Source organism: Alosa pseudoharengus, unplaced genomic scaffold (genome assembly GCF_046254945.1).
Source record: "Alosa pseudoharengus isolate Yale_2024_CS ecotype anadromous, Long Island Sound unplaced genomic scaffold, YU_APseudo_1.1 YU_APseudo_1.1_scf_9, whole genome shotgun sequence".
Taxonomy (NCBI): Eukaryota; Metazoa; Chordata; class Actinopteri; order Clupeiformes; family Clupeidae; genus Alosa; species Alosa pseudoharengus.
In genome coordinates, this window is record NW_027468881.1 from 28,483,526 (window position 1) to 28,627,704 (window position 144,179).

A 144,179-nucleotide genomic window follows, 5' to 3' on the forward strand; every position below is an offset into this window, starting at 1 on the left:
CCACGTTTACACTGTCGGATTTTGGGGGTCCTCGGTGGTTAGGAGTGGGACAATGGAGCTACAGTTCTCGCCGTGAGGTTCAAGGCCTGGTCCCCACCCGGGCTGGACAATGCACAGACACGGCCCAGGAAAGGACAAACGAAAAGCAGGCCCACGCCACCCACACCCCACACACCCACAGCCTCCCACAGGCCCTTAGCCAGGCCCACTTCTACCTTTCCTCCACTTCTGTCTGACCGCACAGCTCCGTCAGGCAACATCAACAGGCTTCAACCGAAGTCGACGAGGCAGAGTAAATTAGCACGATGCCGAGGAAATGAATTTTTACAAGGCACCATAAATACCCGACCCCCATCTGACTTGCAGACATCATTAGCCAGAACAATAGGCTGATTATACTAATAGTGCAGCTCCAAACCCAAGGGGTGCTCCGGCCGAGACAACATCAGCGCCGTCGCTTTTTTTTTTTCAGTATCTGCGGCTACTTGTCTTGTCCCTGGGAAACATAAGACGGCCACTGGCGTCTAAGCAGCACCAGGGAGAGGAAGGGCAGTGAAGGAGTATGTCGTGACCTTGTGTTCCTGAGGATAAACCATCGGAGGGGCCACACCTTGACCCTTCACTCTGGGCAGTTCTCCTCTCTCTCTGTCACACTTTGAAGGAGAGGGTGGTGGGGGTGAGGAGTGGGAGTCTGTGTGTGTGTGTGTGTGTGTGTGTGTGGGGGGGGGGGGTGCTCAGCAACATGAGGATGTGCATTCAAATCTCACACCCCTTCACCTACACAAATAGACCAAACAGTTGCATAATGGAGAAGACAGCACAGGAACCCCATGTGAAGAGAGGTTGATTCAAGCTGCAAATTTTTCTTTTTCGACGGCACCATTTTTCCTTTTTTGGCACCAGCGAGTCTGTTTGATGTGCACTGCCGATGGTGGCAGTGAATCGAGCATATTTGGCACCTACAAGCACACATCCCAAGTAGCATTCAGCATACCCGCATACTTTCCGGTGGTTGGCCGCCTGATAAAAATCTGCAGCATTGTCTTGAAGTGCGGCGTGCCGCACGCATCTCATTGTTTGAGAAAGCCGAATAAGCAGAGGGCTCCCGGTCCAGGGAACTGTCCTGCCCTTACTGTACCCGTCTGGGGGAGGGGCAAGGGTGACCCCCCCATTGGACCACAGCCAGGTAGGGAGAGTGCAGGGCTGATGCCTCTGACACTCCGCTGAAGGATTAGTGCAGATACAATTGGTCAGGAAGGGCATGCATGTAGGAAGGAGACTATGGCGAACTATACATTGTATATACACCGCAGAGTCAGTCACATGATTGGTACGGTGTCTAGATTACTTCATCAGATGCTGGTCACTTTGGACCGATTCAACACCAAGCAGTGTTTTACAGTAAACCATATAAATGATTACAGTAAAGAACCGCGCCTCTCCTAGAAGAGAAGCCATTAGGAAACATTAATGGCTCTGGAAACACAAAGAGGTTTGTGATGACAGGCCAAAATAAGGATGAAGAGAACACCCACCCCCCCACCCCCCCGCTCCACCTCCAACAGAAAGGACAGGAAGGGAGAGGTGAGGAGACAGAGACACTGGCGAGGAGGCTGAGCGCTCGCCTCACAGACAGGGTCAAATCCAAGGGACATGCCATGGGGGGGTCAGCACAAGCATCCCATAAAGAAGATAAGGAACAATGAGAGGAACTATAGTATAAAAAACCACCGCCACCCCTCCCAAGTGGAGAAGAATAGAATGATCCTGCAAATAATAGTCACTCTTAACCCTGGGGACTGAGATGCTCGCCTGACATGAAGCAAGAAGTGAGGGAGTGGATGAGAGTATTTTAATGATGAAATTAATGTTTATGCAACCATGATAAGGCATGGAGACACTCCGCCAAACACAACGATCATAACATTTCCCAGCTTTTTTAATCTCTTTACTCCCCCACCGATATCACCACCTACATAGTCTGACAAACATGCAGTATGGTTAAACTCTCGGTAAGTCAAAGCATTTAGGTATCTTAGAAGATGGCCACCTTAAGCATTAAACAGATATGTTCAGTGTTCTCTTATTCCTAATTCCTAGATGGATTGATTATTTTAAGCATGGCAGACCATACCAGTGTATGAAAGAATCTGCATCAAATACAAGGCCATGCTGCAAGACAAACTTGATCAGACTGCACACACAAACAGGTTGGTGTGGATCAGTGTCATTTGTCTGTTTACATGGTCTTTGTTTTGAGTTGACTTTGACCTGTCCACTTCTTGGAGCGAGCTGGGCTTCGTCTTTGCCTGGAGGGTGGTTAACGCTCCATATCCTCTTCCATTCAACGCATTGTTCCTTCTTGCTGCTGATTAATATCTTGTTTAAACAGTCACCAGACACACCACGCCGTCAACGTGTCCATAAATTCTCTGGAGTTGATCAACACAATGGCTACATTCCTTCTGGCAGACCCCCGCGTACCACAGCATCTTGGTGCCACCAGAGACCCAAGAACTCTCCGAATGCAGCTATCAAAACATACACATGGACACGTTTGAAGGAAAACATGTTATTAACTATAACTGTGCTTATTTTAAAATGAGATGAAGGCGAGGGAGATAGCTGGCGGTTTGGGAGCCTTCCAGACGCATAGGCACCGTGTCTCGCTCCTCTACTTGGCTCTCGATCTGCTCTTGTGCAATGTTGCACTCGGTGAGAAATAGGAGTAGGAATAATGAGAGCTATTTTCTGTACTTATAACATTCAATGTTTACATGGATGATGCAACTGCACTAAAGAGGGGGAAAGAGCCAGGGGGTCCCAAATTTGAGTTTCTTCACGATTAGTCACCAGTATTGTGGAAATGAGTGCAAACATTGATAAACATGCCCTCAACATATCAACTTAAAAAAATCAACTCTGGGGGGTAGGGTTGAACGTTTGTGTTGTTGTCACTGTCGTTCTTTTTCTGTCATTGACCATAACAATAATACAATGTTATAATCTTTTTAAAATCCTAATAGAAACTAGATGTACCGCATAGCGGTACAAAATATGACTGCCGCTCAGTCCTGTACATCCATTCCGCGAAAATAAATCATATTAATGAATTTGTCTCCATCTTCTACTCCATCCCCCACTCTTGAAACTTTTGTGTATGCTTGTTTGGAATGTGTGTTTGCGGGCCGCACACAAAGTAGCCTACTGGTGCTGCAAAGGTGAATAGATTTGTAGCACTTGCCAAAAAATTTGTAGCATTGTTATAAAACCTTTAAAATCTCTAAACAATCACAAGTAGGGCAGTTCATCACAGTCCATCTATTGCAACTGGACTGATTAAAGGTACACCTGTAGGCTACATTGTATTTGGGAAAAGCAGAAGGTAGCAGCATAATGTATTTATTTATTTATTATTAAACAAAACAATCCCTATCAGTTCCATGCAGTTTTCAACAGCTATCAAGAAGCTTCGCTGGCAGCGGTCATAATAATCAGAACGTATCAATTAAAGCATGTGCTTAAATACAAATGAACTGCTTTTGTTGTTATGCACCTGTAAACAGCAATGTGGAGAGCTAGTGAGAAAGCAGAGTAAAACACAGTGAAATATTTACAAATGTTTTGTTCAAGATTGTGTTGATATCATGTAGTTCTAGAATGTGAGATGCAATAGAGGCCTACCACAAGACAAATAGAAACTTTAAAAAAGAGTTATTATGTGTTGTGTGTATTCATGTATATGTACATGTAAAAAATGTTAGTGAAATGAAATACTATGAAAACAGTGTACATTTTCACTTCTGCTTACCATCTCATCAGGTACAGATGGCATACAGTATGTGTCGCATATGGCATATCACCAGATAATTTTTTCATCCAGTATAAGAGAACAGTCACTCTGATTTCCTCATGTAACTGCTGCTTCTGGGACTATATTTATTTGTTTGTACAGGGACACAAAGTACCTCAGCTCGTCTCTGTGAGGGGGGTTTTCTAATTTTGGCCAATTTGTCCTCTCACTTTATAGACATAACTTGTCCTCCTTTTCAGACTCTAGTTGGTGGTCACCCTATTTCTGCTATGTTATAGCAAACATGTAGCCTCTACTTCCCTTTTTAAATACAAATTATGATTATCAACTGGTCAACTGGATATTTGGCATCAGGCACCATTGCTGGATTGATCAACAGGCTTCATCGATGATCGATGAAGACTTTTCAAAAAGTTTGTTGGCAAGTACCCTTTAAATTATGACTTAAGTTTTGTGCAAAGAAATGATACAGATTGAGAATTACAAATATAACCATCAACACATTTGAGGAATCTTGCTGTGAAAAAAGGTGGCAATTACAAAGCATGATTATCATACATAGCATAACCTGTGTTATTTGACTGAAGGCCCCCATTTAGATATCAGGGTGAATAATATAACCCATGATATGGGATTGAGGGGCCCTATTAGGACAGATCACATAACATAATTTATGTTATTTGACTGATATGGGGCTATGCAGATATCAGGGGTGGAGAACATAGTAGCGACTTTACGCAAAAAGGCTTGGGCCCGTGGGCCTGGGCCCGTTAGGCCTGTTCAGTAATCCACCCCTGCTCATAAATTTGCCTGTGTAGAACTTTCTAGGAATTTCTGTCTAGAAATTTCTGGTGTGTGATATTCCATATTTAGCCTTATTAGAGTTTGAATAGGCTAAATGTTTGGGATGTAAAAGCTGATTTACAAAGTGATTCCATGATCCCTTGAACAAAGTATTTTGAAAAAAAAAAACAATCCTCAGTTTCAAAAAGTATTTTATTTTGATACAAATTTTTAAAATACATTCTGGTTCCCATCCCATCCCTGGTTACAACACACATCCTAGGCTCCCATAGAAGAAACAGACAGACATAAGTATAAGTATATAAGTATACTTTTTTGATCCTGTGAGGGAAATTTTGTCTCTGCATTTATCCCAATCCGTGAATTAGTGAAAGACACTCAGCACACAGTGAACACACTGTGAGGTGAAGCACACACTAATCCCCGACGCAGTGAGCTGCTTGCTACAACAGCGGCGCTCAGGGAGCAGCGAGGGGTTAGGTGCCTTGCTCAAGGGCACTTCAGCCGCTTCCTACTGGTCGGGGTTTAAACCGGCAACCCTCCGGTTACAAGTCCAAAGCGCCCCAATTGTATGAAATTGTATGAAATGTGTGAATATGACCATAACTGCTCTTTATTGACTGTTTTGACTGTGGTGGTGGGTATTGTGTACTGTGTGGCTGGACACGTCTGTGGTGAGGCTTGGCTGAGAGAATATAGCTGGACAGTGTATGACGCTGTGACTGGGAGATGTCCAGCATGCATTTCTGCACGGAGGCACTCATTCACCGGTCCCAGTTCTGGGCTGCGACCAAAACAAATCCACCTATTTATGCCATTGTGTCATTCTTTGTTTTTTTTACAGCACTGGACTATTTATTAGATTGCGATCTCCGCCATACTCACTGACATTGTTTTGAAAGCATGGAGATTATACAGACAAACAGTTGCTAACACAGGAGCTGGCCGCAGGGAGCTCAGACACGTCCGACATGGCTGCCTTTCTTCCTTGAAGTCTGAAACGGAGGGAAATTAGCTCCTATTTTAATGACTGATTCGACTTTACTAAATCAGTAACAATGGTGTGGTATCACAATAATCTGACCTCTGGATGTGTCACTAACAACAATGTCTGCAGTGCAAATGGGTCACTGAGGGTAAAGTCTACAGGCTTTATCCTTTTCCCCAATAAGGTGACAATTAATTATAAGGTCACTGGGTAGATTAGAGATAATAGTTCATGCTTTATCCAGGTGTGCTTTTTGCCTACTGCCATATTACAGGGCAGCCAGAAGAAAAATGCTGTGGATATTATTGTGCATAATGTAGGTTTTTCCATAAAATAAAATTGTGTCAACGTTTGGCTACACCTGTTTCCAGAAAAGAAATCTGAGGCTATTCTGCTTCCGGAGACTTCCATAGCTTCTATGCAGTGCCTCTAAGTGTGCCAGTTGGGAACAGAGCCCTGGACACGCTTATCTGAATCAGCCTTCAGTGTGATCAGTGGGCCACGGACAGCGTACAGGCCCATGATCAAATTTCACAGGGCTGCCCTCGTCCCACGCTTTACACAGACAAACACCAAAGGCCACCAGGGAAATCCATCCGACTCAGAAATGACCACCTTTAATAATTGCTGGTAGATGTGGTTTGAGGTTACACCTTCACTCAAGATACAATGGCACTTTGATCTGTGTGGGGTTTTCATACAGAGCTGTACATTGTAAGTTTCCTCTCCTGTGAGATCTTCTGATATACACAATAAAGGAGTTAAGAGCTGAGCTGAGTTAAGAACGTGCGTGTGTGTGTGTGTGTGTGTGTGTGTGTGTCTGTTTGTGTGTGTGTGTGTGTGTGTTTCATGTATGAGTGGGAGATAGAGTGTAGGCTACAGATGTTCATTCAGCTGTTTACTGGTAAAATGCCTTCCGCAGTAGGACCCAGAGGGCTTGCTGTATCTGTCATCACTTAGGCTGGACAAGTACACCTTTATGGGGAAGCTGCCAAACAAGACGCAAAAATCCTGCCAAAGAAGTTCAACTCAAGCACAAAAAAGTTCAGCTTTGAGCCATGTAATTGGCTCATAGCACCTGACAGGAAAATACAATGGTTCCTGAAGTCAAATTTGTGACTGCTATATATTTGAGGCTGTAGAAATCATACTCTCTTCACTCACAACAGTCCTCAGATAACACTTGCCTAAGAAGTCAAGACGAAGAGGATTAACAGAATGAGCGCTTCAGTGGCCGTTTATAGGAATATTTACACCGAAGATCGCTTCAGACAAACGTATGGTACCGAGGACAAACACAGCGGGCGGGAGAAGTTCCATGAAAAACTCCTCAAGAGGTGCAGGTGTTCGCAGGTTTCGTGTCACAACCTGTTGAAGGAGAGAGTGCCGATTTTCAACTGGCTTCCAAAATACAGGCTAAAGAAATGGATATTAGGAGATGCTGTTGCGGGACTGACAGTTGGCATTCTTCATATACCTCAAGGTAATCCGAGTAAAAGGCATATGTGTTGTGATCTCTTAAGTTTTTAAGGTCATTTCGTACTTCCACAGTAGTTAGAGAATGGAATGAAAATATATATTACCAGGTAAAAAATGCGGTTTTAAAACTGCTGTTGATTAGCCTACCGGTCACTTTCGTATTAAAATTTGATTAAAAAACATCAGTGCATAGCCGACAAACTGCAGTAGTCTCAGCTTAATTACAGCCGCTTCTTCCATACCTTGTTAATGTCAATACGTCAGGTAACTTCAAGTCTGGAGATTGTATGAAGAAATCGCTTGGTTATAAAATACCAAAAAAGGTTTAACTTAATTCATTAATATGTTAACCATACCGAACATGGCTAAAACCCAATGTTCAGACCTGAAGTTATGTTAATTTATTTACAATAATTTGTGTATATTGACTCCAAGAATTAAATTAAACAAGATGAATAATGAGTAGCCTAATTGAAAAATCTCCCACTTACCCAACAAGACTTTGGCAGAAGAGGGACTCCTAAGGTTCTACACAAGCGTTCTCTTATTTGACATACACTCTATTTCCTCTAACATAAGCTCTATAACAATCCAATGGCTTTTTCCAAATTCAGTATAAAAGAGGCATCTTCATTTCAGGCTCTGAGTGACACATTTCATAGTATATGGTGACAACATCAAGAGCCTTTGAAAAGGTCATATCATCTTGTGAAGAAATGTGCACAACCTTACAAATCTTTCAAAAATCATATATATTTCAATAATGAATTTTGTTTTTAAAGAACAGAAAAAATGTATTGACACATAGATTATCCTTGATATGTTTCTGTATCACTAGGAATGGCTTTTGCACTGTTGACATCAGTAGCGCCTATATATGGGCTGTACACTTCATTCTTCCCTGTGGTTCTCTACATGCTCTTTGGGACAGGCCGCCACGTCTCCACCGGTAATCTCAAATGTATTTTCATTGCATGGATTATGGGCACATATTTTTCAGGTTATATTAGTGCATTGGAAATTTGTGCAAGTTTACTGTAAATTGTATTTAACTTTTAAATGTAAAGAGCTGTGTTAAAATAGTTGGCATCTGCAATTACTCAACTAATTGTTGCCGCTCTTAGTATAGCCTTTTGTCACTATTTAAAATGATATAGTCAACAATATTCCATGGATAATGGACAAAAATATAAAAGAATGACATACATTTTTTGAGGAATGTCTGGTTATTATGTATTTGAATATTTGTATATGAAAATGTGAAATGGATATTAGTAACCAAAATAAAAAACTTGAGGCTTGTATGGTTTTTGTCCCTGTCGTTTGAGAATGTGTATGGTGTTGTGATGTTGTGGCGTCTCGCTGGGACAGGTACCTTTGCTGTGGTGAGCCTGATGACTGGCTCTGTGGTGGAGCAGCTGGTGCCCACCCCTCTGGCTCTGAACACCAGCAGTGCCGAGGCCGCAGAGTTTGAGGCCCAGAGAATTGGAGTGGCATCCGCAGTAGCCTTCCTCTCAGGGATCTTGATGGTGAGGAGAGTGTGCGGTTAGACCTTCAGAAACAGTCAGCCACATCACAATAAGTGTAACGGAAGGAATTTCTGGCTAGATATTACATTTGGTGTTCTGTGTAGTTGTCAATAAACTCATCTCTAGTCTCTGTTGTTTTCAGTTAGGCATGTTCAGTCTCCAGTTAGGTTTCCTGTCCACATATCTGTCAGAACCCATCGTCAAAGCCTTCACAAGCGCCGCTGCCTTCCATGTGACTGTATCTCAGTTGCAAAGCATGCTGGGGCTACGACTACCCCGTTACACGGGACCCTTCTCCCTCTTCAAGGTGAGTGTGTACTGCAGTAGGCAGGCTGTGAATTAAGCACAGCTGTGAGGGCGAACGGTTGTGCTCAAGTTTGAATGCTAACACAGCGAGTCTTCTCTGCAGACCCTGGCATCGGTGATGGAGAATCTGCCCCACACAAACGTGGCGGAGCTTATCATCTCTCTGGTTTGCCTGGCTGTTCTGGTGCCGGTCAAAGAGGTGAATACGCGCTTCCGCCAGAGGCTGCGCACCCCCATACCAGTGGAAATCCTCACTGTAAGTCATCCACAAATCTGATAGGGTACGGCATGTCCTATGCATGAAAGGATGTGACTGTAGAAACGTATAGGCTTATAGACAACCTTAGATTATGTTAATGCTTTTGTCCACACATGTGTGCTGTGTGCATTGTTATATCTATGGATCCTTGTACACTATTAATAGGTCATAATTGCAACTGGGGTGGCATATGGCTCCTCCCTGGACTCCAAATATGGCATTCAGATCGTGGGCCATATACCTGCAGGGTAACTGAAATACTCTCTCTACTATACTTCCTGCTCAGAAATGAACTTGTACTAGTAGAAGCATAGATGCATATTGAAGCATGATTGTCCCTTTGTCACCCCCAGGTTTCCTCGTCCCCATATGCCTAAATTGGAAGTTCTGCCAGATATTGCTGGGGACACGATCGCCCTCACATTCGTAGGCTATGCTGTGTCTGTCTCTCTAGCAATGATTTATGCTGACAAGCATGGCTACTCCATACAGCCCAACCAGGTAGCCCATCTCTCGCTCTCTCTCTCTCTCTCTCTCTCTCTCTCTCTCTCTCTCTCTGTCTGCCTGTGTCATTAGGGGATCCTAATCAAGTGTGATCCAACTGAACATTAAGTTACAAAAGTAGCAGAATTTCTCTTAATGCTGGTGTCTATGTGATATTTGAATTGCAGTGTTGTTGATGTCCTCCCTCCAGGAACTGCTGGCTCTTGGCGTCTCCAACACAGTCTCCTCTCTCTTCACCTGCTTCCCCAGCTCTGCCACTCTGGCAACCACCAACATCCTGGAGAGCGCTGGAGGCCACACACAGGTGCACACTCAATCATTCATTCATTCATTATACATTCATTCAGTAATTCAGTCTGTACATAAATGTTCCATTAACAAACAACATGGAAAGACATATACTGTAGGTTTGTTTTAAGGATGAGTTGCGTATGTTTCCTACAGCTGTTTTTCCTTTAATATATATATATATTTAATATATATCCTGAAATGTTTCCTTTAATCTTCCTTTAATATGAATTTAGTTCATTTCCTTCTGGGGTAACCCGAAGTAATCACATGACTTTAGATGTTAAGAATGCCTTGTGGGGGGAGCATGCGTCTTTACCACATTCGGTTGGAATCCAAACCCGCTTTAATTTCCTGATCCCGCCCTATCTCTCTCTCCTACTCGCTTCCTGTCACTGTCCTTTCTGAATAAAGGCGAAAAGCCCCAAAATATCCTATAAAACAGTAATGTGCTGTGAATAGCAGTGTGTGAAGAGGCTGTTCTGGTCTGTTCCACAGCTCTCTGGCCTGTTCACCAGTCTGGTGGTGCTGATCGTGCTGCTGCTGATCGGACCGCTCTTCTACTTCCTGCCCAAGGTGAGAGAGAGCGCGGAGCTTGAGGAGCTGAGCTCCTGTTCTGTGTGCTGCCACTGGCGTCCAGACTCACATGTTCCCTGTGTCCCTGTCTCCTTCAGGCCCTGCTCGCGTGCATCAACGTGACCAGCCTGAGGCAAATGTTTGTCCAGTTTCAGGATTTACCAGAATTATGGAGAGTGAGCAAAATTGACTTTGTGAGTACTCATCACTACAAACTTTATGAAGATTTAACTTCAGATCATTTCATGGCTCATCTCATGAATTTCATGAATATATATATATATTGTTGTGCGTGTGAGTGTAGGTTGTGTGGCTAGTAACCTGGCTGTCAGTGGTGGTGCTGAATGTGGATTTGGGTCTGGCCATTGGAGTGGTCTTCTCCATGATGACCGTCATCTGTCGTACTCAGAGGTACGCATCCTGCAATGACATTTGTCAAACACAAGCAACCTGTGAAACCTACTTAAACAGCCAATTCATTAGTTTATTGGAACGCTTATTCACTCCATAGCATTGTGAACATATATGTATGGGATATACTGTTATTAATTTTGCAGTCTTAATAATTGCTAGTGTCAGAGGGGAATAACTGCGCCTCAACTGGAACAGTCCCATTAAAAGTATTGAGCTCATTATGTAACTCGCCGTGTAGAAAGCAATTGAAAAGTTTTAATTAGAATTTGTGCATTTATCAGCAACAATATGCGCTGTTGATTATTTATGCCCCCTAATTATGAATCTCAGCACCCTGGGGCAGGGTGGGTACTGGGCCGCTCTATCCCTCGTCGGCCCGCTATTCTAAAACAAACTCTCCAAACGCATTCCTCTCCTGGAGGACGTTAACTTTTCACACTCACCAGAGGAGAGAGCGGAGGCATTGGCACGAGGCTATGGACTTAATGAGTTGGGTTATTTTTGCTCAGGGCCGGGTGCTCAGTGCTGGGGAGAGCATCCAACACGGAGATCTACAGACCTGTAGACAACCACAATAAGGTGAGGCCCCAAGCCTTAACTACTAATCTTGTGACGTGTTAATCTGACGTTCTTTATACCTCAACAGAAGACATGGAGTTTTGATATAAGCTTTGATATTATGAAGTTCTCTCACTTGTTGTCTTCTAAATGTCCTTTTAAATATGAAGATCTCTCACTTGCTGTCCTCTGCGTTATCTTCACTACTGTTCTCTTTGCTCCTCTTCCTCAGTGCTATGAAATTCCAGGAGTGAAGATCCTGACCTATAATGGACCCATCTACTATGGCAACCGGAGCTTCTTCCGGGCCGACATGAGCCGACTGCTGGGCCTGAGCCCGGAGAGGATCCGGCGCAGGGAGAAGGCCAGGAAAGCCCTCGAGAAGAGGGAGCGAGAGTCCATCAGCACAGTGGTAAGAGAAAAAACATTCAAACACACAGAATGCTACGTGCCGAGCTTTGGCATGTCTTTCATTGGGTTATTTTCCCACTCATTTAATAATAACCTGTCTGTATTCTTCCTCAGGAAAGAGGTGTTGCAAATACGTCTTTCTCCTCTGAAAACGAGTTCTTTAAATCAGGTCAGTCGTGCTTTAGGTGTGTTCAGGGTTTATCTATAGATGAGCCCTTCCATGGTGGTCTCTTGTCCCAGGTGGACACACAATACTCACATTCTGCCCTTCCCCTTCAATGTGTGCCACTGCAGAGGCCCTGGAGAGTGAGGTCCAGGCCGTCCTCATCGACTGTGCCAGCGTCATTTTTGTGGATGTTGCAGGAGCCCGGCTGTTCATTCAGGTAGAGACTGGTGTGCATAACAACCATATTGATATTAATGAGGATGAATTCACTTTCCTCCTGTGCACTCATCATATGGGTAATTGCTTTTCAGATGTGTATTGAGTGTCAGAAGGTTGGGATGAGGATATACCTGGCAAACTGCAATGGTAAATGTGCTTGCACATACAGTTAACATTTTTTATGGTTGTGATATTTACAATCTGTTTTCTTCAGCAAACCCAATCTACTATAGTAGAATAATTTTCTCTCCCTGTTCAACACCTGTTGTCCTGTAGAGAGCGTGCTGAAGATCCTGACCTCCAGCGGCCTGATGGACTACATGAACCCACAGCACATCTTCGTCACTGTACATGATGCCATGGTCTACATTCAACAGCAGAAGGTAGGCAGGAGCCAGAGAGGGGAATGATCCACATACAGAAGTGATTCACCTTTATTATCCTTTGTGAAACTAGGCATTCTGTGACGAACTGAACTAAAGTATGTGGCCCTGTTTTGATCAGGAGAAACCATCAGAGAACAACACAACAATTTGGGTGTAAGATGGCATTTTTATTCAATGGGGATGTAGTACCTGGGATCCCCACCAAGTTGTGGAGGGAAGAGAGCTTCAACAGCCAGAAATGGACGTGCAGATGGGCTTCAGCAGGGTCCCCAGTGGTCTGCCTGTTCTTTTTTGTCAAAATGGCCGCTGATTCAAAAGGCATTTCCCACATGGCTTGCACAGAGACCATTCCATTTAGAATTTGGTTTGCTATGTTTGTGATGCATCAAAATAAGGGTTTAATCTATCATGTTATATACTCTTAAATTCTGTATTGTCTAAATTGAGGTTATTGACCATATATTATGAACGTGGAGACTGCACTGAATATTAGCTGTGATTTGGTAGAACAAAATAAATATACTCATACCAACATGTCATAGAGGAGCATGATCTTGTTTTCTGCTCACATCACTACTATCAAGGTATGGTATTCACATATCATGCTCTATAAACCTTTGTTTCTGCACAATAATATAATGAATAGATCCATCCAATACATAGCAAGTAAAAGCAATACAAGAATTATACAATACAGGCATTTACTGACTAGTAGGAACCTGAATGAAGTGAAGGGTCCTTATGCTGTATGTTCTGTTGTGCTGTATTCTCTACTTATCAGAACTGTAGGATATCTGCCCTCATGATCAGGAAGTGTGACTTGTTCAGATGGAAACCATGAGCACTTTACTGGAGAATAGTAGATATATGCCTAATTCCTACATGATATAACCTCTCTCTTATGCACACACAGACATAGACCTCCCACGTGTTGGCTTTCTCACCACATTTAGCCTACTCAAGACCTGCTCTATGAGCCATATGCTGGAATGGGTGCCTGCTCTTCAGCATGGGGGCCCGCACTATATACTTGTTATAGTTGTTATATTTGTATGTTGGCCTGGGATATAAAGATAAAGAAATAAATTATTTTGTCTGTACTTTGTACTCAATCCATTTACGATGTACTTCTTGATGCTGGAAAAAATGACATGTATTTATTTTTGTCATTGATATTTTAATAATGTATGAATAAACATGAATTATGTACACCAACCACAAATTTGGTTTCACATTATAATATAACCCTGGATACCTATTAATAAATAGTAATACACATTATAATATATAAATAAATATATTATAATTGAATATATTTATTTCTTTGCTACTATATCTTTTTTATGCTTTCATAGAAGCACACACACATACACACACGCTTGAAGACAGTTTAAGCTGTATGGAAACTTATCTATTTGACATAGAATCTTAATGAGATATCAATGTAATGCATCATACCAGTAGTAATGATAATACTGTAATAATGATGTAATATAATGTCGGTCAGTTCAAGGGCATCTGAACAGTTGAAGGACAATAGATGTTGCTTGACAGTAGATGTTGCTTGGCTGTCCACAATGATGTAATAGTTAAGACCTGTCCTGCTTCCCATGCTCTCCCCACCTGTCCACGTTCACAAAGCCCAGCCACCCTGGAGCATTGACAAGATATTGATTAGAAAAAGACAGCAATTAGAATTCTGATTATAATTATTTGAGTTATTTGTGAATTGTTTTTATATTTGTATTGCATTCTTGGTATGGTGCCAATTGAATGCCATGGTTGGTCACCTAACGATGATGACATTTGACAAAGATTATTTTAGGCTTACTATAATTTGAGGTGTTCCCATGGTCATTCGCTTAGTCAAGCAATCAGGTTGTCAAGGCCCCATTCAGCTAGGAAATGGTAAATGGAGCCAGGGTCAGCAGTGACAACACAACAACAACAACACTTGAGTCAAACATGCAGCAAACTTCAACAATTTTTTTTAATATCTGTTTACACAATGTAAGGACATTTAATAACAATTGCAGATGGCCAAAGTGCTGGTTTCTGGTACATGGGTAGAGCGTAGTTCTACACCACAAGATACAATTTGTAGGTACAACTACACTACAACTTTAATTAGGATCCATTATAATTGTACTTGGTATAACTAAAAACGTTTTACTTACAGTATATTACAGGACCATCTTCCTCAGTAAAAGGTAAACTGTGGGTATAAGTTATCAGTTTGAGGTCTATGCTATTTACTTGCTGGTTCACCAGGCTGTGCATCCTCTCCAGCCTCAGTCTCCTCTATGTTTCCCTTTCACTGACTGGTCCCTCCTTATTCGGTGATGACCTCTGCTCCTCCATCAGGTGGTCATGGGCCTATTCAACTGGGAAATGGTAGCTGGAGCCAGAACGGGCTGTGACAACAACATGAACATTTGTCAAACAGGCAGCGACATTCGTCATTGACTAATTTTCTCAATATCAATGTCAGTGTCCATTTTATGCTATTTAAGGACATTTAATGCTTGCTCCGTCATTTCCCGCCACAAGTTAAATCAAGTCACTTTTATTTATATAGCACATTTAAATACAACAGGAGTTGACCCAAAGTGCTTTTTTTTTTGCTTTGTCTGAACTTGTTTTACCATGGGATTCTGGCAAGTGTTCTTTTTTATGCTGTTGTATGTTGGGGTGGAAGCCTAACAGTTGAGGACAGGAGCAGATAAGGAAACCTGATAAGGAAAGCAGGTTCCATCATTGGTTCATGCCCAAGTTCTGTGGAGGAAATCCTACAACAACAATGGGAATGTAACACCTGGGATCCCAACCAAGTTGTGGACAAAAAAACAGAGGGTGATGAGGAAGATGAGGAGTGTGCTGTCAAGGAACGAACGTCCCTTGTACAGCATGTTCACCAAAAGTGGTAGGAGCCAAAGGCTCCTCCTAGATGCTCAACAGAGAGATTCAGGAGGTCATTTGTTCCTACAGCAATCAGACTTTTTAACAAGAGCTGTTGACTCATTGCTGTTGTGATTTATGTTGCTGAGATTGCTGTGATTGTTGTGTCCTTTCAGTGCCTGTGTCTGGTGCATACCTATTTATTTGTTGTGGTAGTGAATGTTGTACTGTGCCCTGTCTTAAGTAAAACTGTCCTATTGATGTATGTTGTTGTGTGTGGTTGCCAGGTAGCAAAATAATTTCCCCCTTGGGGATTAATAAAGTACTCTCCCTCAATGTTATCTCTGGTGCAGTCAGGTCAAACTGATACAGTGTTCTACCTCAGTGTTCTACTTTGCATTAATTAAATGTTCAGAAGATTCCAAATAGAATGGCCACTTTTGAAACCAGACTGCAGGTTGTTATGTCACAGACTTACCTGAAGACCACTTTGTCCAAAACCTTTGACAAGAAAGGAACAAGGGGGACAGGTCTGTAGTTTTTCACATCAGTTGGACTAAGTGTTTAAAAGAAAAAGGAACTATTCCAGAACTGAGTGAAGTATTAAACACATGCGTGACTGCTGGAAGAACAGCAGGTGTGATAGACTGCGAAAGAGTAGACGGGACAGGATCCAAAGGGCATGTTGTTGGATGACTTCACTGAAGCAGTAGAGAAACCTCTTCATCATAAGGAGAGAAAGAGCATCCAACGATGCCATTATGCCAACACAGGGCAAAGCCCTCCTTATAGGTGCATAAAACTGATGATGATTGACAGCAGGATTGACAGAAGGTCAACAGGGTTAAAGTGCTTTACAAATAAAAAAATAACAATAATAAAATAATAACATAATTAATATAATATAAAATGCCTACATATGAAGAGATAAAGCAATAATATTCATAATCATTTGTTTTTATTACTAATTTTCTTAATGCAGACGTAACTTTTAAAAAAACGTTACTGTAAATGTTAACTTTTGTAATGTGCATATTCTGTAAGTGTCTTTGGACAAAAGTGTCTGCTGAATTCCATAACATGACCATCTAATGGTGTAGTTTATTTTATATATTAATTATTTATATATTATATGATAAATAATTTAAAATCATCAAATCAAAAATTTTACAATACGTTTTCATGTAAGCAGAACTTGGAAAGACTCATAGACAAAGAACTGAATTTAACTTTTTTTTATTTTAATCAGACATAAATGGGTGCATGTGCATTGTTGTTTTTTTCTCTTGTTGCCGGCATCTGAAGCCTGCGAAACGAATGGAATGCACATCAGAAGGGTTCTAGGTCAAGGTTAAAGGATGCAACTCGCTTCACAGACTTCTGCAGCAGTTTCCAATAGCCACCAGCCACTCCTACTGGATTCAGGTCCATCAATCTTCACACACTTAAAGGTTTGCTTTTTCAGCAGGCTGAGACAGTGACTTGGGAAATAAAATTAAAAACACTTCCGTTACAATAGCCAAGGTCTATCGTTTTTTTTTTTTTTTTCGTTATCATGAAGACACAGACAATGCAGCATTTCTTAAAAAAAGATTTGGCATCACTAACTAAAAATAAGCTTCCAGAGCACAGTGCATATGGCTCAAGGTCATCCTAAAAATTCAGTGCAAGTAATACATGCGGCGGTTCCCTCATACCCCATTCCCCACCATAATACCCCAAATGCACCCCCACACACACAGTTTGAAAGAAAACACATTTTACATTGCTCTGGTCAGATGTAGAAAGACAGTAACTATACATACAAGTGAGTGACAATACAGTGTTATAATCCCTGCAAAAGACATCAACATCAGATTAATTTTAAAAATACACCTTGATGACAAGGAGGATGTTCTCATCCTTACTAATAATATCTCCATTTTGGCATTGTGGATACATGTCATAGATTACACTGCTTAAGTCTCTTCCCGGTTCTCAGCAGCACTTTGATTGGTGAACAGAAATAATTCAAGCCATGGAGAACAAGGTTAGGAGAAGAGTCTGTGTAAACACTGACGGGGAAGCACATGCTGAGAAAACCACGAGCATGTGTTCTGTTTGAGAGTGAAAGTGACAGCAATCAGTTGAAGGTGACCGGTGGAGTCGGTCCTGCGCTGCAGTGATGGAGACATGGCGTCACGCTGACACACACTGCCCTCTGCTGTTCCTCCTTCACATCCACCACCACCGTTACCTTGACCTGATAAAAATCAACGCCGAGTTCAAAAGCAGGCCATAAAACAAGCACCCAAATTAATTATTTTCCTGCTTGATGTTGGATACCCATATGTTCTCCTTATCATCCAGTGTGTATTTCAAAAGAAACCTCTAGACACTACCTCCTCAGGGCATTCGCTTTTAAAGCTCAAGGAGTGCTTTACTAATTGGCATGGTGGAAAGTAGCCCATACCAATTAGGGAGTGGTACACAAGACCGGCCAAACGCTTCAGTCTACAGCATCCTGCAGATATCCTTCCCCAAGTCAGTCTCTCGCCCTAGAACGCAAGCAGCCAACGCCTCCCTAATCCCTATTAGGACCATCTGAGTCAAGCCATGCCAACATTCGCCTCTTTTAAGCGAATATAAGGCAGGACCCTATTCATAAACAAAATCAAAAACACAAAGTTTGATGTGTGACAGAGCAGCCAAACGAGGGACTCAAAAGCAGCCGTTAAACAGTACAAAGCATGTGCAAGAGAAACACTTTCCATGAATAAAAGAGGTGAACCATGCAAAAAGCCTCCGAAGCACACACTGCCAAAATGATACAAGGGAGTGTTTGACACTGGGCATACGGGTACATATAGGTCTGATATGTACAACATCAACAACAACAATGAGAATTAACGCAATAAATCAAAATAGAAAATAGTCCACTATTGCAAAAAAGAGTTCTCTCTATGCAGACTATGAATTCCACACAAGCCAAAGTAACAGTTGTTGCACTTTCCTGCATAGGCACTTGGTAAATTCCAAATATAAATTCAGTTTACCAGTTTATATATATAGTTTAAAAAATCACCACGATTTCCCAATTGTGTTGATCCATAATGAAATATTAATGAAAACAGTTTGTTTCAACAGTATTGAAAACAACAATACTATTTGCAGTAAAGTCAAAGACCTTGTCTTTTATGTACAGTTCTGGAGTGCAGATTGCCGCAAAGACAAGGTACAAAGATTTACACATCTCTCTAGAAAGGTCTTTGTCAAAATGACTGACATTAAAAATCAAGAGTAAGACAAAAAAAACATTACAGGTCCCTTTTCATTAGGATGGATGCAGCCTTGCCGAAAAGCAATCAGTCTCTCGCCCGCTAAGCTCACATCTACCCCATCACTGGCACCTGGCCTGAGACCTCCACACCTGCATGTCAGTCAACATCTCGACATTTTTGAGTCTGTGTCGTTTATTCAACAACACCACCATGACCAACATTTGTTACCCCATCATCCCAATTCAGTCCCACTGATTCAGGAGAGATGTGGTGGGAAGCTGTGAAGTGGTATGTGGCCATTTAGTCCTGGTGTGTGACTGCCATCTTGTGGTATAGATGTTAACTGCAAGTGACGCATGTAAATACTAGTTTAGTCAGAGAGGGAGAGAAAGAGAGAGAGAGAGAGAGAAAGACGTACACTGGAGTAAATGTGAAAGTTAAGGCGAACATCAAGACATGGATATATGACAGAGCTCATCTTACTGCACAACCAAGAAAGAAATCCTGAACAAATTGAAAGCAGTTTCCACTTATGGAGAGTGGCTCATGACACAATACTGAAGTGCTAAAAACATGCCTCATGGTCCTCTGAAATGAGGAAATGAAACTGGAAGCACCTGCTCAGGGGTCATGGACAAAAATAAACTTTTCTCATGGCACTACAGTTAAACACTAAATTTGGAGGTGATTGTGACTACTTAAGAATTGAAGTCATGCCTGTATGCTTTCAATTTCTTGCAATTTGTCGCTAGTCAAATTACACAGATGTTTGCTATGAACTCAAAGTAAAATCAATTTCACACTACATACTCTGACATTTTGGTCACATTTTGAGCCAAGGCTATTCCGTCATGAGACAACTATTACCTCCATTTAAAATACGTTCATGGCGAATCAAAAATAAATAAATAACTACTCCATATTATATGCCCCAGTCAAGTTGACCCTAGAACGAAAAATAACCCATTATTTTTAAGACTAAAAAGTGCGTCGATGCTACTATCGTTCTCCTTCGGTTCTAATATGCGTGTACAAAGACACTTTGGTCACTGGAATCTTGGTTGGAGGCAGTGCAGTGGTATCACATGAACATACATGAGGGGTCAGGCTCTCCATCACATGAACATACATGAGGGGTCAGGCTCTCCATCACATGAACATACATGAGGGGTCAGGCTCTCCATCACATGAACAGACATGAGGGGTCAGGCTCTCCATCACATGAACAGACATGAGGGGTCAGGCTCTCCATCACATTCACAGGCAGGTCATGCAACATCAATCAGTCCTTCAATCTGTCATCCGATCAATGAGTCAATCAAACAGGAACGTTACAAGCAATAGAGGGGAGCTGGGGAAGGAACATGAGGGCAGGACGAGGGGGAGAGGACAGGGGTGGAGAGTGGTCAGCACGCCTCTTTTCTTAGCGTTAAGAGTTTCCCATCGTCAAAGGTTATGTGCATCGTCCAGTCATGGAGCAAATACAGTGACTAATAGCTTTGGTGACCAACCCTCCCAGGGGCGTTTGTCATGGCTGAAGGGGCGATATGGTCACTGGCGCAATGGGCGTGAGTTGAAGTGTGACGTGAGCAATTCTCTCCAGGTAACGGTTGTGGAGGGGTGGGCTTGCCGTCATGGCTGAGTTGCCCAGTGGGAATGGTGTCTCCCTGGACTGCACAGCTGTCCACGGACACACCACCACAAAACAAAAGCTGTAGGAGGGGGCATGGTATGCCCAGGCATAGAGGCACGTCACTCAAGCGTCTCTTCTCGTGCCACCACTGTCTCTCAAGTTAGTGAGACCTGCACTAAGGTCAAGATGTGGGCCTAATTCAACACGGCTGTAGATTGTCTGTAGGCTCCTAGCAACACTAGAATGGTCTTTTTTTCCCTTTTAAAAATCCCCAGGGCTCCCCACCCTCCCCAGGACATACTGTGATGGACGTCTTTGGCAACACAGGCACAGGGTGGGTGTGGGCCAGCTCACGGCAGAGAGGTGTGGGGGGGGAGGGGCAACAGAACGGGAGGGCACAGGAGGTCAGTTGTGGGTGAGACACTGGAAGCGGTTCTTGAAATAGAACAGCTCGCTCCTGGTCTGGACAGTGTCCGAGGAAGAGGACGGATAGCGGAACTTGTAGTAGGCCTTGTCGCTCTCGGACTGTCCCCACGGGAGTTTGATCTTGGAGGCGTGGTTCACGATGACGTCATCGCACGAGGCCACATGGAGAATCCCAAGGCCATCAATAAAGAATTCTGAAAGAGACAAGAGCCGGGAGGCTTATTGGAAATCTGACAGAAACACATTTAGCATCATTAACTAATTATCAGTCATTTATCTACCATTTAACACAACTTATATTTTGCATAGGCTGAACTACCCTGTAACATCATAACTCCATCCAAGCGAGCTAATGTCACGTAGCATTGACTACTCTGTCCACACTGAATCCGTTAAATATGCCCTTCTGTATGTCTCATTCAAAACAGCAGAGCAAGACAGGCAACAGAAAGAAAATAGAGATGGTCTGACAAAAAATCTGCTCAACACTGCTTCGTGTTGCATACTGCTAGGACATTCCAATTGAAAACAAATGTAATACAACTGATTTTGCTGCTAATGCTCCCTCGTATCACATGTAATTAGGATTTGGTGTAATATAAATAAATATAAACAGCTACAACCAAAGGCCGACTGGAGTCACAGGATAACATCCACTCACCCAGATGAGCCACCCGAGCCAGTCGAGGGTCGAAACCCACTTGCTGGACCTTGTCTGTACGTGCCAGGAAGAAGTTGACCACCCCCTCTGCCACCACACAGTTGGGGTAGCCCTTGATGGGGTGGTGGAAGCCCCTGCGTATGTGCAGGCAGTCCCCCTCCTCCCCACCCTGATCCAGAGAGAAGGTCTGTCGGTAAGAGGCCTTGTAGCCCGTCACTTCTCTCACTGCTCCCCCGACCTAAGGAAGGATGGGGAGAGAGAAACAGAGAGAGAGAGACAGAGAGAGATATAGGGAGAGAGACAGAGAGAGAGAAAGAGAGAGAGGTTGTGTGATGAGGAAGTAAAAGACTTGGGATATCAGTAGTGTGATGAAGGCCAGAAACATCTGTGCTCCAGCAGAGCTTGTGGGTTTATGGGGAACTCCCAACAGAGGCCAATGCTGCAGAGAAACGGTCACTGTAATTAAACACAATAAGACATTCATAAACATACGCCCACAGGCCAGCAGTGTGGAATGTGCTTTGGTCAGTCTGAAGCGAGCACTGGTTTCCTGTCAAATGAAGGACTGGAAACATGTCAGGAAGGAATTAAAAGGACATCACTGAGCCATTCAACACAAATACAATACACACGACTAGTTGACCTCAAGAAGTTTACTCCACAATTACAAAACTGGCTGAGAAAGCCTGTTAATTCACAGGCAATGCATTTGATCCCATTAAAAGTCATCTGTTATACATAATATTAACACTACAAAATTCAGATAAAAGCAACTGAGCATATATTTTTCATTGTCCATTATAAAATTCAACTGATGAGTGTCACCCACAATTATTTTTGACAGAATCCTTAGAAGGCGGATGGAATGCTATTGGTGCATTCTAAGGGCCCACGTGAGGCACACAGACAAGACAGTTGGGAGTAGTTGGGGCCAGTCAGGCAGAAAGCCTGGTGGCAGAACCTTCAGGCAGCTGTGTAGCAGCTGGGGATAGTCATCAAGAGGTCAGGCAGCCATGGCTTCAGCCAGCACAGACAGCCTTCAGACAGCCTTAGTGAGAGCAGGAGCTGCTAGGTCTGACGAGGAGAGAGCAGAGACTGCAGGGTTGGGACTGGGCACTAAAATGGACTCCGGATGTTGTGGGTTCATTTCTCAGTTTCCACCGATGTGCCCTTGAGCAAGGCACTTAACCCCAAGTTGCTCCGGGGACAATGTAATGCCTTGTAATATAGTTGATATATGTAAGTCACTTTAGACAACAGTATCTGCTAAATTAATAAATGTGAATATTGCTCAGCAGTGTCTTTTCCTGTCCTGGACATGAATAACTCATTTGCTATGATTTGTTTTTTCAGTTTTATATATGCTATTTTGCCATGTCCACAGCCAGCACTATGCATTAAAGTTCAAAATAAATAAAGCAAAGTAAAATCCGAAAAAGTTATATTTTTGCTTTTAAATATTTTTTTTAGCAAAACAAGATATTACTCCACTTGGGGGGCGCTGTGGAGCAACAGGCTACAGCACCCATACCATATACGGGGTCTAAGGGCTATATTTTGGGTCACCAGCGCATGGCGTAAAGTTCGTTATTCACCGGCGTGAAGTTCAATTCGTTATTTTGCACGTTTATTTTTTAAGCATTGCGCCCAGGGGTGTGGCAATTAACAACCTAGGGAGGGACCTGGCGCATTGTCTAAAAATCGCTATCATACACCACCTAAACCTGGTCAGAAGTCAATGGCGAGTTGTTCATATGCTATTTTAAGAGCGCATGTCAACAGTCATATTGGCAGGTGCACGCACCATCCTTCTATCATTCATGAACGCACACCAGCGCACGTCCATGCAAAGCATTACAAATTGCACGATTACAATGGGAAACATAATTAGAATAAAGATATTACGAAATACTGTACATCTCATGATGAGTAGTTATTCACCATCATTTGCCAATTGGTAATGACGGTTAAAAGTGATTAGGGGAGAGGCGAGAGACACGTATGGAGCACAGCTGAAGACGCACTGTCACGAGATATAAGCAACTCCTCTGCAGGATAAATGTTGTTTTATTCAGTCATTTGAGCAACATTAGGGTAAGTGTTGCTTTTTCCAGCCTATGTTTTCGATGGTAACCCATTGTCAGTCAATAGTGAAAGTAACTGCATATAACTGTCTTGTCGTTGACTGACTCCTTGGTGAAGTTAGTTTCACTTTGCCAATGAGTTCAAATAATAGACGAGTGCAAATGCGTGAAGGCTATGCTAGGTTTTAGTAAAGCATGGTTTAAGAATGACTATTCCATACGGTCTCGCAAGCAGCCTCCTTCAAATGCGCCGTTGAATGCCAAAATACCGATGCATTTATTTGACATTGCGCCGTTAAAGGGAATGACAGATGTCATTCTCATTGGTTTAAAATAATGTTACGCCCCAAACACACCCATATGACTGATTAAAAGACCTAGGAACACCTTGTTACGCCATGCGCTCCACTTTTGAGAACGAAACCCCTCCCAATGTGAACTGGACATCCTACTAAATTTGAATAGACTTTTGACGAGTGACGATGCACTTTAGAATGTCATGATAGGGCCCTAGGTGCCCTCGGGGACCCAGGTTCAAATCCAACCTCGAAGACCAGTGGCCGAGACCGAGACAAGACCAAGTCCAAATACTAGCGAGTCCGAGACAAGTCTGAGACCATAGAAAAACGGTCTCGAGTCCGGACTCGAGTCCAAGACCGGACTCGAGTACTACAGACCACATGGGGCTACATTCAATTCAAGTCAGAAGTTGGTCCGTCCAGTCAACAGTCCCGCATTCACGCCACTTCATTATTAGATTAACCTTATCAGACAGCGCTGTAAAATGTGTGCAGGAATTTCTCGCATTATGATGGCTAGAGTTGCGGGACTTGAATAAATCATGTGCTATACCCGCAATCCGGCGCTGAAATTTAGGCCCTGATATGCTCACTTGTTCGGCCCAAGCTTAACATGTCCACCCTGTCAGGACAAAATATGCCAGAATTGATTTGAATACAACATTTTCATAATATGCAGATATAACTATACCAAAGACACTTCTACTTCTTCTTCTACAACAAATGCAGATAGTGGCCCAGTTACAGTTTGTTGTGAGTAAAAACGTTAACTGAAGGTGAAATGTATTGAAAATCAGAAAGGGTGGACATTAACCTGATAGGCCTATGAAAATAGCTAATATATATTTCTACAACTTGAGTGTCTGGCATTTATGATAATACATAAAAAGTAGAAACTTAAGACCACAATTTATGGCAATTGTGAGGGCTGAATTGCTCTCTCTAGTGATATTCCCCCATATGCTTCAAAAAAGGAACAGAAATGTTCATTTTCAGCAACAGGAAGCTCTAAAATAGTAAGAATTCTGAACTTCTGTAACATAAACTATGTGAATCTTTGTTAAACAGATGTCCAACCCTTCCTGTGGTTCAGATATGATGCTTACATGCTGACATTAGGTGTGAACAACACCCATGCACATGAACAGACGATTGCCAAGTGTGCTCTGGAAATTCACAATTTCGTCGCCGTTTAAAAAAAAACAACAAAAAAACATAGTCCAGTATTTCTTTTGAAATTGAAATGAAGTTGTATGGACTGTGTTGTTTTTTTTTAAACGGCGACGAAATTGTGAATTTCCAGAGCACACTTGGCAATCGTCTATCTACAGATATGACGGTAGTGTAGTAGAGGCAGGTAGCACACAGCGCATCAGAGAGGCCATCATGACCATCGTTGTAAATAAAGTTTTTTTTCTATGTACACAGGCAGTTGTAAACTCATGTAATCTATTGCATTATATACGTAAACAAGCCTGAATGCACACATAGCGCACATTTAGCCTAAAGAAAGTCACATTGGCTATTGTGCATAATACTTGAAGTACATCAAATACATACATATTTGACTAGTTTGCAGGAGCACACAAAAGGCATCTGAATGTCTGATTATCATTTAGGCAGTCATTCAACAAAATGCAAATGGTCTATATGAACCTCTATACCAGGCACACAATTGATGGGCTGTAGTTAGCAGGTGCATAGCCACACGCATGGCAATGGCAGATGCCTTTTGTAGGATACGGACCTGCTAACTACAGCTCATCAAATGTGTGCCTGGCATTGAGGTTCATATAGGCTATTTGCATTTTGGCCTCCTGCAAACTAGTCAAATATGTAAGTGAATATTGCATTTCATTTCATTGCATTCACATTTTTTGTTTTAATTTTATTTGGTTAGGCCTTATTCATTCTCAACCCAACGTCCTGTGATAAACCTTATGACAACAATTATTGTCTTTGTTTTATTTGGCTAGGCCTTATTCATTCTCAACATATATTGTGCTCAGCAGTGAGCTCATGAAGAGTAGGCTACAGTACCAGAGCTAGTGAGCGGAGCTGAGCGGTGCGAATATCCCGCTCCTCGCTCAGGTGGCTGTTCTTCCAGTAGCAGCAACTGGAATCCATGCATTTCCACGGAATTATTTTTGGAATCTGATCCCTTATCATACCTGTTCATTCTTACTCGTCGCTCGACTTATCGTGACTAAATTCAAGATGGCTGCAAACGCTAAACTTCGTGAAGATACTGTCTGTATAAATCGTCTTGTAAGTAAACTACCAGTGCTTTTTCAAAGTTTTCAATGTCTGGTTTTAAATGTCAGGGCCTTCGGTAGTCTACCAATAAAGTGTGGAGATACATTGAGCCTCGTAAACGGTGTAAAACAGTGATTTATTTGCATGGCTAGCCCGATGCCGAAGCACCACCATTGAAAAAGCTGTTGGTAGCATCAGCTAACTAGCGCCAGATTTTGGAGTGTAGGGGACAAGCCGAGATGGGCTATGAGACATACGTTCACACTCGGTATCATGTTTCAACACACTTTAGGTCAGTATCACACCGGAATTCTCCTTTAAGCCAGGGCTCTGACTTGGTTACTCAAGGACACACCCCTTCCTATCCTTAAGCCACTGCTTTGTTCTTTTGGCAGTATGTTTAGGATCATTGTCATGCAGGGTTGGGTAGTAACGGATTATGTAATCAGATTACAGAAATTCCGTGTTCAAAATTATTCATACCCTTTTTAAACAATCACTGGAAACATCTTTATTTACCACCACAGCTCTCAAAATGGTTCATATAATACCCACCGAGCCTCTTCATGTCTCCACAATGATTGTAGACTGCACCTTTTTAGCAGCAATCTGGGGTTTGAGGCAGGAACGATTATTTGCCATCACTTTGGCCCTGAGATCACTTTTTTGACGGATTGAGGTCCGCTCTAAAATGTTGATATTGTTAACCATTTCTTGCCTTGTTTGGCTGTATGTTTTGGATCATTGTGTGGTTTAATGTTCAAATGCTGCCTTTTGGGGCAGCCATGGCCTACTGGTTAGGGCCTCGGCCTTTGGGCTTGCCGGTTCGACTTCATTAATTCACGGATTGGGATAAATGCAGAGACCAAATGTCCCTCATGGGATCAAAAGATCTACTTACTTAACTAACTTACATACTATTGGGACAGGTCTCTCAGCACACTGCCTGATCTTTTCCTCCTAATCTTAATGTAGCCTCTTGTTTTAGTGTTACCATTTACTTTGAGAAAGTCACCAGGTCCCCCTGGTTGAAAAACATCCCAAAATAATAATTTTCTCACCCCCACAATTGAAATGGACATGGTGTCATTTGGGTTTAATGCTTCCCTTTTTTATGCCAATCTCAGGCCATGTCCCTGGGTCACAAAAATCCAGCGCAAGCTAAATTTTTTGTCCAGGTGTGCCCTTATAAAGGTTAAGCTGAGTTATGCATGTTTGGAGAAGAGTGGAGAAAAATAGAATGAGAATTCTTTCATCAGTTCTGTGGTGGTGTCTTTTACTTGATGGGCATGTAACCCAGGCCTTATTGCCTGGGCACAACATGTAGTAAATAGCTTTACTTACTAAAAATAATAAATATATTAAAAGTAATTAATATATTATTGTATTTTGATATAGTATGGTTAATAATATTTATTGTTGCCAAAATAGGTTAAGAGGTCAAGTCTGTTCTTTGATTTGCTCCGTTTGGCCGTTTATGCATTTGTGTAGCTCCTGCCCCTTTAAAATGGAAATGAAGCAGTGATAACTGTGACCATTTTTTGGTTGCTTTTTCATTTTTGAAGATACATGGATTTTCATTAAACCCGAAATTCAAGTAGTTTCACTAGAAAATGACATGTCAATAACGACTTTCGCCACTAATGCAGGCGCTACGTCATCAGAATGGTTAGCGTTTGTTCGTGGATGTTTTATCCATTAGCGGACGTTCACTTTATTTCAATATGCCTACGCAAATTATGTTGATGTTTGTTTTTGTGTTTGAACAAGAACAAGGGCCGCTGTAATGTAGCCTGTAGGCCTATCAGAGACAGTACTTAATTAGATTTAACTTCAGTTGCAATAATGTGTTTGGATGTTCTCGCACAACTTGTGGATTACCGCGACCTGAAAATGTAGTTGCATCGTTGATGAATTGGTGAATAAACTCGGGGGAGCGAACTTCTCATGTGTGAGTAAAAGGTTTCTTTTTGTGATTGAGTAGTATCGATGATTGCATTTGTATCGCTCAAGTAGAAGTGGAAACTATTTGCAGAGACTTGCGAACCTGGTGAGAACCTGTTGTGGGCATAGACATAATTGTGGGTAGGCTACGCTAGCCTACGCCTGACTTGTGTAGGCTACTCTGTAGTAGCCTAGGTCTGTGATTGTGACAGGCATGGTTTTGTGGGTAGACGTTGTTTATGGACTGTAGGCTAGGCGTCTGGGTTTTTATTTGTTTATGTAAGCTGACATAAAATAACAAGCTGTTCACTTTAAGTAAATAAATGCATGGATGTGCCGCCTGTAGGGTTCATGCTATGCTAGTTACAGTATGTGCTTGTTATGTTATGCTATGCTAGTACTGTATCACAGCTTCTACCATGATAATACATTGCAGAACAACTGAGTATGGGTGTAAAAATTAGTGTAGTCTCAGGTGATCAGTGTAGTCCCCTAGCCTGCCCCCTCCGCACAACCTATCAAGAGTGTGTTAGCTGCTGTTAAGTGCTGTTTATTGGGCGTTCCAGTGTTTCGGCTTGGATGTCCCTCAGCGACTGCATTACGACCTCCAATGTCTCGCTTTAATGATGGCATTTGGCACGTAGGATTGGACGTGATATATCTGTTATTTTGGTTGAGATGTCCCAGGTTCATTTCCTGGCAGCAGACACTCTCCATGTGTGCCATTTCAGTGAACATAGGGACACAACCCCCACATAAGCATCACCGATTGTTTTCTGTGCGCTCAGATACACCTCTCTCGATCATCTATTTCTCCTCCATAGTCAGGCATTGTGGGGGGCACTAAAACTCCCACTGCTCTTACTGGCTCAAAAGCATAGGCAATTGGATGCCTGTCCTCATTGGTGGGTCTATCCCATTCGTCCATATCCATTTATTTGAGGCAGTAAGCTAACTGTGAGGCTATGACAGCCGCTGTGTAAACAGCATAGAATGTTGTACCAACCATTCTTGTGATGTCATCATTTTCTGAAAACAAAGATGGCGGCGCACAGCTGAAATTAATGCAACTTGTTTGTGCTTTATTCTGAATAACGGGTCATATTTCTGACTTTATTTGTATTTATGGTATATTTAAATATTTAACTAGTGCTATAGATACAGTCGGTTAAGACGTTCGGAAAGGTTACCGCCCCCCACGAGGGGGAAAGCATGCTAACCTCACACAATGGAAGTCAATGGGCGAACTAGCTAACAGTTAGACTTTATACATTCGTTTTACATTCAGGTAGAGTTCTGCTTGTTTCTGAACACAATAATTTGAAGGAATTGTGTTTACTTAACTGCCCAGTGTATGCTAACAACTTAATTCACCCTCGATTGCCCAATGTTGACGACACATTTCTCTGGAAGCTATATTCAATGGTAGCATCATTAGGTTGCTAACTGGCTAACTTTATATCGTCAGTGTAACATAACCAACTGGTATACATTACTTGTTAAAACTATTCCCACGGCCATTGTAGGGAATGTGCATTCATGTGAGAATAAATTCAGATGCAACTTACGAGTTTGTGATGTTAAGGCAAAAGGGTTAGCTTGCTAAACCGAGCTACACAGTCCGGCCATTGAAAGCAGTTCTACAATGAGTACACTCGAGACAGTTCTGGCCGTTTAACTGGAATTAGCAAAATGAGGGAACTTAATGTTACCCTTAACCTCCTTGACACACAGATAACTCTCAGTTGAAACGTGTTTGTGCCGTTTAGTGATGTTTGCTAAAAGATTTAATATTTTTATAGGTGCTTTCTGTACTCAAGCCGGTGCACCTCCATTAGATTACATGCAATCGAAAACAAATGTTTTCCCCCTCGGGGGCTTTTCAGCCACGGTAACCACGGCAACTGGGGGCGGTAACCACGATTATGACTAGTTGCCGACTATATGTATACACCAATCCGCCGCGAACTTTATGGGCGCTGCCATCTTGCCTGCCGCCATTACTGCGTGCCTGCGGAGTGTGAGGTGTGACACTTGCTGGTGCCTTCGGTTTTCAATGAAAGCATCCTGTCAGAGAATATCAAATAGGAGATCCTGCTCATGAAAAAATGTCAGGTGAAAGGGAACATTGGGTAGATGATGTCAGGCAGTGGCCAAAACTTACTGATTAAGGTAATTTATTGACAACATAATGTATTAAGATGTGTATTAATTAATGACAACAATAAACCGAATGCTATCATTAGTAGCTGTGTTGCTAATATGTTCACAAGCTTCAGAAGTTGCAAATAACTATTAGCCACGACCACTTGTAGCAGTAAAATACATGTTCTTACAGGTATTCAGGATTATTTTATTAATCGTATGTATTTCATCCACTTTTAACGCACATCTTGGTCCTCCACTCCACAAGGAACTCTGTGTAGCAGAATCCGTAAGCCTGTAAACATGGGCACTCAATGTGCAACAAAGGTTTGTGAATTTCACAAACGGTTTAATTCTAGGTCTGTATATTCCTACTGTTGTTAAAACAGCCGACCACACAACACGCTTTTCCCGGCATCACTGAACAGCATACGTAAAATAAAAATTAAGAAAAAGAAGATTTCGCATCTACAGCTAACGTCTGCTACAGCCGCCTAAGGGACCAACACATTACTTCGCTACTTCCTTAGCAGCAAGGCAACGCAGTAATGGCGGCGCTGCTTTACTTCCGTGTTTCGCCGGATTTGTGTATAGACATCTGTTTTATTTGACTGCTTCATTTCCACTTTAAGGTTTAAGGGCAGCAGAGGTTACCATGGTAATTAAAGTCAGTTTTGTTTTATTGCTGCCATAGACAGTAAAAGAAATGGACGAACAGACTCCGTCGTTTTCAATGGGAGGGCACTGAGTCAAATAGAACGATTTTTCAGTTGGTCCCCCCAGTACTGCGCAGACTCACACTTAACTTCGTGACGTTAGCCATCGAACTGAATCTTGTAACTCATATGATAGATACACAGAAATTCTTCTCACACTTCCTTCGCCTTCAAAGTCATCAAAGTTAAACATTTATTTATGTATTATCATCCTCACCAAGTCGAGTTAATGTTGAAGCTACCACACATGATCATCTTCAAAAACAGTCATGCTAAAACAAAACAAAGTTATAGCCTTGAAGCTAATCTTCATTTCCACTTTTCCGACCTACGGTCAATCCATCGAAAACCTCTGAAATGATTAGTGCCCTTTTTAAAAAAAAATTGTTTTTTTATTATTATTAGGTTCCCTCTGTGTAATGCTTTACCTTAACATACGGTCGTGTATGCTAGGTTTTGCTTATGAGTTACCTTCAGACAGTAAGGTGGACTGAGCTTCTTATCCAAACAATACGGTTATCTCCCTACGGCACGAAAGAGAGATTACGTCAAAGCTAGCTTCCCTCCAACCGAACAAGCTAACCGTTCTTCTTACGGGTAACCAACGTTACGGACGAGGTAGTGGAGTCTGTTTTGCCTTTATAGTGTTTATGTGGATTACACAGAAGCTACAATATCGGCACAGGATATATGTTATATGAAGTTATGGTATTTCAAAAAAATCCTACAATGAATGGACTTCTATGGGAGTTAGCACAGAGGTGGTCCCTCCAGCCTACGTCGATTCTTCTACTTCCGGAAATTCGCCTGCCCCCTTGATTGCTGCACGCACTGTGTGCTGTTTGGCGATTGGTCTTTTCATGTGACTGTTAATAGTGTTATGTTTTGATTGGCTCAGGGGCGGGTCTAAAGGAGAGAAAAAAAGTGTTCTGTCAAAAAAGTTTAGAAGAGAATTGTTTCAGAGTTGGTTACTGTTTGCAGAGATTGGGAGAGAGCCAACAACATTCAAATAACCTTAAGTACCTTTCTGACGGACTGGGAAAGAGAGTTTGTTTATTACAGTTGATTTATTGATATATTATAATTATTATTATTATTATAGTTAACGGTGGTTATTAGTGACAGTTTGGACGTTGGGACTCAACATAGCTCAGGTTCACAATTAGCCTGAAAGCTAGCCGCTGGTTTTCCATTGAAAAAAGAAGGACATTCACATTCGTAGCTGAACGGTTCAGTGGAGGAGAGTATTGCGACGTACACCACGCACCCCGGAGGATTTCACATCGACCCTGCTTAACGGACTGCGAGTGGACTGTCCATTAGCACTAGCTGGTGAGCTAACCTCTCTTTTGCTTCGCTACCTCATGACGTTGCCTATGAGGTGAAGGGGCTATCAGCCACAACGTTCACGAGCCTCGACCAGGCCTGCATCACTGTAACGTTATTGTCCGTGTGTGAGTGTGTGTGTGTGTGTATGTGGGCCCACTATTAAGATTTATGTTGCGAGTTATGTTTTGTTACTGTTGAACTGTTATCGATAGGCTATGATAGTGTAAACGGTCATTTCAAATAGTCAATATTCATTTTGTAAATACTGTGATTATCATCTGCATCTTCATCCACTTACATTTTTAAAAGTAAATTATCAACCTTTTTCTTATAGTGTTAAACCGTGGTCTGGTCTGTTTATTTAACTAGTAGGTAGTAGTAGTAGGATATCGAACCCTGTGACACCCCATTAGGCCGATCTCTGTCCCCCTCATTCCTTAAACCGGCGCCTGAGGGTTGAGGTGCTACAGGCATATTTATTGAAGTAATCCTAAAGTAATCAGATTACGTTACATGTTTTTGGTAATCCAACTGATTACGTTACTGATTACAAAAATTGCCATGTAATTTGTAGTCAGTAATGGATTACATTTCAAAGTAATCTGACCCAACCCTGTTGTCATGTTGGAAGGTGAATGACCTGCCCATCCTCAGCTGTCCAGCAGCGGGATGCAGGTTTTCCTCAAGAATTTGGGTATACTTGGAGACATCCATTATCCCTTCTATCCTGACCAATTGCCCAGTCCCCACTGAAGAGAAACAACCCCACAACATAATGTTGCCCCCACCATGCTTCATAGTGGGTATGGTGTGTTTTCGGTGGTGTGCTGTGTTTGGTTTTCGCCAAACATAGCGCTTTGAGTTCAGTCCAAAAAGTTCAATCTTAGTGTCATCTGACCATGAAACTTTTTCCACATGGTAGCAGAATATTTCAGATGTGTTTTTGCATAGTGCAGACGAGACTAAAATTGAACTTTTTGGACTGAACTCCAAGGGCTATGGGCTCAACCGTCGTCCTACTATAGTTGTTATAGTTACCATTCATAAGCATTGATATGGAACGGTAAGCAACGGTATGGAACTTTTTTTAACTGAGGGTCCCGTGATTCAGAATTAATAGCCACCCCACCAGCCAATCAGAAAAGAGTATTTCTTCTCTCCGGGTGATAAGTTATGCTAACGGTGGGTGCTTCAGACTGAGTTACTGCACGCACAGAGACGAGAAGGATGTGTATCATCTTATCTAAGACAGTGAATGAGCTCAGTGAATTTCCCTAAAATGTTGGCGTGTTCCTTTAAATATGTGCAGAATTATTTCTGCCATTGTTGTCCTGAAATATTATAAGGTCTTCCCTGATAATTGTCTGGATGGCAGTATATGTTGCTCAAAACCTGTGCACATCATTCAGAATTGATTGTGCCCTGCCAGATGTTGCACCTCCACACTGTCATAGATGCTGGGTTTACACTAGCATTTGTGAATGGAGCATTAAACTGTGTTCATAGACAATGGCTATTAGAAGTTTTCCTGAGCTCATACAATTTTTTTTTTTTCAGGAAAAAGGTCTGGTTTTAATCCAGTGCCATCTGAGGCCCAAAGGACCATGGCTCTCAAATATTTTCTTTTCAGCCCTGTCCCTTGTTTTAAAGATTTCTCTACATTCTTTGACCCCAATCATTCACTACATGTTGTGAGAGAGGGTATCTCATCTAATTTGAATAACAGCTAGCTAAACCAATAAGACAGCATAATTACCTTTAGAATTAATTTAGCTTGGCTGTTAGCCTGGTCGGGGCTAGTCTAGGTGCAGAGAATAAATCCCCATGGTAACTTATGTGCCATCTCTTTTGTGAAACCGAGTCAAGGCTAAATCCATCCAGGATAACCAAAAAATCCCAGCTTAATCCCTTATCTAGGTTCTGTGAAATACCCCTCTAGTTGTTTTGCTACTGGAACGTTTGGAACATTGATCAAGCATACCCATGATGATCGCATGCAGGCAGTCTAAGTTTATCTTTACATAGCTAGATTGTAATGATGATCCGATTATTTTACCTAACTTGGATATCATAGGGGTTTTCATATTTTATGTAATGTACTGGTCAATTATAAGATAAGCTACCCAATATCTCAGCTGACCCCACTTGAATTTCAGGCCCACATGGGGTCCTGACACCAACGTTTGGAAACTATGCTGTAGATAAAATCCCCAAATCCTTTGCAACTTCATGTTAAGAAACATTATTCTTATATTGTTTCATCATTTGCCCACACAGGTTTACACAGAGTGATGAATACCTCCACATCTTTACTTTTGAGAGCCTCTGTGGGATGCTCTTTTCATACCCAAGCATTTGTTCACAAGTTCACTTAATCAGTTGTAAAATGTTCCTCCTTTTCTTGTTGTTTACCATTCATCATTATTTTCCAGCCTTTTGTTGCCCCCGTCCCACCTTTTTTGAGATGTGTGTTGCTGGCATCAAATTCAAAATGTGCTTATGTTTTACATGAAATAGTCAAATTTGTAATTTTCTACATTTGATATCTTGTCTATGTCCTTTTTTGCCGCTAAATATGGATTTATGAGATTTGCTGATGATCACATTCTGTTTTTATGTACATTTAACACAACGTTTTTGGAATTGGGGTTGTACCTCACCTGTTATTTAAGGGCACTATCCAACACCTGTACCTATACACATACACCAATTAAAATTGATGTAAAAAGCTTCAGAATAGCAAAGAATGTAGAAAGTTAAGACACCCATACCAGGTCCAGGGTGGTGCTCTCCAGAATGTCCACCAGCTTCTCCAGTTTGGTGTTGGCAGTGAAGATGAAGTCATCGTCCACCCACAGCACATACTTGGTGGTGACCTGAGACACCGCCAGGTTACGCCCAGCAAACCATCCCTGCAAATGAACATTAGTCAATGAACAACAGCGCAGGAAGACTACATGTTTATACAGAAAAATAGACTGCTGAATATGAATATATATATATATATTTTAAGTAAATCCTTTGAAGACATAACTAAGACTAATTCGGCAAACTGAACAGAAGATAACAGAAGACGTGTAAAGTATTATAACAAAATATGACCACATATGATATACAATATACTGAGTAAAAATGTGCTCTGAAAACATGTATAACTGTTCAATAACATTTCAGGTGAGTGGAACTTTGCCGTACTTCAGCATGACTCTCCAATACACTTCCTGTCTACAATATGCCTCGCATAATTTGAGTGGACAAAAGATTTTTTGTCAATTTCAGTTCATACTGACTAAGCCTACTTCCCCTTCACAGTTAACGTTTCTCTTTGAAAAGGTATCTATCTCTATTTCCTCTTTACTGGGTAATACTAGAAACATTGTAATGAGGAGACACGGTATTCAAAGAGTCCCCTATTGAAATGTATGGAGTTAGTTGTAACTCCAGTATGGAATTTGTTTGCACACACCCCTTCATTGGGCATACATTGGGCATAATCTTCATGTTCTAAATTACTTAAATAAATGAAAATTTCTGACCTTTCCAAATGGCATTATGTAATGCTCAATGTAGGGACCAGTCACTGGCTTGTGATGCTCATTGTCATCAGCAATCACAATGGTGATAGTCGGGTAGAACTGCCGTATGCTGTCAATCAAATCCTGAAGTTTGTCATAACGCAAAAATGTCTTTGTCGCTATGGTGACAAGGGCACTCATGTTGTATTCTGAAAAATTGAGAGATTAGATTGAATTCATGTGAGGAAGTGCTTGCCATGGGAACACATTTAGAATAAGTGTCTGCTATAACAGGACTCCAAGACTTGTTCTCTTACCTCCTTTAGGGCCTGGGTTATAGAGCTTAGGGGTGACACCATGACGGACCTTAATAGTGAAGACAGACTGGTGTCCATCAGTCGCAAACTGCACTGGAATACAAAAAGGAAAAATAAACAGTGTAAGAATTGCGTTTCCATTGTTTGAGGTGTGTGTTTCAGCGATTCACACAAAGAATGAATGTATTCCAGGCTAATTTTACAGAAACAGGATGCAGAATGATGTCAGAAGATGTCTGCTCCTTTAACTGACCACTCAGGGATTTTTTCCCCCTTTAGTTTGTTAATTGTTTTTTCAGGTACAAATACAAACACATAATGCTGATATGCGGTATATGTCTAGGGCACAACACGGAAAAAAAAAGAATTCAAGAGATTGAATTAAGAAATGATACCACACATTGTTATATGAAAACAACGACACACAAAACCCCCCACCCGCCCACCCATACATATAATGTACATGACATATGCTGTCTGGAGATATCTACCATATAAAAGAAAAAACAATTACTAAATATAGCTGCAAGCAGCAATGCGGGGGCCAAGCAGTGCGCTATAGCAGGAATGGCGTTGCCATGGCAGGAGCAAGCACTCACAGCAAGTTTGATTGCAATTGGATAAAGAACGGCTGAGAAATAAGCTCATTTACTTTGTTAGAGCGCCCCTAGATGCCAAATTACACCAATGTCCTTGTGTGTTCTCACAATCAGCTACCATGTCCCTCTACCAAGTTTGGACTTCATACACCAAAGTGTTGCTGAGATGTGAGCTCACATTCTTTATTACAGCACCCCTAGAGGTCAAATGAGACCACTTTCCTTACATGTCCTCACAATCAGCTAATATGTCCATGTATCAAGTTTGGACTTCATACAACGAAGCGTTGCTGAGATTTGAGCCCACTTCCTGTATTACAGCGCCCCCTATAGAGGCCAAATGATGCCAATTTCCTACTGTGTCCTCACAATCAGATACCAAGTCTCTATACCAAGTTTGGACTTCGTACATCAAAGCGTTGCTGAGATACAAGCTCACTTCCTGTATTGCAGCGCCCCCTATCGAGGCCAAATGATGCCAATTTCCTAGGGCGTCCTCACAATCAGATACCAAGTCCCTGTACTAAGTTTGGACTTCATACATTAAAGCGTAGCCGAGATGTTAGCCCACTTCCTGTTTGGCGGCATCGTCGCCATGTGTGATTGACTGTCACGGGCAAATAAACTTGAAATTAAAAAATCTGACAAGTATTGTTTGTGTGGCTCGGTCTGAAGATCATCTCCGCCACGTTCTGTGAAAATCGGATGAAATTTGTAACCGCTGAAACTTTTCATAGAGTTTGGACTAAATCCAATATGGCGGAGGTCCAATATGGCGGAAAGTGACGGGATAGGGGTCGATGAACTCAAGATTGTTCAAGGATTCAGACGCTACCTCAATTGTGAAAATTAGACAAAAGAGTCAAGGATCACGAGCATGAACGCATGTCCAGCTTTGAACTGGTGGTGGCGCTAGAGTGTTCAATGTATATGCATGAAAATTGGTGTGAGTGATTGGGACAGTGTCCTGACTAATGGTATCAAGTCTTGTTATGTTAACTCAAAGCGTCACCTAGATGTTTGTCCACTTCCTGTTTGGTGGCTTCATTGCCATATTGGATTGGCTGTCACGAGCAAACAAAAATGAAATTAAAAAATCTGACCAGTATCGTTTGTGCGGCTCGGTCTGAAGATCATCTCCTCCAAGTTCTGTGAAAATCGGATGAAATTTGTAACCGCTGAAACTTTTCGTAGAGTTTGGACTAAATCCAATATGGCGGAGGTCCAATATGGCGGAAAGTGATGGGATAGGGGTCATTGAACTTAGGTCGGTCCAGGGATTCCAACGGTGCCTGATATGTGAAAATCGGACGCACCATTCAATGGTCACATGCATGAATGCAATCCAGGTTCGACCCATTGGTGGCGCTAGAGTGTTGGGCATAGAGTTCTGGAAATTGGTGAGAGTGATCATGGGACAGTGCTGAATCAGTGTGCCTAATTTCATAACTTTAGACCCAGCGGTTCAATTTTCGGCCAGATTTTGACCTGTTGGTGGCGCTAGATGGCTGGGTTTAGAGGTCCGTAAATGAGTGTGAATAGTCAGTGGAGTGTCCCGAAACTTTCTGCCAAAAAATCTGCACTTTTTAGCCAGGCGTTCTATGGGCTGCCATAGACTCCAATGGCAGAAGTTTTATAATAATAATAAATATAACCGCAAGCGGTGATTTACGGGGTCCGAGCAAAACGAACATGAGGTAGCATAGCTTTTAAGTTTTACATATGCTTTGATTGTTTGGGCACAATTGTTCAAAAGAAATGTGATCGGATTTCGGTTATCGGATTTCAGTTACCGGATTTCGGCTATCGGATTGGATCAAATCTTGAAAATGGGTTGTTCAAAAGGCAACAAGGATCCTGAAATTGGATTAGATCACATAATCTATTCTTGGTTTTGATCTGGATAAAACCTTTGTGTTGTTCAAAACTTTTGAGTTAGATTGGAATAAATTTGATCCATAAAATTAGGATTACCCTGTGCTGTAACGTTATAGTGTGCTAACCTCCACAACCCAACAGTATTCTAACAACACTTGATTCTACAGGACTATTTATTTGTTGTGGATAAGATAAAGGGTTTGATAATGGAAGGCAGTGTTTCCCACAGAATTGAATTGCATTTGTGGTGGTAGGTTCTGTGTTGGAGTCAATAAGATAAACAGCCTATAATTATACAGTTATACTTGCCTTGCACTACAAGTCCATATTGACAAGTAGCTGTAATGCTGTAATGTTATAGTGTGCTAACCTCCACAACATTCTATTCTAGTATGCGAACCTCCACAACCCAACAGTATTTGAACACTAATGCTTCAGGTGGGATTTGAACTCTCAACCTAAGGATGACCAGTACAAGGCATTATCCCACTAAGCCACTGTCAATCCTACATCTTTGCCAGTCACATGGTGAAAATGTGTATTGGTAAACACACAAGAAAAACTCCAAGTATACATTTGACAATAAAATGAAGGGCTTTCCTGAAAGAGAACACCTGAAAACGTTTGGAAATTCTGGGGCAATTAGACATTTGTAGAGAAGAAGAGTAATGGATGAAATATAAATACGATAGACTTAATGATGAAGGAAAAATAGTAAACAAAGAAGTTCCCCTATATGCCATAGAGTGTGTCGGCATTGTGACTCTTGGCAACTAATGAGTGTGAATGTTGATTGCCTGATGTCATTCAGGTGCTGTTCAATGGTGTGAATCTTCAATAACCAATCTTGAGCCCAAAGCTCTAGCAGGATTCGAACTCTCAACCCTAACAAACACCAGCACAAGGCATTATCCCACTGAGCCACTGACAATCATACACATTGAACAGTCACATTCACATGGTGAAAATGTGTGTTGGTAAACACACAAGAAAAACTCCAAGTATACATTTGACAATAAAATGAAGGGCTTTCCTGAAAGAGTACACCTGAAAACTTTTGGATATTCTGGGGCAATTAGACATTTAGAGAAGAACAGTAATGGATGAAATATAAATATGATAGACTTAATGATGAAGGAAAAATAGTAAACAAAGAAGTTCCCCTATATGTCATAGAGTGTGTCGGCATTCTGATTCTTGGCAACTAATGAGTGTGAATGTTAATTGTCTGATGTCATTCAGGTGCTGTTCAATGGTGTCAATCTTCAATAACCAATAGCATGTGCATCTTGAGCCTCAAGCTCTAGCAGGATTCAAACTCTCAACCTAACAAACACCAGCACTAGGCATTATCCCACTGAGCCACTGACAATCCTACATATTAGGCAGTCACATTCACATGGTGAAAATGTGTGTTGGCAAACACACATCAAGAAAATTCCTAGCATACATTTGACAATAGAATTAAGGGCTTTATAAAAAAAGAGTACAGATCTGAAAATGTGCACTGTTAATGGTATCCACCTAATGATGGTTGTATGGTTGTTATTCAAGAAAAAAAAAATACTCATATAGGAATATAGGTGATCTAGGAAAAAAGGCCTAAGTGGTCTAACTTTATTGGCCTATATCTCTGAAATGGAACAAAATATCAAAATTCTGAGCTACGCTGCTCGGACCCCTAATAAAACTTAAGAACAATAGGTGTGCTTGCAAGCACACTTAATTATACAGTTATACTTGCCTTGCACGACAAGTCCTGACTAGTAGCTGTAACGTTATAGTGTGCCAACCTCCACAACCCAACAGTATTCTTAACAGTATTCTATTCTAGTATGCTAACCTCCACAACCCAACTGAAGGAACTGTAGGGGGCGATGTGGGTCGAGGTAGAGTGAGTGTGTGGCGAGCAGGCAGAGCCTCGGTCAGAAGGGTCAATGGTATGGAGTGATGACACGGAGATTGCAGGTTTCGGTGCAACACAAGTTAACTTTATTTGAGTTTCAATTCATCTGTTCTTTTGTTCTTTACTTGTATGTGTGCTGCATCAAAGAGGAAACAAACAGAAAATGGAGTAATCAGTGAAATGGGGTAAATCAGTACAGATGCCAACTCACAAACAAACCAATTGACATTTGAACAATAAACTGAAATCATATGGCTATATAAGGTACAACTAAACAATACTTGACATCCCAAGTCAACCAACATCACCTAATCATCTCTCACATGGGACTCCAACACACCAAACCAACAAACAAACACCTTAACTTTACACATGATGGCAGAGCTACTCTACAAACTGATAAACATCACAAAAGTCATAGTGAAGGTGATTAAAGTGATGACTTACGTTAACTCAAAGACGCACACAGAGCAGGACACACTGGAGTGCTGGGTTGAGATGAACAAAAGAGCGAACTGAGGGCGAGCAAACAATTTATCCTGGTCTGAGCCCCTGCTCCGGAGCTACAGGGTTTCCCAGCAGGTAAACTTTGGAAAGATTTGCAAAGATTTTGAAAAGATTTTTGAAAGACTACAGTCTCAGACCCTCTCACATCTAAAGACAAGTAGTAGAGTTTTAAGTCACAGACTATGATTTTGCAATGACTAGGGATCTTGCAGGGTCACTATTTACAAGACTGCAACACGATTCCTTTAAATTATTACCCATTGTGCAATAGATAAACAGGAACTGAAAATTATAGCCTACTAAACTCAAAGTAATATTTTCGTGTTTCTGCAGCATTGTTTCATGCGTGACATCCTTAACCGATATAGAGTTGTTCTGTCAAGTGGAAGAGCCGACTAAATATGTATAAGAAATGACAAATATTATAAGAATAACAAATAATTATAGGCTACAGCTTATAATTATACAGTAATACTTGCCTTGCACTACAAGTCCATATTGACAAGTAGCTGTAATGTTATAGTGTGTTAACCTCCACAACCCAACAGCATTCTATTGTAGTATGCTAACATCCACAACCCACTAATGCTTCAAGTGGGATTTGAACTCTCAACCTAAGGATCACCAGTACAAGGCATTATCCCACTGAGCCACTGTAAATCCTACATTTTGGCCAGTCACATTCACATGGTGAAAATGTGTATTGGTAAGCACACAAGAAAAACTCCAAGCATGGAGGGGCGATTAGACATTTGTAGAGATGAACACTAATAGATTAAATATAAATATGATAGACTTAATGATGAAGGAAAAATAGTAAACAAAGAAGTTCCCCTGAATGTCATAGAGTGTCTCGGCATTCTGATTCTTGGCAACTGATGAGTGTGAATGTTGATTGCCTGATGTCATTCAGGTGCTGTTCAATGGTGTGAATCTTCAATAACCAATAGTATTCGAGCTAGAGCCTAAAGCCCTACCGGGGATTCGAACCCTCAACCCTAACAAACACCAGCACTAGGCATTAGCCCACTGAGCCACTGACAATCCTACATATTGGGTAGTCACATTCACATGGTGAAAATGTGTGTTGGTAAACACACAAGAAAAACTCCAAGTATATATTTGACAATAAAATGAAGGGCTTTCCTGAAAAAATACACCTGAAAACTTTTGGATATTCTGGGGCAATTAGACATTTATAGAGAAGAACAGTAATGGATGAAATATAAATATGATAGACTTAATGATGAAGGAAAAATAGTAAACAAAGAAGTTCCCCTATATGTCATAGAGTGTGTCGGCATTCTGATTCTTGGCAACTAATGAGTGTGAATGTTAATTGTCTGATGTCATTCAGGTGCTGTTCAATAGTGTGAATCTTCAATAACCAATAGCATGTGCATCTTGAGCCTAAAGCTCTAGCAGGATTCGAACTCTCAACCTAACAAACACCAGCACTAGACATTATCCCACTCTGCCACTGACAATCATACACATTCAGCAGTCACATTCAAATGGTGAAAATGTGTGTTGGTAAACACACAAGAAAAACTCCAAGTATACATTTGACAATAAAATGAAGGGCTTTCCTGAAAGAGTACACCTGAAAACTTTTGGATATTCTGGGGCAATTAGACATTTATAGAGAAGAACAGTAATGGATGAAATATAAATATGATAGACTTAATGATGAAGGAAAAATAGTAAACAAAGAAGTTCCCCTATATGTCATAGAGTGTGTCGGCATTCTGATTCTTGGCAACTAATGAGTGTGAATGTTAATTGTCTGATGTCATTCAGGTGCTGTTCAATAGTGTGAATCTTCAATAACCAATAGCATGTGCATCTTGAGCCTAAAGCTCTAGCAGGATTCGAACTCTCAACCTAACAAACACCAGCACTAGGCATTATCCCACTCTGCCACTGACAATCATACGCATTCAGCAGTCACATTCAAATGGTGAAAATGTGTGTTGGTAAACACACAAGAAAAACTCCAAGTATACATTTGACAATAAAATGAAGGGCTTTCCTGAAAGAGTACACCTGAAAACTTTTGGATATTCTGGGGCAATTAGACATTTATAGAGAAGAACAGTAATGGATGAAATATAAATATGATAGACTTAATGATGAAGGAAAAATAGTAAACAAAGAAGTTCTCCTATATGTCATAGAGTGTGTCGGCATTCTGATTCTTGGCAACTAATGAGTGTGAATGTTAATTGTCTGATGTCATTCAGGTGCTGTTCAATGGTGTGAATCTTCAATAACCAATAGCATGTGCATCTTGAGCCTAAAGCTCTAGCAGGATTCAAACTCTCAACCTAACAAACACCAGCACTAGGCATTATCCCACTCAGCCACTGACAATCATACACATTGAGCAGTCACATTCAAATGGTGAAAATGTGTGTTGGCAAACACACAACATCAAGAAAATTCCTAGCATACATTTGACAATAGAATTAAGGGCTTTATAAAAAAGAGTACATATCTGAAAATGTGCACTGTTAATGGTATCCACCTAATGATGGTTGTATGGTTGTTATCCAAGAAAAAAAATTACTCATATAGGAATATAGGTGATATAGGAGAAATGGGCTGAGTGGTCGAACTTTATTGGCCTATATCTCTGAAATGGAACAACGTATCCAAATTCTTTTGATAACTTTTGTGAGGCTTTGTCTAAACATTGTCTGTGAGAATTTTGGTGAAGATTTGATAATTTTTGAAGCCTGTGAAACTTTTTATGATGTTTGGCTTTTCTCTGAAATTGTGGCAAAAGTAAACATTTTTAGAGCATAAGACCAGGGTGAAAAAGATGCATCTGAATGTAGAGATTAATATGATGAAAGAATTTTGAGTCTAGGTGAATCTGGTAAGGAGAAATAAGCGTTTTTGACAAGAGCGCCACCTTTGGGTGCAGTACCCCAAATTTGGGTTATGGGTAGTGGGGGGTACTGGTAACAATACTTGAAAATGTCAAGTTTCTAGGACTTACGGTTTATAGGAATATAGGTGATCTAGGAAAAAAGGCCTAAGTGGTCTAACTTTATTGGCCTATATCTCTGAAATGGAACAAAATATCAAAATTCTGAGCAATAACTTTTGTGAGGCTTGGTCTAAACATTGTCTGTGAGAATTTTGGTGAAGATTCGATTATTTTTGAAGAGTGTGAAACTTTTTATAATGTTTGGCTTTTCCATGAAATTGTGGAAAAAGTAAACATTTGTAGACCATAAGACCAGGGCCAAAAAGATGCATCTGAGTTTAGAGATTAATATTCTGAAAGAATTTTGAGTCTAGGTGAATCTGGTAAGGAGAAATAAGCATAATTAACTTTTTTTTTCAATAGCGCCACCTTTGGGTGCAGTACCCCAAATTTTGGGTTATGGGTAGAGGGGGGTACTGGTAACCATACCTGAAAATTTCAAGAGTTTTGGAGTTACGGTTTAGGCTGCAGTATGACTTTTACAGAATTTTGGCCAAAAAATGAACGGTACAGAAACAATAGGGTTCCTGCAGCTACGCTGCTCGGACCCCTAATAATAGGAAAAGCTAGTAACTCAATGGGTGCCTTCGCAGCTTCGCTGCTTGGCCCCCAAATACACAATTAAAGTAAGAACAAATATAACCGCAAGCGGTGATTTACGGGGTCCGAGCAAAACAAACATGAGGTAGCATAGCTTTTTAGTTTTACATATGCTTTGATTGTTTGGGCACAATTGTTCAAAAGAAATGTGATCGGATTTCGGTGATCGGATTTCAGTTACCGGATTTCGGCTATCGGATTGGATCAAATCTTGAAAATGGGTTGTTCAAAAGGAAACAAGGATCCTGAAATTGGATTAGATCACATAATCTATTCTTGGTTTTGATCTGGATAAAACCTTTGTGTTGTTCAAAACTTTTGAGTTAGATTGGAATAAATTTGATCCATAAAATTAGGATTACCCTGTGCTGTAACGTTATAGCGTGCTAACCTCCACAACCCAAGAGTATTCTAACAATACTTGATTCTACAGGACTATTTATTTGTTGTGGATAAGATGAAGGGTTTGATAATGGAAGGCAGTGTTTCCCACAGAATTGAATTGCATTTGTGGTGGTGGGTTCTGTGTTGGAGTCAATAAGATAAATAGCCTATAATTATACAGTTATACTTGCCTTGCACTACAAGTCCATATTGACAAGTAGCTGTAATGCTGTAATGTTATAGTGTGCTAACCTCCACAACAATCTATTCTAGTATGCTAACCTCCACAACCCAACAGTATTTGAACACTAATGCTTCAGGTGGGATTTGAACTCTCAACCTAAGGATGACCAGTACAAGGCATTATCCCACTAAGCCACTGTCAATCCTACATCTTTGCCAGTCACATTCACATGGTGAAAATGTGTATTGGTAAACACACAAGAAAAACTCCAAGTATACATTTGACAATAAAATGAAGGGCTTTCCTGAAAGAGTACACCTGAAAACTTTTGAATATTCTGGGGCAATTAGACATTTATAGAGAAGAACAGTAATGGATGAAATATAAATATGATAGACTTAATGATGAAGGAAAAATAGTAAACAAAGAAGTTCCCCTATATGTCATAGAGTGTGTCAGCATTCTGATTCTTGGCAACTAATGAGTGTGAATGTTAATTGCCTGATGTCATTCAGGTGCTGTTCAATGGTGTCAATCTTCAATAACCAATAGCATGTGCATCTTGAGCCTCAAGCTCTAGCAGGATTCGAACTCTCAACCTAACAAACACCAGCACTAGGCATTATCCCACTCAGCCACTGACAATCATACACATTGAGCAGTCACATTCAAATGGTGAAAATGTGTGTTGGTACACACAAGAAAAACTCCAAGTATACATTTGACAATAAAATGAAGGGCTTTCCTGAAAGAGTACACCTGAAAACTTTTGGATATTCTGGGGCAATTAGACATTTGTAGAGAAGAACAGTAATGGATGAAATATAAATACGATAGACTTAATGATGAAGGAAAAATAGTAAACAAAGAAGTTCCCCTATATGCCATAGAGTGTGTCAGCATTCTGATTCTTGGCAACTAATGAGTGTGAATGTTAATTGCCTGATGTCATTCAGGTGCTGTTCAATGGTGTGAATCTTCAATAACCAATAGCATGTGCATCTTGAGCCTAAAGCTCTAGCAGGATGCGAACTCTCAACCTAACAAACACCAGCACTAGGCATTATCCTACTGAGCCACTGACAATCCTACATATTAGGCAGTCACATTCACATGTTGAAAATGTGTGTTGGCAAACACACAACATCAAGAAAATTCCTAGCATACATTTGACAGTAGAATTAAGGGCTTTATAAAAAAAAAAGAGTACAGATCTGAAAATGTGCATTGTTAATGGTATCCACCTAATGATGGCTGTATGGTTGTTATTCAAGAAAAAAAATACTCATATAGGAATATAGGTGATCTAGAAAAAAAGGCCTAAGTGGTCTAACTTTATTGGCCTACATCTCTGAAATGGAACAAAATATCAAAATTCTGAGCTACGCTGCTCGGACCCCTAATAAAACTTAAGAACAATAAGTGTGCTTGCAAGCACACTTAATTATACAGTTATACTTGCGTTGCACGACAAGTCCTGACTAGCAGCTGTAACGTTATAGTGTGCCAACCTCCACAACCCAACAGTATTCTTAACAGTATTCTATTCTAGTATGCTAACCTCCACAACCCAACTGAAGGAACTGTAGGGGGCGATGTGGGTCGAGGTAGAGTGAGTGTGTGGCGAGCAGGCAGAGCCTCGGTCAGAAGGCTCAATGGTATGGAGTGATGACACGGAGATGGCAGGTTTCGGTGCAACACAAGTTAACTTTATTTGAGTTTCAATTCATCTGTTCTTTTGTTCTTTACTTGTATGTGTGCTGCATCAAAGAGGAAACAAACAGAAAATGGAGTAATCAGTGAAATGGGGTAAATCAGTACAGATCCCAACTCACAAACAAACCAATTGACATTTGTACAACAAACTGAAATCATATGGCTATATAAGGTACAACTAAACAATACTTGACATCCCAAGTCAACCAACATCACCTAATCATCTCTCACATGGGACTCCAACACACCAAACCAACAAACAAAGACCTTAACTTTACACATGATTGCAGAGCTACTCTACAAACTGATAAACATCACAAAAGTCATAGTGAGGGTGATTAAAGTGATGACTTACGTTAACTCAAAGATGCACACAGAGCAGGACACACTGGAGTGCTGGGTTGAGATGAACAAAAGAGCGAACTGAGGGCGAGCAAACAATTTATCCTGGTCTGAGCCCCTGCTCCGGAGCTACAGGGTTTCCCAGCGGGTAAACTTTGGAAAGATTTGCAAAGATTTGGAAAAGATTTTTGAAAGACTACAGTCTCAGACCCTCTCACATCTAAAGACAAGTAGTAGAGTTTTAAGTCACAGACTATGATTTTGCAATGACTAGGGATCTTGCAGGGTCACTATTTACAAGACTGCAACATGATTCCTTTAAATTATTACCCATTGTGCAATAGATAAACAGGAACTGAAAATTATAGCCTACTAAACTCAAAGTCGTATTTTCATGTTTCTGCAGCATTGTTTCATGCGAGACATCCTTAGCCGATATAGAGTTGTTCTGTCAAGTGGAAGAGCCGACTAAATATGTATAAGAAATGACAAATATTATAAGAATAACAAATAATTATAGGCTACAGCTTATAATTATACAGTAATACTTGCCTTGCACTACAAGTCCATATTGACAAGTAGCTGTAATGTTATAGTGTGTTATCCTCCACAACCCAACAGCATTCTATTGTAGTATGCTAACATCCACAACTCACTAATGCTTCAAGTGGGATTTGAACTCTCAACCTAAGGATCACCAGTACAAGGCATTATCCCACTGAGCCACTGTCAATCCTACATGTTGGCCAGTCACATTCACATGGTGAAAATGTGTATTGGTAAACACACAAGAAAAACTCCAAGCATGGAGGGGCGATTAGACATTTGTAGAGATGAACACTAATAGATTAAATATAAATATGATAGACTTAATGATGAAGGAAAAATAGTAAACAAAGAAGTTCCCCTGAATGTCATAGAGTGTCTCGGCATTCTGATTCTTGGCAACTGATGAGTGTGAATGTTGATTGCCTGATGTCATTCAGGTGCTGTTCAATGGTGTGAATCTTCAATAACCAATAGTATTCGAGCTAGAGCCTAAAGCACTACCGGGGATTCGAACCCTCAACCTAACAAACACCAGCACTAGGCATTATCCCACTGAGCCACTGACAATCCTACATATTGGGTAGTCACATTCACATGGTGAAAATGTGTGTTGGTAAACACACAAGAAAAACTCCAAGTACATATTTGACAATAAAATGAAGGGCTTTCCTGAAAAAATACACCTGAAAACTTTTGGATATTCTGGGGCAATTAGACATTTATAGAGAAGAACAGTAATGGATGAAATATAAATATGATAGACTTAATGATGAAGGAAAAATAGTAAACAAAGAAGTTCCCCTATATGTCATAGAGTGTGTCGGCATTCTGATTCTTGGCAACTAATGAGTGTGAATGTTAATTGTCTGATGTCATTCAGGTGCTGTTCAATAGTGTCAATCTTCAATAACCAATAGCATGTGCATCTTGAGCCTAAAGCTCTAGCAGGATTCGAACTCTCAACCTAACAAACACCAGCAGTAGGCATTATCCCACTCAGCCACTGACAATCATACACATTGAGCAGTCACATTCAAATGGTGAAAATGTGTGTTGGCAAACACACAACATCAAGAAAATTCCTAGCATACATTTGACAATAGAATTAAGGGCTTTATAAAAAAGAGTACATATCTGAAAATGTGCACTGTTAATGGTATCCACCTAATGATGGTTGTATGGTTGTTATCCAAGAAAAAAAAATTACTCATATAGGAATATAGGTGATATAGGAGAAATGGGCTGAGTGGTCGAACTTTATTGGCCTATATCTCTGAAATGGAACAACGTATCCAAATTCTTTTGATAACTTTTGTGAGGCTTTGTCTAAACATTGTCTGTGAGAATTTTGGTGAAGATTTGATAATTTTTGAAGCCTGTGAAACTTTTTATGATGTTTGGCTTTTCTCTGAAATTGTGGCAAAAGTATACATTTTTAGAGCATAAGACCAGGGTGAAAAAGATGCATCTGAATGTAGAGATTAATATGATGAAAGAATTTTGAGTCTAGGTGAATCTGGTAAGGAGAAATAAGCGTTTTTGACAAGAGCGCCACCTTTGGGTGCAGTACCCCAAATTTGGGTTATGGGTAGTGGGGGGTACTGGTAACAATACTTGAAAATGTCAAGTTTCTAGGACTTACGGTTTATAGGAATATAGGTGATCTAGGAAAAAAGGCCTAAGTGGTCTAACTTTATTGGCCTATATCTCTGAAATGGAACAAAATATCAAAATTCTGAGCGATAACTTTTGTGAGGCTTGGTCTAAACATTGTCTGTGAGAATTTTGGTGAAGATTCGATTATTTTTGAAGAGTGTGAAACTTTTTATAATGTTTGGCTTTTCCATGAAATTGTGGAAAAAGTAAACATTTGTAGACCATAAGACCAGGGCCAAAAAGATGCATCTGAGTTTAGAGATTAATATTCTGAAAGAATTTTGAGTCTAGGTGAATCTGGTAAGGAGAAATAAGCATAATTAACTTTTTTTTTCAATAGCGCCACCTTTGGGTGCAGTACCCCAAATTTTGGGTTATGGGTAGAGGGGGGTACTGGTAACCATACCTGAAAATTTCAAGAGTTTTGGAGTTACGGTTTAGGCTGCAGTATGACTTTTACAGAATTTTGGCCAAAAAATGAACGGTACAGAAACAATAGGGTTCCTGCAGCTACGCTGCTCGGACCCCTAATAATAGGCAAAGAAAAAAACAACATACAAAGCCTGCATTCTACAGAGAAATGTGACTACAGTGGTTTGTCTGTTGTCTATTTAAGTAAACAGTGTACCCAGCTCTAGTCTGTCACAGAAGGAAGGCTCAAATTGTCTATGTAATTAGAAAGACAACCCCATGTTTTATAGAACCTGCGGGTAGAGCCCTTGATGGTATGTACTATTTTTTCTAACTTCATAAAAGAAAGGATATCTTTAATCAAGGAACTGAATGAGGGGGCATTTGAGGACTTCCACCTCAGCAAGCTTAAACGTCTTGCTACAAGTGTGATGAATGCTACAAAATCTGTCTTGTATGAAGAGAGGGATACTGTAGGGGGAAGAACACCAAGCAAAGCAGTAAAAGAGGAGGGAGAAATTGTCACTTCCAAGACATCGGATAGGATTTCAAAGACCTTGGACCAGTATTCATATAGATTTGGACAAAACAAGTATTTGTGTCTGTAACTGTGTTTAGTTTATCTCCTCTTTTCATGTGTCTGTTGTTATGTTGTTATGATTGTGTAGTGGGTTCCATCCCGGGCAAAGTCGGTCTAACCTGATTGCACTACCTGCTAATTGATGATGTCTAGAAGCCATGGCTGCTTCCCTCAAGGTGGCATACGTGTTAGTGTGCTTTGAATGTATTTATTTGTACCATATCTGTTTGTACACCTGAATGACTTAACTTACTTATTTTTCAATGCTTCACTTTTTATCTTACTCAACAATGACAAGGTGTGTGACAATTGCTGTTTTATTTTTGTAGGTGTCATCCAACAGTCTCAGTGTGGAGCCAAAGGCTGCTGTTGCAGGTGAGATGGGGGATGATCTATGTTAGGCATCAGAAAGGTGGTGTACACACGAAGGCTGGAACTGCACAACACTACGGTGCTTTGGTATGATATCACGCAGATATACTACTGATCAGAAGTGTAGGGTCACTATGAAATGTCTTTTCTATCAAAAGAAAAGCACCGGACATTTCTAAGTGAACCCAAACTTTAGAAATCTTCATTACTTCTAACTATTGCATCTGACTTGTAGGCTGCTATTGTGGGTTTGCTTTTATTTGTCACACAAGATAAGTAGTTTGTATTAATTATATTCATTGACAGGGACAATTGTATATGCTTTCTTTCTCTTTTACAGACACTTGACTTTTACCGCCGAAGGTACGATCAGACCACCTCACCCTACCCTGCAGGACATCAATACCAGAGGAGAACGGACAGAGGCCCAACATTTTTTAAAGGACATTTCACACCCTGATCATGGACTGTTTAAACCACTGAGGTAAAGCAGACTTCTATTTCTACATGGCTAAAATGGAAAGACTGAGGAGGAGTTTCTTTCCTCAAGCCATCCTGAGCACACATAACTCTTTCAATTACATTACATGGACTTGCCATACTGCACTTGCACACTGCACTTTTTACCCCCTGGGTCATTCTGTGTCAAATCAGACAAGGTTGTTGTTGCACTGTCTCAGGCCTGTAAAATATTTTTTTTGTTCAAATCTATGCCGACCATGCTCCGTCGATCAGGGAGGGTGGAAAAACAGGGTTTGTAGTAATGGTGTCACGATTTCGATTTTATATAGAAATCGATCGAAATTACATCTCAATCTCGAACTTAAAAGTAGAATCGACGATGCAGCCACACCCCAAATGTCACGTCCAGCATGTATGCCAAGACACACAAACACACAGGCACGTGCTGAACTGCAGCGTCAACACTCCTCTAATTTTAGGCTGCAGGCAGTTAAAATATACACATAAACCTACCGAAATCAAAGCCCCTCATGCTACTTTGAAATCACCGGTGTGGAAGTATTTATTCATTCACGTCAATTAAAACTAAGGTGATCTAGTTACAGTCCAAAGTTATTTTAAGGCTTAAAATGCACATTGATAAGTACATATTCCATGAACACTAACCTTGGGTCTCTTCAGAGTGTGCTGAAACAATCAAATTATCATTCTGTGTTGTTTCATTTCACTATGTTCACGTCTCTGTTTTAGCCTAATGTTAGTTCTGTTTACAACCTCGCGGTTGGAACGGTTTCAAAATAAAAAGCGGTTTAAAAATAAAAGTCCCCCGAAACAGAAAAGGAAAAGGCCAAAAAGAGTAAATAACATATAAGGAATGCATTAATAGTAATATTAAAAAAAAAAGATCGAAAATCAAATCCAATCGTGACTTTAAAATCGAAAAATACATCGAATTGAGGATTTGGAGAATCGTGACACCCCTAGTTTGTAGTAAGAGGAGAAAGGGTGGAAAGAGTTTTTAAGTTGAAATTTTCTAAACTGGTTCCATATTCTCAATGATGTTTTAACACATACATTTTTAGTATATGGGGACAGAGAGAATCCAACGGGGGAGTACATTAAGGCCTTCAAAGTTATGGGTTTACAGGACAAGGCTTCCATCTGCAACCATGTAGGGGGTGGACTGAGTGTGTCTGAATGCAGCCAATAATGTAAGGCTCTAATATTGGCTGCCCAATAATAATATTGAAAATTTGGTAATGTCATTCCCCCAAGTTTGTTGGGCCTTTGGAGAAATTATTTGCGAATTCTAGGTGTCTTCCTATTCCAGATAAACTCTGTGACTAGACTCAATCTTGTGGAAAAATGTTTGTGGAAGGAAAATGGGAATACTCTGAAAAAGGTAGGAGTATTTAGAAAGGGTGTTCATTTTGACAGAATTAATTCTTGCTGGCAGTGATAGGGGCAGTAAAGTCTTTCTGTACGCAGGACAGCAGACTGGCAAAATTGAATTTGTATAAATCATGGAACTTGTCTGTGATCTGTACTCCTAGGTAGGTAAATCTGTGGTTTGCTATCTGAAATGGGAAAGAATGGGTAGGGTATGTTCTGGCTGCAGCATTTAACGGGAACAACTTACTTTTGCTGAAGTTTAATTTGTAGCCTGATATAGAGCCAAATGTTGTAAGAGATTGAAGTTCTGCAGGTATAGATGTAGACAGGTTTGATACATAGAGCAAAAGATCGTCCGTATAAAGCGACACCTTGTGTTCTATACCTGATTTAAATACGCCTGAAATTTTCCGATTGGATCTAAGAAGAACAACCAGTGGCTCAATTACTATAGCAAATAGAAGAGGGCTCAAATGCCATCCCTGTCGAGTGAAGCGGTGTAAGCAGAAATATTCAGAGAAGTTGTTATTAGTCCTGACTGAAGCCTTAGGGGCAGAATATAATAGTTGGGCCCATGTGATCAATTTATGTTCAAGGCCAAATTGCTGCATTGTGTAAAAGAGGTATGCCCATTCCACCCGATCGAATGCTTTGTCCGCATCAAGGGAGATCAAGGCTTCAGGAGTACTAGATAAGGGTTGGTTATAGATTATATTATAAAGACGTCTTAGGCTGTAGAATGAATACCTATTTCTAATAAATATAGATATGATGGTCAGCAGTATTAGGGTCTAAGGGGAGTGCTAATAATTTAGAAAGTAACTTCAAATCCACATTCAATAAACTAATAGGGTGATAAGAAGTAGAGTCCAAAGGGTCTTTGTTCTTCTTAAGAGTTGGTGGTTTGAGTGAGAGTTGATGGAAGGGTATGCTTTGTATATGATTCATTATACAGTACATATCGACCAGTAGGGGAGCCAATAGTGGAAAAAAAAATCTGTAAAACTCTATGGGGTAGCCATCAGGTCCTGGACACTTTCCACAGTGCATTGTGGCCATAGCAGTCCCAAGTTCTTCCACAGACAGTGGCTGATCCAATCTGCTAGCAGCCTCCTCATCCGCCATTGGGATGTCTATTGAATCAAAATCATTAAAAGGTGATCAAAAAAAGTGATCATTAATTTGTTTTGGATCTGTTGTTATGCCCACAGGGGTTCTACTTTGAAGGATCTGGTGAGATGAGGATTCCTGTTTGAGTTGGTGTGCAAGCAGACGTCCTGCCTTATCCCTTCTGTTCATAATGCTTGTATCTAGATCTAAACAGCAGTTCTTCCTTTTTCTGCATAGAACAAATATTAAAGTTTGCTTGAAGGGCAAGGTGTTCTTTATATAGATCAGGGGAGGGGTTGGTTGCATATTGTCAAGTTGACCAATTTTCTGCATCAGCCTAGACAATTCTGCCTCCCTTGTCTTCCTTTAATGCCTCCCATAGAGTTGATGCAGATATATCAGGAGTTTTATTAATCTCTATAAAGGTGTTGATCTGATTGGAGATGGATTGGACAAAGTCATCACTAGATAGCAGGCGAGTTTTGAAGCGCCAAGGTGGGTGTGTTGAATTAAGTCCGTCAAAACCTATTGTCAATGAGATCGGCGCGTGGTCGGATATTACTATGGGATTATATGTTACAGACTCAACAGAACATAATAAATTGTTATTTATTTTAAAATAATCAATACGTGTGAATGTTTGATGGACATTGGAAAAAAGAGTATTGTTTACTGTTCGGATATAGAAAACGGCAAGGATCAGATATGTAGAAAAACATAGAAAAATAGAAAAACATTTACATCTGCATATAACTGGATAAACCATCTCTTGGTATGCCTATGACACACACAGACATAAATAATGCTAAATGCATAAATAATTATTTTATTAGATTATTAAATTGTTACACCAATGTCATATTTGTTTGTTGCATGATGTGTGAACATATTAGGCTTAGGCTACTCAATAAGTCTGACATTCTCTGCTCTTTGCCACTTGTTAGTGTCCAACAGTGTGTGGTATGCTGCCTGTGCAAGAGTTTTTTGGGGTGGCGTTGAAGAAGAAACGCATTCTACGCCCTCTTTGGCACAAATGCATCTGATATCATGCAGGAGCATGACGTGTGTGTGCGAGAGTCCTGCCGCCAGAGCCCATGATGCTTTTGGGAAAATGGGCCTTAGTCTGATGTAGTCTGGTCTTAGTCTACCTCAAATCTTAAGGAAAAGGATCACCATATTTTGGCCCTACTCAGGGTAGGAATTTCACGGCGGCCACGACGGCCATGGCTGTCGTTGCCCCTTTTGCCTTGGCCGTGATGCTTCTTTTGAAAATCAGAGGTTTACAGGCCACTGTGGCCTTGGTGCCCCCTTCTTTCAATATTCTGCTTTGCGTCCGACTAATAGCGATTTTTATTTAGCCTATGGCCTGTCAAAATAATCTTAGCATTCACAGCACAAATTAATTTTCAGTCGCTAACAAGCGTTTGTCTAACCAGTTGACACATTTTCAAAACTCTAAACACAATTAGCACAGCATCGGTCTTTTGTGGCCATACCATTCACACATTTCATGTCGTTTTCACCCAATATGCAGTAAGTGAACACATTTCCACAATGCTTACATTTTCTTAACAAACAAGCTATACTTCCCAACAAAACTATGGATTGTTTTAGTAGTATTTATGAATGTTAACACACAACATCCCACAATGGCAAACACAATATTCCAAACTGTAGATACAGTATAAAAACCTCTGCTTCTGCTACCAAACGTTTTTTTATCCCAGGTGCATCGCCTTTGATAATATCAGATGCGATGTTGATGAAAACATGTGGCCTAACTCTGAAGATCGCAGAGATTAGATACAGTAATGTTGTGCTTTTTTTTTTAGTTCCCCCCTTTTTATCTGGGCTTTTTGCTGTTGTTTTTTGTTTAGAATGCTCTTGTGTGTTTCATGGATATTTTGTTCACTGTAAGCAATACTGTAAAACTTTTTCTGTTCTATCGTACTGTAAACAGTAGTTCTACTGTACCTCCTGTAGTAAACAGTAAAGGGGAAAAAAATGATTTGTTTTTCACTGGAATGCTTTTGAATGTGAACATTACATGTGGACATACAGTTCCCAACCAAGAAATTTAGTGTAAAAACGGTGGATTGCATGTTTTGCATGCAAATACCTGTAAAACTGAAACATAAAAGTCTATGCAGTTTTTGTAATGTCAACAATAGCCAGTATTTTGAAACCTGGTGTACTTTGATTGACTGCATGTACCTTGTGAAGTGAAAACAAGTGTTATTCTATGACAGAATAATTTCATTTTGTGTCTGATTTCCAGTGTTTTGGTAAAGTTAGTGTGTGCAGAGAAAGATGTGTTAGTATATGTTTAACAAAATGTGTTTTTGAGAAGAAAATTATCCATTTGGCCAATTGTGTTTTGTAGGTGTGAGTCTGTGTTAAGAGTTTAGAAAAAGTATCTGAAGTATGGTTAAGCGCTTGTTAGCGATTGAAAAAAACTGTAGTCTTTTACGCAGTGGAGAAAGTGACAGCGCACGGCAAGAAAGAAAGTGCGTCCAAATTCACCCATTCTTCTCAGTTGAACTACTCCTGAAGTAGCCTACTCATCACACAGACATCACAAGTAGCACATCACATGAAAGAGCTTTTTCTCAGCTTTTAAATGATGTTAGCCGCTAATTGCTGTGGTAAACGGTTCGCGAGAAAAGTAAATAATATGATTAAATTTAATCATAAATTCTACATAAGGTTCTGCGCCCATCTACCTACCCATTCATCTCGGTATAATATGTCACAAACCCTTCGTTCAACACATGACAAACCATATATCAGAATAAACAGCAGACCCTCCAGAGTAATCCGGTTTTGAATTTGCAGCAAATTTCGACATGCATGTCTCCAAATTTGGGCTTTAAAGTAACCATATGTAAGATTGTGGCCAAAACCGGTATTGCAATCACTTTCAAATTACTGTAGAGCGGTGTATCCCCTCCCCCTCCCCCCTGACTCAAGGTTGCCAACCCAGGATGCCGAAACACTACGGACTTTGTGATTAGCAGTTAGGGGGAGGGTGGCGCATCAGGCCAAAACACGACATGACATGACAAAACACAACATCAACATCAGTTGAGGGCTGCGACTTCACTTTTTAAATGACAATATCCTGGCCGGACTACTGTTGTCAGTGATATAAGTATTTGAAATGAACATGATTTCTTAATGTCTAGTGACATATCAGGGCTATTTTATGATGAATTGAAATACATTTATTACATACGGTTCCTTTAAGTTTCACAATGTGTTTAAATTGTTCTACATGTTTTCATAACAGGCCAAATACAAAATAAATGTTACAAATATCGCCTAGATATTGGTAAATATTAAAATCATAGGATATACAGCTGACTAACAGTTTGTGAAAGTAGCCTTAATGATCACAAAATTCTAAGCATGCATCTAGGCTATTTGAGTTTCTTAAAGCTGAGCTGTGCTTAAATTGTTCAAAACATGATTTCATAACAGGCCAAATATAAAATAAATGTTAAATATAGCCTAGATATCTGTAAATATTAGATGATCAGATGATTTACAGTTCTATGTAATATGTCATGTTTCATGTTTTTGTAATGTTTCATACAATGATGCAGGTCTACTGCTGTAAATAGGCTAAATACAACTTTCATCATTTGTTTAGCCTACTAATGTATAGTTAACTTTGGCCTTGGTGCCTTTGTGGCCTTTGTGCTCCCCACCAGATATGCCCAACTGAAGGCCAAGTGGCCTTGCCCCTAAAATGATGAAATTCCAAACCTGGTCCTACTACAGTGTTAGCCTTATCCAACCCAGAATGTAGATGCTGGAATTTTGTTTTAATTTTGGTTAATATTACGTGACATGGCCGAGGTTCAGCAGTTGCTTGACTGCTTTTTGTTTGTAATCTATCTAAGATAGATTTCTCTCTGCATTGTCTCCATTCTGAACAGGTAAAACCTGTTTTGAAATAACTGCAGCATCCCCCTGTGTTTGAACCTGCAGCTATTCTGAATGTAATTAGTGTCTACACGGACCCGGTTGGGTGTTGCACCTAGTGAATCAGCACGTTACGATAAAGAAGGACGTGTAGACACTAATTACGTTCAGAATAGCAGCAGGTTCAAACACAACTGGCTCCACAGGAAACAAACGAGCTGACCGAGAGCCTTTCGTGCAACTAGTCCATTAGCTGAAGACACTAATGCATTTGTTAAAATGGAAAACTAAGCCACAACCAGCTTACCTAATGTGTGTCAGAGTGGCCTTTCATGTCTAATGGCTAGTGTATTGGAACATTGGAACAGCTTTAACACTCCAAAACTGCCGTAACCAAACCAATGAATGTCCAGGAGAGAGAGAGAGAGAGAGAGAGAGAGAGAGAGAGAGAGAGAGAGAGAGAGAGATAATAGAGCAAGCCAGATTACTCTGTTCTAATATAGGTGGTGTACGTCCACTGCCGAGTACTGTCTGTTCTAATAGAGCTATAGAGAGAGAGAGAGAGAGAGAGAGCGAGAGAGCGCGCACCTGCAATTGGTTCTGTGTGCGTGTGTGTGTCTCTGCATGGGGTTACGTTTGGTTCAACTCAGAAGTTGGTCCATCCGGTCCCGCAATCACGATCCATTATTAGATTAACGTTAATCAGACAGCGCTGTAAAATGTATGCAGGAATTTCTCGCATTATGATAGCTAGAGTTGCGGGACTTGAATAAATCATGTGCTATACCCGCAATCCCGCGCTGAAATTTAGGCCCTGTAAAAACGTTGGTGAGCATGCAGGAATTTGGTGAATATGATTTTATTGTTATTCTCGGGATCTACTGGGAAAGACCTAAAGATCAGGTCAATGATCTTTAGGTCATCGCGACCTCTGGCGACCTCTGGACTAGACCTCTAGTCTAGCGACCTCTGGACTAGACTTTCTTATCTGAGCAACCGCGTTTTATAGGGGGTAAAGTCAGTGAGGTGAGGGTGAAATATTTACTCAACAAGCTGTTTTTTCCATTATGTCCACCAACCAGATGAACAGCAGAATCTGCCTCATCGTGATATTGTGTGTGAACCGGATAGGAGGTAAGAGGAAGCTTAGAAATACTGGTTTACTGGCAAACTGCTTGTAATTCCAGTGCCAGATATCCTCTGAATAGCTCTTGTGCAGTCTTGCTACGTTAAAAAGTGGCCAGCCATCATGATGGGCAAATATTAGATTCTGCTTTTTATGGCAAAAAAGTATGTTGTTTCTATAGTTATTCACACAAAAAAAATATATTTTTTTAAATTGCTTGAATCACAATGAAAATATGAATGTTGTTCAACTACCGGCAAATCACTGCAACATGTTGTTCAACTACTTGTTTTATTAGTCAGTCCTACCAGGATTTCACAAGGATTTTTTGAGATTGTTGCTTGCGACCTAAAATGCCTGATTTCGCGACAACTTTTCTAAAAAATTGCGATGGAAGTTGTGGCGTTTTTCGGGAGGAAGGGAAAATTGCAAAAATAGTTGCGATTTTCTTTCTTTCTTTTTGTTAATTAAGGGCAATTATGTTGGTATGTATGGTAATGCACTCCACTGCCATGGCCTCTATGCACGCTCGTCCCGCATGACTCTATTGCTGAAGAAAAACATGTGAAAGCTCGTTGAAAGTTTGCTACACAACATTTGGGCAATCCTATGAAATACTGAGAGAATGTATTCTGGTCAGGCAAGAGCAAAATGTAACTTTTTGGATGTCATACTACACAGCATATTTGGAGGAGAAATGGCACTGTGCATCACCCTAAAAATACCCTACCAACAGTGAGGTTTGGAGGTGGTGGCATCATGGTGTGGGCTGTTTTTCATCTCATGATACTAGCAGACTTCATACAGTTGAAGGAATGATGAATGGAGTCATTTTGTTCCGGGAGAATCTTTACATCCACCAGGATGATGAGGATGGGACATGGCTAGACCTTCCAGTAGGACAATGATCCAAACCATTCAGCAAAGGAAGCTCTCAATTGGTTTCAGAGAAAGGAAATCAAGGCCCTGACTTCAATCCATTTGAATAGTTTTGGAAGTTAACTAAAGATCAGGATTCACAAGATGGACGCCTGGAATCTTCAATATTAAAGGACTATCTATTTAAAAGAATGGGCCAAACTCACACCAGAATACTGTGACTGATTAGTCTCGTCATACAGGAAATGCCTTGAAGCTGTCATTACAAATAAAGGCTTTTCCACAAAGTATTTTAAGACATTTTAGCAGGTGTGTTCAATACTTTTTTTCTGTGTCATTCCACTTTATTACACATAACTCTACCTATGGACTTTAATGTTTGGATTTTTTTAATATGGGTGGATTATCTGAGTTAATACTAATGTCTGGTGAAAATTTCATGCAAATAGCCTCATTGGAAGTATACTTACTGAAAAAAATGTTGACGTGTTCAATACTTCTTTTCCCCGCTGTATTTTTTTTAACATGTTAGGTCCATATGTGTTTGTGCTATGTCGTGAATGTGAAAATAAACAGCTACCTCCTCTGTCAGCTCTAGCCACTGTAAAGAAATAAGCAGAGAAATTAGGCCAATTGCAAAAGCTCTTCAGATTGACGTGGAATTGATGAACTCATTACTATTCATGAGCTCGCCCAGTTGAGACCTTGCCCACAAAATTCAAGTTATGCAAGGATGGCTGAATGTCAACGGACTTGTGCGCTATGCAGGAATAGAACTTCAACAATGCATTTTGCCCAATAACCCAGACTTGAGGATCAAATGGCTTCAGTTTTTTGGAACAATGCTACAAGCTTTGCAAAAAGGTTGCTGTTGAAGCCTGGAGCAGTAGGCTACCATCGCAGCAGTCTACGACCAGTGCCCATAAGTAAAACATTATTGTCAACTCAAGGAAGTGCTATGTTATACAGGTTTAATGAACTCGCTAGCCTAGCAGGTTTTACTCATGCACATTTGGACAATGCTAGCACTCGCTAGCCAAGCTAAGTTCATGCATGAAGCTAAAATTAGTTGATAATGGCTGTCATGTTATGGACGAAACCTACTAGCTGTTAGCCAATCAGAGTCAAGCAGCTTAGCTTGTTGAATATTAATGAGAATTGGAGCAAATCGAGCTGAGTCTTCATGCAGGCTTTCAATACCACGCTAGAATGACTTGAAACAAGGTAACCAAGGCATGTTTTCCACAAAAGATTTTACAGAGACCATATGGTAGAACTTCAGACATTACCACAAAGTAATGAAATACGTGTGGCAGGGCATCTTTAATATCATCTTATTAATGGCTGTCATCACCCCACATGTCATGAACTGTTGTGAAGTTAGGGATTAGGGAATTCAATTAATAGTACCCACTGTAAAATAGGTAAAAGTAGGTATTAAGAACGTCTTGGTAGTGTATAGGTCTAATTGAGTGCCTGTCACTTTAAGACGTTTGAGGGAACCCTTGCAATTGTAACACAGTTGAAAGGCTGCTGATGTGTGGATGCAATTAATAACGTTTTCTACAAAGTTAAAATAAAGGTTCGTACTTCTCTTTGGGACAAGCACTTTTGAATTTTGGAAAACACTTATCCATTTACATCGGGATTTTGCAAACATTCAGTGTCAGAGTCAATCAAATGAGCCCTTCAACGAAATTGACAAGCAGCTTAAGTAGGCTAAGCATACTAAATTCGACATCCAAACAGTATTCTAACGTTAGCTTTGAGATACTGCTTGATTTCATAACTTAACTTAGTTTAGTCTCTTCAATGTAGCCTACTGTGTTGTGATAAGACCTTAGCAGAGTTCACTTCAATGCAGCAGTTTTGAACAAATTTGCGCAGCATGGTCACGATGCTAAGTGAATTTAATAGCAATTTAGCCAGAAGCCTTCTATGCAATGCTTCTATGTGGCAACAACAATCCTTCAACAATCATGAACATTTTGTTAAATGCACATGTAGAGGAGTGGCCGCTGGCTACGAGAGAGAGCGGGGCGGGGCAAGGAAAGGCTGCGTGTGTAAAAAGCGCAGCTCAATGGCAATGCAAGGATTTGACCTTATATTTAATTTAAATTAAATTAAATTAAATTAAACATAGAATATTAATCTGTGGCGGCCGATTTTTATTTCGTGGCGCCCCGCCAGAGATTAGTCAATGTATGGAAAACACTGCAGCTTGCCATGCATGCACACACAATGGTAGGGGGCAATTCCATGCAAAGGTCATCCTTACCATGGAAAAAAAAAGTTGTGCATACGCAAATAGAACTGTTGTTAAAATCTTCATTTAGGTCTATATTTTATTGTTTGTAACTGATCTGATTGAATTTGATGGATAATTACACTCTTTTTACATCATAAATATGGTGTGCAACATACAGAAACAACATTTTTCACATGGTAATATTATATATATTTAAAAAGTGGATAAATGGACCCAAGGTTCAAACAAATCGTGCCATTTGACAAATTCCAGATTGACAAGGGAATGGTAGAGCAATGTCTATGCTCAGCTTGCCTTTAAGAGCACAACTCCTTATATTTGTTTGTTTTTAAGTCAGCAAGTTCCATGGCCATGTCACATCCATAACGTTTTATAGGAAAAGTTTATGCTACACATACAGTGTTGATGCGACAATGTCCATAGTGTCTGTGCAAAGCTGATTCATATCAATGTAAAGTGTGATGACCAAATTGTGCCACTTTCTTGCTTTTAAAACCTTTAATGGTGCGTTATGGATGTGACGTTATGGATGTTACATAATGTGAATTTACAAGACTGGAGACTTTATTACACCTCAAAGCCGATAAAACGTCTGTTCTGGTGGCATGTCAGTTTCAACGCATTTCACCTTAGTGTTTTCAAAGATTATTAGGTTGATCAAAACCACAGGGAGGCCTTGCCTAACCATTAGCAAAACAAACATAATATTAAAATACCTCCAGTAATTAGCCTAGCCATAGCCTATTTTCAAGTCTGAGCGATTATCTTCCTGTAACTGTCATACTGTTGTTGTACAGTAACTGGATTATCTTGTTAGCTGGTGAAGATGTCTGACTTTGCAGCTGGAGTTAACATAGCAACCTCCTTCTGTTGCAGATCTGTTCAGCCTGCCGTTCACGTCTGCTTAACACAGTTTCATTTTAAATGTGACGCGATATGCCAGCATTTGAAGTGTCAGGTCCTCTGTAGCTAATACCCACAGAGTAATATAAGTAACGGCAGCAATAAACTAGATGTACCGCATAGCAGTACCAAATATGACCGCCTCTCAGTCCTGCATATTCTCTTCGCAAAAATAAATCACGCTTGTCAATTTGTCTCCATTTCCTACTCCTGCAACTCATGTGCATGTAAATGAGTGTGTGCATATGTGAGTTTGCTTTTGTTTATAAGTGTGTGTGTGTGTGTGTGTGTGTGTGTGTCTGTGTGTGTGTGTGTCTGTGTGTGTGCATGTGCATATGCGTGCCTGTGTTTGTGTGTTTATGTGTGTGTGTGTGTGTGTGTGTGTTGGCATGAGGGCGGAGCGCTTTTTAATTTAGAGGCCGGAATGGCCGCTCAGGGGGTCGTTTCCAGAAAGCATCGTTTGCTAACTTGCGTCGCAACCTCGGTAGTACGCTCCATCGTTCTTGGATTTGGTGTTTCTAGAAAGGGTAGTTCGAACTCTCAATCGCAAACAAGGACGCAAAGTTTGGTCGTTTAAACTACTGCCCCTAGGCAGTCGCACTTGTGTCGTTCCTTGGTAGTTCCTGTTGGTGTCTGGAGCGCCTAACCAAAAATCACAACCGCCTAACCAAAATTTGCGAAGTGGATGTTTATCTCGTGACTCAATGATTGATCTATCCTGTAGCTTAATTTTGATTAAGACACTGCTCCTCTACTGGGCTCATTCTTGCTATTTATGTTAATTAAAGTATTGCCTTGATTTTAGTATTATAATCTTCACAGTCCCTAACAGCAGCAGTGTTAAATGGTGTAGTGGCTAAATCAGATGACTTATTATCCCAACGTTGTAGGTTCGATTTTCTTATGATGTGAGATTGTCCTCTTGCTTCTCGCTACCTGCAGGTGAACTGTGTGACACGTAGATTAAATTGTTTTTGACTGATGTCTTGTACCTATGATCTCTCGATGTAGAGTAACTATATACATAAATATGTATGGTCAAATCCTATTGTTGTGTCTCGTAGGCCTACTCTTACTCAGAGATGAAAAGAAGAGATAGGATGCGAACTCCGGCCGAGCGCGCAGTGCACCAACTCGCTGCCGTTAAGCCACGAGACAGTTGATAACCTATGGGATACCCAGATATTTGTCCAGGCTATATATTTTTTCCAACACATAGATATTTAACACAAATAATGACTCATATTGGTCTGCTTAAGTTAACTGTTTTATATGCTTGCAATAGATTTAGGTTTTGGCTGATGGCAATGACATACCAGCATTAATCACTCGGTTTAGATTAGAAACATGTCGACATAGGCCGTGACAGAACATTTCTAGGGGGTGGGGTATTACACGTTGCCACTGTTTCCACCAATGATATGTATCGCTGCATCATCAACAACGTTGTTGGAACTATGGTGTTCGAACGTCGGAGGTAGCGAATTGCGACACAGGTACGATGCTTTCTGGAAACAGGTGTAACAGTGTCGTTGTTTGGTCGCAAGTTGCGTCGTACCATGGTGGTTGAGCAACGTCGTTGCTAACTTTTCTAGAAATGACCCCCTGTTCCACTCCCATACCGCTCACACCACGAGTCTGAGGCATGCCCACTAATAAAACCAAGACCGTTACATTTCAAAGATATTGGCCATATAGCCTAAGTTCGTTGATGGGGATGGAGTTAGCTAAATAATTTAGAAAGCACACGCGTAGGCATGGATGAGTCCGATAGACGCGCAAGTCAACACTGTGCTGAGAGCAGGTGGCTGTTTCCTCGGCCGCTTCTCCGGTCAAAATCGCGTCAGGTCAATTTAGCTCCCCGGTCCCAACGAACTAAGAGCAACGGCAGTATATTTCACTCAGAACATTTATTTTAAAAGACTGCAACACTGATAGTGCAACAACAAACAAGCTTGGCAACGTTAACTAAAGGGATCAGTCGGGATTAATTGCCAAAAGAACGAAAATGACAAATCACGCAGTCAGCTAAATATTTTAAACTTGCGCCAAACGGATGAACCCATCATCGGTGCGTCGCATAAATTAAAACACAAATTGAAGCAACAACTTGATCATTGGAATATGAACGCATTTTATCACACCTGACAATTAAACGGAGCTGTGGCTGTTCGCGATTTGACTGATTCTTGAGAATGAGGAGCGAGATATTTGCACCGCTCTGGGGGTCGTTTCTAGAAAAGTTAGCAACGACGTTGCTCAACCACCATGGTACGACGCAACTTGCGACCAAACAATGACACTGTTACACCTGTTTCCAGAAAGCATCGTACCTGTGTCGCAATTCGCTACCTCCATCGTTCGAACACCGTAGTTCCAACAACGTTGTTGATGATGCAGCGATACATATCATTGGTGGAAACAGTGGCAACGTGTAATACCCCACCCCCTAGAAATGTTCTGTCACGGCCTATGTCGACATTTTTCTAATCTAAACCGAGTGATTAATGCTGGCATTGTCATTGCCACCAGCCAAAACCTAAACCTACTGCAAGCATATAAAACAGTTAACTTAAGCAGACCAATATGAGTCATTATTTGTGTTAAATATGTTGGAAAAAATATATAGCCTGGACAAATGTCTGGGTATCCCATAGCTTGTCAACTGTCTCGTGGCTTAACGGGAGCGCGTAGGTGCACTGCGCTCTCGGCCCGAGTTCGCATCCTATCTCTTCTTTTCATCTCTGAGTAAGAGTAGGTCTACGAGACATAATAGGTTTTGACCATACATAATTATGTATATAGTTACTCTACATCGAGAGACCATAGGTACAATACATCAGTCAAAAACAATTGAATCTACGTGTCACACTAGTTCACCTGCAGGTAGCGAGAAGCAAATCTCGCATCATAAGAAAATCTGTGCTGATTTTAAGAGTCTGTGAAGATTATAATACTAGCTTATCAAAAAGCAAGGCAATACTCAAATTAACATAAATAGCAAGAATGAGCCAAGTAGGGGAGTCAGTCTCTTAATCAAAATAAAGCTACAGGATAGATCAATCCACTTCGTAATTTTTGGTTAGGCGGTTGTGATTTTTGGTTAGGCGCTCCGGACACCAACAGGAACTACCAAAGAACGACACAAGTGCGACTGCCTAGGGGCAGTAGTTCAAACGACCAAACTTTGCGTCCTTGTTTGCGAATGAGAGTTCAAACTACCCTTTCTAGAAACACCAAATCCAAGAACGATGTAGCGAACTACCAAGGTTGCGACGCAAGTTAGCAAACGACGCTTTCTAGAAACGAGCCCCTGATTCGGAGGCATATCACATATGTAAAGATTATAAAATCTGATTATTTTTCGATTCATGACACGTTTCTTCTTATTTTTTAATGCGTTCTGCGGAGAAGGGAGATTGGCGTTGGTCACGGTTTGGAAAGAAAGGGAGAAAACAGGACAAAGTAACACGTTTTTTTGACGACGTAGTTAAGGTGGCAGGCTTGTTTTGCCAAGGCGGCCGCCTTGACTGCAAAGTGCTGCGGGAAACCCTGCTGTGTTATCCAGAGCATCATAACACACTGTATGACTGCATGGTATGCCAACAATTTTTTTTATGATAAAATCATTGGACTACCCTTGACCCCAGTGGACGACGTCACCGCACAATATTTTGCAAGATGAGACACACCCCTCAAACCGTCTCTTTTTCCTGCTTTCTGGCAGGGGTTATCGGGCCTTTAAAAGCTGCACCTCCAGGCTGCAGAACAGTTTCATCCCCAGGGCCATTACAGAATTGAACAATCATGCCTGCCTGCCTGCCCCCCCCCCCCCCCCCCCATCACCATCCCCCAGCCAGCACAGCTACACAGCTAGAGACTCTATGCAATATGGGATGCCTTGATAATGTTTCTCTTAAATTAAGTTTATTTTATTCTATTTATTGTGTGTATGTGAATGTGAGTATTGTTTTAAAGGGCTGCACAAGCAAAGTTCGTTGTATAACTGCACAATGACAATTAAAGTCTAAATTTAAATCTATTTGAAGCTATTGTTATCAGACATGTTGTACTCCAAATATCATGAAAAGGACATCTAGATCATGGAATTCCATGTATATTTTGTATGTGTGGCGCCCAGTGTTTGAACTTTGGTATTTCTAAACACCTGCATGGCCATGATGACATGTTGATGGAGCACAGAACAGAAGTAGCATTGCTGCCTAAGAAATTGTAGGCCCAGGATCAAATGCTGAGGTTACATTACATTGCATTTAGCAGACACTTCTTGACCAAAGGCAAAGTGACTTACATATGTCAGCTATATTACAAGGGATTGCTTTGTCCCAGGCAGGGGCGCCTGCAGGAATTAATGCTATGGTACGCACACCCATCACAATATTTGTCTGTTTCCCGGTTTTAGGTCCGTGCATTGGTCAGCAAAAAAGTAGCATAGCAACATTCACATGCAATAATACAACAACGTCTTCAATGACCTATTCATTTGGACAACTTGATACAGCCCTATACAGGCAAAAGTTACCTTTAGTTTTGTTCTAGCTTACCGTGACGTCTGGCTTTAAACAGCTGTCTAATGCAGTCTAACGTTCTGACAAGCAATTGCCTACCTTGTTCTTACCCATCTGGAATAACTCCTCTAGCTTTGCTGCATCCATCCTTTCTGTTTTCGTTGTTTGTGATATCCATGATGAGTATTGAGTTTAACTCAACAGTGTGTGCTGATAACCATATATAGATAGCCGAGTAAAAGAAAACAACAAGTAGCCTATTGCGTGCCTGCGTGCGTATTCTCTCTCTCCTGCTCAAACAAAATGTGTGTGCGTAAAATTTGGATAAGGTATTCACTAACTTCAATAGAAAATTGTAAATTGTAGCCTGATGGGATGCAGCTAATGGGAGATACTGTCCATAGTTGGGAAGGTATGGTGGGCCAATTTGGTGTGAATACACACACACGGGAAATTTTCTCTTGGTGTTGATAGATAGCGTAGCCTGATGGTACGCACAGTGCGTACGGACGTACACCTGCAGGCGCGCCTGGTCCTCGGAGCAACTTTGAGTTAAGTGCCTTGCTCAAGGGCACAACGGTGGAAGCCAGGAATTGAACCGACAGCTTTCAGACTGCACGCTAGCCCAGCTCCTTAACCACTACACTACCACCGACGTAGAGGTGTCTGCAAAATCCCATTACTTTTACTTTGAACTGGAAAGCTTTTTTCTTTTAGAAAAGAGAAAATGCAGAAACTGCCAGTGTTTAGGACTGAAAATATAAAAATATCCCTGAGGTCAATGTCCTGTATTACAATCCGGTCCCAACCACATGGAAGAGGACCTTTTTGGTCAGCATTACAAAATACCGTAATTTCCCAACTATAAGCCGAGGTTTATATATTGATTTTGGAAAAAATCTTCAGATATGAGGTTAAGGGCCTGTGTTTGGGATTGCCAACTTTCTGACTCCCGATCCGAGGTGCTGCTGTTTCGCAGGTTCGAGTCAGGGGCGTGTGCAGGGCTGAACCGCGCAGATTCAACACAACGCAGAGCGTACAATATTTTGCAGGATATTTTGCAACGCATTGTAAATAAATAAATGTTCTTCCTTAAATGGCAGGGGCAATAAGTATTTCACCCCTATGTTAAATTTCCATTGATAGCAATAATTTTACGGTTAAAATTATTAAGAATTTAATTGCCATGTGGCCCTTCTTGGTTTAAAACAAAGACACTCTCCCCTCCCCCAATCAAATGCTAATGTGGTGGTTCAGGTACACAGGACAAAGGATGTTACCTTGATATAATGTATCCATGTGTCATGAAATATAAATGTATTCATGTTCGGTATCATTGTGATAGTCTCAGTACAAGGATTGTAATGATTTGATTGTGAGAATGTTTGGATATATCTCCTCATGCTATTCAGATAGGTGTGAAGTGGGTGTGAGTAGGTGTGTCTGATGCCAACTGGAGAACCAATCATGTGGGCTTGTTTTGGCGCCATTTTCTTCTTTGTTTAAAGCATTTAAAAGTAACTAAACTGCAATGTTTGTCAGATTTAGGATTAGAACATGGAGAACTGAGAGAGAGAGGGTGATCCAACAGAGGCCATGGCCTTGTGCCATGGCCTGGGCTAGGCCTACATAGACCATAGACCATTTTTTTGTACCCTCTCTGCTTGTAACAGAATAAACTTGATTCCTGAGTTTTTCCTGAAGTTCGCCAGTCTAAGATTAATATTAAGTAATTATTCACCACAATTACTTTCACCATAGAGGCAGGCAGATTTTTTATTCTTAAAGGCAACTTATTTCATGGACCCAGGATACTATGCATCCTGATAAAGTTCCCTTGGCCTTTGGAATTAAAATAGCCCCACATCATCACATACCCTTCACCATACCTAGAGATTGGCATGGTATGTTTTTCAGTTAGCCTATTAGCTGGTTTGATTTGCATTGAACTCAATGAGCATCATGACCTGGATCCATGAAATAAGTGGCCTTTAAAAATAAACATTCAGCCTGCCTCTATGGGAATATAACATAGGGGTCAAATACTTATTACTTATTAAGGAAGAACATTTATTTATTTACTAGTGTACTGTAGGTCCGGCCCATTCCTTGATTTCAATTGGCTAGCAAGAGAGAAGTGACATTGACGAGCCCAGCGCTGTTCTAAAAGTTGAACAGATTTCAAATTTCAGCACTCAGAGCGCCGCGGAAAAAAACGGTCAGCGCCAAGGGCTTTTTTCTGCCGAGTGCGCTGAGCGCTGTGAACGCTGAACTTCATAGGATTTGTATAGAAAATAGCCGCCATCGACGCAAAAAAACGTTTTGGTGGACACAGGCCCTAATACACAGGGGCAGTTGATATGGTATTAATATGTTTTTTTTTTTAGTTTTTTTTTTTAACTTGCCTAAAACGCTGACCTGCAGTTTATAGAATGCGGCTAATACACAGGAAATTACTGTAGTGATTCAGCATTCAGGAAACAGACCTTATTCCTCTCTTGTTCTTGTGAGGCAGGAAATAAGATAGGATTAAAAAGAAATATAGTCTGCTAAAATAGGCAACAGGAAATCATCCACGCTGATCCTCAACAAAGGCATCCCACAAGTCCTCTGTTGCCTCAGTCCTCTGCTATATTGTCTATTCACTCATGAGTGTGTGGCAAGGCATGGAAACAACAGCATAATAAAGTTTGCAGATGATACTACAGTGATTGGCCTCATTAACAACAACAATGACGCCTCCTACAGAAAGGAAGTGAGAGACCTGACTGTATGGTGCCACAACAACAACCTCTCCCTGAACGTCAGTAAAACTAAGAAGAGAGTCCTCGACTTCAGGAAGAATGGTGGCAATCACGTCCCTCTCTGCCTCAATGATTCACCTGTGGAAATGGACAGCAGTTTTCTGGGCATACAGATCACAGACTCCCTCTCATGGTCCCTACACTCCACCTGTATCCTCAAGAAGGCACATCAGAGACTGCTCTTTCTGAGGAGGCTATAGACCTTTGGGGTGGGAACAAAAAACCCTGGTGAACTTTTATCGCTGCACTATTGAGAGCGTCCTGACTGGATGCATCACAGTGTGGCTGGGGAACCTGTCTGCTCACAATCTCAAACTGTTGTCAAGGACTGTCAGGACTGCATCCAAAATCATTAGGGCTGACCTCCTTCAGCTTCAAATTAGGGTTGGGCTGATGGATGATATCATCGTCCACTGTGATGGTTGACAGACATGAGGGGAAGTGGAAAGCAACCATGGTGATGCCAAGCCCCCACATGCCAGGCACTAATTACTGCTGTAACATAGGCTAAAACATAGCCAACAACTAATAACTTTTCCCTGGAAATGAAATTGAGCCTAGAACTGATATGCAGGCTACTTTTAAAGGCTGTTGGCCAGAGAGTGCAAAAGTCTATGTGAAACTACCGTCTTACTCAAATAATTCCTAATTGTGACATGTGAATGAATGTGTTATTGTCTTTTTTACATGTCTCACACTATACATTTAACTTAAAATATGTAATGTTTTAGCAGAAAATAGTCCTAATGAATTATTATTATTGTTACGACTAGGAAATTCTTGCTGATTGTCACATACAACTATATATGTTTTACTGTACACATCGTCAAATGCCCAACCCTACTTCAAATGATCTACTCCACACTGGAGGGCTAAGTCCATCATCAGGGATGGCAGCCATCCAGCTCACTCCCTCTTCTCTCTGCTTCCTTCTGGCAAGCGCTACCGGAGCATTACCACCCACACCACACGATTCAGACAGTTTTTTTCCACAAGCTGTCAGAATCCTAAATGTACATGTCCCATGTCCATGAGGTTTTATCTATGCTTTGAATGCAAGTATAGTGGTTGTGTGTATGCATATGTGTGTGTGTGTGTGTGTGTGTGTGTATGGCCAGTGTTTTGCGTGAACGAGTTCAAAAGAACGCGTTCATTGAACACGCTCATTTTTTCGTGAACGTTGAACTGAACGCAACACATTGTTTAATAAAGAACTTGAACGTGAATTAGTTCACATTATGTGTTATGAACGGCAGACATCACTGTAAATGAACGTTGGAATTTGTTTTCCATTGAAAACTGAATGACATCTGTTTTCTCTTTTGAAACGCAACGAGAGAAAGTTCCTCCCTCCTGTATTCTCGCTGGTGCCGCTTAAATCATGTATCACCAGACAGAAATGGTTTTGACATTGTGTGCGCAATGCTTTGCGGGCAACGTAGTGTCCGGCTGATTTTAGTTGAATAGCATACTGGCTTCCGCACAACGTTACCCGTGATGAATTGCAGCAGAGCGGGGTAGGCATAGCAACGCCGCGTAGCAGGCAACGACAAGAGCGCGGAGAGCTGGAGGAGCGAGAGAGAGAGAGAGAGACAGACCAATGACGAGAGTGAGAGAAAGCGCTGCAATTTTTTAAAAAAATGGCTAGTGGAAGTGATGGCACGGAGACTGGTCTACCTTGTCTGTACTGCTGCAAGTTTCATCACCTGGTAAGAAACCCACAATTGCAGTGTCATGAGCAAATGTCTACAATGAGCAGCTTCAAAGAACGTATAGTGATAGCTCGTAGTGTGAAAAAAGTATTTATTTGAATATCTCACGAAAAAAGTAAAATTAACTGAACTTTGAACTAGTTCAGAATTAAAATTGTGAACTTTGAACGTGAACTGTTCACTTTGAGCATGTATGAACTGAACTTGAACTAGTTCAGAAAAGCTGTGAACTGGCACAACACTGTGTATGGCTGTATAATGTGTGCATGTATGGATAGTTTGGCAGCCCCCCTGTGTATTTACCCCTCCTTGCACTACTGCGACTGTGGGATAAGAATTTTGCTATATTGCAAAGTATATGCGACAATAAAACTTGAAACTATACTCTCACTGGAATCTGATCAACTGCCCCTTCACATTTTTTTCCCACTGTTTACACACAAAATCGTTACATGTCAAACAGTTTTTTTTAAACATATCACTCAAATACCATAACCCCATACCAGATCTGCAAAACCAGACACTAATTCTCAGCCTTGGAGTCATGTTCATAAAACACCTTTTGCAAACACAACACTCCCTACCGAATGCACCACAATCTAACAGGAAGTTACTTGGTTTCGTTTTTTTGAAACACAACCTATGAAAATGCCATTTGTTCACCACTTATTCTCAGTTACAGTACTCCCACGCACATGTGTAAACACTTTACTGAACACAATCCAATCATTGCCTTAGAGACCCTTTGTAGAGGATGAATTTTTCAAAACAACACAGATACTGTTTACAGTACATACAAAATATCACACAATATTTGAAACATGTCACTCAAACACCATTACCCCATACCAGATCTGCAAAACCATACACTAATTCTCAGCCTTTCAGTTTTCAATTTAATAAAACACCAAACACACTTCTCTACCTAACACACAAACATCTAAATGATTTCCTTTTTCAAACACAACCTATCAAAATGTCACTTATTTACCAGTGTTTCTCTCTCTCTCCTCACATGGGTAAGCACTCATTACTTTACTGAACACCATCCAATCACTGCCTTAGTGTAGGCCTATGAATAGAATATATGCCCAACTGTCACCCCTTACCAAGTGTCCGGTACCAAGTGTGATGGTGAAGGGAGTCATTATTTCTTTTGCCCAAATATTCTCAGATTCATTAGTGTAGTGCAAATGGGAATCAATGGAAGAACTGAGACCTGCCTCACGGTTAAGCCCCTGTCTGCACATGGATTACTACAGATAGAGACCAGGGGCCTCATTACAGAAAAATATCCTACCTGCTTGTCCTATCTTAACTTAAATTTCAAAGATAGGAAAAATCTTATCTTCCTATCACAGAAGCAGTTCCTAAACTCATAGATAGATAGATAGATACTTTATTGATCCTATCTTATCTCAGACCTCCTATCTTATCTTAACTTAAGAAATCCTGTAAAAACTGTACAGAAAACTGTAACTGCCAGTTAGATTGTTAAATCGGCAATCGTCCTGTCATGCCAGAGAGTGTGTCAATATTGATTAATTTGATGTGCAGGATAAAAAGAGGAAAAACAAAAATATATTAGGCTAATAAGTAAGGGATAACGGCCGCCGAGGTGTCCTGGTATACGGAATTAATCGGCGAGGGCGAGTTGCCTCCGCCCGAGTCCATTAATTCTGTATAACTGGACACACCTCGAACGCCGTCATCCCGCTTATCACCCGGTTGCCACTGTAAAGCCTTTATAGCACGCAAAGGAAACACGCGGTTCCATTTAAAAAGAACCCCACTAGCAAAGATTCTAGAACAGAGCGCTCTGTTCTAGAATCTTTGCCCACTAGTTCAGCTTATTGTACAACTTTCGTTGGCCCTATAACAGCCATAGCATGGACAGTTAGCTTGTTTACAGTTGATTCCATTGTTGCGAAGCCTGCCTCCAGGCTCAACCGTCGTCCTACTATGGTTGTTCTAGATCTACTTAGGTGTCCCGTTATTCAGAATTAAAAGCCACCCCGCCAGCCAATCAGAAAAGAGTATTTCTTCTCTCTGGGTGATAATGATAAATCATAGCCTAATATTCTGTTATAAAGATTTATTTGTTATACATGTTATAAATGTTTTAAAACACATAGCTTATACATTGTATATTGCTTGTCAAAGTTTTCACTTATTTAGTGTGATATGCTTTAACAGTCATGTTCCTCATCTTGTCATAGGCTAGGCAACAACCCAACAAGACTGTTGCAGTCAGTTTTGGCAGTTATTTTGAATTTAGGACAGGGTCTGTGCCATTCTAAGTTAGGATTTCTAAGCTAGGAAATTATTGAGTTAGAATCAAGGGGGCAGGCGAATTCCCGGAAGTAGAAGAATCGACGTAGGCTGGAGGGACCACCTCTCTGCTAACTCCCATAGAAGTCCATTCATTGTAGGATTTATTTGAAATACCATAACTTCATATAACATATATCCTGTGCCGATATTGTAGCTTCTGTGTAATCCACATAAACACTACAAAGGCAAAACAGACTCCACTAGCTTGTCCGTAACGTTGGTTACCCGTAAGAAGAACGGTTAGCTTGTTCGGTTGGAGGGAAGCTAGCTTTGACGTAATCTCTCTTTCGCGCCGTAGGGAGATAACCGTATTGTTTGGATAAGAAGCTCAGTCCACCTTACTGTCTATGACGGTAACTCATAAGCAAAACCTAGCATACACGACCGTATGTTAAGGTAAAGCATTACACAGAGGGAACCTAATAATAATAAAAAAGTAAACCTAATTTTTAAAAACAGGGCACTAATCATTTCAGAGGTTTTCGATGGATTGACCGTAGGTCGGAAAAGTGGAAAAAAGATTAGCTTCAAGGCTATAACTTTGTTTTGTTTTAGCATGACTGTTTTTGAAGATGATCATGTAGGCTATGGTAGCTTCAACATTAACTCGACTTGGTGAGGATGATATTAATAATAATACATAAATAAATGTTTAACTTTGATGACTTTGAAGGCGAAGGAAGTGTAAGAAGAATTTCTGTGTATCTATCATATGAGTTACAAGATTCAGTTCGATGGCTAACGTCACAAAGTTAAGTGTGAGTCTGCGCAGTACTGGGGGGACCAACTGAAAAATCTTTCTATTTGACTCAGTGCCCTCCCATTGAAAACGACGGAGTCTGTTCGTCCATTTCTTTTACTGTCTATGGTTAGGATGGTTCTGTAATGGACAAATTCCTATCTTAAGTTAAGATAGGATTTTTTCCTAAATGCAGTTAGCTCTGATGCAGGATTTTTTTTAGGATTTTTTTCCTAAATGCAGTTAGCTCTAAATGCTCTCCTGGACCACCAACACTGCATCACTGGCGAAGAAAGCTCAGCGCCGCCTGTACTTCCTGCGGAAACTCAGGCGATCAAGTGCTCCACCAGCCATCATGACCACATTCTACCGAGGCACCATTGAGAGCATCCTCTCCAGCTGTATCGCTGTGTGGGGCGGAAGCTGCACTGAATACATCAGGAAAGCCCTGCAGCGCATAGTGAACACAGCTGGAAGGATTATTGGTGCTTCACTCCTCTCCCTCAAGGACATTTACACCTCCCACCTCACCCGCAAGGCGACCACAATTGTGAGTGATGCAAGTCACCCCGCTCACAATTTGTTTGATCCACTGCCCTCTGGGAAGAGGTACACTTTGGGAGTGCAATAATAAGACCAAAACCCCATATTCTCTGCAGGCCTAGGCCTCAGATCTACCTGAGTTAAAGTGAGGAAGTTGGTTGATAGGGTGAACCAACAATGTTGTGGCAATTAAGTATTACCACCACTTCAACACTTGCTGGAACGTCGATGTCCGCAAGCCAATCCTATATGATTAATTTGGAAAGGCAGGCCATTTTAGACCAATGTCATATACAGCAGAGCTACAACCCCATGTCTTTGCAACCCCATGTCGTCCTCTGTCTGTACTAGAGAACACAGAGCCAGACCCAGCATGTGAAAGCCCTGTTCCTGCAACCAGCAGAGACCGGCATCAGTCAAAACCGCTCTTGAGAGGAGGATACCCCAGCCCATCTCACACTTGGCTGCAGACTCATTTCTCTTCATGAGAGTGACAGGGAGCACACAGCAGCACATAATGGCACTGTCTGAGTGTCCCTCTTACCACAGTCCATTCAATAGGCCTGATACTGATAACTGCATACAGAGGTCTCCAAGTAGGACATCCCACTACATCCCACATGCAATCAACAGGGGTTTCAAACCCTCAACATGTGTGCAGGGGAAAAAGATGAGCAGCAATATGTTTTAGGGAATGCAGCTAATATTGGGTGAACCTATTATTTTCAGAAGTATGTCCCATACAAGCAACTGATATAATAAGATGAAAAATAAACCTCATTTTTTATTAATGAACAAATTCCAGATGAAACCAGAAGGATACAGCATATTTCTCTATTTTGGGGCCCCCACCACCCTGACGTCATCAGTAATATATACTGTAGTGGGATCATTCACAACAGTGGACGTCCTAGATTCTGCTTGACTCTCACCACACACACAATGTTAAATTCATATAGAGTGTATTTAGTTAATAATGTATTTTTTAATGTATAGCATTTTACTAGTAATTACTAGTAGCTAAACATATTTAGTCATTTGAATGCTTCATATTGACGTTTAAACTATAACACTTAGGCATATCTTTAATGTGGTGTGTGTAGGTCTAATTGAGTGCACATTGGTGATGAGCATAGATATATATATATACTGTCAGTATATATATATATGGATGATGAGTAGGTGTAATTGAGTCCCTGTCACTTTAAGATACTTTAATACGTTAGCCTCCCTTCAGCCTGACGGTTTTAGGCTAGTCGCTAGTGAATAAAAGTTGTGCATAGTGCATAAGGATATGTGGATGCAATTCATTGTTTTCTATGTCATTAGATAAAATAAATGTTCAAAAAACTAACAAGTCGAAGACAATCTTTCTGGGATCAAGTGTTGACGTGACCTGAGCTAGCAGGATAGTTACCAAGGAGCTCTTTCCAGATGTAAAAGTTTGCCATGGTTGCGTAGCCTGCGTAAGCGCAAAGTGGTTCTCTCTCTCTCTCTCTCTCCGTGTGTGTGTGTCTGTCTGCGTCCGCATGAGGCTATGTTCAATTCAACTCGGTAGTTGACCCGTCCGGTCAATAGCACCGCATTCACGCCACTTCATGATTATATTAACGTCATCAGACAGGTTGTAAAAGTGTATGCGGGAATTTCTCGCATTATGATGGCTAGAGTTGCGGGACTTGAACAAATTATGCGCAATACCCGCAATCCCGCAGTGAAATTTAAGCCCTGATGGGAGCTCACGGACATGCCCCCAGAGTGTAGTGCTGTAGCTGCCTGGCTGCGTTAGCTGCTGGCTGTAACAACTCGCGCTAGGTAAAACCGATTGTTTCTGTTATTTTTCATACTGACAGTACTCGGTGACCTTGAGAAACGGAGATCTATGTGAAATGTCACCGGATTTCTCCTTTAACTTACACTAACATAATGTAGTCTTTAAATACTACAAACATGAGCTTTTGGGTGAAATTAAAATATACTAGTATGCACAAATCGCGTGAGACAGTTGTACAAAATTAACTTCACAATAGGAAACGGCCTCAAAGAATGCTCATACTTTTGTCCTCATTAGAGTTCCAAACCAATACTGCTTTGTTGCTTGCCTGGTAGCAGGCAAAATTTATTTGACGGCATAACTTTGAAGCTTATTATAATCTCCTCCATAACGAACAAGCATGGTCCAATACAATATGGATGCTCCTATTTGCAAATGTTACCCCAAATCACTGGATAAATAGTATAGATGGCTTTAAATTACAACTCTACAAATGCTGTGCTCTCCAAGCATTCTTCACAGAACATATAAATGACTCTACACTCAGAGATGTCTCAACTCTTTAAGGGCTTACAACATGCTTCCTTGCCACAAAGAGTGCATTATTAGTAACTACTGGATTCAGCATGACTGAAAATGGCCTCAATGCGTTTAGTCTTTAGTAGAGAGTTGAGTAGAACCATTGAGCTATTTTTCTGTTGCATATTCTGCTGAAGCCTTTCCATGACCCCAGCATTATCTAAAACTGATATGACAGGCCAGCTTTAACCTCACTGAGATTAAGAAAGAATGAAAGATTAGAATGGATAAAATTATATTACAATCATAAAACATGTCCAACATATCATAAACATTTCATCAGAAGTAATGAAATGTTGACATTTTTATGTTGCTTAGATATATAGTTCAAACAGTTTGCACAGGTGTGGTGTTTGCTATTGAGAGGCCTCGATAAGGTTTGTGGTTGTGTGCTGGTATCCGTACTCACCTGTATCTGCGGTGTTTGGGTGAAACAGGGTGTTTGTGTAGGTGACAAACTGCAGCTGTCTGTTCAGGGCTGAGAGGTATCGGCTGGACAAAGCCATCTGCATCTCCCCCTCCCCTTTGATGGTAACCTCATCCACAAATGCAGCAATATCAAACGTGCCCATTGTTGCTGTCAAATTCACCTGTCACACAATAAAGGTTGTTAACATGAAATAATTTTATCTAATGGGAAAGAAGGTTACTGTCACTAGTAGTACACAATTGGATGACTTACTGAATAGCGTTCTCTGTTCTTCTGTATGAGGGCCAGTCCTTCAATTAACACAAATTACATGCACATATTATTCCAGACACAGTCAGCCAATAAATGTTAAACACAGTATGTTTCTATCTGTTGAAAATAGCATCTTAGCTCAAAAAAGGACATGGTAAGTCATAGTACCAAACATGTTCCCACCCACATTGTGATTCTCTGTATCACTTGGGTGTGAAACAGTGCCAGTATTCAACCCCAACCAACCAACTTTCATTTTGAAAAAGTGAACGAAAAGTGAAGGAAGTTGCAAAATTTATACATGTACAGAGCAAGCTCAGCAAGTTTCATAGGATACAAGCTTCAGGGAAACTCCAGACCTCTGAATTCCTTTGATTAATGTGTAACACAGAGTACAAGTCAAGGGCGTAGTCTGCCACAAGTAGCCATATGCTTTGACACTTTCATAAGAGCGTCACATAAATCCACTTCGTTTTCAGACACTCAAGTGATAGCATGTCTAAACTGGTTGTCCTGGAGATGTACATTTTATGCAGTGTTTCCTCTACGGTGATTTAAGCATGGCGGCCCGCTACAATTCCGCCATGGTATCAGAATCAGGGCAGACTCACATTGTAGTTGCGGTTGCCTTTTAAATAATCCTGCCAACATACTGTATCTCCCCACTGTAGCTGCCGCTCACATTGCAATTTGACAATAAGTAAAACTAATCAGGGTTATTATGGCCTGTCCAGTTTCACTTCACATATTACATATTGTATTAATGTAGCCTATTTTAAACATTAATTTTCTTCCCAGTGTTTTCTCTTAATTTTGTAGCGGTGGCCACTGCTTCAGAATTAGGGCAGACACACATTATTTTCCGGACGCATAGTTAAATGCGCTCCGCTGGCTGCAGATAATTGCAGTTTAACAATAAACAGTAATGCTAATCCGAGGTACCTGTCTGGTTTTATTCCATAAATATATTGTTTTATAGATGTTAGTGGCATGCGCTATCAAGAGCTTCCATGTGCTGTTTGTCAACATCGTAAAAACTACAATTTACAACTAGAATTAAAAAAAATCCCGGGGTGACATCCCGTGTTATTATTTCTATGCTATAGGTTCAAATTAATCTATAGGATCTGTAGCCTATAGATTAATTTGAACCTATAGCATAGTAATAATAATAAAAAAGTCTAAGCCATAGAAAAAAAGTCTAATTAGTCAAAGAGTTGTGTGTAAATAGAGGTTAAGAAAGATATTACATTCTAATGAAATGCCAGGTTTTTCCATATTGTAGCCTATATGTAACCTTCTGATATTTAGTGTGACTTTTTTGGTGGGGAGGTAGGGGTGCAGATGGCCTGGCTGCTGCCACTGCTAAAAAAAATCTAGAGGAAACATTGTTATGAGAGTATCAAAATGGATAGGCTACATCTTCACAACAAACATAATAAGAATGAGTTTGATAAAATACTGGTAGGGACAATTTTGTCATCCCAAAATATTGGTGGGGACAAGTGTCCATGGTCCCCATGCAAACCTACGCCCATGGTACAAGTTGAGTAGCTCAAGCTTGCTTCCACCTGTGTTCTACTGACTGCTGCTCCACTTCTAAGGCCCCCTCTCTCTGCCTCCCTCTCCATTAAACTTGATTAATATTGATACAAGGCCCTTTCCATACTCATCATGTTACACTACAATCCTGAGGGCTATGCCCTGCCCTTACCAGGTATCAGGATGGTCTTGAGGGGTCGGACTTCTACACCTTGGGTGGGATACTGCAGAGGGCTGTTCGCTTCAGCAACAATAAGCCGGTCTGCAGCAGTCTGGGACCTACATAAAGAAAGGGCAATCATACCACAAACCTTATAATAATAATTATAATAATAATAATAATAATAATAATAATAATTATTGGAATGCTTTAACAGATCATTATAGGAGCGGCAGTGGCTCAGGAGGTAGAGGAGTCGAGGGGTAAAGTTTGTCAATAGTCTAAATATTGGGACAGGACCATAGCCTACATTTGGTGGAAAACTGTTTAAATGTCGCTGTTCTCCCACTCAGTTTTATGTTGCCTTGTTTTTTCGTTTTTGATGGGCCTATCCCAAGTTCTTCCATGACGACTGGCTCTAACTGACAGTCACCACCTGTTCTGCACACATGGAATTCAATTCTAGCACGTTTTTGAAACGCAAAGCTATGAGCAAGACTGAACCACAGAGAGGGGTGAAATATAAAGGCTGCATCATCTTGCCTAGTGTCATTCATTGAAAACGCGATGGCGCAAATGTTTACTTTTTTGGATGACAATGACAACTGGTAGCGTAGACATACTGATAGCTTTCATTAAGCCTGAGTGACGTATATTTATGTGGAGAGCTAGACAGTCGCCCTAATTGGCCAATGAGGCACTGAGCCAGGCAGTCGACGGCCGTCAGATGGACGGCCGTTCTGGACCTTTCCAGAACGCACAGATTGTCAGTCCGCCCCTGAATGTGAGGCATGATAATGTAAAGTGCTTTGGGTGCTCGCAGGAGCCGAAAAAAAGCGCTATATAAATGCAGTCCATTTACCATAATAATTTGATATGAATTTTTCGACAGCACATTTCTAAAACCAAGATACAAGTTATAATGCCTAATGTCTACAATGATCTGGTGTACTTACAATTACAATTAAAGCCCCTCCCACCACCCCTGTCTCTTGATTACCCTTAACCCAACTGGGTACTTGTTAATTGTATGTCTGCGGTTGATTCACTGTGAGCATTGAGAATAGCCGGACAGCTGAAACGTCTGCTCTTGCTCCCAAAATTAAATGGAAAAACTCCTTTCTGAAGACTTTGTTTAAGTCATTTCTTTTAGTGTGCGAACTACTCCTCTCTCTCTCGTACTTACAATTACAGCATGAATTGCTTTCCTGTAAGACTATACATTATCTGGTTTGCTCACAAATCTGCTTGTTGTAAAACATTGCTAAAGGCAATTTATAGATCTAAGGAAGTTGTATTTGTAGGGAACATGTGCATCTACATAGCCTGACGTAGTCATACTCAATTCTAGTCAGAATATGAGTCTGATACTGCTCCATTGGGACATAATTATGGGGTGTGTCTCAACCGATACAGGGGGGGAATGCCTCTGCACTCAATTGGATAGACCTAACCAATCAGAGCAACGAAATAGCTTACCGTGAGGTGTAGGAAGAAAACACGAACCATCCTTCTTTTCCACAAATGCCTTAACATTGTTTTCTGGTCTTTTGTAAAAGTTAGTGCCGTCAATAACTCCTAGCCTACAACACTCATTAGCGAAATCTAAGAGATACATAGGCCTAGTAGGCTATTAGGAAAAAAATGATAGCCTATATCCCCCTAATAATTCTGTTGAACACTGATATGCTACAAACATGTTAAACAGCTGGGAAAGGCTGTCGCAAATCCCTCGAACAGGTGGTCAATCAGAGATTTCAAACGAACGAGGTTGCAATGCAACATCACTGTTTTCCCTTGATGAAAGTGAAACCACGAGTTTTCCCACATCTCAACTTTGGCCAAAGTTTTCAGAAATAAATGTTTTCAGTGATAAAACCTCATTAAATAATATGCATTTTCCATATGGGGTCTTAACCCATTTCACCCCATCGGTCACAAAAAAAAAAATGTACTTATAAGCCTCTAAAACTGTAACTGGGGAATATCCCAATACTCTTTCAGTAAATATTGAAACAATAGAGTGTTTCAGTGAAATGTGTGCAGTGTCAAATGTTTTGAGTAAAATGTCACATGACCAGAGCTGTTTACTTCCTGGTTGCACCTTGAGAAGAGGATGACGGCCTCACAGCTCCCAAATAAAAGGTTTTTAAAGTATGTTAAAATAAACATAGGACAAATATTTTTTGTACATATGGTCTTTAAGGTGTCTAGTTATGATATATAAATTTATAATTATTCAAATGTCTTTGGTGTGTTTGCAGAATGAGTAAACATGTTAACGGTGGGATAGAATGTTGTATCTAGATGCACACATACTTCTACACCTACAAACACACACACATACACATACTCATACATACACACATACAGAGACATACACACACACATACACACACACAGATACACACACACATACATACTCACACACACATACACACAGATATACACACACACACACAGACATACACTCACACACATACACATATTCACATATTCACACACACAGACACACACACTCACAGGCATACACACACACACACACACACATATTTACACAGACACACACACTCACAGACATACACACACACACACACATATTCACACACACACACACACGCACACACATACACATATTCACACACACAGACATACACACACACTCACATACACACTCTCACACACACAAATATACACACACACAGATACACACACACACATACACACAGACATACACACTCACACATACACACACACACACACAAATACACAGATACACACACAAATACACACACACACACACACAGATATACACTCACATACACAGATATGCACACTCAGACATACACACTACGATGGTAGTCAGGTATAGAGCAAGTTACACTGGAGAAATTAACATGCTATAGTCATAGGTTGTAGTAAGCTAATGTTTAACCAAGTTAAGCTAACGGTTAGCCACAAAAAGCTGATACTGCGTGCACAGATATCATGACAGGGAAAAGTAAAACATTTTAATATGACAAACAAATGGTTTGGTTTGTTCTGACAAGCAGAGTGTCTGGTCGAGTGCAGTGGCTGGGTCTTTGCTGTCCACACGGCAAATGTTAACCGGCAAACACGGCAAAAAAACTCACTTTGGAATCCGGTTACAAAAAAGATCGGTTACAGCCTCCTAAAATGCCGGCCTTGTGTGGACACATGGTGTAACCGGGGAAAAAAATTAACCGGTTTCAAAAAAACGTTCTCGTGTGGATGGGCCCAAAGACAATTTGTCACCACAATGTGTTTTTTGCTGTCCAGACTCAAATACTTTAAATAATACTTTAACAATGGATACAATTTGGATATGCTAAAAGGCAGGGTCTTCTCTGTTCACACACTATTTTAAGAAAACTATTTGACTAAAATGTACCTGCACTGAAATTGCCTTCAGTGCACGGTCACCAGATATTTGTGTATTCAAAGTGGACAGCATGTTCCTCAAACAAGGCCAAAGATGTACCAGCAATATGTTGTGTAATCACTAGACATTTTCCTCTGCAAATACAAAACTACAGCATTGTGCCTGTATTACTGGATCTGATAATGCAGTTTCTCTCGCTTCTGTCTGACAGCACCAGTGCCTTTACCAACTTCTTATCAGATGTATATTTGACAAGAAAAGGCTAAATTATGAAATTGCCTGTGGTGAGCAAGAGTAGTGTATATGTATTGTGTATGTGCATATCACACAGGTGCAAAAATGTATATTTGTCAGTTGGTCGCTGTCAGTAGGCTTTGCAGTGTGTTAAGGAGCAACTTTTTTGCCCTGACACAGGCAACACAAGACAAGTCAGTCAGCCTTCATCTCCACTAGTCTTTGAAGTTGGTTTGATATGTCCATAGCTTAAAATGGTACAGTCTGTACACAGGTCAAAGCAGCTAGAGCAGAAACTGGTGGCATTGAAGTCCCATGCCAAGGTTTGTTTGGGCACAGGGCAAAGCGTTAAACTCACCTCTTCTGGAAACTGTTGTATTCCTGAGCCCGACGGCGTTTCACCTCCTCCAGCTCCGACTCCTTGAAGGCCGTGTGAAGGTTCTGCGCCGACACCCGAGGGAACAGCAGATTGGCGTAGGGTAGGTTGATGCTCCTCGTCTCCCCCTCACACACACAGCCGTTATGGGCCAGGAGTCTGGGGGAGGGAAAAGGAGACAAGTTTCAGGCCTAACAGCGGAGAGATGTGGGTAGTTTCATAAATCCAAAGCATTGAAGCCATGCATCCATTCTAAGGACTTAAGTGTTAGATACATAGATTAGTCGCAAACTAATTATGTTGAGAGGGGCAGTTACAGGTGCAAAGTTGGATCTCTGCAAGACCAATACAAATGCAAGTGGACATATTCCATACCAATACAATGATGCAAGAGCCAGACACCGTATGTTTCTGATAGTTTCATGCATGGACATGACATATAGTTTGTCATTTCAGTTTAGTCATCATTTTCTGGTTTGCTCAAACTCAGCAGCAAGACCAGATATCCTCTGCCACTCCAGGTACCCTGAATGAAAATCTAATCTCATCTACAGTGGCCTCTTGGTGAATTACATTAGTTTCACATTGAAAAACAATGAGAAGAATCCAATCTTGAAAATTCTGGCGCTTAAAGGCTGGCGTGCATCACCTAGGTGTAGGGCTGGGATAAACGATTATTTTTTAAACGATTAATCTAGCGATTATTTTTTCGATGCATCGATTAATCTAACGATTCATTTTTTCAGTCCGATTCGATTTCGATTCGATTCGATTATCGATTATCTCCCCATTAATTCACTAATAGCAACTTATACATGTTTATTTACATATCTGAATGAAAAAACATGAATTCTTTAACATTGCAATATATGTTTATTGCTCTTAAGATTCCAAAATAAAAGACTGAAGTGCAAGTACAAGTGCAAAGTAATGCATTCTTAGTCAGAGGTAGCATTCAATAAAGTTCAGTAGGCTATGTGTATGTCTAATTGAGTGCCTGTCATTTTAAGACGTTCGTGTGGGAATCCTTGCAATTAACATTAACAAAGTTAAAAGGCTGCTGATGTGTGGATGCAATTCATAGTTTGTTCAAATAACAGTTCGTACTTCTCCTTTGGACAAGCACTTTTGAGTCTTGGAAAACACTTCTCCATTTGCATCGGGATTTTGCAAACAGAGTCAATAAAATGAGCCCTGCATGAGTAATACAAGCAGCTGCAAGTAAGCATGCTAAACTTGACATCCAAACAGTATTCTAAAGTTAGCTTTGAGATAGGGCAACTGCTTGATTGCACACTGTAACTTAACCTCGTTTAGTCTCCTCAATTTAGGCTACTATGTTGTGATAAGACCTAGCAGAGTTTACTTTAACTTTAATGCAGTGGTTTTGAACAAATTTGTGCATGGTCACGATGCTAAGCGGATTTAATAGCAATTTAGCCCACTGTGTTCTATGCAGTGCTTCTATGTGGCAACAACAATCCTGAATATTTTGTTAAATGCACATGCAGAGGAGGAGCAGCGGGCTCGTTACGAGAGAGAGCGGGCGGGGCGAGGAAAGGCTGTGTGAGTAAAAAGTGCAGCTCAATTAAATTATTTTATCTTATCTTTAATTTAAATAGCAGGCCTACAACATAGAACATCAATGTGTGGTGGCCGGTTTTGATTTCGTGGTGCCCAGCCACAGATTAGTCAACGTATGGAAAACACTGAAGATGTAAAATTAAAAATATTTTGCAGCACACGTTATGCTTGACGAATCGACGCTCATATTTTGCGTCGACGTATTTTTTGCGTCGACGTCATCGGTTACGTCGACGCGTTGTCCCAGCCCTACCTAGGTGGGTAATACTCATTGGATATATATACTGTGTGTACTGTATTTAAACTTTATTACAGGCTCTAGACCCAACAGCAAGACATACAACAACAACAACAAAAGGAATAGATACATAAACACATACAAACATACTCTGATTCATGAGAGTCTTAATAGGCACCCATACCAATGTTTCCACAAAAATGATTGATATCTGACGGAGCTGCACCTGGGGCTTGTGAGCCTCATTACAATACAGTTTTGAGACGCATCAAGTCGGGACATGAACTTAAACATTAGGTTCCTGAAGAGAGCCTGTAAAGTGCTTAGCCCTGAGTCACAAAAGAGCTTAGTTGTTGTTGTTGTTGAGTGAGAGTGGAGTTGGAAAGAATACACCTCTGTTGAGCGCCTCTCCACCTCCACAATCACCGTCTGTGCGCCAGGCACTCTATTCAAATGTTACTTCTTGCACAGATGCAGGTTTATTTAAATGTATGGCAGCAAGATCATGCATGTGCATCCGTGTAATATAAGTTTACCTGTTTATCTGTTTAAGCCAATGTAAAATGTGTCAATTAATTTAATCAGCTTGTCAGTAACATTCTATTGTTTGACACGACCGACACACTGCACTGAAATTATATTCCTTTTTGGGTTAAATCTCCCTGTGATTCATTCATTAATCCGAGACATTTGTAGCCTGAGATGATGCTTTGTGTTATAATAATAACATATAGAATCTCTTTTGTGTGTAAACAGCGATCTATTGTTGTTGTTTTTTTTATTATTTCCTTCTTTATTGTAGACAAACCACATCTGCAATAAGCCCTGTTTGTACAACTACCTGTTCATCTTGTCATTGTCCATCAAATCTTCAGTAAACAATAACTCTACTCCAACCATAGGATTAGCGCAAACTTCCAAAAGTTTTTTCAACACCCTTGGCTGTGGTTCGGCAGCAGCTAATTCACTGAAAAGTGAATTTCTCACAACCCTTTTTACTCCCCTCTCCAAAGGGTGCTAATAATTGTGTGGGCAATTGTATATTCTGGTAGTCTACCATAACCCACAGGATTTCTCAATTAACCTATTTTTCATTTTGGGTTTCCAAAAGGACCTCTCAAATGTCCAGGGTGTCCAGATGATTTTATTTGGATCCCCCACCCCTACAAAACACCTGAGCAATGCCCTTGGCCCTTGGTCATCAAAGTCAGGTCAGGTCAGAAATCTAGGTGTCATTTTCGACAGCTCTCTTAATTTTAATAAGCAAGTCAGCTCTGTTGTTAAAGGTAGTTTTTATCAGCTTAGAACAGTAGCTAAACTGAAGCACTTTTTATCTAAGAAAGATCTTGAAACAGTCATTCATGATTTAATTACCTCACGTTTAGACTACTGCAATTCACTGTACACAGGCCTAACCCAATATAATTTAAATAGACTCCAGTTAGTTCAGCAATGCTGCTGCAAGACTCCTCACTGGCAAAAAGTTTGAGTACATAACTCCAGTTTTCGCTGAGCTTCACTGGTTACCAGTGAAATTTAGAATTGATTTTTAAAGCTACATTGTGTAAGAACTTCTCCCATCTAGCGGTGAAATTCTATATGACAACCAACTGAATATTACTTTCTAGCCCCTCCCATTCCGAGCGCATTTTAACTCCTACGGTGGCCGTTTCATGCCAAGGTTAACATGGCTTCCAGTAGCCTACTACGACTTCGTCCAGTGTTCCTTCCAGCGATGAGGTTACTTTAGAAAACATTAAACATTGCATTTAGTTATATAGCCAGTAAACATGTTGGTTATGACCTCTATGTAAAGTGAATAATAGTTTTACGTTTTCGTTATTTTGGTAGGCTACTATTTCATTGCTAGCATCAGCTATCAGATTCCCAAACGAATGCATGCTAATGTTAGTACAGTAGCAGTGCTATCTTTATTCTGTATGTACGAGATTAATAGTGTAAGGCAATGTTTACAGCGTAGCCTACTATTTTTCTCAGTGAGCAGAGTCAGAGATCAGTCGATGCTACGGAGGTGCGAGGGAAAGGTAAAATGAAGAGGGAAAGGTAAAGAGAAGCCAAAAGACAGAGCCGGTGGCAGAGGATCGGTGAGACCTCCTAGGCAAAGAAGAAGACTCTCCAAAGATGACGAGGAGAGAGTGGAAGAACTTCAAAGACAACGGAGGTTTGTGTTTTTAATATATTTCTCTGAACAGTATCAATTCAATGACACCGAAATTAGCTCGGAAGCTGCACCAGGCACGTTCGTTTTCGTTGCGTCTGCTGCAACTAGCATACACCAAAAACAAAGACCATTCTTCTAAAATTGATTTTACGCGTTGCGAACGGAACGCTTCAGTTACGCGCTTGGTGTAGCTTCCCTGTTTGTATCTCCATTGTTTATATGTAGCAATGTCTAGCTGTTGCCAGTCAACTGCATGATGTGTTGTCTGCCAGTGAAATCATGACACATATGATTACGTTATGGTCTATAGAAAATGTTTTCACCTTTTCATTGTCCATACACATAGTATTCTTCATTTTGTGTAAACGCTTGAAAAATGACAAGAGTACTGTTACTACTTTGCTAACCATCTAACTTTGCTACCTAAACAAGCCTATCTGATCTTATTTTTTGTGTCTTATTTCTTTAGAGATTTGTGGATGGAATGAGCCTGCAAGAGCACAGGGACCTCACCACACAGTTGCTAGCGAGGCAGCCTGGTCTGGTGTTTGATGCATTGATGATGCATCAGCGCAGACATGTCATCCCCCCACCTGTGCCAGGGATGCCTTGGTGTACCTGTACACACTGCAGAGACATGCCAACCGATCGAGAGAAAACCTGTGTGAGCCTTCTGCCTCACTTCACACAGTACTGCCTAGATGAAGGTTTTCTCCGGATTCACAGGGAGGACATCACAGTATTAGGCTATGTAAGAGAGCCAGGTGACAAGAGTCTTCAGATATGCTGCCTACAGACATTTCATTTTCTGGCTGCATGGGTCTCTAGGACAGGGTAATATAAAAGAGTGATCCCAAGTTGCTGTGTATTTTGCTTTTATGAAAATAAAATATTTTTGTTATAAGAGACCATTCATGCTGTATTTCTTATACATTACATCCACAAACTTATAATAAAAAAGGAGCTGTAGTAATTTACCTTTTGAAACACCAAATGACGGTAACATGGTCAATAATGTTATTTGCAATATATATTTATTTACAGAAAGTAACAAATTATGGTATTTACACCCATTTACACAACCCTTCCTTTTTCATGGTGCCTTTGAAGCAACATGGACCAGCAATAGGAATCATTCTAAATGCGCAGCCTCCTGGAAAGCTGCTCCTGTGGAAGACATGAGGTGCCATTAGACATACACACCATTTTATAGTTCAACATATTGTTATTAATCTGTACAGTGCTATTTCGCCTAGACTGAGTTACAGGCAAAGGCAAGTGCATCACATACCAAGACCTCTGCTGACTTGTGTCCGCATCAGCTCTGATATAGGGGGTGGAGGTATAGGGGGGACGACACCAAGTCTTCTTGGGTCATTGGGCCGAAGGCTCCTCCTTCGAGGCATCCCAACTCCACTCGTGAGTCTCTTGTTTATAATTTTCCCCTGCAGTTCTGAGATGTATTCATATGTTTTCTCAGATTTCAGGGCGTACAAGCTGTATCGTCTTGCATGTTTGTTGTACAGTCTTCGGAAACTGTAATGGCACAAAGGTAAACTATTACAGGTCAATTACTCATTACAACAACTGACAAACTGGAGAGCACATACCAATCCCAAACCACTGTGTGCCTGTGGGTTTACTTTACAAGACAATACTGCATGTATTAAACTTACATTTGTTTGCCCTCAGATGTAGTTCTTGTTGGTCTGTTGCAGTGGAAATTGTAGTCAAGAGCTGCCAGCAGAACTCTTGCCTCATAAACCGGGGGAGTGAAAGCAAAGCGCTTACTGGCATACATCAGAACATGGTTCTGGAATGACTCCAGGTCTGCTGTTGATCTGTTCGAATAGAAAAGAAATCACACACACATCCACATTAGTGTGTGCATACATACATACACACACAAAATTTGTGTACAATGTTACATGCTTTACCTGAAACGCAGATATTTGTGGACATCCTTCAGCCAACGCTTGTTGAAAACAATGTCCACTAAGGCTTTGTGAGACTTAGAATCTCTCTCGATCCACTCCTTCCCTTCTCCCAGATCGCTGTGTTGGCAGCTTCCCATTTGCCACGTGTGGATGTTGCAGACATGGGGACAAATGCCAATCCAAAGTGCCTGTGCAAAAAATACAAATATAATACATAATATATAAAACAAATTGTTATACAGAAAAGGGTCCCCATAGTACAAATATATATATAGATATAGTGGGATCTACCAGCTACAATCAGTACAATAACAATCCTGCTTACAAGGAACTGCTCTTTGGTGTCAGCAGTCTTGCAACACCACCAAAAATGGTTGACGATGTCCTTCAACCAGTGGAGGAGAATGGACTGTCCTTTCACCTTCCCTGCCTTTGGGAAATAAAAACAAAATACTGAGGTATTTCAGAAATTGTCCATGGAGAGCTAAGAAAATGCATATTTCATCCCAACAGTAAACTACAGCCAATGATTCCCATGAGTCTTGAAACTTACAGCAGCAAGTTTCTTGGCCAGATTCTTGGCACCGTGCCACATGTCCAGACTGTGATGAATTCCAAGGTCCTTGTATTTGCCTTTGTCTGGGTCTGTGAAGTGGGAAATCATAGCATTTCACAACATCTCTTTTTGCAATATTTGTATTCATATATGTTATCAGAGGAGCACTTACTCATAAGGGCTCCAATCTGGATATGAGCATCTGTGCAGATCTCCACCAGCTTTATCTCTCTGGAAAGCTTGTCCACAGTCTGGATAAATCCCTCCTTCTCCATGATGTTGGAGTTCCACGATGTATGCCGCTTGTCTATTGTTGCTACATGAATGATTTCCTTGGTGTCAAGCTCCATCGTGGTGTAGCTGCAGTACTGGGCACAATGCCCTGGTGAATCATTTCTGCCATCCCTTGTAAAAACCCAGGCATATTTCGTAGTAAGGTTATATAATAAACATATGTCATTGCTGCAAGTAATTTATACATGCACCATTTCAACATACCTAGCACCACAACGTCTTTCCCTTGAAGGCGACGGATGGCCTCGGTATTCCTTTCTTCCCAGTATTCCTTGACTGCGTCAACACAGTATGTGTCTTGGATTGTGCAAAATGTGTTTGGGTTCACCATGCCCATGTTCATGAATTTAAACAATAGGGAAACCTTCCCATAGTTGTTCCCCGACAACAAAATGTTGGTGGATAGAAGGAAATCCCCAGCTTGCATCCCAAACTTCATCACAGGCTGCGAATTCCATCTCCACAGGCTATGTCCATTGGGACATATCTAAAAGTCAGAGAAGATTGATAAATGGATTTGAATTATACAACACTGGCTGTCACAAGAAAAGTGCTTGGTATTGCTACCAGTACCAGTTGTATTATGTTGTTACTGACTGGACTTACCCATTCCGCAATCATTGCCGTGCCCTTATAAGTGATGTTGATGTGAAAGGGGGCAACACTATCACACACCAGACCAGTCCTGAGAACACCTGTACATCTGTCCACCGGCAGCTTCATTAGTGTGACAAGCTGCCTCAAGCAGGTCTCATACAACACTGCCGCTCGGACACAGATGATATCATCTACACATTGGACCTTCAAAGGGTCTGGGTAACTGGGCAACTCAACACTGGGCAAGGGCTCGTCAGTAGGGTCTTCATGAGCAGAAAGGTCATGCACAGTTTCATCAAGCCCAATTACAGGAAGATGGTCAACAGTCTGCACTGCCTTTAATGCTCCACCCATTCTGTGGAGGCAGAACACACGGGCACCATGTAAAAATGTATGACAAAACACAACACAAAATATGGCCAAGTAACAACAGATGAGCACACACCGTATAGAAATTGGTGGAAGATACTCTTCGTCATCCCTCTCTCCATCATCTCTTTGATGGAATGCAGATCCTTCATCTGTCCAGTCGATTCTGTAAGAAATAACATATTTAGAAAAAAAGAACTTCCACACAGTACAAATAGTAACATACCGGTATGTCTATAGGGTGTACTACTTACACACTGTTCATGGGGTCATTGAACACATTTTCATCCACATCCTCCTCCGCGATGCTCATGTCATGTAGGCTTTGTAAAAAATATATATAAATGCTTATATCATGAAAATATACAATAGAGAACACATGTAGGGTTAGGGTATAGACATTATGAGCATTGATGGGTTACCTCTGTTCAAGGCTCTCAATTTCAGGGGCTTCTGCAATTGCGCCAAGATGCTCATCTCTGAAATGAATAAGCAGAGTGTTTCACAACATATGACAGTACATAAAATGGTAAACACCAAATTATTAAAAATATAATTTCTGTTATTATCAAACACAATCAAACAACAATCACATAGAGTCAACACAATTGTTTTCATGCAGTGACTGACCTGTCTGTCCCACTAGAGATGCTGGACACTGCTGGAGTTAATACTTTAGAGGGCTTTCCTTTCAGTGGTGTTGATGTGACTGCTCGAAGTTCTCTCTCATAGCTGGACAAAAAAGAGCAGTATGTTTGAATGTCTCACTAAACCACAAACAAAGTGCATTCATTTTATGACAGTGAAGAAAATGTATTTTTGTAGATGCACCTCATATACATATAGTAAATTGACTAAAGTTCAATCAAAACAGTTCTGTCAGTTCAGTTTTGTATTGTTCTGCATGATAATGACTTTGACCCTCAGTCTGATCAGTCTCTGGGCTGGCTGGTCTACCCTTCCCCCATTAGGTGTAATGACCTACCCTTCCTCCATTCACAAGTGTAATGGACTAGTCTACCCTTCCCCCATTCCCAGGTGTAGGCTACAGGTGAAAAAACTTTCCCTTCAGACAATCTACTAATTAGTAGGCTACGTCTAAAATTAATAAGACTACATGACAGGCCTCAGGAGGTAAACGTCACCCTTGGAATTGGCTACCCCAGCATTATCAGATTAGGATACATTGTGTAGGCTACAAAGCAAAAGCAATGAAAAATAACTAGGCTACAATTTACAGTGCCCTTTCCCTTTGATCAGTCACAGCACACAGATTTATGTTATAGCCTAGACAATCCTTTTTCATCAACGCGAAAAGTATCCTAGACGTCATTCTAGCGTTATGCTATAGTTAGCCAAGCAACTGTAAAACTTCGAATTTACACCATAGACTGTATAGGTTTACACGAATAGGCCGAATTACCTGTCGAGAAGAAAGCAGGCAACTTCGGCGTCCCTTTTGAAATCCTTGCTCCTCATGAGCTCTTTCCATCTTGGAAAAGCCACTCCAATATTTACCTTGGTCTTGTTGTTTTTCCTGTCGCGTTGTCTTTTTAATTCTCGTTTTCGCTTCCTTGGCGACTCCTTTTCATGACCTCGAGAATATGTGTGATCCTCCATCTTCAACAACCTTTCAAATCTGCCGGCAGTCAGGAGTAGACTAATCTCCCCCTGCCATACGTCACGGTGCAGCTGAGTGCAGCCTAAAAGCGCGAAAGGCGAAGCTTGAATTTCCAGGAATGTCCCTCGTTGGCGAATGTATTTCAAAGATGGAGGCGCAACATGGATTCTGCCATCGCGCGACTCGCGCGTATGTATTTGGAATAGCAGATTCTACACTTACGAGAATACTTTGATTAGTAAGTGGAAGTAATTACACATGAATGAGCACATATTTTTGAAAGAACAAAAGGGTTTTTGCTAAGAATTAACTCAAAAAAATACACAATGTAGCTTTAAGTTTTACTCTTTGTTTTTAAAGCACTCCATGGTCAAGCCCCTTTGTATATTTCTGAGCTGACTTGACTTGACTTCATTGATGACGTTTAGGGCATGTTTTCTGTTAATAATTAAATGTATATGTAATGGACTATACCCTGTGTAGCTTTATGCCTTGCTTTTTATTACTCAATGTCTTACCAAAAGTTTTTTTAGATAAGAGAATTCATATTGTAGCGAGGTAGCATGGGAAAAGGCACAGTGGGACACGCCCTTCAAAAAGAGAGGTATTGTCCTTCAGGTCTAAATGAGGGCTTAACTGTTTGTTTGTTATGATTATTGTGAAATTGTGTATTGGTCGTGCTTTTAGAATTGGGTTTGTCCATTAGTAAGCCAAGGGAAGTTACACACTTGAGTCACCATATAGGCTATTACCATCCAATGAGATTATTACCGACACCAAAAGAAGGCTAGCTGAAATTACGTATAGAATTTTTCTGCAACAGCAGGTGGACACCCAGGTACACACAAAAAACACATCCTCTGATGACACACAAGTGTGTGTTCTTGTTGGTTAAATGGGGTCAGGTCAGGTCAACAGTGAAGGATGTAACAAGCTCTCAGGAAAACAAGACTGCTCTAGACTATGTGCATGAAAGTTGGTGGTTAGTTTCCGGTGGAGCCAGGTGTGTTTGAACCTGCCGTTATTGTTAATGTAATTAGTGTCTACACAAACTCGGTTGGGTGTTGCAGTAGGGAATCAGTGCCTTAAGATAAAGAAGTAACGCTCAGCTAACGCTCCACCGGAAATACGTGAGCATACAGGAAAAGCCGTGTAGGTAGTCTATTGCGGCTACATGCCATCGCACCCACCCCAACACACTCTCCTTGACACGGTATGGGATGTCATCGTATTTGTGCTCCGAGAGAAGCATTCTGTCCCCCAGCAGCTTCTCCATCTTTGCCTCCTGCTTGGGCCGCACGTCCACGGACGTGTACGGCCGCGGCGTCCAGGAGCGGATCAGAGCTGCCACCAGCCCCAGGGTGACCATGACCATCAACACCTTCTTCTTCTGGGACCACATGGAGTAGGTGGGATTGGGGGTGGGGTGGTGGGAGGGGGGCAACAAGAGGAGGGGGAGAGGAACGGCTCGAACTCTGTGGACCGGGACCACGATCGGACGCCTAGAGAGGAGAGAAGAACAGAAACAATATGGTCCTTCCTGATGGATTCTCAGCAGAACAGAGTTGTAGCTTACCTAGGGAGTTTAACTAATGCTTGAAACACTTCAAATGAGAAGAGCTTGGTCTGATAGATTCACTACTGGGCCAATCGGAAAGCTATGGGGAATACTCCAATTTAAGTCTTGCAAGGCTCCATTTTGAGCTGACCCTGGCACTTTGAGATCTTGATTGATGCTTAATGGTGACAGTCCTGACCAAGATAATTCCCACCACAACCACTGTGAAATTCATGTAGAGACGACATTAGCAAAAAAAAAAGCAGTCAGCATGGTCCGACATGGAAATAACAACTGTACTAGTTCATACACAAGACACTTTTATAATCATCTGGCTTTCCACTATAGGCCTACTTGTCATCTAAATTAAGTTACAGTTGTGCCTACATGACAGTGTCTACACTACAGTATAGGCCTACGTCGTTACTCAAACTTCCTCAACTCAAACAAGTATGAGCCAAGTCCATGAGCTTTCATTTACACACTTACTCAATCGCTCCCCCTTTACAATCTTCGCAGAATTCCCAAGGGGCTCAAGAGCATTTATTGGAAAACGTATAGTAATTTAAACCATGGATTTGCGTAAAATAGATGAATAGTACGATGAACAACCGCTTAAAAACTCAAACTCAGTTGACTTTACTTCATCTTGTAACTTTCACATGGCACGTAGGCTTATAGACGTGCAAGAGATTTACTTAAACTGAAAACACTTACTCGCATTTGCTTCCTTTTAACTGATAACAACCTTTTAAATTGCAAAATTACAAATGTACACGTTCACCCAAAGATAACTCATGCCAACGGGAAGGTATTCAATGACGGGCATAACTTGACCGTTACCTAAACAGTCCGTGAAATGTACTGAGTGAAGCAATTCTATAGCACTGGCCACGATTAAATATAGACAGCAAGCCTATGTATTAGCATGTCAAAGAAACAATTAAAATACAACGTTAGCTAGCAGACATTTATGCCGGTTTTAGTTACCTTAATATATTAAGACGCATCAGACACCATGATCATCATTATCTCATTCGCTAAACGACAACCTTACTGCTACAGCTGGTTTGAGTAATATTTTGTAATCAATATAAGCAATAGACTAATTGTTGCAACGAAATACCTTGGATATGCTACTTAGTGTCAGGCTAATTGTTAATAGAGCCCTTACCACGACAAGTCGCGGGGATGCGTAATGTGGAAGGCCATATTTGGCAAAGATGAGCTATCATTACTGGGAGGATATGCCGTCAATTAACATAAAAAAAGAATAAGTATCTAACGATGCCACGCAAGTTAAGTGAATATAAAACATTATCTGTCTAAAGAGGCACTATTTGGATTTCTACGCGTATTTTCGTATTGCAGCATAGGGTCAGCCAAACCCAAATTGCACTGAATAAAATCACCTCGATTGCCTTGCAAAGCCAGATGTCGCATAATAACATTCAATCCATAAGATAACATTGACTTACCAGACAGAATTATTTCATTGCCTCTTTTTTCCAGAGCAGTGGCAAACATATGGTTTCAAGCAAGGCATAAAAATCCGGTTGAAGGTAATTGGAGAATGACACTGGCAAGAATGCCGCCCTGTCTTGTTCTTCACTACCCCCTCTTTCGGCGTAAGAATCTGCCTGTTTCCATACGTAGCCGATGCCCCAAGTGGGCCCGCCTGTGAACTGCAGTTAAGGGTTTAAAAACATTGAGAGCCATACCTGCTACATATTCTTTTTGGTTAGGATAGATTACTTCATTGAGTTTATGGAATCATTACACTACATTACTAGTTTTTATTCCATCTTTAGGCAAGGAATAATGTTGTTGTATGATGTTGTTTTTTTTTTTTTAAATCAGCACTTGCTTTTGTATAGTGAATGTTTTGAGACATCACATTAAATGTTTGGCCCAACAGCAAAACACAAGAAAAACATCACACAGTTGGGATATTTATTTTATCAGCACTTGCTTTTGTATAGTGAATGCTTTGAGACATCACATTAAATGTTTGGCCCAACAGCAAAACACAAGAAAAACATCACACAGTTGGGATATTTATTTGGAGACAATACAATTTCGACCACCCCCCTCCCCCCCCCAAAAAAAAGAAAGAAACGGAAGCAATCTGCAATCTGAATGATGATGTAATAATGGTCTTAACATGTGAGGCAGGCCTAATATATCCCCTTACGCGTCAGTCCCTTATGTTGGCACATTAAAATAAACATCTGAAGTTTAAACATCAGGTAGGTTCTTAAGATTGAGAGAGGAGTAGTTCACACACTGAAAGAAAAGTCTTAGGCCTAAACAAAGTCTACAGAAAGGAGTTTTTCATTTAATTTTGGGAGCAAGAGCAGAAGTTTCAGCCGTCCGGCTATTCTCAATGCTCACAGTGAATCAACTGCAGACATGCAATTTACTGCACTGCATGCAATTAAGTTCTTAAGATTCACACACAGCTCTGTTACGTAGGATACTGTTTTAGGAAATGGATGTAAGAGGGGGGAAGTATGTGATGAATTCCAGTTTGTGTGGGCTATTTCAGATACGGCATGAGAAATGATTTAATGCATTGATAGAGGTGTGCATAATAGAAGACAACTGCAGGATGCAGAAGAAAACAGACTGCAGGATGTGCTGAGAACTGATGTGGTAACTGATCACAGGAAGTCAGAGTGAGTGGTCTGTCATCTAGCTCAGACTGTGGTTGAGGCCCCTGTTGTACAACATCTACACATGACTGCTGAGCCAACAGCACCTCCATCATCAAATTTGCAGATGACACAGTGGTGGTGGACCTGATCAGTAACAACAATGAACAGGCCTACCTGAATCTAGTAGAGGATGTACAGTAGCACAGTGCCAGTTCAACAACTTGATCCTGCAAAAAAAAGAAAATTGTGGTGGACTATTGTCAGTTACACTCCATTCAATGTAAAATTGTAAAATCAATGGGCAGCCTGTGGAGAGTGCCGAAAGTGTTAAACATCACCGAGGACCTCACATGGACCAATAACATCCAGCACACTCTGAAGAAATCCAGGCAAAGACTGTATTTATGACAGCTGAGAAAATTCAAAGTGTCATCATCTATTTTGAAGGGCTTTTTCTCTTCAGCAGTGGAGAGTGTTCTACAGGTAGCATAATCACCTGGTATGGGAACTGTACAGCCTGTGACTGCAGCAGGGAAGGACTGGGACAAAAACACAGCCCAAACAGCCCTCAAATCGGTCGGGCACACCTAATTAAATACAAAAATCCTTGCATTACCCTTAAATATGCATATATTTACAACTAAGTGTCGTGGAGCACTGAAAATGGACAAATGTAGGCCTCATTGGCTATTGTGGTGGAAAAAACTCACACCTACCAGTTCAATTCAAGACCAAATTAGCACTCTGAAAAACCTTGATCCAAGGAAACACACTGAGACAAAAGTCGCTCTTGAACTGTCAATATTTTAATCACAATACTAAAAAGTGACACAGCCTGACTAAGTCTAAGCCAATGCAACACTGAGCAGTAGAGTGAATGTATATTCTGCAGAATATTTAACCCAATTTGAGATCTGCGCAAAAGCTGAGGCTGGAGCAGCGGTGCTCCATCCTTTATCCTCAAAGTTTCTCCTATTTCCTATATGCAACAATCTGATCAGAATTTGGGGTTCTTCAGAGTTCAGAGAGTTCAGAGAGATTTATTCATCACATACACAGTTATATCAGTATATAACAAGCAGTGAAATGTAAGCCTGGTTAGCTTCATGATTGTGTAAAGTAGAAAAAAATCTAAGTAAAACAGATAAGATTAAAAGCAGAAGTTAATAATAAATAATTCAACTAAATAATAAAGTGACATGAATGATAATAATACTACTACTAATAATAATAATAATAATAATAATAATAATAATAATAATAATAATTGAAATTGAAATTAAATGCCTTTATAGTCATTGTACTTTACAATACAATGAAATTAGGAGCGCTACTCCACTGGGTGCACACAATAAATACAATAAATAATCATTACAGGACATATAAACAGAGTAAAAAACAGTAAAAGACATAGAAACATAATAAAAACAGTAAAATAGCAGTGATCAGATGAGTGCAAGTATTGAAGTGCAGGAGGTGACAGTAAGTGACTGGGTTTGTCTAGCTACATTTTTTTAGGGAAACTATTGCATTTGGGTAGCCTGGAGATTCCAGACCCTGGTAATCTAGAAAGATTAAAGGATAATTCTGATTTGTTTTGGATGAACTAGAGTGGTGGACACCGAAATTTTGACGATGGATCCTGTCTCAACTTTCATTTTGAATCGCCTTTGACTGTTTCAGAGTGGCTGGCTATGGGCATGCACAAACATGTCCTTAAAACAACCCTTAAAGGATAAGTTCGGTGTGATATTGACCTAAAGTGTGTTGAAACATGATACCGAGTGTGAATTCTTGTCTCATAGCCCATCTCGGCTTGTCCCCTGCACTCCGAAATCTGGTGCTAGTTAGCCGATGCTACCAACAGGTTTTAAATGGGGGTGCCTCGGGCATCGGACTAGCCATGCAAATAAATCACTGTTTTACACCATTTACGAGGCTCAAAGTAACTCTACACTTCATTGGTAGACTTCCGAGGGCCCTGACATTTAAAACGAGACATTGAGAACTTTGAAAAAGCACTGGTAGTTTTTTTATAATTTATACAAACAGTACCTTCGCGAAGTTTTTCTTGAAATCTTGCGTGTCACGGGAAGTTGATTGACGAGAAAGAGCGAAACTACAGCTGATACGTGACATGAACCATACTGTCTTCGTCTTATCCTCCATTATGTCAGCTGAAGCTGCAGTCCGTAGGCTATATGCACATGTACCAGTCACTCCTTCTTCACGTGTACATTACTATTGTGTCAACATTACTATTGCGAGTATTCACGTATCAGCTGTAGTTTTTCGTCAATCAACTTCCCGTGACACGTTAGATTTCAAGATGGCGGCACCCGGAAAACTTCGTGAAGGTACTGTCTGTATTATCGTCTTGTAAATAAACTACCAGTGCTTTTTCAAAGTTCTCAATGTCTCGTTTTAAATGTCAGGGCCTGTCAATATCACACCGAACTTCTCCTTTAACGTTCATTTTCAAAACTGTACAACTCACCGAGTGAGTTCTTGCGAGAACTCTGGATTTTCCAGGTTAACATTTGTCTGGACTTTTTAACCTGAGCTTGGATGTGAGTAGCCCAGGTCAGGTCCTCAGAGATGTGTACTCCCAGATATTTATAAATAAAACCACTAACTCTCTCTACCTGTGCTCCGTCAATCAAGAGAGGGATGTAAGTCTGCTGCTGTCTCCTTCTGAGAACTACAATTAGCAATTAACTTTATTGATCCCCACAGGAAAATTCATGATGAAACGAAGACTGAACTATTTGGCCACAATTCCCAACGGTGTGTGTGGAAGAAACCAGGCACTGAGCTGCACTGATGTTTGTCCTTCTTTATGCTTCTCTCATCCTCTCAAATGAACTCTGGATGTCATTCATTGTGACCATTGGGCCCTTGGTTACCTGTCTGACCAAGGCCCTCCGTCCCGGATTACTCAGTTTGGCTGAGTGGACAGATGTAGGAAGACTGTTGGTTGTTCCCAACTTTTCCATTCGAGAATGATGGAGGCCACTGTGCTCTTGGGCACTTTCAATGCTGCAGAAATGTTCTTTGACCTCGTAGCTTGGTTTTCACTCTAACATACACCATCAACTGACCTTATATAAAGAGATGTGTCTTTCTTAATAATGTCCACTGAATTAATTTAGGCACAGGTGGACTCCAATCAAGTTGTAGAAGCATCTCAAGGACCATTAATAGAAGTAGGATGCACCACAGCTCAATTACAAGTGTCATGAATACTTGTAAATGGAATATTTCAGTCTTTTATTTTTGTTATAAATTTACAAAACAGGAGTGGAGTGGAGTGTTGGAGTATTGTGCGTAGATTGATGATAAAAAAATAATTGAATCCATTTGAAGATGAGTCTGACATATGGACATATGGACAAACATAACAAAATGTGGAAAAAGTGAAACGCTGTGAATACTTGCACTGTATACACAGCTTAGTTGGCTTGTGCATGAATAGCCTATTTTGTAGCCTACAGTGTACATTCCCATCAGTCTACAGTCTTTTATTCCATCTTTACCAAGAGAACCCTTCTGAGATGGAACCCTTTCGACGCCCTATAGATACCAACCACCACTCATGTCGTTGATGTTAAATTGTGGGCGTCTGACAGAAACTGATCAATCTGACAGTTTTGACACTCTTTTGCTGCCCGGGTTTGCAAATCATTCATGTAGAAAACTTAAATTTGGGACCATTGTCGCTCGTTTCAATTTGGGACCTTGCAGACGGATTGTTGTTTGTTTATTAAAAGTCAAGACAGTCCAAAGTAGCCTGGTCTATTCAAAGTGTCAGTTTATTGCACATCATTTTTACGTCATTTTGAATACTGCCAAGTTTGAAATCAATCGGACGAACGGTTTGATAGATATGTGAAAAACAGGCAAACAAACAGACAGACAGAATTTTGTTTTTGTAAATTCTTGTCAGAAAAGCCAAATTATAGGCCTATTGACCATGATTCCATTTATAATAGCAGTAAAAGGGGAAAATATCCAAGGGGAATGTTTTTTTATATACGCACTGTATACAGGCATATCATAGACTCAATTAACAAGCAAAATACAGATTACAATTGACAGTGTACACAAGGTGTAAAGTGGTAGGCTTACAACACAGTGTGCATCATGTAAGGGATGAAATATCTGTGTGTATTTCTGTGTTATACAGTATCTGTAGATTGAAGCAGGTAGTAGTGGAGTAGTGGAGACTAAATCCTAAATAAACATTTATCCACCTCTATTTAGAGTTTATCCACCTCTCAAAAGAGTTTATTCACCAACTTATAACATTCACAAATAACACTGTATTATCCACATTCCCAATATATACACTCATCAACACTCTAGGAAACATTTAATACCACTGGTATTGTTACAAACATTGGACAATAACCTCATCAAACATGTTCTGAATGCCTTTTATAAAAATCCAATACCGCATTGGCGCAGTCCACCACACCGAGATTACATAATTTATAGTTTACCCAACCTCTTATTTTACCACTACATCCCTGATTCCATCCTGACAAACTTGTCTGAACTGAAATCTCAAGTCAAGAAAGGGTTCCTCTGAACACGCAAAAGTGAGACCTCTGGTGGACGGGAGTGCATCATACAGCTCTAGTGTAATGTAACAAGAGCAATGACCACAAGAAAACACAGGAGGGCATTTGTTTGTGGAAGATAATATTTTCAATTTTCAAAGTTAATATTTCTGTTAAAGTTTCCCTGAAAAAAAAGTCAGGTACACTAAAACTAACTTGCTTATAGTCAACAATGACTGAATGCTTGATTATGCTAGACCAATTGTGGTAGCTTGTCATAAATAAATCAAACATTGTTCATTGACTGTGACAATTCATACACGTAGACCATTTATGTGCATGATCTTTACCTTGATAAGCTCATGTCATGACTAACCACAATCAACTGAAAAGGTAGAACACCTGTTTGAACAAAACCCCAGAGGCCTAGGCCTACATGTGTTTCACAGCAATAGCTCAAAAGCATATTTAGAACCATCTAAATGGTTCAGATACCATGTGAGTATGTTGTTCAACAATTCAGAACACTTGTTGCTGTGAGACATTTTGAAAAGAAAGTTTGTGAGACGGCTTATGATGATGAGGCTGAATAAAGAAGAAGAAGAAGAAGAACTACAGGAAACAAACGTATTGGAACACAGACTGACAAATCTTCTTAGGGGCACAGGCTATTCAAGAGTGGAAATATGTATCCACATATTGGTTTAAACTTTACAAACAATACAATTATGGATGTATTAAGATAAACAAGATGCAGAAAATAGTTGATAGGTGATAGATAGCTCATATTAAGATATTTTATTCATATTAAGGCATGTGTGCATTCTGAAGAAATGTTCACCATTAGCCTCTGATGTTTTTGTAAATTTGCGTACATTGCATAGATATTGCTCTAAGAAAAACTTTCCAAACATGGTGTGCAAGCACCCTGATCAAGGTTACATAAAAATAAATGGCCCAAAATGTAGAGCATGTAAAGGATTTAATGCATGCTGTCACCAATGCCTAAAACTTTAAACACCACCAGCTTGGCAGGTGAGGAGCAAATCCGAATAGTCTCTGTTGAATATTCTCATTTGTCTACTATAAAAGCAGATCTACAGTAGCCTAGGCAAAGGGAATCTTCATTTGAATCCTTTACCCTCCTGTTGTGTTCGTTTTCTGTTCACTAGTTTTGTGTTCCCGGTCACCGCTGCATTATAACTTGTTATAAATCCATAGTAACACATATATTATCATCTCATGTTGTGATAGACCTTTGTAACAATTTATGTTCTATTGTATTGCACTAGTTTTGAACTTGCATTTGCTATTTATGGTCTGCAGACCTCATTGACCTGAGCTCATGCAAGCCAGAGAGGGGAAGAATCTATTGGGGAAAGGTCCCAGTGAGGGTTGGCATAGAAGCAAAGAGGGGGTGTTTGTTTATGTGTTTTAATGTACAGAAGCACACATACAGTCCATCTGATCAATAAATATGTGTCTCTAGACTCAATTTTATACACTGACCATTTTCTCACCCATTCATTTCTAATGGCCGGTCATTTTTGACGTGAATACACATGGGTGTTAAATAGAACACTCAAATTGTTATGCAAATGATCAAAATGTGTTTTGTGTGTTCAGATGCCCTGTGTTAACAAAGTCATGGAGCCACATAGTAGTCAGAATAAGTTAACAATATTTTTGAGAGAAAAGAACTGTCAATCGGTCACATTTGACCGCGAACACAACAGGAGGGTTAAGAAGGGAGGGACTTAAAGAGAGTGAATGTCAGCTCCTCCAATCAAATGGCCAGTACCGATTCAGGCAGGCAGACATACGCTTAGAGTGATGATCCTAGTTGAGTATTTTTCACGGAATTGTTAGTTTTGAATGTGAAATGCTAGGCCTCGCTTGGTGTATTGAATAGTGTACACGTGCGCTGTTAACGATGAACGTTGGATAACAGCGTTAGGCCAAAGTAGGCTACTATCGCTCCAGAATGCCCCACGGTGTAATCCGCTATCTCAAAGAGAACACGGAACTGTTTCCATGGATGTCTAAAAAAAAGATGCCAGCGAAACTAACGCGACCACAGTGCCACATTTTCGTATTGACCTGTACAAAACCTGGACACTGGATAGCACTGTGTGAAGCACCTGACGTAGCCTGTTCTCCGATCTCAAGACAAGAGCCCTTTAGAGACTTCAACTGGTGCGTTTTGCTGTAGTAACTCCATGTGCAGTGTCAATAGCCTACTGGCAACATTTAAGGTGAGATGGTGGTCTACCCGCTAATCATTTAGAGCGTGCGTGCATGTGCCGTCTCTGTCAGATTATTTACAAATTCAGACCAAATCAAACGCTGCGACAGAAAAAGACTAACAACCAACCATGTTATGTTATGTTACGCTGCCCAATATCAACAATCGAATGTAAACACATTCTTAGCCAATAAAGTTCACGATTACAATTGTAGCCTATTGACTGCAACTATGTATCACTTGAAGGTTACGTGCTTGTATTTGTCGTTCGAAATGTTGAACGCATTTTGATATGCATGTAGGCTACGAACGAAGACTTTGGAGGAAAGCTTATTGATATCTTATTCTATTGTTAAATGTCTGTTATTCTATTGTTAACACTGCCTTTCTTCGATGCATAGAGCCTACTACTTTTATGAAAACGTCAACGCTACTTTTAAGTAAAAGATGTTGCGATAAAGAACTGAGATCTTTAGATGTTGCGATATGTGAGAAACTAGCGGTCTCACGCATAGTCTACTGGACAAAGAGAACCCTATTCTTGCCCTGGGTGAACCTTTAAATACCCTTTAGATTCATTAGCGACCTGAGATAGCCAGATAACACTCTTAAAAGTACTTAGCCTTGTTGCAGAGGTATTGCAAAAGTGTGAGGGCCCAGCAATAATCTACCAAAGGTCCACCATTTACCCACAATTTGGAGGTCATATTCAACAAATATTAACCCAGCCGTTCAAAATTCGCGTCAAATCAGATTGTTCAAAATCTGAAGAAACGTATGTCAGGTGCAAGCCATATTAGACCCAGTAAGTTAACATAATGTTTATGATTAAATTAGTGCTTCCGCTTTCTTATCCTAGACAATTGTTTGGGTGCAGTAGATCATGTGACGACAAAGTCAAACAGAACTATTGCTGTCAAAGATAACAGCCAGTTTGTAAAGTGCAACTGTGTGGGTGTACAATTCCTACCCATTGTTTAAATACCATGATCACAAATGCCAAATGGAAAACTCATTGTATTAGGCCTACGCATAGTTCCAAGTGCAGTCCTACTGTGTGTCACACTTGATCAGCTCTCATATTCTTTCGCTCCTTGTGTATTCTCTCTGAAGGCATGCAGTGACTAAGCAGAGGGTCTGGTAATGGGGGTCATGAAGAGCCAAAGCTCCCGTTGTGCCTTCTTCCTGGGCTTTATCGTGGGCTCCTGCACCCTGTACTTCTTTCTGCGGCAGGCGTGGTTTGTGCGGAGCTTCACAGCGGGTCAAGGAGCCCAAGGGAGTGGGCCCGATATTGAGGTAGCGAGGGAAGGCAGTGGCAGCAGCAGAAACTGGAAGGTGGAGGGAGCAGCTCTGGTCAACCTGAGACACCCACATGAAAAAGGTAGGCTACACGCTCGATGGTGTTTTAAGCCCCCAATGTCATCTTCCAGGCAGCGCTGCCACCGTCGACTTAAAGGGATCTAATCCTAACCCTAACCTTAACTCATGCCTTACCCTAGCGCCTTCCAGGCGGCGCTGCCTTGAAGACAACGTTGGGGGCTTAAAACACCAAAAAACAAGCTACACAGTCCTGTGACATGCCACTTTAGACTACTCGTACAGACGCCATACACACAGTTGGTTCGGAGCTGTTCAGTGAATATGGTGTTAAATTGATCAAGCATTTTTCACCCAGATGGCAAGTTTTTCTAATTTGAAGTTTTCTCTCCTTTGAGACCAGGTGTGCAATGGATTTGGCACACAAAGACCATAAACATCATAGTTAATAAGCCACTAGAAGGGCAGCTTGCAGTAGTTGCAAAACTTAACACCATTGACTCTTTTGCCAACAACATACCCAAAGCCAGAGTATGAAAGAGCATCTAAGGCTTTTTAGCTAGCAACTGGTTAGGTTTGTTTCATGCTCCTCTTTAGGTAAACATGGGTGTTAATAAAAGCATATCACCTATAACGATGATGATTATGCCTGTGTATGTGCTATGCGTGTGATTGAGTGTTGGACTATTGCTCTGTCAACAGTGTGTAGGCAAAGGGAGTGAAAAGAAATGAGAAACAGGAACAAAGAAATTAAAACAATGCAATGACTGGAATTGTGATTATGGTTGCACATGTGGTTTGACTGGAGTTTGTTTTGTTTTCTTTCCTTTCCTGTTTTTCTATGCAGGTGAAGACAGCCTTGTTGCAGATGAGCTGTTTAAGAAAGTGCGTATTCTGTGCTGGGTGATGACAGGGCCCAGCAACCTGCAGACGAAGGCTCGGCATGTGAAGGCCACGTGGAGCCGCCACTGTAACGTCGTGCTCTTCATGAGCTCTGAGGAGGATCCAGACCTGCCGGCCGTGGGCCTGGGCACAGGGGAGGGCCGCGACCAGCTCTACTGGAAGACCATCAAGGCTTTCCACTATGCCCTGAAGAACCACGCTGACGAGGCCGACTGGTTTCTCAAGGCCGACGATGACACCTTTGTGGTGGTGGACAACCTGCGCTGGGTCCTGTCTAACCACACGCCCGAGGAGCCCATCTACTTCGGGAAGCGCTTCAAGCCTTACGCCAAGCAGGGCTACATGAGTGGGGGAGCAGGCTACGTGCTGAGCAAGGAGGCCCTGCGGCGCTTCGTGGAGGGCTTCCGCACCAAGGTGTGCACGCACACCACCTCGGTGGAGGACCTGGCCTTGGGCCAGTGCATGGAGAAGATGGGCGTGCTGGCGGGTGACTCCAGGGACACGCTCCACCGGGAGACGTTCCACCCATTTGTCCCCGAGCACCACCTGACAGGGAAGTTCCATAAAAGCTTCTGGTACTGGAACTACTGCTTCTACCCCATTGTAGAGGCAAGTAATAAGTATCCTCAAGGTTTTCATTCATTCATTCATTTTTTTTATTTTGGTAACGTTTCAGACGTCTGAGGAAGGGCCGTAAGGGCTTGAAACGTTGCCAAAATAAAAAATAGTTCAATAGGAGCTCTTTAGTGTGCGGATCTTCACTTTGTCTTGTAACCGTATCATCGATCCTGCACCTGGATTATTCTTGGATGCGCTTGATAAAACCGTGCTGTACAGCCAATTTCACTTGCGACTTAAAAGAAAATGAATCAGGGTATGTTTTAAGCTTCAAGCCAGCAGTGAATGCTGGTATGTGTTTCTTTTGTCCACTGGCCCCAGATATTTATCAGATATTATGCTAACAACCAGACAATGAAAGTAAACTGAAAATGTGCAGAAGTGAGACCTGACTCTGAGTGTGATGCACTCTGTAGTCAGCACAGGAAAAGGAATCTTGTGCAGCCAGCCAGCTTGCAACTTATTTCAGCACTTTTGTACAAGCCCGATATCTTCACATCAGAATTAAGTCATCTTGTGTCAATTACCTGATGACAGATTGTAGTCTTTGGGGCAGGCCCAAGGAGATGAACCTGATTTTATCTCTCATACAGCTCTATACTGCATGAGGACCCATTTGTACGGCGTTTGTGTAGTATAATGGAAAAATACCCAATATCATCTGGGTTCTGTCGTAGGCTCATGAATTGTACAGCATGAATGTATTATGTAAATGGCAATAATTTTGAGAGTGAAAAGCGTGTCAGATAATTATGAACACTGCCACTCTTCACTGTCTTTGCATTTGTATGCAGATCAATTTAACGTGCAAATGATTGTAGGGACAGACAGCAATGATTGCATTTGCTTTCAACAATTTTAAGCAGTATTTTGCACTTTGATTATTAGTGCATTGTGGTCTGCCACTTGAAGTGTATTAGTCAGGAATCATGTGCTCAGAAATAAAGATAATGTAGGCACGAGAAATGTAACGGCTGATAAATGCTACTGTGTCAACTCCACCTAATGACTGTTGCCTGAACCTTTGAAGTTCTGCATTTCCTGTGTCTGTGTCGCTCACCACCAAAATGGTAGTCAGAATGGTGAACATAGACTGCCATGGTGAAATATTAATGTTATTTGTTTGGCCTTTTCTTGCTTAGATTTTGTAAAAGTTATCAAGAAATAGACGCAATCTTCCAATGACCAAGTTATTGTAACCAGAAAATAGGTCTGAAGTTATTTGTGAGGCGTCTGCCAACCAGTTTATGTTATGTTACCAAGCAACCTTCCACAACTGCACACAAAGTGCTGATTTCAAAACATTACTGACAAATAGACACTTTACAATCGGATAACCCTGCTGTCATTGTAGCTGAAATATGTCTACATTTATTTGCAAAGCTTATGTCAGCAAACTAGCCTGTTGCTACTACCCACAGTAGGCTGCGTGAAGCAGCTCGCCATCAACACACAGGGCGAGATGACACAGTCACAGTCCTTGCGGTCTGCATCGCCTCGACACAAAGACACACACAAATTGTTTAGGAGGTGCACATCAGGCAACGGCGTAGGGCTTGGAGCTTGCAGGGCCAGGGCTTGTACACGGCGATGCAGAGGGCTAGACCATCAATTCGACGCAGAAGCACAAATCAGCCTCAAGCCTGAATGACCTGTTACCCGAGCGTACCACCAACGTATATCCTGCTCTGAATGAAACACTGTGCTGGAGCTCCTCGATTGTCTGCTAGTGAGAGATTTTTGAGCTTGTGTTCTGTTTTCGCAGCTCCCCCTATGTGACGCTCCGTTTCTCTGCCTCTCTGCAGGGTCCCCAGTGCTGCTCAGACTTGGCCGTCTCTTTCCACTATGTGGACAACGTGCTGATGTACATTCTGGAGTACTACACCTACCATCTGCGGCCCTTCGGCTACAGGCACCGCTACCGGCCCCCTGTGCCCGAGGCGCTGACCAGGGCAACCCAGACTGAGAGGGCGGGGGCGGCGGCGGTCGACCCTGGCCCCGAGGCCCATTCCACGGGAAAGAGGCCAGGTCCAGCGAACGCTGTCACTCAGGGGCAGCCAGGGCCACCGGCAGACAGGCTGCCAGTGGCGAAGGGAGCGCAGGAACAGGAACATCCGCCCAGCAACAACAGGACTGAACCTGTGAACACAATCCCCAAACAGTAACCTCCCCTGGGGACAATCTTTCTGTGTCGACGTGTGTGCTTTGCGGTTCATTTGAAAGGGAATTTGTAATTAGTGCTCCTGCAGTGAAGAATGGAGAAGCACATAATGTAGCTTTCGTGTGGTGTGGGAGGCCGCTAGTATGCTTGTGCAGAGCTGAATGCACTGACCATCTCTGTGTCCTTGGAAGGTGATGATTACTTCTTTACTATTTTGAGTTGGACATCTTTAAAGTACAGAGTGGTTTGTTTTCTATTCTTTCAAACCAATCTACCATTTCGATTACTTGCAGGGAAAACAGGAGAGTTCACGTCATGGTGAATGTCACAGTTGATTTCAGCCCTTAGGGGATGGGTACATTAAGATGTGGCTTTTTTTTGTGTCATTATTTTACATCTTAGGTGTTTCTTAATGTGTTACACAGTTGAGTTGTACATCAGGTGTTTCAGTTACTGATACCTTCTGTCACCATAGTCTTAATGACCCAGTTTGGAATCATTTCAGTAGAGGTCAGTGCTGTTACCTCACATGTCTTTGGCAAACATGTCTGAAAGAACTGGTAATGGTTATATCCGATACTAAATTCTTCATTAGAGCATATGATAATTCACCATGATAGAGGTTTTTGCACTGATTATTGGCCTAACAAGTACTGACTCACAGTTTTTCTCCATTGCTGAGACACACTTTCAGAGCCAGTTCATTAATTTTCTCAAAACTACATACACATTCTCAAAACAACACTTGTATTGGCATGCAATCTATAGCTTTCAGAGGTGTATTTCACAAAATCTAGATAAGGGATTAAGATGGGATTTTTTGGTTATCCTGGATGAATTTAGCCTTGACTTGGTTTCACAAAAGAGATGGCATATAGGTTACCATGGGGATTTATTCTCTGCACCTAGCCTGATCCCGACCAGGCTAACAGCCAGGCTCAGTTACTGTAATTCTAATGTTAATTATGTTGTCTTATTGGTTTAGCCAGCTGTCATTCAAATCAGACCTCCATGTGATTTTTTGAGAGGTTTATTCCATACTGTTTGCTTCATGTATTTACTCGCAAAACACAACAGATTGTCGGCCAAATACCATATGGTTATCATTTTAATTATGGTAGCCTTATAATTATAAATATACTCGTTGTTTGCTTCTTTTGTTGATAGACGTTTGATGAATAGTTTGACTACTGTAGTAGTTGATTGGAAGTGGAGGGTCAATTTCTCAAAGGTGTTTTCAACTAATTCGGTTATAAAGACAATATAAAAGTATATATAGTCATACTATGTGCATCTTTGCAGCGGCAAGCGCTTTCTTAATGTTGCATGCCGAGACAAGCACTCACACATGGGTGTACATGGGTGTATACGTAAATTTGCATTCAGTTGGTCTACCACACCTACTCCCACTGTTTTACAGAAATAGCCATGATTCCCCATTCAAAAAAGAACAATTTTACTTCATTGTTAGTCTATATCAAAAGCGGCTGTTCACTTTGTGAGAAATGAGAACGCACACGTATCCTGAATTACTTACACCTGGCTTGTCCTAGTCGCTCCTACTCATCCTGGATTGGCGTTAGTGAAACGAGTTGAACTAGGATGACCACACAATGCTATGTCAAGCCTCGCTTTATCACTTATCTTGGATTTCTTAATTCTGCCTTTGTGAAATACCCCTCAGGTCAAAATCAGGTATGATGCAAAGCAGTCTGATGCAAACTAATGTTATCCGAAATGACGACATTTTAGAGTTCCCTTTGTTTGAATTTGGTGTGGTTGATGATGTCCATATTGACTACTAATGTTAAGCATTTTCTTCTCTTCATTTGTCTGCCTATCCCCAGGTTTCCCCTGTTGTCAAATCTACATAAACACAAACATAATTCAGCAATTACTGATGTCACCCATTTCTATAGAATTGGAAAAAAAAATTTGGGCCCTATTTTGGTGATCTAAAACGCTTAAATACATTCCAGTCCATTCTACATTTGGTGTGGTTTTGTTATCAAACATCGGGCACTTGGCACAAAAAGGCAGTTCTTATGTTTCTTAATCAGTCATGGGTGTAACATCCTTTAAACCAATGAAAATTACATCTGTCATTTAGTATTTTGATACAGCGGCACATTTTAAGGAATCTGCTTGCACGTGACACCGTATGGAACAGGTATTCCACTAAACCATGCTTTACTAAAACCTAGCATAGTATAGCCTACACGCATCTGCACTCGTCTATTATTTGAACTCATAGGCAAAGTGAAACTAACTTCACTGTGGTGTCATAGTGAACTACAAAACAGTTATACACAGTTAATTACTTTCACTATTGACTGACAATGATTACCATCGAAAACATAGCCTGAAAAAAGCAACACTTACCCCAATAATGTTCAAATGACTCAATAAAAAACCTATGGACATTTATCCTGCAGAGGAGTTGCTGCTTACATCTCGTGACAGTGCGTCTTCAGCTGTGCTTCCTATGCGCCTTTCGCTAAAGATCAGGTTTTTCTTGGTCAGTGGCATTTAGATGGTGTAGGATCAGGGGTGTCGAACTGGGTCTAAAAGTGGGACTGATTACCAGGGCCCCAAGGGGGAAGAGGGCCCTTGAAAAGTCTGGACTATATGCATGGGGGGACAGGGAGGCCCATCAGGACTGCCTATGCATAGGGCCCAGCATCTTGTTCTACGCCCCTGTGTAAGATAGCGATTTTTAGATTTAGATAATGCACCAGACCACACCTTAGGTTGTTAATTGCCACACCCCTGGGCGCATTGTTTGATAAAAGAGAAGCGCATGGCGAAAAATTCGAGTGCAAGATAAGAGGGTAATTGAAAACTGTCACATCCATAATGCCAACACAATGCCATGGTATTTAGTTGGCGTTATGGATGTGACAGTTTTGCGTGGAATTGCCCAGGAATAAGCTTTGCGTCATAATAAGAATACGCTATGCACTGCGTTTCTGATCGTCAAAATAGGGCCCAATGAGACCAAAATCCAAATGTTATATTGTTTTATACCGCACCGTATAACACACACACATAGCAGTTACGCCAATGCAAATTACATTGAAAATGGGTGCAGTTGTGAAATGGCACACTATATATTTTGCTGCACTCATTGTCCAGCTTTATCATAATAATCCCACATATGAGCACTTGATGAATGATGATGAATTTCATTTCTCTCTTATTTATCGATTCTGCAATTCTGATTGGTGTTACTGTATGTGGCTTTCACCATGAAAACCATGAGCTCATTGCGTTCAGAGGGTGATGCCTTGAATATATTGTATTAATTGCATGTGTTACCTAAATGAGCTTAAAGATTACACATTGAAGTTTTATATGTCTTGCACACATATCTGACAGGAGATCTGATGCACTGATGGGTAAATGATGTGTTATGTATCCAGCCCTCAAACCAGCAGAACAATTGGAGGCCTTACATATAATATTAATGTAAGAAATTGTATTATGTACAATTATAAGGAGTGTTATTGTCATCATATCAAATGTGTTTGGACCTTATTTTACTGGCAGTGTTTTGTTTACGAATAGTAATAATTATAAACATATGGGCATCACTTAAGAATTATGGCATTATGACTTTGTTATAAAGTGATTGAATACGCATAATGCATTTGTGGATACTGATTATTGTTGTTCTGTTGTCCTGTCTCCATTCACCTTACAGATAAATATTTGTATGACAATATTACATTTATGCAACTACAATCTATTGTACTGGTAGATGATTTCTTCTTTTGAGCGTGAACCATAATGACAGTGGTCATGACGCCACATCTTTCCTCCTTGGACTGCTTGTGTAATTTATGGACCTGTGTGTAGAACAGTTTTCATCTCTCAGTTTTATGGGCATTGTCTAGACAGAGGTTACTGTTGAATGACATCTTGTTCTGTTAATAGGAACAGAAGGATGTCTCTTCCGTTATCGATGGTTACTGTTGTGAACAGGTACTGGTTGGCTTTACTCAACTAGAGATTTGAACACAAATTAAAGCGGCCTATTTTTTTAAAGGAGAGAATGACAGTGACAATCCCATAGTGATTGGGGATGAGAGGATTTAGTTGTAACCTGGGTGTGAACAAGAAGACTGAGTTTGACTTTTCCAGAACTCTCTGGCACCCAGGTGGAGTTCAGTATGACATTTAGTCATAACTAAAATGCACTGGCAAATGGTGCTCTCCTTATGCTGTGGTGAGACTGCTTCAATCTCTGTAAAATCCACTTCTTTGCAGACACTGACTTAGCATGCTTAATATAGCTGGAAGGATACCCGATGTTTTGCTCAATAGAGTTCTTATCCTTGTTGTGTTTTACACAGTTAAGGCTCAATCCGACTGTGATTAATCACCACGACTGTTGTTTGTTGGTTTAAATATGATGATGGATGTTGTGTGTTGCACAGTAAAGGCTTAGACCCACAGTGTACTTACCACAACAGTAAATTAAATAGTGTTTATTTACAAAAAATAGGTCAATTCAGAATAAGTCTGGGAAATAAATTAAAACAGTGGTAAATACATACAATCAAAAAAGCAAACGGCAATTGGAGAGTGTATCTGCAAATATACAAACTGTTGGTTTGTCACAGTATATTTTTTCAATGTATAAATCATCTTTCTCATAATTACATAAAGGTATGCCTTTGCAGTGTTTCTGTAGAAGAAATGTTTTTTTTTCCTTTTTACATGAAAGCATGTCTGGAAAATATGTTGCCTAAATATTGAAGATGTCTCCTTGGCAGCAGAAGCAGGACTATAATCCACGACGAAACCTGCAAAAGAACCGCATAATAACCCAATATTTCTTACATAATTTGCCATTACAATATGAGCAAAAGAAATGACAACTTTGTGTAACACGATCTAAGTTAATAAGAGAGTTAATCACTATGGTTATAAATCATCGTTAAGTTGTTAATCTCTTTAGAAGGTAGATAAACTAGTTGCAAGGGAAATCATCTTTTATATAATCACTGTCTCATATGGTCGTAATTAAACAGATCCTTCCCATTTACAGCGGAGAGAAAGAAGACAGTAGCTCATTCCGTATATAATTGAGGACACAGACCACGGACGATTTATGCATTTCATAAAGCGGGTATCGTCCCTTACCTCTGCTTGCATTTGCTGAAGAAGATGCCTCTTGTTCCTGGGTAGTCCTTTCTCCAGGGACGTCCGGTGCCTGTAAATGCAGACAGTGATTGAACGAAACAACTCCTTTTAGGGTGTACTTCTGAAATAATGTAGATGGCAAATTTTTTGACAGGCATATCAGGCATTTTCTAACAATGTCAGTAGGCTAATTATTCAGATTATGCTACTCATTCCAACTGAAGCACGTACCTGTGTCAGAACTCCTGCGACCCATTAGTCCAACAAAAATATCATGCATTTCTCCTGAATTACAATAAATAAAAAAAAACATGACACGTAAGACATATGCGCACCCAGATATGTCGATTACTATCAACATAGACCATCAGACGTTTGCCTCCAGGAAAGCACATGACTGATCTAATCATTTTGACAAAGCTTGAACCATCTTACTTTTGAGTGGGGATGGTATTTCTTCAGTATCTAGAGAAGGGGGGAAATAAGAAATGCTTATCTTGTTATTCTTATACGCGGTCCCCTAGAGCTTTTTTATGAGCAAAAAGAGACACTCACCGGCGCTCCTGCGCCCCATTAAACCCACGAAGCTGTCATAGTCTAAGTCGTTATATCTCTTCAGTAACTCCCGCGGAGGATTCCGAAAGCTTGGAGTGTCCTGTTGAATGAGCAGTCATTGTCATTAGTCTAACGGAGAAACACTCGCGACACCCATAACTTTGCAAAATATAGTCAAAATAACTTACATCGGAACTCGATCCCTGCGCCTCGACCTCTATGCAGCTTGACTGACAGAAAGGGGGTTCAGTGACGAGAAAAAATACCACCAGCAGTAATCCTCGAATCATCTTCAAATGGGTACCTACAATATAAGGGAAAAACCCAATCAGAACACAACAGGAAAGATAGGTCTAAGGGCGTCCTCCATTCAGTTGGCAATCAGCTGCAACCGAAAGAACGGATTCTGATAAAGAACATGCATTCATATTTTCCTCATGTAGTTTTTCAAAACATCAACTTGAGCTAATTGCAGCATTTCTGTTATTGTTTATTGACTCGGGTGCCAGATGCGCCTTCAATGCGTCAAAACGATTGTTTCATGAAGCAAAAACAGACTGTGATATCCACATCTATAGCCTGCGTGGAATTATTGAAAAGTTTACTTTGAAATAACTATTTTCTAGTACTAATAACACATTTCCCAAACCACTGGTTTGAGTGAAAACAAACAAGTCTATATAACTCTAAATTAAAACAGAAGCAATTTAATGCTGGTTTTGAATTATTCCGGTAGAATTTTCACGAACAACATATTTGAAGGCAGGAACAACACCTCATAACTTGCTTAGCAATACCATGAATAAATCATGGATCCTTTTGGCGCCGTTCTTGTACTACCCTATGCAGCATTATAGACTATTTAGTGCGAAATAAACGAGAATACGAAGCAAACAGCGACGGCTTGTGCGTTAAAAGTGTGAAACCAGTGCGCAATTCTATACTGGTGCCTACCTGAGGTGATAACACTATGGAATAGATCCAGTAGAGACCTGGACGCGTTGGCGAAGTTCAGCGCTCTAATCCTGCTCTGGGTGCAATAGAGCGAGTCCGTTAAAAGAATGAGGCGTCTCACCCCTTATTGTTAAATGATGGGCGAGGATCTGTCGAATCAATCTGAACCAATCAGACGTTGTGGTGTAGGTGTGGTTTGAGGCTTAATGCCCACCATCATCACTGACCACGCAGTCACAGTCTTGACATCAAAGGTGTTCGTCTTCCCCTTAAAAGGAGAAATTCGTAGCTGATTATATGATGGCATAAATATATGCATCCCTTCTTTCAGACATTCATTTGATATGATAAACTTTAAACATAAATTGAGTAACTTTAGTACTAGTATGCAACTGTGGATGGGTCTGAATAATTCAGCCTTGGACCATGTATGTCCTCTTACTTTTGGATCATTTAACACTCTGGAATAACATCTCTCCAAATGTCAGCTTTGTTGACTCCTACATTTGCAGTTAATCTATTTGCAGTCCTCTTTCGGCTAAGTAGGTTCTTACTGTGTTCTTTGGCCTTGTGAACAGCTTATTTCCAGATACTAAAGACTATGTAATGTTTTGAGGAAGTAATTAGAAAGATAGCATCTGGATCAGCCTTTCAAAGCATACATAACCATCTTGAAGAGCCATCTGACAGGCTACACGCTGAGTTGATTAGCAGGGGCATCCATTTGTCAAGGTCCACCCTGGAAAGGTGGAAAGGGCAATTACCCTATTACATATCATCACCCTGTCATCACTATCTCTGTAAGACATACTCAGACATTTGTATCATGGACATCACGATTGTCAGAATTTACACTTGTGTAATAAATGCTATGTCTTATCCAAATAACAGTGTTTTAGTATTTTGTGTATTTAGTGATTTGAATATGTGTTTATTATATATTTCTAATCACAGTAGTGAGGAATTCACATCAGTAAGAAGAATATTCATTAGGGATGCATAATGATTTTGGACATACTGTAGTAGTAAGGGAACAGCACAGTCTCGTCTCTCTCTTGTGGATAGAGAATAAGGTGCTGCAAGACTGGCCCTACAATACTGCAGGGAACATTTCCCCACCACTATCCACCTAAGTGATTCTGACAGCTATCACAGATGTCTCAATAGACAATCTTTCATTTTTCCTTAAGATATCACAGTACACCCAGTTGACATTTTGCCCAGCTACATAAATTAATTGGAATTGCTGAATGTTTGATTTGAAACCGCAAGGGACTGAGACGATGATCTACCTTGATGGGCATTAGGCAGCAGATTGGGGGCATTTTTCCGTGTGATCTCTTATAACCTAGACTGATTGAAGGTATCCTCAGACCCATGGAGTCAGTAAACAGCCTTACATGACTGGAAGTGGAATGGCACTATCAGGTGAGAGGATTAACTGTTCATATGCATAAAACAAAGTGAGATGGATGTATTAATTACCTGAAGTGAGCAATGATTATTGTGTTTTGTTTCGGTTTTGTAATAGTAGTGAATTACATAAATAACTTGTTTAATTAAAGCTGTTCTTGATCATATGTTTGGCCTTCAGAATCCTACGAGTAAAGGAAAGCAATGCATCAACATTGACCCAGGTATGAAAGGAACTCCAAACTGCCCAAAGTACCAACCAAAGTGCCACCAAACACTGACAGTGAGCTATGACTTCAATAGACAGATATTCACAAATATGTGGCATCAAACCCATTACACCGCGCATGAATATTTCAGAGCGTGCTCGGCTCAGCCTTTGAGCGGGGCTTCAGGGCCCAGCTCCTGGGAACACATAAACGCTGGCACTCGGCAGGGACGCATCCCTCTCGACGAAGCCATGTGTCAGACAACAAAGGGCAGGCGCCAGTCCCAAAGCCGCATCTCCCCAAAGGTTAACGCAGCATTTGCACACATGTATGATTTAGTTATGAGTGCCAATCTGGGCCCGTATATGGCCCTTCCTGCTCCCCGCGTTGTAGCACTCGATGTAGGAGGCAAGAGCGGAGCACAGCGGAAGTGAAGAGGATCTAATGCCCGAGGAGGAGGGGAGAGAGAAATCATTAATTGCCTTTTTGTCTATAATTAATAATGGCCCCCTCTCCCACAATCAAAAAAGGCAGCATCCTGCAGCACTATCAGAGAGGAGCCGGCGGGTGTCCCCCCTCCCAGAGCCAGCACCACTGTAGGCTGTTTATTTCGAGCATGCTCAGGGTGGGGACCTCGGGCTTCAGTGAGGATTAGGCTGAGACTTCCAAGTGGTGACGAGGGGAAGTCACCAAATACAGACGCGGGGGTGCGTCAGACCACCTGCTGTACTGCTAATTCTACAACAGCCGGCATCCAGACCCAGGATTTCTTTTTGCCGTTGCTGCTGGGACTCAGTCCAACAGCATAGGGGATGTTGATATGGAGAGAGGGTACACTCTGGGGGAAAGATGTTTTTAGTGCTTGTTTTGCTGGAAAATTAGCAATGGCGATAGCTTTATCTGTTGGTCAAGTCCTGATGGACCTCAGGGTGTTGGGATTCCAACACAGAGCTATGAATGCCAATGAAACGTTTTTTGAGAGTAGAGCAGGAAATCAGCGTTTTTTATTTCAATGGATGCCAACTTGGCATATGTCAGTTCATAGAATTTCTCTAGATACCAAGAATTGATGGATACAAATGTATTGGTGATAAAATATATTGATACGTTTTCCTATGATCTATTGCCTGGATAGTTTGTAAATTACATTTTAGCATGACCTGACAAATTCAAAAATATTTCCTAAACCGAGCAGTCAAAATCAATAAATTCAAATGCTCAAAGTCAGGTCAAGAATATACAATCAACAAATTCATAACTTGCAGCTCTGTGAATGTAATTTATTTACTAACTTGTCCTTGTGGATTACAATACATTGGCAAGACCAACAGGCATCTGAGAATCCGAATCAACTAACACAGGACTGCCATCCACAGACAGGACAATAGATCATCAGTGGCCAGACACCTCTCCATGGCTAAGCACAAGATGAGTGACTTGGAGGTAGTGGGAATTGAACGTCTATCACCCAGCCGCAGAAGCCGTGACGTGGAAAGCAAACTTCGACAATGTGAAGCACGCTGGATTTTTTACATGGGCACATTGTCTCCTGGAGGACTCAACGAAGACTTTGACCTGACTTGTTTTTTATAAACATTGACATTTGAGTGTGACTAATATTAATGTTTCTCCTGATATGCACTTGTAAGGTGATGCAGTATGTGACTGTTGATAATGTTTTGCTTCTGGAATGGAGGATTTAAAATGTAGTTAGTCTCTGGTGCATGTTAATTGATTGCTAATTGAGTGTTTGGTCAAGTATACTGTGATTGGTCCATTTGAATCCTGTTAATGATGTCATGTCCTTTATATGCTGTGAACTCTGATTGGGTTGTGGCTAGATGGGATACAGCTAACAACGGAAGTCACGTAACAGATAGTGAAATCTCCATAGAAATAAACAGTATCAGGACAGGAAGTAACCTAACCCTAATCCTAACCCTAACCCTTAGCTGTATCCCTTCTGCACCCTCTGGCCCTCTGATTGCTGTGAATTTGCACTGAAGATGGGGTCACCCAAAACGTTTGCACTTGCACTTTAGTGTACCTCAGAGCCATAGAAAAAGAGAGTTGCGACACTCTTTGAAGTCGCCGCCACGCGGTCACGTGGTTCACGTACGCTTCAACAGTTCCAAACAGCTCTTTGAGTGTAGTGTTATTTCAATGGGATAGACAGCAGCAAGTGCGTTATTGGACGGGAAACATTACAACAAAACAAAAACGAGTGTTATTACGTGTTAGCATGCTTACATTATAGTGTCAATTACATATTGCGAGTCAGGGCCGGAGTGGGGCCACTTTTCAGCCCGGGAGTTTCAGGCCCAAGACCGGCCCATGTTTTCCATAGTGGTGGAAATTGGATAAATGAAGCAACATTTCAGCTTTTACTATCCTGTAGTTTTTATTACTACCATGGTTCAACAAATGTGTAAAGGTTATAATTCACTTCAACTGAGAAGTTAACAAAAAATATTCCACTACTCCACAAGTTAACAAAAACAGAAAGAAAGAAAAAAGAAAGAAAGAAAGAAAGAAAGCCTTTGAAATGTAGCCTATCCCACGCTTCCCACAAAGAGGCATATTGAACTAATGTTTAGGCTGTTTTTGCATGGGTAGGCTATAATGTTGTTAGGTGATTTAGCCTACCCAGACAGCAAAATATATTTGGGCCAGATTTGGTCCAGATCTTCATTAGCATTTGGCGCAGATCCTCTAAACGGACCTGCCCCGGGGTCATTTCTTCCAACGGGCCAATACCGGAACAGGTTGGAATTACGGATCAGAGACAGATCTGGGCCAGAACTGGCCCAGTACAGTTAATATTGCCATGGCATTTGGTGCGGATCTGGCCCAGACTCATATTCTACATCTGGGGCTCATCTGGCCCTGGTCTGTGATTCATATTTAAGCTATCAGACAATTAAGACCCACACAATTTGTAATTTTCAAAATAGTTTTTTATTTTAAAAAGGCAAAAGAGAACAGCTTAGGCCTAGGCCTACAACATAACAGAAACCAATATGTGAAAGGCTTATGTTGATAAACAAACTCCGCTAAACGCACTGAAAGAAAATGTCATGTTAACATAGTCCGTTGCATCTAACCGGCTGATGTCCCGATGATGATGACGACGGCGCTCAGCTGTGTCGGAGGAAGATTACTATGGAGTTACATTTGTTCCACTATTATGAGCGAGCAATAGCACAATTTGAGCGCAGAAAAATATTTTGAGCGAGCACACAAATTATATTTTGAGGAAAAATGAAACTCGAGCACAAAAAAAACTTGTAGTTGAGCAAACAGGAATCTATGTTGTGCTCCACAAATGTCTTTGCCTGTTTGCTAATATCAATATGTATGTACAACATCAGCCCCTTTCATTCAGTTTCACTGTACGTGCTCACATAAACTGTTCCTCCGCTCGCACAGGAGATCTCTGTCGCGCTCGCTCAACTTCGTCTGTGTGCTCGCTCAAAACTGTCGACAACGTTACGTTTGTTCCACAATTCATCAACCAATCAGAAAATTCAGGGGCTGGAGTCCAATTCTCATTGGCTGTTGAAGTTCACAACAACGCATACGTTTCAGGTTGTCAGAATTTCAGAGTAAACTAAGTTTGTAAACTTTCATGTTTAATACAGAACAGGCCTAAATATTTAGCAGACTAAAATGACATCAACACCAGTTTACATTTAAAATGATACTTGTATAATGTACTTACCAATAATCACAAAGACGGTGCAGCCTATCTTCCACTCTGCATAATCACATAACGTAGTTGCAGTTGCAGGTTTATGTGGGGGAAAAGTGTTCCGTTAAGCCAAAGGTATGGTCCCGCGTCAGCGTCACGCGCACGCGGCACTGGTGAGCGCGTGACGAGAATTGCGTCATTTTTACAGCATGCGTCGCGTCTTTGAGTCGACCGAAAGTTGAGACCGCGCGTCACTTTGACGCGTAGACTGCGCATGTGTGAGACTGAACTGCTGTAAACACGCCCCTCCAGTAGGTGGAGCAGGTAGAGGAACAACGCTTAAAACGCAGCAAACCCAGACAGAAGAAGACGTGTTGGTTGGGACTTGGTTACCATAACAACGATGAATGCTGCAAACGACGAGAGACTGGCAGAGGAGGTGAGGAGATACCCTCATCTGTACGACCCTTCCCTGCGGGAGTACAAGGACACTTTCCGGTGTCAGAACTCCTGGAGAGAAATAGCACAGACGCTAGGGAAGGATGAACAGGCATGTCGCCAGCGTTGGAAAGTTTTGCGCGACAAGTTTGTCAAAGCAAAAAAGAAGGCCAAGGGAAGGAGTGGTGCTGCTGGTGACAGTGTCAGCAGAGCCCCTGTCCTTGCGCAGCTTGGCTGGTTATCCAGTTGCGTGAAACACCGCGACACGGAGTCAAACGTGCCACCTTTGGTAAGCGAATTCTTAAAACTTTGGCTGTTTATATCTTTGTTTACATGGCTCTGTCTGATTATGTTGGAATACAACAAATCGTCAGTTATTAAGATATTTTGTCTCATGCTTTTTTGTATTTTATTTTTAGAACGACAGTGTCACCCTGGACACCAGCACGCTCGACACCACGCTCGACATCACACTCGACCCCGGTCTGTCGATTGCAAGCTCCATCCCTCCCTCTCCTGGTGCCGATGTAGAGCCAGTGTCGAGTCCACTGACACAGTCCACTGACACAGATTCGCCGGCTCCTGCTTCTTCATCCCCATGTCAGCCTGCAGCCACAGCCACAACAGCGCACAGAAAGAAACGCAGGCGGGAACCACCGATGTCGGCAGTGCAAGTGGCGTTAACAAAGCGTCTCGAGAGGATCGATGCCAGCATGTTGAATGAGGAGAGGTCGTTCACAGACGACATTGGCAAGACGCTGTCGAGGATGCCACTGGTGACAAGGGGACAGTGCAAGATAGAGGTGATGCTGTTGGTCCAAAAGTGGTTCGAGCGGTGCCAGCTGGAGCCAGAAGAACAGACCTAGCATAGCCTAGGCCTATCATCCTTGGACTTGGACGTTTATATTGTTTATACATCCTTAGACGTTTATATTGTAAAGCATTTTTATTATGTTCACATTTATTTTATTAAAAGCATAATAATAAAGGGAATGTAGCTCAGACTACCTCTGGCTGCAGGTGCAGTCATTATCACCTATTCCTGAACAACGCTGCACTAAAACATCGAAAGTACCCATTTACACTTTGTTGATCGAGGTGCATTCTTGCCTGGCCCGGACATAATGCGTTATCATAATAATAAAGGGAATGTAGCTCAGACTACCTCCGGCTGCAGGTGCAGTCATTATCACCTATTCCTGAACAACGCTGAACTAAAACATCGAAAGTCCCCATTAACACTTTGTTGATCGAGGTGCATTCTTGCCTGGCCCGGACATAATGCGTTATCATAATAATAAAGGGAATGTAGCTCAGACTACCTCCGGCTGCAGGTGCAGTCATTATCACCTATTCCTGAACAACGCTGAACTAAAACATCGAAAGTACCCATTTACACTTTGTTGATCGAGGTGCATTCTTCCCTGGCCCGGACATAATGCGTTATCATAATATGACATATAATGAACATGTTCGGAAGACAATGAGTTGCTTCTACACTTTTATTGACACGTCATATTTACAGGTTTTTGCTTCATAGGCCAACTTTTTGGAGTGGCAGGTGTAAAGGCAATATAGGCTACAATCAATTGAGGAGACCTCTGCGCACAACTCTATCTTGCCATGGCACTGCACCTTGCTGTGTTTGGAAAAATGTCTTAACATTGTCTCGCACCAACATTGCTGCTCGAGCTGCCCTCGCGGTACCAAGTCGCCGTGCCTCTAGGAGGCAGTTGTCACCAGTAACAACTTGTCGCCACTCTCCCGGCTGCACCTGTCCATCAGGTCGCTCAGTGTCAGCGTAGTTGGGTGGGTTGTACCGACGACCGTTTGCAACATCCGTACGTGTAAGGAAATTGTGTAAAGCAACACATGCCTTAACAATGTGAGTGGCATTGTTTACACTGCAGTCAATGGGCTTGCCCAGTATCCTCCATCGTGAGGCCATGATTCCAAATGCGTTTTCAATGATCCGGCGAGCCCGTGAGTGGCGATAGTTGTACACACTCTGATCTGCTCGAAGGTTATGGCCTACATAACATAAAAATTAGTGTTAAAAACCCATAGACTTTTCAGCATCCAGTTGAATATACAAATCATGAAGCAGCTGTAATGCACTTACCAGAGTATGGTCGCATCAAATTCAGATGCAGCGGAAAAGCAGCATCCGCCACAAACATGTAGGGGCTTGGAGTGTCTGTGCCAGGCAGTTTGGCTGGAGGTGGTAGACCCAAAGTGCCCTCGAGGATCCTTGCTCCATACTCACTTTCTTTGAAGACACCACCATCGCTTTCCCGACCATATGCACCAACATCCACCATTGTAAAGCGATAATGAGCATCGCATGTAGCCATCAGAACAATTGAATGAGTCCCCTTGTAATTAAAATAATCACTGCCGGCGTTTGGTGGGGCTTTAATCTGGACATGTTTGCCATCGATGGCACCTTCACACAGAGGGAAGTTCCAAATTCGCCAGAAATCCTCCGCGATGTTAGCCCATTGTGCTTCAGATGGAAATGGCACGAACTCCGGCTGGAGACCTTTCCATAAGGCCTGACACACCTCGGGAATCAGCTTCGCCACTGTACGTGTTCCCAGCATGTAGTCAGCTGCAACTGCTTTCTGGGACGTTCCCGTACTCAGGTAGCGCAAAGTGACTGCAAGTCTCTCAGCTACACCAACAGGTGTGCTGTGAGTGTTCTGGTGGATGATAAATGGAGAGATGCGACGAACCAGCTCATCAAACTTTTCAGCAGACATGCGAAAGTATTCGTGGTGCTTCTCCTCATCTAACAGCCGCATCTTTTGCACATAAGTGTTGAACATTCCTTCCCTGGCTCGTCCTTCGTTCAGTGGTCGCACATCCCACCTTCTTCTCTTCTTCATGCGTTTCTCTTCTTCCAACAACAGCAACATGCAACACAGCTCCTCTTCTTCTTCTTCATAGGTCGACATGTTGACAGTACCACTGCACACCTGCTAAAATGTGAACTGTCTTCCTGCTTTTAACTTCTTCTTTGGTGGGAGTGTCCTACTTTCAGGCTCAACGTACCGCCCCCCATTGGCGGGGCAGAGTAGCACAGCTCATTCGTAGTGCGCATGCGCTAATCTTGATCGGCTAACGCGCATTCAAGAGATCAAAAACTGGAGTATGCTTTGTGTAAGCGTCAAAAATGACGCACGTCTTGGACACGCGCAAATGTGACGCAGGACCATACCAGAGCCTTTAGTTGTGGCGCGTCAGGTCTGCGCAGCTCCTGGGGATCTGGCCCACACCCGCCGGGCGGACTCAATTCAGTTGTGGCGCGTCTGGTCTGCGAAGCTGCCCCGGATAGGCACCGCACCCGCTGGATGGACTGTCACAGTCAGAAGCTACAGACAAGTCTGGCGCAAAGTTGGTGCAGATCTGCATAGTGAGTGCGACTGCTGCGCGAATCTGCCGATTCAAAAACGGATCTGGCACAGATGTAAATGCTGTCTGGGTACTCCTTTACTACACCCTCTTCTGAGCAAACAAGGCATATATGTTCATGTAGCATAATTGCTCTTTCTTACATTAAATAACTATAAATTATCCTCTATACTTGTCCCTGTAGTCATGGCCTCCTCATCACTAATTTCGGGCTCATCATTTTCAGTGGTCGACTGGTTGATCTGCTGCTCAGAGGCTACAATTTTTATTGCATAGGCCTACACAGATCATGCTTCAGTTTTGTTATCAATATTTGCATACTGCAAAGTCTATGAATCGGATACAAAAGGCTAATTTTAAAGTAATTTAATATGTTGCTTGCGAATAGCTTGACAAACGTCCAATATTAGCCCAATAATTACATTGTCAATAGGCTAATCATTGCCTATAGGCTATCTCTCTTTACAGTTACCACTTTTGTCTGTAATCTGGAAGCTTGGCACATTTAGCAGCATTCTACCTGGCCGTTTCATCCCTCCTGGCCTCTTTCTACATCCATCCTTCCTGACGCTTATGGCTACTGTAGGACCAGGCTTTCCGTAGGCTATCAGAGAAAACTTTTTGGAAAAGACGGGCGATATGGACCCAACCAACTCTTTTTGGGAGGGGAGAACTCCCTCACATGGTAGGCTACAACCCATACAGAGGCAACGGTGTCATGCACAGAATGCGGAACGCGTATAGCCTACTTTAAGAGAAGTCACCTAGCGTTCATGTGCTTCGGAAAAACCTTTCTCCGAGTGAAAACATCATCATTCCGCGTCATTCACGTCACGTAATGTGTGAGTCAGAGGTCGGAAACTGGGGCTAGATTTTGCTAACAGAGTTGCCCAGTTAGGGGCTCGTCATCACTTTTGTCGTCACGTTGTAGTTCGTTTGTAGTCCATGTGGCCTTTCATGTCCAACCGTTTTAATGTGAACTTGGGAATTTGCCCTTTTTATCACTTGAAAAGCTGCATATATTTCTTTCACGAGCATCTTACACTATATTTTAAGCAAATACAGTTGTTTGTTTAGGATTAGTGAGTGTATGTTTTAACCTTTGTTGTGGCATCCGTGTTTGTCACACATTCGATGGCAAAGCACTTGAACACTTGCTGTCGGAAAAACAAAGTAGCCATGGGGGCGGTCCTTGTCATTCCGAGGTGCTCTGAATGCACCAATAGACTAAAGTCCCGGTTATACTCGCCGATCCAGACTGGTAGCGCGACAACGTGACGTCAAAATGACGTAGATCTCTCTGGCGCGCCAGGGTTTTGGCCGTGTAGCCCACGGTAGCGCACCACTCATTTTTTTTCAGACGAGCGCGACAAGGCGGAAACAGGAAGATGGACTAGTTCGAGGGCAAGCGAGTTGCAGTGTTTTTTTACAGTCGTGAATTTTTAATAGTTTGCTGGATAAGTTAACAAAGTTACCAGTCAGAGTTGCAACACATAGAATTAAGAGGAAAGAATAGAAACGATTTATTTTCAAACAAAGGATATCTATTAAGGCCTGAACAAAATCTCTTTCCACAAAATCTCTTTCCAAAATCTCTATTTACAAACTCAGCCAGCTGCTAGCTAGCTAGCCAGCTAACTAAACTGTTTAAATGATTAAAATTTCCCTCGGGATGACTAAAGTATCTATCTATCTATCTATCTATCTACCTGTGCGCACACCTTGGAAACTAGATGATAATGATGGTGGTAGTTGTGAATAGTAGCAACCAAAGTCTGAAGTACCATCACAGAGGCTAGGTAATAGCAGAACCCGTTTACATTCTCTGCTACCATAGACAGTAAAAGAAATGGACGAACAGACTCCGTCGTTTTCAATGGGAGGGCACTGAGTCAAATAGAACGATTTTTCAGTTGGTCCCCCCAGTACTGCGCAGACTCACACTTAACTTCGTGACGTTAGCCATCCAACTGAATCTTGTAACTCATATGATAGATACACAGAAATTCTTCTCACACTTCCTTCGCCTTCAAAATCATCAAAGTTAAACATTTATTTATGTATTATTATTAATATCATCCTCACCAAGTCGTGTTAATGTTGAAGCTACCACACATGATCATCTTCAAAAACAGTCATGCTAAAACAAAACAAAAAAGTTATAGCCTTGAAGCTCATCTTCTTTCCACTTTTCCGACCTACGGTCAATCCATCTAAAACCTCTGAAATTATTAGTGCCGTTTTTTTAAACAAAAAATAGGTTTACTTTTTTAGTATTATTAGGTTGCCTCTGTGTAATGCTTTACAATGCTTTACCTTAACATACGGTCGTGTATGCTAGGTTTTGTTTATGAGTTACTGTCATAGACAGTAAGGTGGACTGAGCCTCTTATCCAAACAATACGGTTATCTCCCTATGGCGCGAAAGAGAGATTACGTCAAAGCTAGCTTCCCTCCAACCGAACAAGCTAACCATTCTTCTTACGGGTAACCAACGTTACGGACGAGGTAGTGGAGTCTGTTTTGCCTTTGTAGTGTTTATGTAGATAACACAGAAGCTACAATATCGGCACAGGATATATGTTATATGAAGTTATGGTATTTCAAAAAAATCATAGAATGAATGTACTTTGTCCCTCCAAAAAATCATAGAATGAATGTACTTTGTCCCTCCAGCCTACGTCGATTCTTCTACTTCCGGGAATTCGCCTGCCCCCTTGTCTGCTACCAGTGTTGCCAGATTCCAGCAAGGTTTTCCAGCCCAAAACCTCGTCAAAAACCGCGAGAATGCACAAAAAACCGCCCAAATTTGCTTTTGCTTGTTTCTCATTTGAACACATTGAAATCATTAACCAGCTTTAAAATTACCCATTTTTCGACTTAGCCTATCCAATTTCAGAAACAATATTCAATCAAATGAACGCAAAAGTAGGCTACACGGACGTCAGACTTCTTCTATAAGCTTATGTTACGGAAAATAATGCAATAGGCTAAACGTAGACTATCAATGAGTCTGTTTGTGTCAATAGACGCTTGAAACAAAAGCATTCAGTAGGCTATATGAACATACAAAATAGCCTAACGCACAACATTTCAATTATGACACATGCATATTCATGTATAACATTAGATGAAAATCGCATTGATTATAGAACAGGGGTGTCGGCAGTGACTGTCAGGTAGGCCTACTAATTGTTCTAAATTACAGGTGTCAAACTCAAGTTTGCCTTTAGCCTATATCTGGCGTATGAAAATATTTTTTGCGTGTATAGAGTTGCCATGCATGAACGCACTGCTTCTGCAAAGAGCGCACTGACACTGTCCTAAATAGCCTATTCAGCGCGATTTTCATGAAAACTCTAGGCCTAACTGCCTGTCTCAGGGCAGCCGAAGTAGGAAGTGAACAGCCCTGCTCCTGTGTGAGCACAGGTGTTTCTAATTAAGTGTCAGATTCGGCCACAGTTACTTCAACCAGAGGCCTCGTTAATGTTTTTAGGAACACCTGTGGTTTGCCTGCCAACAGAAAACTGAACAGCCCTGCTTCAGCTGCCGTGATAAAGGCCTATAGATAGCGCCTAGGTATTAATTAATTGTTCTAAATCACAGGTGTCAACTCAAGTTTAACTCAAGCCTTTAGCCTACATTTGGGGTAGGCCTATGAAAATATTTTTTGTGTAGCCTAGAGTTGGCCCACCAGTTATGAGTCGACACCCCTGTTCTATAATCAATGCGATTTTCATCTAACGAGTAGGTAATCTTTCAGCAGTGTGCAGCAGTGTGCACACTCATGAAGAGATTGACTGTAATGAGAAAATGCTCTTTGCCCACTTTGGCATATTGACATTGTCAGTCAGCTAGCTAAATTTGAAAACCCCGCGAGCTGTGTGTTTGAAGGGCGGTCTGCGCCGGAGTAGGGGATAACTGGACTCAAACACTTTTTAATTAAACGTAATTTACAAAGATATCGTAAAACACTGAAAGCTAATATTTTGTCACAAGCAACCTACATCTGTCCTCTGTCAAAAACCGTTGAATTTTCAGCTGTGAACAAAACCATTCAGGAGTTATTTAAGGAGAAATCGAACGTGCGTTTTGTTTCATTCGTCCCTCCTGGCCGGGATAAATGAAACGACATGGGGGACGAAAGAAACATACAGCTTAAACTTCCCACAACTTCAATATTTGACATCATGAATGGTACTTGAAATATGTGTTAATTTGGATAAATTACTGCTGGGCTTTACTGTCTGCTGTGAATATCTAACAACTAATTGCCGTCATTGTGAAGCGCATATCTCGCTGGTATGGAAATACCATGCACTATGCCATTTATATAGCTAGAATGCATAAGGTGACGTGAGCTGAGAGTGTCGTGAGTTTAGGGGGCACGTCAGCCAGAGGGTGTGTGAGCGACTGAGTGAGAGACTGCTGCCTGCTGACCAGAAACGGTCGCTGGAAGAGGATGAAGTGCCTCTGTTAAGGCTACAAAAACCCGCCGAACTGATCCGAACCAGCCCAATTTTTATACACCCGCCCAAACCCATTTTTGCCCGCAAAATAGATGGCAAAACCGCCCAATTGGGCGGGAAACCGCCCAATCTGGCAACCCTGTCTGCTACTAGTGTTTCTTAATGCAGCTTCTTCTGCTGTGTAGCCTAACGTAGTTAGCGTTAATCTTTTCACAACAGCGACACCTCTGTTCAGGAGAATATTGCAACTAGTGTCGTGACCACGACGCGCGAGTATAAATGGTTGTGACGTCACATTGTCGCGCTACAGGTCGGGTGCGTCGAGTATAACCGGGCCTTAACGTGACAAATGTCAATATTTTTTTTCCTCGACCGGTGAAGCACCCGATTTGGTTCCCCATGCAATTCATGTTTCCCCTCTAGGTCTTTACACGGAAGCTCCATGGGAAGCTCTAGTCGGTTACCGTAGCTGAAAACACGGAAAACGCAATACAGCACTGTGAATAAATACGCACGGTAACCTAGCAACAACGCAAGAACTTCAAAACAGTGGCCTAAAGGAAACAGGAATTCCGGGGGAACCAAATCGGGTGCTTCACCGGCCCAAAAGTGAAGCGGCCCACCGGGAATTCTCCCGATTCTCCCGATTACCTACCCCGGGCCTGTTGCGAGTATAATTGGTCTGCAACATCGATCTAAAATATGTTCTTTGGTAGTTCTAACATTGGACGTTTGTTTCCTTGCTGGACATAAGCTGTTATTGGATTCCTACATTTGCCTGTATCACGCTACACAGGCGCGCCTGCAGGTGTACGTCCGTACGCACTGTGCGTATCAAGCTACTCAAAACAGAAAATTTCCCTTGTGTGTGTGTATTTTCACACCAAATTGGCCTACCATACCTTCCCAACTATGCACAGTATCCCTTTAGCTGCATGCCATTAGGCTATTTACCATTTTCTATTACGGAAAGTTAGTGAACACGTTATCAAAATTAACGTGCACGCATTTTGTTTGAACAGGAGAGAGAATACGCACGCAGACACGCAATAGGTTACTTGTTGTTTTCTTTTACTTGGCTATCTATATATGGTTATCAGCACACCATGTTGAGCTAACTCACTAACTCAATACTCATCAATGGATATCACAAGTTTAAACAACGAAAACAAAGGATGGAGGCAGCAAAGCTAGGAGTTATTCCAGATGGGCAAGAACAAGGTAGGCAATTGGTGTGCTTGTCAGAACGACTGCACTAAAGCCAGACGTCACGTTACGCTGGAACAAAATAGAACAAAACTAAAGGTAACTTTAGCCTGTATAGGGCTGTATCAAGTTGTCCAAATGAGTAGGTCATTGTAGACATTGTTGTTGTATTATTGCATGTGGATGTTGTTATGCTATGGACCTAAAACGGACAAATATTGTTCACGAGTGATTTTTTTTTTTTGCGGGGAGGGTGATGAGTTTGCCAACCGTTCCGTAAAATACGGAATCGTCCCGTATTTGCAAGGAAAAATATGTGTTCCGTATTGAACTGATACGGAACGCATTTTGTTCCGTATTATTTGAGAATCAACTCGTGCAAATCCATGACAGATCGGTATTATAAGTTAGACTATGAACGAAAAATACACGATTTGTATGAAATAAAGGGAAACTTTGCTGCTGTCATTTATCCCTCTCAGTTTGTCTGTCATCACTATCCCAACAGAAAATGCACTTTTCGTTTGAGCCACTGCGAGTCACGTATATTACGCTGATAACGTAGCGTGAGATGGCATGTCTTGTCATGAGTTTTACAGTGCATCTGTGCAAGATAAACAAATAGGCTAGCCTACTTGCTGCAGAGACAGAAAAAAGCCAGAAATAAAATAAGGCTTCACCAAATTCAGAGCTTCTGGAGCTGCTTGTGATGTTCAATATATTTTTTCTATGACAGCATATCCGCCAGTTCAGTTTTCAGAGTTATTTGGTTTGAGTATAATAGGCTACAAACAGTTATTTCTTTATCAAGTGTTTTTGCATCGAAATGATTCTTGTTTTGCACCAGATAGAAAATGAGTAGGCTAGTGGCTATAATGTAGGCAAGATTTAAAAAAAATATATATTGTGAGAATGTGTCTTCATTTGACCAAATTGTGCACTCATTTTACTCAATTATGATCTCATTTTACTAGATTGTGCATAGAATGTAGTATATTATGTGCGCATTTTAGTAAATAATGGGTCACAACTTTGTAAAATGATGCACTATTTAGTACAATAATACATACATAATTTCAATACCCCCCCCCCCACACACTAACTGAAGTGGATGCCGGTGTACTGAAGTGTATTATCGAAACCCCCCCCGTTCCTTATTTATATATCAGAAAGTTGGCAACCCTAGTGATGAGTGTGCGTACCATAGCATTAATTCCTGCAGGCGCCCCTGACGCTACATATACTTTACTTACATTGTCAAAATGTAGGCTATGCATTTTGTATCCCTTTGTGTGTGTGGACATTAGATCCAGTGTCCTTCTCAGTTCGTTTGGTGAGATGAAGATGAAGGTACCTAGACCCCCCCCCTCCTCCAATCTACAGCTTTGATCTAGCAATAAACGTCTATCAAATATATGAATAGCATTCAGTAGCCTAACAGCTTACATTTTAAAAGTTTCATCAATGCATTAAATCTGTTCAGTTTTAGAGAAATAGCATAAAGGTGGCCTAGTAACATTTTAAGACTAGCCATAAACATGTCAAAAACACATAGGCTAAATAAGAATCAATAACAACTTAAATGTGAAAAGTTTGATCAATACTGCAAGACACCCACTGTTTCAATAACACACTAAGCAATAAGCAATCAACTGTTTCAATAAAATACTTATAGCCTAACTTATATTTCAGCCGCCTGGTGAGACTACAGCATGAAAAGGATGACTGATACATGTTACATTTTCAAGAGAATTTTTATTAAGTTTTCAATATGTGTTTAAAACAAGAACAAGAACAAATGCAAAAAAGACTGGGAGGAAGGTATGGTGACACTGCAACATAAAAAGGAGGTCTGACACTAATTTAGGTTTCCAAAAAATAAAAAGATTTCATTATCCAAAGTTTAAACAACAATTGTGTGTGAACTACACAAAAGACACAATGTGGAAGGGATGGATAGCTCTCCATATACTCTGTACACCTCTAAGAGGGACATGGTGACATTCTTGAATTTCCCCTTGGGGATCAATAAAGTATCTATCTATCTATCTATCTGGTAAGGAGGATGCAACACATTTGGCTGGAGTCAGGAGTGTTATGGGAGGTGTGGAAGATGCTGGATCAACACAACTCCCTTTGTGTAAGGGCCCCATCGTGTGGACCTCAAACATAAAAAATGATCTTATCTGTCCATTCCAGTCATATATCGCACACCCTTCTTTTTCTCTGCATCCTTGGTCCTGGATAAGCAGAACAGGCACAGTGGAGAATAGAGGGAGAGAACAGAGCAGGTAACACTCAGTGTATACTTGGGACAACACATTAAGTAAGTAGCAGAAACCTAAGCAGGAGGCCAGCAAGAGTTTTACATAGGCTACCCATACACAGCCAACTATTTGCAAGGCTGGTTGGGGGTGCCACAAGTCCACACAACAACTATAACAATAACAACATGAAGAATGTTGGGAATTACTTTCAGAGTGATCTATGCCCTATTAACCTGACTACACTTTCCAGTTATCCAAAAAAATAAATTTGTCCTACTTACAAAGATCACTGACCTAATGAAAGGCAATGCCCTCGTGTCACGTCAGTCACTTCCATGCAAACTTCACTATGTATTTGACAAATTACTTGACAGACAAAGCAATCAAAATTATTACACCAAGAACACCAACATGAAATGTAAAATTACTGAAAACTAAATTAACTAATCTGAAATCGATTATCAGTTGGAGCAAAAACTCCTAGTCCTACTGTACGCCACTGTCCCACGACCACGCTCGTGCCACACTCGCCTACCGCTTGTGCCACTGTCCCGTTTGGAACAGTGGTAGTGGCACAGGACTGGGCTGGCAAGGGACACAAGAGCCACGCACCAGTAACAACAGCAATAACTTATAATAGTCTAGGTTTTGCTCCTACTGCTTCCCCTGAAATTCATAACTGAAATCCCCTCTTTCACGAGTCGTGGACACTAGCTTCATGTCATGTTCAGGCCACAGTTCAGTTCATAACGCCATAAAACTCGCCATCTAGCAAGCCAATCTATATCAGGTTTAAAGACAATAATCACATTAATTTGCTCCATTTTTCACCAGAAGAGCGTTAATCACGAACCCACCCATTGATAACCAGCACATCTAAATATAGAGTTACCATGCTGAATGAACTGTAATTTTTCGTGTTCCCCCTCATAGCATGTCTAACGTTAACACTATTATGTAAGCTAACACAATCAATCAGGTTTGATAAATATAGCATTATAAACATAATAAAAACCTGTTGACAACCAACCTACCATCTAAAGTTGCCCTACTACAATAGGCTAACCAAATGTGTTTAGTCTGAAATTCATTATTGATGTAGGAACATTATCTTTAAGCTAACCTCTCCACATCAAGGTTTGCAGGCTAACTTTTAGCTTCGAAATTTCGGTCAACATTAAAGCTATAAATATCAGTTAAACAAGCAGCACAAAATCCTCAAAGAACAATACCAGTATCTACTAGTGCAGTTGGTATAGGAAATGCATATGCCAATTGAAAAAATGTCGTACCTTCGTCTACTTACCACTGACAATATCAGGCAGAAAGCAATGGAAGTGAATGGGGCTAACGCCGTGAATGTCAAAGTTAGGAACTTATGAGCTCAGCATAACGCGGAAGTAGCCTAGAAAAAGCGCCGCCATTGTTTCCTATGGAAGTCTATGGGAGTGTCGCAACTCTCTTTTTCTATGGCTCTGGTTTACCTGTATAGTCTGGTGAGCCAAGAAATCACGTTTTAATGTGAAACTCGGTTTTTGAAGACATTTTTGAAGAGCGAGCTCCTTCCTTGATTTTGTTCTTATTACTTGTATTGGAGCCTACGCACTGACAAAGACAATAGCCACCGTCAAAGGCGCAGATCCTCTTTGGAAATCACTAAACCGAGCAGTAAAATTGGTATGAATGAGAGATGAACATGGTGTGCTGGCAGCACATCTTTGCTGTAGCAATGTGATTGTAGGATTGCCAGTTTGCTTGTAGCTGTCAGTGATTGGTAATCACACACTTATCTGTGCCTACATGGTTCTGTTTTGCAATTACAAGCCAGCAGGACCTCATCTGGAGATCAACAGGCTTGCAGCTGGCTTAGATGCAATGTTGAATTTATAGATAAACCTGAACTTCACAGCAAGCGTGCTGAGAATTCAGCATGGGTAGCAGAGTGGTAAACTCGTGTTTACTGTGTACCCTGTTCACATTCCCCAAACAAACCGCTATTATACATCATGATGCCTTTCAACCACATTTCACTTTTAACCTTGAAGAAAACATCTCCTATATATGTACACAGTATTAGCTCTGCTATGATTAATAGAACACGAAACAGAAGTGATAAACATGTGTCCCTTTGTTTGTAAGGAAGTCAACACAATTTCCTGCCTCACTTGTTTAGAGACACTTTTTGGTTCTCCCACGTCATGGACGAAAAGTGAATGAGACATGACGTTTGACAAGATGCTGCCTGACAGCTTTGATTTGTGGTCACGCTCGGCTAAGTCGCAGCAGGAAGGCAGCGCGTGCGTCCGTGTTGCGTCTCGATGGCGTCCAGCAGCTTCACCCGACTCTGACTGGCTCGACATAAAAGAACACAGAAAGGTGGAAGTTACGACAGGCCCTCTTTTCAGGCCTGAATGGAGGAGGAAAAGGGCCATGGCCCAACAGGTATCATGTGAATGAGAGGAGGTGGTATGTGAAAGGGAGCGAGGGCAGAAATAAAGGCATCTAACCTTCACAGATATTTTAGTCGATCAGCATTCTGCTGGAGATTTCTAAGGAGGCGTAGGATTTTTGTTAAAATGTGATGTGATATTACAATGTCATGCATACAGTATGACGTGAGTCAATTGCATCTGACGACAATTGGTTTTAACCTTGGGTTGATGCAGAACAGTTCCAGATTTTTTCAAAAGTTCCTGATGGACCATGGGAAATGGATCTGCTCATATGAACCCACACCATGATGTCTGGATGTTGTTAAGCCCTTAGTGTCACCCTTATCATCACTCTGTAAATACTCAGAATCAGAAATAAAGAATCAGAATACCAAGGCATGTGAATAGACAGCCTTCAAGGAGAGAATATAGTGAATAAAGACTGGACAAGATGTATGCTGTCACTGCAATGACCCAAGGTGTTGGAGTGGGGGAAAAACATAGAGCTGCTTAAGCAAGTTCACATGGAGGTAGGCTGCCATGCATTGAGCAGAAAGACCAAAGAAGAAGGACCTGGCTTCATTTTTGCCTTGGTGTTCAGGATGTGCTCTCAAAGCCCTCAGTGGACAAAAGCTCAAGGATAGTTTCTGGGCCATGTCTTACTTCCGTCGCTTGCCTTGCCTACGAGTTTAAATGCCAGACGAGTGCAACGAGTGTATACTCTGCTTGTCACCCACACACACGTTTTAGTCCTGAGGTGCGTTCAAATTCCTTGAACAGAGGGGAACGTTTGCTAACTCTCTATCCAACTCCCAACATGTTCACGGAGAACTTCCTCCTCAAACTGTTTGTTCACAGATGTTCACAGAAAATTAAAGGCAAAAAGATTATTTGCAAGCGTTTGCAAATGTTCGCTTATGTTTGCAAATGTGAACGCACCTCTGCTGCTGCATACACGGTCCCGCGTAGCCTAGAAATCTAGACACACCCTAGCGGCGGCAAATTAATTTGCTCAGCCTGTACGTCTAGTATCAAACCATAGGAATTTCTATTGGCTGACGCCGTGGACTTCATCCAATCACAGCGCTCTATTTTGTTAGAGAGTCTTGAGGCGGGCTTAACAGGATAACGACAGTCCTGCGACGGTGAACAACAAGGAAGGTGGCTATGGCGAACGAAGAGCGGTTGTTTGAATCGGCGTTGGCGTCAACTTTGGAGGAGTTGGACTTGTGCTTTTCTTTGAAAGTAGAGCAACACAATGCACTTAAGTCATTCCTTTCGAAGAAGGATGTATTTGCCGTTTTGCCGACCGGATACGGATATGGTCATAGCGCTGGCCTATTGCATGCCTAGGCAGCTTGGATTAAGCAGGTGAATGATTCGATTCCAGACTATACACTTCAATGATATAGGATGGCCCGCCAGGCTAGGTCCCGCGTGCAACCAGATTCCTTCTGCAGAGATTCGTTCACAAAAAACTTGTCGTCAAAATGCCAACACGCTGTTTGCTTTTAAAGGGAATGACAGATGTCACTCTCATTGGTTTAATGGATGTAACGCCCAAAACACACCCATGATTAAATAAGAAAAATAGGAATAACCCTTTTGAACAATGCACAATTTTTCCTGCAAAAAAAATAGAGAAAGTGAATTCAGACACACCCTGAACGTTCATGCGCATTATGCTTCAGACTGTGCGTTTAGATTCGGGAGAGGAGAAAGCAGATATGCAGTGGTAAACCTGTGTACTGAGACTTGACTAAAAATCAGAATGTGAAGATGTGATAGAAAACACTCGGCAGAGTGCAAACTCAACTGCGGACTTTTTGAACTACCGGACAAGCAGTGATGTGAAAATTGTTTGGAAGGGAAGAAGAGAAGAGAATCTGAGGAAAGATACTGACTGGCCAGGCAGCAGGGTGCTTTACCGGATGCCTTAACCCTGGTAGTCATGGAGGGCAGCTGGGGATGTCGCGGCGGTCAGTGAGGGCCTGAGGGGGCAGATGGGAGATGTAGTGCATGAAAGGGATGTGTCAGTCACTCCCAGAGAGCTCCCAAGGAGTCGCACTATACCAGGCTCCTGTGCTGACAAGCTCCCTTGAGGGCAACACAATGAACACCAAAAATAGATAGCGCAGGAGGAAGCCCACTCAGCCCACAGCACATGCAACCTCATCACACACGTCAGTGATCGCACTAATGGCCAGCAATTAAACGTCACAACGCTGCGGAGGAACCTCCCGCCATCCCAGCGCCATACCTGTCCAACTCAAACCTGATTGTCACTCCACAGTGATTGTCACTGCATGTCATCTGCTGCCTGGAAATCACACCTTCAATGCATAGCATGTCTTGTAACAATTGGTAATCATTGCTCAGTGGTATGTGGTAACCCACGGTGTCTGTATTTCCCTTCAGCACTGACTAAGACTAGCTGATTTTGGCAGGGGGGATGGGATTGGTGTGTGGTTGGGAATTGGCCATGTAATGGCTGTGCCGAAGTGGTGTTTCTGGACTTGAGCACCCCCAACCCCCCCTCCACACACACACACACCTCTCTCTGTATTCCAGTGATTCTTTCTCATCTCTCCCTGACAATGAGATCCAGCCCGAGAAAACAAGGCACTTCAATTACTCAGTGGCTCCTCTGCCGCGTATCTCTGGACTGTTATGGTTCTTCGTGTAACATTGCTTATTCATTGTTTGTCACGGAAGTCCAGGAGGAAAACAATGCCGCACAACCTCGCAGGGGAAGTCTTTCACAGTCTTCACCTCTTTTCGCTTCTCCCCCCTTTTCAAGAGGCAATCTGCTGCTGTTTCTGTCTTCTTTCTTCATGCCTCTGTTCTTTTTCTTCTCGTCTCCTTTCAAAATCTCTCTCTCTCTCTCTCCTTCTCTGCTCTGCCTCTCTCGTGTCTCAGTCTGACAGGCTGATTTCAGCCTGAGAATCAAACATAATCAGCCACTTCAGTTATCTACTGATTCTAATCATTTCCATTTACTACACATTTTTTAACATAGTTTTACGTCAGAAACAAAATATCGCCTTGTGCCAGCAACTGATGTCATCATGCCTTTTCCTTCCAGCAAAAGTCATATATTATGATTTCATTTTTAAGTTGTCTTTGAATAGATTTGAGGGCTTAACCACATATCTATAGATCAACTCATTGCCGGAGGCTGAACGTCTAAATCAGTGGTAGCAGACAGAGGGAACAACATAAAATAATGAGACTTTATTGTTATTGTCTGTACAGGTGGCATTTGCAGGTAAAAAAAGGAAATGACAGCTACTATTGAATATCTTCAAGCATGAAGTTGGCATTGATTTGTGAAGCTGGTAGAAAAAAAGGTAAGTAAGATATCCCTGCCTCAACACTGCACATATGAAACAATTCAATTGTTAAGCTAAGACCAAGGCCATTTCCTATGGATACTGGAACTAAGCTACTGGCCTGGTTAAGAAGACCATACCCACATCAGCCTCACAATCTGCATTCACAGGCAGTCAGTCACCAGGTGCACTGTTTGCCCCATAACCCAGCAGACCCCTATAGGCAGAGTGTGGGGGTAGCAAGGCCAGCTCAACGCAGGCACTATGGGTGGACCATGGTGGAGAGGTCAGGGTGCGGAGTCCCACTCTTTGGGCCAGACCCCATCTGTTGCACCTGAATCACAAGTGCTTTTCACCCTCATTATCTCATCCGGTCTCACTTGAAAAGATCCACGTCCACCCTCCTCTCTCCCCTCTACTTTCAGCCATACTCTTTCTGTCCAAGGGTGTTTGGTGGAGGTGTCAGATGGCTGAGTGTGGCCAAGCTGTGATGGTTTGCAACAGTATGTCATGAGAACCATCCTTTTCTCCACAGGTTTTTTTTGTACTGATGAAGCACGTGTCACCAAAGATGCATTAGGAGATGCATTATAGATGCATCTCACTCGTGGAGAGAAGAAAATTTGGGTTGGGTCCACTTCAACGCCATCAAAACCTCATTTGCTTCATGCAACATGCTGCACAGCCAGCTGGACCTCAAAGGAAAGCCTTATTCTCGGAACAAGAAGAGTGCTTTCAGACTCTCATGGTGGATGGGCTGTGCTCTGATGTAAACTTCTCTTGCAAATGGAACTGTTCACATGACTGTGTGTGTGTGTGTATGCTTGTGTGTTTTTGTGGATTTAATTATGAGTGGGTGTACTCCTGTACCATTGCCCTGAGAGGACATTATTCTTTCAGGGTATTAAATTAGGAACAGCTGGGCGTTGTCCATATTTTTGGTAGTCTCTGAAAAATGAAAGATTGATTCAAAGTATAATAGTGCCTCTCAGCAACCGTGTAATCATAACATCTTACTTTAAAATGAAACAAATGTGTCTGTCCTATACATAAAAAATGGCCAGTGAGCCACTGATGTTTTTACCAACACCTGCCTACTCCATTGGTCCGCTATGCTGTGAGCTTATGAGCCTTGAACTCACATTCATATGAGCACAGCTTGAACGTGCTTCACCAAAAAAGGATCTTAGTGAAAGCATGCCAGTTGACTGTGTGTGCACATGTGTGTGTGTATGCTTGCCTGAATAATATGCTGTGCTCTGATAATTACAACACCTTCATTTTCCACATACGGAAGCTGTTCCAGACGCAGTATAGCTCATAATGGATGGTCTATACTCCCCTCTGATTCAATAACATACAGAGCTACAGCAGATAATAATCCACTTGCGGACATGTCTACATTAGTAAACTAGGTTTCATCTGTTCTCTTGGATCGTCAGACGCTCAGAGATCATATACATGACGAATGGTCGTGTGTCTGCACTAATGGGCATGTAATTCCCAGAGTCCCAGGCTCATAACAGTAGGTGTACCTCCACTGAGCATCTCTCTTACCACACTCAGTGGGCTTCCTACAAGCAGTATTTATCTACCTCCTCAAGAGGACATCTATGTGGCCTACAGCACTACACAATTTGCACTGCAGTAATGATCCATTCCTGCTGGACCAAGTGTGAAGAGGATCGATGACAAGACCTGCGGCATGTGGCAAAATAGCAAGTGCATATCGTGGCTGTTCTAATCCGGTCGGGAAATCGCACTGGTCCTGCAAATCTGCACAGTGTGTTGGCGGGTTTGACTGATTTGTAGAGTTTCAGGGTGGTGTTTGTGAGAGCTGACAGATCACGGCTTTTGGTGTGCAGAGCGTTGAGATGAGCCTGTGATATTATCGGTTTCATCAGACTTCTGAACATCCTTCTGACCCCGACTGCTTTTAGCTCTCCTCAACCTTAAAAGAAATATTTAAGTGTAAATTGCAGCATGAGTGAGATCACTGTGGGCCAAGCAATAACAGAAAGGGAAATGGGAAGAGATTAAACTCTTTCCGATTGCATTATGCTGCTCAATTGCGAAAGCATTTCTGTATGTGTCTGCGTTTTCTCTGTGTCTGAGTCAGATGACTTGCCTTTGAATGTTTTGTGTATGTTCAATCTGGAATGATTGTAGTGGTCTTTTTTAGCCACCACAGTAACAACACACTAGGGATGTAACGGTATGAAAATTTAGCCTCACGGTTATAGTGACCAAAATTATCACAAAATTATCATTAAAAGTGTGTTCAATATGTTCAGAAAGCACTGATAGGCCTACACAAGCTGAAATAGTTTCAAAATTGTCCTGTTCACTGTTTTCTTGGTCATATTTAATTGTGCGCTTATAGCTTAACTTACCCTACTATTTCTGTTATTTGGATCCAATGAGTGAGACCAAAGTAAGTGTTCGAAATAAAATTTAGGCTACTTTATTCTCCTGATAACGTGAGTGGAATGGATTTAATGTGGACGCAAACATAAAAAGACGCAGAGTGGCTACATGATACAGTGCAGTGAAAATGTTACGCCTTTTAAAATCAGGTGTAGCCTAATCCGAAGTTAAAACAATCGATTAGACAACATAATCAGTAGGGTACCAGTTTTCTTTCATTGTGCCAGGCCTACTGTATGTCAAAAGCAAGCTGGGAAGGATTAAACACACAGTTTCCACACCGCGGTAATCAACCGTGATAATTATGATATTTGAAAAAAAAAGTAATTGTTATCATTAACATTTTTATCGCGGTTTACCATTATACCGGTAATCGTTACATCCCTACAACACACAGCTTTTAGTTTCGGAATTTAGTGCTGAATTAGTGCTCTGAAAATACTGACTTCATTTAGTATCACTGAATACTGAAATGAGCAAGACACGCAGAAAAGCAGCACTAACTATACCTGTATTAAACCAGTATATTGTGCAATGCCCTTGACGCAGTGCAACCATGTCGGCCAGGAATGATTACTTAGCACTGCATCAGCGAGATGCAGTAAGGGAGAACAGCTTTTCAAGGTTATCTGGGAATGAAAGCGGAGTGTATGAAGGTGAATAAGCCCATCTGTCTGCTTTAAACATGGCTGAATCATAGAAGAACATTGTAGGGTTATCAGGAAGCAAAGGTTATAGTGATGGACCAAAGCAATAAAGCACTTCCTTATTAGGTATCGGTCTCAAATTTTCTCATTTGTCATCTTTGTGACAAGCTGTGACAAGTCCATTAAACACATTAGTTATGTGATTCCTCATCTCTGCCGCTCCATTAACACTAAATAGTTGTGGTTATTGCTGCCACAGGAGAGACATTCTTTACTTTCGGGCAGCCGTGGCCCACTGGTTAGCACTCTGGACTCGTAACCGGAGGGTTGCCGGTTCGAGCCCCGACCAGTGGGCCGCGGCTGAAGTGCCCTTGAGCAAGGCACCTAACCCCTCACTGCTCCCCGAGTGCCGCCGTTGTAGCAGGCAGCTCACTGCGCCGGTATTAGTGTGTGCTTCACCTCACTGTGTGTTCACTGTGTGCTGTTTGTGTTTCACTAATTCACCGATTGGGTTAAATGCAGAGACCAAATTTCCCTCACGGGATCAAAAAAGTATATATACTTATACTTAATACTTCTTTCAGGGCCACATGGGTCCTCAACACAGGTCAGGTCACTTCAGCGCAAACCTTGCTTCCAACATGCGTCAGGGCCAGAAGCCAGTGAAAAGTCTGGCCGCCACAGCAGCAGGGCCTTCAGCTTCAGTCTCTATACACCCACAGCATCACGGCCAACAAATATGGCACAATCTGTTCAGCACATAGAGCAAAAGAAGGGTCGCCCCAGTGTCACAGAACACAGCAGCATGGTGCATAAGAGTGTGACAAATCTGCAGACAAGCCACAGCATGATTAAAGCTCGAAGCTGCTCATCACTCCAGAGAGCCGGGGGGAGAATTTCATCTCAATAACCAGAATGCCTCACTTGTCTCTATTCTGCCATGTTTTTTTTTTCTTTTATGCTAAAATTTCCTTGTGCTTACTTTCAGCTTTTCCACCAAGAGTAACTAATGGTTTGTAAACAGTTAAGCGGTTTTGACAACTATATTTAACTCTCTAAGGGCTAGTCCACACGTACGAAACCGATCTTTTTTTCCTCCGTCTTCCCTGAAACCGCATCAAGAATATTTGCGTCCAAACGGATCCATCTCAACACGTTACTTCATACCCCAGGCCTATAGGTGGCACTGTTTCTTTACAGAAATTGACCAAAGTTTGTGCTTTACAAACAGACAGAATAGGCTATGACGAAATGGCTAGTGCCAGGAAACCAGAATTGTTTGTGTGGACTGATGGTGAACTAACTGTCAACTGTAGACAACTGTAAAACTAATAAACTTTATTTTACGGTTTGTGATAGGTGCAGTCCCGTCCTTTATTTGGCTAACGCAGGTAGGCCTACTAATCACCTTTACTTTCTTTGGTTGTAGGATAGTCCGTGATTCACATTAGGCTACTAAACGCAAGGCTTACCCAAGTTCTAGGCTATTCTGTCGCCACATTTATAATATTGCTATAAAACCTTCGTTAGTAACAGTCAATACGTTTGCCTGCATCAAATCAAATCGCGCATTTGCATTCAGTGTGCTACCATCGGCTTAACGTGAGTTCTAAGCGTCTTTGTATGCTTATATCTGATTTCACTCGACTGTGAATGCATGTATATATGTTGTAAGACATGTAAAATAAATTAATGACACTGGCACTACACACAAATTAATGTAGCCTAAACTTACACCGCACTTTCCTAATAACTTAAGTTCTCTCGCGTCACTGACAGTAGCTAGAATGCATTAAAAAACACCGGGAAAAAACAGTGTTCAGTCCACCAAGTCAT

The 144,179-nt window shown here is 41.3% G+C and overlaps 5 protein-coding genes across 6 annotated transcripts; 2 read left to right on the forward strand and 3 right to left on the reverse strand.

The window, feature by feature from the left end:
• The first annotated feature begins 6,700 nt into the window (after positions 1–6,700).
• slc26a10 (solute carrier family 26 member 10) lies at positions 6,701–13,824 on the forward strand. The gene is made up of 18 exons (XM_076276057.1): positions 6,701–7,089; positions 7,924–8,034; positions 8,457–8,614; positions 8,757–8,921; positions 9,024–9,176; positions 9,345–9,427; positions 9,533–9,680; positions 9,874–9,987; positions 10,470–10,547; positions 10,646–10,741; positions 10,852–10,958; positions 11,471–11,540; positions 11,752–11,931; positions 12,045–12,099; positions 12,225–12,313; positions 12,408–12,462; positions 12,592–12,698; positions 12,820–13,824. Exons 1-18 carry the CDS (start codon positions 6,825–6,827, stop codon positions 12,856–12,858), a joined length of 2,073 nt encoding a protein of 690 aa, XP_076132172.1. The 5' UTR covers positions 6,701–6,824; the 3' UTR covers positions 12,859–13,824.
• Positions 13,825–16,819: 2,995 nt separating this feature from the next.
• Positions 16,820–96,890, reverse strand: b4galnt1a (beta-1,4-N-acetyl-galactosaminyl transferase 1a). Of its 2 annotated transcripts, XM_076276128.1 has the most exons (11): positions 96,757–96,890; positions 94,911–95,222; positions 84,325–84,501; positions 80,342–80,448; positions 78,628–78,665; positions 78,355–78,535; positions 36,185–36,277; positions 35,889–36,076; positions 35,124–35,264; positions 21,580–21,817; positions 16,820–21,112 (listed from the first exon to the last, which is right to left on the reverse strand). In XM_076276128.1, the coding sequence occupies exons 2-11, from the start codon at positions 95,120–95,122 to the stop codon at positions 20,898–20,900; spliced, it is 1,590 nt and encodes a 529-aa protein (XP_076132243.1). In that variant the 5' UTR covers positions 95,123–95,222; positions 96,757–96,890; the 3' UTR covers positions 16,820–20,897. The 2 variants fall into 2 exon arrangements, with proteins under 2 accessions (XP_076132243.1, XP_076132244.1); XM_076276129.1 differs by lacking the exons at positions 78,355–78,535; positions 78,628–78,665; positions 80,342–80,448; ... (1 more) ...; positions 94,911–95,222; positions 96,757–96,890 and adding an exon at positions 40,505–41,027.
• Positions 88,614–91,114, reverse strand: LOC143114905 (uncharacterized). The gene is made up of 7 exons (XM_076276743.1): positions 91,012–91,114; positions 90,837–90,928; positions 90,609–90,713; positions 90,284–90,471; positions 90,023–90,187; positions 89,638–89,882; positions 88,614–89,513 (listed from the first exon to the last, which is right to left on the reverse strand). The coding sequence occupies exons 1-7, from the start codon at positions 91,112–91,114 to the stop codon at positions 89,479–89,481; spliced, it is 933 nt and encodes a 310-aa protein (XP_076132858.1). The 3' UTR covers positions 88,614–89,478.
• A 7,437-nt stretch (positions 96,891–104,327) lies between the features above and the next one.
• Positions 104,328–114,044, forward strand: c1galt1la (core 1 synthase, glycoprotein-N-acetylgalactosamine 3-beta-galactosyltransferase 1, like a). Its single transcript, XM_076276233.1, has 4 exons — positions 104,328–104,752; positions 105,856–106,123; positions 106,907–107,571; positions 109,386–114,044. Exons 2-4 carry the CDS (start codon positions 105,886–105,888, stop codon positions 109,743–109,745), a joined length of 1,263 nt encoding a protein of 420 aa, XP_076132348.1. The 5' UTR covers positions 104,328–104,752; positions 105,856–105,885; the 3' UTR covers positions 109,746–114,044.
• A 238-nt stretch (positions 114,045–114,282) lies between these two features.
• Positions 114,283–115,734, reverse strand: tac3a (tachykinin precursor 3a). The gene is made up of 6 exons (XM_076276959.1): positions 115,633–115,734; positions 115,445–115,544; positions 115,325–115,354; positions 115,121–115,174; positions 114,890–114,959; positions 114,283–114,549 (listed from the first exon to the last, which is right to left on the reverse strand). Exons 1-6 carry the CDS (start codon positions 115,732–115,734, stop codon positions 114,531–114,533), a joined length of 375 nt encoding a protein of 124 aa, XP_076133074.1. The 3' UTR covers positions 114,283–114,530.
• Positions 115,735–144,179: the final 28,445 nt, after the last annotated feature.

Coding starts and splice junctions, on each gene's coding strand:
- slc26a10 (XM_076276057.1), top strand. CDS start 6,825: ATGAGCGCTTCAGTGGCCGTTTATAGGAATATTTACACCGAAGATCGC. Junction 12,100..12,224: donor AAACGAGTTCTTTAAATCAG/GTCAGTCGTGCT, acceptor GTGCCACTGCAG/AGGCCCTGGAGAGTGAGGTC. Junction 12,463..12,591: donor ATACCTGGCAAACTGCAATG/GTAAATGTGCTT, acceptor GTTGTCCTGTAG/AGAGCGTGCTGAAGATCCTG.
- LOC143114905 (XM_076276743.1), bottom strand. CDS start 91,114: ATGGAGAAGGAGGGATTTATCCAGACTGTGGACAAGCTTTCCAGAGAG. Junction 90,929..91,011: donor CCAGATTGGAGCCCTTATGA/GTAAGTGCTCCT, acceptor CCCACTTCACAG/ACCCAGACAAAGGCAAATAC. Junction 89,514..89,637: donor ACAAGTCAGCAGAGGTCTTG/GTATGTGATGCA, acceptor TGTCTTCCACAG/GAGCAGCTTTCCAGGAGGCT.
- b4galnt1a (XM_076276128.1), bottom strand. CDS start 95,122: ATGTGGTCCCAGAAGAAGAAGGTGTTGATGGTCATGGTCACCCTGGGG. Junction 84,502..94,910: donor GTCAAGGAGAGTGTGTTGGG/GTGGGTGCGATG, acceptor TCCCTCCCCCAG/ACTCCTGGCCCATAACGGCT. Junction 36,077..36,184: donor TAACCCAGGCCCTAAAGGAG/GTAAGAGAACAA, acceptor TCAATTTTTCAG/AATACAACATGAGTGCCCTT.
- c1galt1la (XM_076276233.1), top strand. CDS start 105,886: ATGGGGGTCATGAAGAGCCAAAGCTCCCGTTGTGCCTTCTTCCTGGGC. Junction 106,124..106,906: donor GAGACACCCACATGAAAAAG/GTAGGCTACACG, acceptor TTTTCTATGCAG/GTGAAGACAGCCTTGTTGCA. Junction 107,572..109,385: donor GCTTCTACCCCATTGTAGAG/GCAAGTAATAAG, acceptor GCCTCTCTGCAG/GGTCCCCAGTGCTGCTCAGA.
- tac3a (XM_076276959.1), bottom strand. CDS start 115,734: ATGATTCGAGGATTACTGCTGGTGGTATTTTTTCTCGTCACTGAACCC. Junction 115,355..115,444: donor AATGGGGCGCAGGAGCGCCG/GTGAGTGTCTCT, acceptor CCCCTTCTCTAG/ATACTGAAGAAATACCATCC. Junction 114,960..115,120: donor TCGCAGGAGTTCTGACACAG/GTACGTGCTTCA, acceptor CTGCATTTACAG/GCACCGGACGTCCCTGGAGA.